This window comes from Neofelis nebulosa, chromosome 12 (genome assembly GCF_028018385.1).
Source record: "Neofelis nebulosa isolate mNeoNeb1 chromosome 12, mNeoNeb1.pri, whole genome shotgun sequence".
Lineage (NCBI taxonomy): Eukaryota > Metazoa > Chordata > Mammalia > Carnivora > Felidae > Neofelis > Neofelis nebulosa.
Genome location: NC_080793.1, coordinates 48721296 through 48865474, shown reverse-complemented (window position 1 = coordinate 48865474; position 144179 = coordinate 48721296). Strand labels below are relative to the sequence as shown.

Below are 144179 nucleotides of genomic sequence, written 5' to 3'. Positions count from 1 at the left end.
TCCCACCTCTGCTGCTAACTCATTGGGTAGTCTTAATTAACTCAACAACTTTGAGCATCAGTCTCCACATATGAAACTGAGACACTTAGGTTCAGTCACCTCCAAGGTCTTCTGCAACTTTTATATGGTACAATCCACAAAGCTTCATATTGTGTGCCTTCATAAAGCTCAACTTTATTTTTTGGGGGCTTAGCATAGAGATGCCACAAATATTACAGGGCTTTTTGGGGTTCTCAGATACCCTGTTCAGTGTTCTAACATTGTAGGAGTACATGAAGGTGCCATTCTAAGAGTTATTTCTGTGTTCTTTGTGGAACGTACTAATGGCTTTCTCTGCTAAGCTTTCTTGAGGATATCATGGTTTCTGGGATTGTAGTGTATTGATTAAGAGCACAGGTGCCAAAGTCAGATTGCCTGGGTTCAGAGCTTAATTCTGTCGTTTACTAACTGTGGGATAATGTTTCTCTTAGAGGGTTAATGTAAGGATATTTTAAAAATCCCATATATATAGTTCCAGCACCCAATAAGTGCTCAGTAAATATTTGCTTAAAAGGTAAACTTAGCTCATGCTTGTTGTAGGTTGTTTTAGTATCTGTCTATTCCACCTAAAAGCCAGACACCTAGTTTTACTGAACTTTTTGCTATTCAAACCCTAGCCCCGAGTCTAGTACATAATCTCTGCTTAATATTTTTAAATGAGTAAATTAATGAATGGTATTATGTAGAACATTTAGTTTGCCTTACAAAAATACAAGTGGTGTGTATTTTTCTATATATTTTTTTATGAATAGCCTAAGGTATTACCATTCTTCTATTTCAGGGTTCTAGCACGTTGGCATAGATTAGAATTACTTAGGGAAATGGGGAGCTCTTTAAATATACTGATGCCTGGATCCTACCCAGATCTATTGAGTTACAATCTTGGGCCAGGGGCCCAGGCATCAACATATTTTTAATACTTCCCAGGATAGCAGCCAGGATTGAGGATTTATTCTGGCCTAGCTAGTTATATTGCAGTGATATATTAACTATATGAGTCTTTCATTTTTGTAACTTAGATTTTTCTATCAGTACTGTATTAGTCAGGGTTCTCCAGAGAAACAGACCAACAGGATGTGTGTGTGTGTGTGTGTGTGTGTGTGTGTGTGTGTGTACTGCCTTTATATATTTAAGCATTTTAAAATAGGCTTTCTCGGGGCACCTGGGTGGCTCAGTCAGTTGAGCGTCTGACTCTTGATGTCGGCTCAGGTCATGATCTCACAGTTCGTGAGTTTGAGCCCTGCGTTGGGCTTTGCACTGATGGCTTGGAGCCTGCTTGGGATTCTCTATTTGCCCCTCCCCGACTCATGCACATGTGTGCTCTCTCTCTCTCACTCACTCTCCTTCTGTCAAAATAAATAAATAAACTTAGAAAAAAGATTACTAAATAGACTTTCTATCCAAAGTTTCTCTATATATGTATGTGTGTGTGTGTGGGGGGGGGGGGGGATATACTTTAAGGAATTAGCTCATGTGATTATGGAGGCTGGCAAGTCCAAAATCTGCAGAGCAGACTCTAGGCTCTCTGGAGACCCAGAGAAGAGTTGTAGTTTGAGTTCAAAGATGGTTTGCTTGGCAGAATCACCTCTTCTTCCCAGGTGGTCAGTCTTTTTCTATTAAACCCTTCAACTGATTGGATGAGGCCCACTCACATTATGGAGGTTAATCTTTTTACTCAGTCTACTGATTTAAATATTAATCTCACCTAAAACATACCTTCACAGAAAGATCTAGACCGAATATCTGAGTACCATGGCCTAGCCAAACTGACCCAAAATTAACCATCACAGGCACCTACAACCTTAATTTTTGCCCTTTCCTCTGCTTATTTGCTTTCCAATGGCTCCATGCATGCTCCAACAGGGAGTTTATAATAATCTCTTTCCTTATGGTGGGGATTATGACTGCTGTTCCGGAAGAAGCAGGAGAAGCAAACCGGAAGTGGGAGGGTTAAAACCTGGCTCGAAAGCACAGGTCTCTCAGTAGCTCAGGGAGGATTATGCATCAACTGCCTTTGTCTGCCAGAGCTCTCTTGTTTCACATTTGTCTCCCTGTGAATGTCTCTTAGAAAACTGAGCTACTGTGTCTATCAAATGAATATACACATTCATGTGTTCTTATGGGAATTATATCCAGGAAATCTAGATTAAGCCCAGATCAAAACTGCCAGTGTAACCAACCGATTCTGCTCATAGTGTAGATACAATAACTATGTCAGCACACACCTTTCAAACACTATGACTCCAAAATGTGGACCTAATCGGAGTTCTTAAACAAAGGTGCACTGGGTGTTTTCCTTGCTTGGATAAATAAAAATCTACTTTAGAATCAAATCACCTTAAAACTTTTACCTATGCTTCCAAAATTGAAATTATTTTGGAAAAGAACAACTGTTAAGCATTGGCTTTTAGCTGATCTAGATTGAGTGGTCAGAATGTCAGAGGATCCAGGTCTCTAGAATTATTGGAAATGTGCTCAATTGACTCCAAGCATTTAAAAATAGTCTTTTGTATCAAAAGTCTGTCAAGCACGTGTTATAGCCAGGATGGCTTTCTTATCAAAACCTCAGACTAGCATACAGTCTTTAAACTGAACTGGCATTTGAAAATAGTCAACAATATCTGGTTCATCCCTCACGTCTGTTAGTCAATTTCTGTACCTTTCATATAGAGGACGTGTATCATTGATTAGATTGGCTAGTCCTTTGAAATTTTTAGTGAATCTTTGAGTAACAGTTTCTGTTTTGTCTATTCATGTTAAACTATGCATCATCTTCATAATCGAGTTAAATTATCAACAACATAGCAGTAATAATCCCACTTATCAAAAAGATAACTAATGACTTCAAAATTCATAATACTATTCTGATCTAAGTCCCAACAGCTGCTATTACCAAAGTGACGTGTAGTGTCTGCTCCAAACCAGAAAAATCACTCTTCCTCCTGACTGACTAAAAATATGCTTGAAATATTGAGCCCTTTTTCACAAAATAAAAGTTTTGTATACTATGTCTTTGTTCAAAGTGAATTAAAATAAGGCATGTTTTAAAAGTTGTTCTTAGAGCGGCGCCTGGGTGGCTCAGTCGGTTAAGCAGCTGACTTTGGCTCAGGTCAAGATCCGGTGGTTCATGGGTGAGCTCGAGCCCCACGTCAGGCTCTGCGCTGACAGCTCAGAGTCTGGAGTCTGCTTCAGATTCTGTGTTTCCCTCTCTCTCTCTGTCCCTCCCCTGCTCGTGCTCTGTCTCTCCCTCTCTCTCAAAAAATGAATAAACTAAAAACAATTAAAAAGTAAATAAGTAAAAGTTGTCCTTAGATTTTGGGGGGGAGAGGGAGTGACGAGCAAACCGATAGATTGGGAAACTAACAATTCCCCTTAAGAATATTGGAAATTACCTAGGTGGAATGTAAATCTATTTAACATTAGTTTTTTCACATGGCCTCAGAGTCATAGAAAATTTACATGGTGGTGGAATACAGCAAAAGTTCTCAAGCAATGCGTCAAGATCACTTGGGAGGTACATGGCAAATAATTTGTTACTATGACAAGAATCAAAAAAATTAAGCTATAAGATTTATAAAATTGTTCCCTCCCTTTCCCTCTGCCCCCACTTCTAAAGAGAAAGGCTTCTCGCTCACTGAGTCAGCTTTTGGAACCCCTGCCCCATTGTCTTACAGAATGAGGGTAAAGAGGGAATTTAAAAATTAATAGAAGCAAGAGAAACAGAGTTAATCTACATGATAAAGAACTGAGCCAGGCTTCAGGGAAGCGAGAGATAAGAAGTTAATCAGACTGGGTTTATGAGAGCTTTTGAGGATAAGATGAGAGGGGAGACAGGAGCTTCTGTGGATGTTTTGGAAAAATCGATAGTAATAGAGATAAGGAAAAAGGGTTTATTTTAAGGATATTTCCTGTGCTTCATAAATGTAGCTTTTGGGGGGCATTTTCTAGAGAAGTGAAGATTAAATTGTTCCCCAATTATTTTGAATGCTGATGTTTCTCTGAATGTGATTCCATGCAGAGGAAGAACCACAGGGAGGCTCAGCTTTATTTAGGTTACATTACTAACAATAATAATTTGCGTATTTTTAATAAACTGGAGTAACATTGACTTTTATTCCGTTGCACTCATATGGGTTTAGGAGTGGAGAGAAAAAATAAAGATCTCTTGCCAGAAATGACACAGCCCATCATTAGCAGCTGGTATTGATGTCTTGTTACTGTGCAAGTTTAGGTATACTGGAGCTTATCAATTGTAATCTTTTTTTTTTCTTAACATTTATTAATTGTTGAGAGAGACAGATAGTGAGTCAGGGAGGGGCAGAGAGAGACAGAGACACAGAACCCGAAGCAGGCTCCAGGCTCTGAGCTGTCAGCACAGAGCCTGACACGGGGCTCAAACTCATGAACTGCGAGATTATGAGCTGAGCCGAAATCAGACCCTTAACCTATTGAGCCACCCAGGCGCCCCATGAAATCTTTTAAAAATGTTACCTGCATATTGTTTTTTCTCTTACTGATGGAGGTTTCACACAGCTGGTATCAGAGTCAGATTAGAACTCAGATTTTTTTTTTTAATTTTACTACTACCAGTTAAATAAATATCAACAAAAACTTAGTATCATCAGCATTTCTTTCATGATCTTCCTTTTTCACCAGATACACAGATATGTTAAAGGAAAATAATTTTCATAGTAGACAAATATTTTTTTATCCATCTATTAAATTGCCATCAATCTTTCTATTTTTTAGTAAGCTCTACACCCAACTTGGGACTCAAACGCATGACCCCAAGATCAACAGTCACATGCTCTACCAACTGAGCCAGCCAGGCACCCCGCCATTAATCTCTTCTGTTAAACAGTTACATCATTACTTGATTACATATCGGTATTCTTGTTCTTTGGTATTCAAAATGTGCTCTGTGAACCAGCAGCATAGGTATCTCCTGGGAGCTTGTTAGATAAGCAGAATCTTCGACTTCACTCACCGATATACTGAATCAGAATCTGCGCTTAACTTCCTGCCTGAGTGATTTGTAATCATATTGGAATTTGAGAAGCACCATTCTAGTTCACAAAAGTTCTTCAAGTGAAATCAGTGACTACCTGCATTAGAATCACCTAGGATGTTTGTCAAATACACACTTCCTGAATCTTAACTGAGATCTAGGGGGGCCTTTGAATACAAACTCTTAATAATATTCTATGTAATAGTCATGTGAATTAAACCTGGAGGTTCCAAGTGCTTTGCACTTTTGTGTATCAGTATTCCTACCCATCCGCTGCTTTGTTTATATTTAGCTCTAAACCAACAGCCACGTGATTATTTGGTTTGTTGTACTTAGTGGGTTTATTGCGTTTCCCTCCTGCCTATTAGTACTCCATCTTTCCTGAGACGTCCAAGGATGGGCTCATTACACCTGGAAAACTCTTCCTGGGCTAATCTTACAGGCTTTTTCTGTCTTACCATATTTCTATTGGGGGTTTTCTACATCTTAAGTGTAAAAAGTCTTCCCCAGAGAACCATCTGGGAGTCTCCCTGTAGCTGATTCCTGGGGGTCTTTCAAGGGAAAGATATTTTTTACTTCCAAATAATAAAGCACCAAAGGCTTTCAGCCTCGTTTAAGAGAGAAGGCAATTCAAGAGAAACTACAATACTTACTTCTAGTGCCTTCCCTGCCACGTATTAGCTATTGGCCTCGGGCAGATTGTGTAACCTTTCTGAGCCTCCTTGCCACATCTGTGAAATGAGGATAATATACCCGCCTGGAGGTTGGGCACTGCTCCAGCTGTCCTTTGAGATCCCTTCCAACTCTTGAGATCCGTGATTCTATTATTCTGTCAAATCAACGTATATCATAGTAATCACCATTTTGTGTTTCTACACCCTTGACTTTTTTCACCTCTTTTCCCCTCTAATCCATCATCTCCTTGAAATCACCCATGTACACCTCTCCCTTATAACTTTTTTTTTTTTTTTTTTTAATTTTTGGGACAGAGAGAGACAGAGCATGAACGGGGGAGGGGCAGAGAGAGAGGGAGACACAGAATCGGAAACAGGCTCCAGGCTCCGAGCCATCAGCCCAGAGCCTGACGCGGGGCTCGAACTCACGGACCGCGAGATCGTGACCTGGCTGAAGTCGGACGCTTAACCGACTGCGCCACCCAGGCGCCCCCCTTATAACTATTTTTAGTAAAAATGGATTTAGAACGTTATCAGAGAAATTTACTTTCACCATAAGTTTAAAATATGCTTGTCTTTAAGATAATTAAGCTGTCACAGTGAGCACACCAAATCCATTCATTATCTTTTTAAGTGGGTACAGGTGAAATGAATGGGTGTGGATAAAGAGCCATACTTGAGAAATTTAATAGTAGCCACTTAATTTAACTACACTCTGAGCTCATGCAAAATGCACAAGAACAAAATAGTAAGGTGGAGCCTTGAAGATTTCACCTGCAGTGGGAAGATGCAGCAAATATCATTAGTGAATATCAAATATGTACATTTCAATGAGTCACGGGAACACACAAACTGGGCAGAGAACTACTTTAAATTCCTGCCCATCAAAAATTACCTGATCTCATCTGTGTTTGCGAGTCTATTAAGATTAAAAAACTCTCTTTTCATAGCCTCTAACATTTTCCAGAGTAGAAGGACAAGATGCTTGTCGAATTACAAAGAGATTTATCTAAGTGACCACTTACACTTTGAAGAATTCTTGTTAAACAATCACCGAATGCTGCATTTAAGCCACTGTCACGGTACTCTGCTTATAAAAGACTTTGTTATACTGTTTCTCGTTATATTAATATCTTGCTTTATAGATTTATGGCTGCATGATGTATTCATTAAGAGCAGAAATTCTGAAATCGGATGACCTGGTTTTGAATCCTGGCTGACTTAACCAATTAGGTAACATTGGGCAAATATCTTAAGTTTTCTCATCTGCAGTGATGTTAATAATACTTTCCTTAGGAGAGTATTGAGGATTAGAGGAAATAAGACATGTATATTGTGGATTATATGTCCTCTGTATGCCAGGCATGATATCAGTGCTCAGTATTTAGCAGGGAACTGGCCAGACAAGCCACTACCTTCATTGAGACAACATACTAGTGGCCTGTCACAACTCCTGTCTCATAGTAATCACCCAACTATTGATGACGATGATGTTTTTACATTAAATGCATCTTACTCTATCCAAAATTAAATATTAAACTCCAAATATCATTAAACATTTTAAATGCACAGCAATAAATACTCTGTATTTTGTTCTAAGTACTTTGCCCATTGTTAATAGCTCCCATGTGCAGCTTTTCCAAACTCAGTTCCTATGTAAAGGAGCTAAAACCTGACATACAAATAAGAAGCCTTGAAATTCCATCAAAAGGAAGAATTTAAAATGAACTTTAAAATTCAAGTTGTACTGAAATTGCTCAGAAGGGCAGTATAGGGTGATGTTTCAGAGCATGAACTCTGGAGACATTTTATTAGGTTTGATTCCAAACTCTGACACCTGCTAGCTGAATGACCTTGGGTAGGTTACTTAATCTATCTCTGTTTCAATTTTCTCATATGTAATATAGCAATAACCACAGTTCCTACCTTAAGGAGTTCTGTGAAGATTTAATGAGTTAATCTTTGTAAGTCCCTTACAACAGTGCCTGGCACAAGGTGAGGACAAAACCAGTATTGTTATTATCAATGCCTCCAAGCATTTATCACCGGTGTAAGGATATAACCAGAATGAACTTCCCCTGGCTGGTATAGAGGAAAGAATTCAAAGCCCTGGGAATGTTTCTATATTTGGATACCCTCAGCTGTAAATACAGCAAATTGTATTCCATAGTCCAGTTACTGCTGGACTTCTCACAGCATTTAGTGTGCTAAATATGCAAGATCGCTTCCCAAAGGGGAACACGTTATTTCCCCAAATGATTTTACCAAAGCCTTGAAGATTTAGTGTCAAAGGAAATAAAGTTTCAGAAACAATGATAGGGTGGGGACGGTGGCGATCTTGGAAGCAACGTGAAGTACCTTGTTTTCCTCAAATGTGAAAAAAAAAAGGGGGGGTGGGGTGGGGCTTGAACTGGGAAAGTGATTTGAAACTGGTCAGAGGAAAATAGGTAAAGGGAAGGGCCCAGTAGGGTGCTCAGGCCAGCTCATACTGGCTTGTGAGAGTCAAGGGATAAATTTTCACCCATTTTAAGAGCCAGGTTTTAAACACTTCTTTTAAAAACAACAACAACAAATAAATTTTTTTTCAGCTTTACTGAGGTATAATTGACAAATAAGATTGCAAGGTATTTAAAGTATGCAATGTCATGACTTTCTGTCTGGACCCATTGCAGAAGGATTTCCTCCCCTCATCCTGTTATTAATATATCCATCACCTGGGGCGCCTGAGTGGCTCAGTTGGTTAAGCATCTGACTTCGGCTCAGGTCGTAATCTCGCAGTTGTGAGTTCAAGACCCGCATTGGGCTCTGTGCTGACAGCGCAGAGCCTGGAGCCAGCTTGGGATTCTGTGTCTCTGTCCCTCTCTGCCCCTCCCCTGCTCATGCTCTGTCTCTCTCAAAAGAAAATAAACACTAAAAAAGAAAAAATCAATATATCCATCAGCTCACATATTTTTTTTTGGTGAGAAAATTTAACTTCTATTAGTGAATTTCAATTTTAAAATACACTGTTATCAACTACAGTCACCGTGTTATATATTTGATCCTCACACCTCATTCATCTTATAACTGGAAGTTTATAATACCCTTTTACCAACCTCTTCCTATGTCCCCATCCCCCAGCCCCTGGCAACCACTTTTCTACTCTAAACAGAGCCATTACTAAAAAGATAAATTATATTAACTTACAATTAAATATGTAACATTTAAATGAACGTAAGGTTTCAAAAGTAATTGCTTTCTAAATATTTACTGTATTTCTTAATATCTATGCTTCTGAGGCTATGACATCTATTGTATCCATATCGTGGCAATACCATTGTAATGGTGAGGCACTGCGCATCTCTTTCCAACTCTGTTCAGTGACCTCATGTTGGTAGCTTGAAATGAGTCAGGGTAAGAGTATTTCCACCCTGAAAATGGACAAATGCTGTGCATGAGGGCTTGATTGATTGTTTTGTAGGCTGTCTACACTTAAGGATGCAATGGAGAGAGTGTTGGTAACAGACTATACTAAAAACGTGTCAGGCCTGTGGCAGATACATTGTCAATAACACAATAAATTAAGGAAATACTCCTTCAGCATTCAAAATCTATTATCTGCCTCAGCAAAGAAGTCACCAACACCAGTAATGATTAATGAGTGAGGTTCTGACCTACATCTTCATTACTTCATGTTTGTCTTGTTCATTAACGTGAATGACGATATCCCCCAACATTCATGGCAGAATTACTTGTATTTAGGACTGACAGTTTCAAAGGAGTCAGGTAAGTGAAGGATAGAAATGTTGTTGTAGGTGGATGCGAATATCATTAGTGACAGTGATATGGAACAATAGTGTAGGCTTTCCCCAAAGTTATTTTTTGCAGCAAATATTCAGTAATTTAGTTTTGTCACTTTCTAAAAGGCCAAGAGCAACAATAATCTGAAAAAGAGTAGGGTTGTGCTTAACTTATTTTGGGGGCTCAAAAGACATGCCATTTTTCTCTCAGGACAACGTCTGTAATGGTTAAGTTGATGTGTCCACTTGATCGGTCAAGAGATGTCCAGATAGCTGGTTATTTCTAGGGGTCTGTGTGGGTGTTTCTGAAAGAGATTAGCATTTGAATCAGTAGACTCAGGAAAGTAGCTTGCTTTCCCTGTGTGAGTAGGCATTATCCTGTCCAGGAGGGCCTGAATAGAACAAAAAACAGAGCAGAGAAGGATTTGTTCCCTTACCGCCTTCTTGCTTGAGCTGGGACATCTTTTTATCCCTTTGCACTGGAATGTATACCATCAGTTCCTCTGGTTCTCAGCCCTTCAGGCTTGGAATGAATTCTACCAATTCCTGGGCCCCCAGCATGCAGATAGCAGATCATGAGGCTTTTCAGCCTCCGAATGTTCGATCTGAAGGGGACCTCAGAGATTGTTTGATCCACTACAGATACTGGCCAGATTCACATTATACTTTCATTATGTGCTTTTATTTTATCTTCAGGAAGGTTCATGGACGTCAGGGGGTTATTATACTCTCTTCTTTTTCTTTTGGTTATGTCTAAAATTTGTCTTTATAAATGAGACTGAAAGAAATAGAACAAAATATATTTCATAGAGAGGGTACGTTAAATGGTTTTTAGCAGTGTTTGTCTACCCTAACTTTGGCCTTTAGACAGAGAGCCATCAGCCCACTTGGGAGTTGAAATTCAATGATGACAATTAATACTGGGTACAAGTTTGCATGCTTGCATAGCTTCAAATCTTTTTTACACTAGCTGAAAGAACTGACGACATTCTCTCCATCTCTTCTTATCCCTTCCAATAAAACTCATTTTCTCACTTCTGCCTCACCCAGATATCTCTTGGAGTTAGATCAATGCCCAGGTTTCAGAAACCACAGGGGACCTCCCAAAGTGTGAGCCTATGACATTTCTTATGGCTTGTAGATTTCTCTTTTTAATTTTTAAAAATATTTACTTATTATGGAGAGACAGAGAGACACAGAGCAGAGCAGGGAAGGGGCAGAGAGAGGGGGAGACACAGAATCTGAAGCAGGCTCCAAGCTCTGAGCTGTCAGCACAGAGCTCGACGTGGGGCTCGAACTCACAAACTGCGAGATCATGACCTGTGCTGAAGTTGGACGCTTAACCGACTGAGCCACCCAGGCACCCCTGGCTTGTAGCTCTTTTGATGACTAGTTTAACTCTGGGAAATTTGTCACCCTTCTTCCTCCATCTTGCCACCCACCTGCCAATATGAGTACATTGCCCTGTTTTTAATGAGGTCTCGTGCATGGTCACCACTCATGATCCTTCTGTGAAGTGTGTAGCAATGCCTCTCTTAACACTTCTCCCAACCGTCGTTTTTATGCTAAGGGAACATGAGCGAAAATTTTTGCACTCTTTCATAATGTTCCACTGCCCTGCACCCAGACGCATGTCTATAGAAAATTAAAGTTGAGGTTAAAGATGACCTGGTCTGGTGTTTTCAAAAGCATGTTATACAGGTTATTTTTAGGCATTCAGCAGAAAAGGATTGCTTTACTGTAGGAATTCTGAGAGCCCTTAATGAGCTAATAGAGTTGTTAGTTCTTAGAGGGTTAAATAACACAGCATTTTCCAAATGTATGTGCTCAGGGAAATTTTTTCCTAAACACTCTTTGAGATCTGTATTCCATGGAATATGCTTTGGTAATTAATACCACCCTCATAATGTAGAGGGGGAAAATAGGCTCTAGAAAGCAGCAGTGGCTTTCCCAGAATCCCTCAGATACAAATGGTAGACTACAGACATATAGGGTGTATGTGGTTGACTAGAACACTGGAGTTCCTTCTATCATATTCTAGTTTTCTAGGTGTGGGTCCACCTTCCTTGTTCTAATAATCATAGGCCATCTATAACCAGTAAATCAGACATGGGTGAGACTCAAGGTAAGATTTGTTCTGAGGCAAAATTCCTCTCCAACTGTGAACGTGTAAGACAAGACAAGGTGGGTGCTTCCAAAATATCATGGCAGACTAGGCATAAGACAGACATTCCCTTCTATAAGGTAGAAATAGGAAAGAAGGAAGAAGTGACAGGTCCCCGTAAGTACAAAACCCAGGCAGGCAAACTTCATGAGCTCTGTTCTCCAGGACCCACTGGGACAGATATCTCACGTTCTGGACCCACGGGGGCAGGGGTCTTGCCCCCGAGGCTCTGCCAGGCAGGGGTTGGTCCCAGAGCTCTGGAAGGTCCCTCTTTGGGCAGGAGTTTGTCTGGCTTGTTGAAAGTGGGGCAATGGTGCCCCATTTTGAAACCAGGAAGGCAGCCATCATGATCTCTGAATTCATTCTTCCCTTGTCTTGAAGATTAGCACACACGTTTGCAGTCAGATAGCTCTATAGTCCTGTCCTATAAAATGTAAGAAGTCCTTCATGACCTCCTATCTCTTTCCTCTGTAGTTTAAACTGGCAATTTTCCTGCTGGGGTAGCTAATTAAGTCTGGGCTTCTTGCCCCCATCCCTTATCAAAGTAATGCTTGGCCATACATACCCTCAGTGTCCCCTTCTGAACACATCTTCTCATTTTCTGCAATATGCATAGGATGAGAATTTTCCAAATCTTAAATTTCCAGTTCCTTTCTGCTTAATAATTTCATCTTTGGGTTAATTTCTCTCTTCTCAAATTTTACTATAGGCAGTCAGAAAGAGGCAAGCCACATCTTCAACACTTTGCTTGGAAATCTCTTCAGCTAAATATCCAATTTCATCGCTCACAACTTCTACCTCCCACAAAACACAAGAACACGAACATAATTTGGCCAGGTTCTTTACCAGTGTATGACAAGGATCCCTTTTCCTCCATTTTCCAATCAAAAGTTCCTCATTTCCACCTGAGACCTCATCAGAATAGTCTTTCCATCCCTATTTCTACCACCATTCTGTTCATGATACATGTGCATTCTCTAAGAAGACTGAGGCTTTGCCGACAACACTCCTTTTTTTTTTCCTGAGATCTCACCAAAAAACGGCCTTAGTGGTCCACTCGCAGCAATGCAGGTTTTATTCCAATCGTTAAAACCCTTCTAGTCTCTACTTAGCTACCCGGTTCAAAAACCACTTCCACATTCCTAGCCATTTGTTACAGACGCCCCTCACTTCTTGGTACCAATTTTTTTGGTTTTGAGACAGCAAGGGAGCGGCAGAGAGAGAGGGAGAGAGAATCCCAAGCAGGCTTTGTGTCAGTAGCACAGAGCCCAATATAGGACTCGAACCCACAAACTGTGAAATCATGACCTGCGCCGAAACCAAGAGTCTGACACTTAACTGACTGAGCCACCCAGGCGCCCCTCATGGTACCAATTTCTGTCTTAGTTCAGGTTGCTATAACAAAATACCACAAACTGGGGAGTTTATCGACAATGGGACTTAATTTCTTACAGTCTTGGAGGCTGGAAGTCCAAGATCATGATGTAGCATGGTAGGGTTCTGGTGAGAGCCCTCTTCGGGGTTGCTGAGTTCTTGCTGAATCCTCACACGGTGGGTAACAGAGAGAAAGAGAGAGAGAGGAAGTGAGCTCTCTAGTAACTGTAAGGACACTAATGTGCCATCTGGGGTGACACAGATTCAAGTGGGAGCCACCAGAAGTGTTTAAAGAAGAGGTGGTTTGCATTTGCATTTGAAAGGCTGGCTGGGGGTGGGAGTGCCCGGGTGGCTCAGTCGGTTAAGTGTCTGACTCTTGGTTTCTGCTCAGGTCATGATCTCACAATTGGTGGCTCTGCGCTGACAGTGTGGAGCCTCCTTGGGATTCTCTCTCCTCTCTCTGCCCCTTCCCTACTCACTCACTCTCTCTCTCTCTCTCTCAAAAAAATGAAATGAAATGAAATGAAATGAAATGAAATGAATTGAAATGAAATGAAATGAAATGAATTGAAATGAAATGAAATGAAATGAAAAGCTGACAGAGGTGCAGCTGGAGAACTGAGAAGAAGAGGTCAAGACTGGGGGTCAAGAAAAGGTGGAAGGCAGCGGAAGTTATTGTAAGAAGAGATAACGATGGCCATGCTAAGGGAGTAGCAGCGTGGACGGGGAGAAGCGGAGAGCATTCCCCAGGTGGACTAACAGGATTTGGTGGGTGGTACGTTGGGAGAGATAAGACAATGCAAGTCAAGGATGAGCTGGGTGGGATCCCTCACTGAATAAGAAGTTCAGTGGGAAAAGATTCAAAGGAGGAGAAATAATAGTATGTAATGGATAGGCTGAGAAGAGACTGTTATATTTCTTTTTTTTCTTAATGTTGATTTATTTTTGAGAGAGAGAGAGGGAGTGTGCAAGTGTGGGAGGAACAGAGAGAGGGAGGCACAGAATCCGAAGCAGGCTCCAGGCTCTGAGCCGTCAACACAGAGCCTGATGCCAGGCTTGATCTCACGAACTACATGATTGCCTGAGCCAAAGTAGGATGCTCAATTGACTGAGCCACCCAGGTGCCCTGAGACCATTATATTTCTTCAAAAAAATTTTGTTTTTTAATGTTTTATTCATTTTTGAGACAGAGAGAGACAGAGTGTGAGCAGGGGAGGGACAGAGATGGAGACACAGAATCCGAAGCAGGTTCCAGGCTCTGAGCTGTCAGCACAGAGCCCAGCGCGGGGCTCAAACTCACAGACTGCGAGATCATGACCTGAGCCAAAGTCGGACACTCAGCCGACTGAGCCACCCAGGCGCCCTGAGACCATTATATTTCTTAAGGTAGGACTCTGTATTAGCCAAATGTAAAATGTATACTGAAGATGTACGTCTGTGTCATATTATTGTTACATATCAGTAGGGAATATAATAGTAGAGAATTTCTTTGAGATAAATTAGTCAAATTTGAAAATATTCTTTACTCCTTTTCTAAAAATTCATTATTTATAATACACAATTGCTACTGCGTATTACCCTGGCTCTCCTGCTTTTAAATATATTTTTGATACAATAAAAGAGAAACTAAAATCCAAAGTTATCATACAGAAACAAATATAAATTGTGAGCTACAGATGGCCTGAATTTTATAGGCATCGTATGCTTTTGTTTCATACTTCCAGATTGTTTTGTGCTCCTTTTAAAATATTTTTCTAGCAGTTGGTAAAAATCCCCCATGTGGGAATGCCTACAATTATAGCAGTTGGTGTTTATAGCAAATGACAAGGCTGAATTAAACAATTATTATCTTCATTTCAGATGGTTTATAAAAATTGTGCAAAAGTTTAAACAGCTCATAGCAAAACATACTCTGAAAATAAATTACAAATTTAATGCGCTAGCTAATTGATGAAAGTCTCGGAAGTTTCATAAAATAACTCTGAAATTCTTAGCTTTGAAAATCAGTAAAAACTCTTACCTTTTATAATGAAGTGAGGACACCAAAAACAATAGGAATACATTTAAAAAGGAAAAAGAAAAGGGGTAGCTGGGTGGTTCAGTTTGTTGAGCTGCTAACTTCAGATCAGGTCATGATCTCACAGTTCCTGAGTTCATGCCCCACATCCTGCTCTCTGCTGTCTGCACACAGCCTGCTTTGGCTCCTCTGTCCCCCTCTCTTTCTGCCCTTCCCCATTTTGTGCACTTCTCTCTCCCTCTCTCTCTCTCTCTCAAAAGTAAATACACATTAAAAAATCTTTAAAAAGGAAAAAGAAAAAAACATAACCCAAATTGAAGAATTGCTTTCTTATTTATCATAATTGTGTTTTGCTTTTTTATCCTCATTTTCGTTTTAAATAGAATTTCACAATATTTATTACTTTTTTTTTTAAAGTTTTTAGTTTAGTTTTGAGAGAGAGAGAGAGAGAGAGAGAGAGACAGAGCATGGGGGGCGGGGCAGAGAGAGAGGGAGACACAGAATCCGAAGCAGGCTCCAGGCTCTGAGCTGTCAGCACAGAGCTCGACGTGGGGCTCGAACTCACAAACTGCGAGATCATGACCTGAGCCAAAGTTGGACACTTAACCGACTGAGCCACCCAGGCGCCCCTATTTATTACTTTTTAAAAATGAAAGAGTAGTAGAAAACAATTAAGGCAAGGAATTTTTCCTCCCTTCTGGATGTATGGGAAATGCCTCCATATATATTAGAAATGTTGTCCAGTGGTAGAGAAAATATTTTCCTGAGCAGAACATCACAAAAGTGTACAAGCGCGAGATACCAAGTGCTGTGGGGTTTTATGTCAACAAGCGTAGCAGATTTCCTGTTTCTCTAGCCCTCTGAAATGTACGGAGCTCATCCACTCACATTTATAATTAGTTGGCAGCCAAAACTTCATTCTGGGTTTAAAAATATTAAGAACAGCCAAAGCAGTCAGAAATATAAGCTGCAAGGAGAAGAAAAGTGCTTGCAGTGATCCTATTTGCTGCTACTTTTTCCTCTTGGGCATTTGCTAATTCACAGCTCAGGGGTACCAATGCCAGAGAAAGTAGTATTCTAAAGTGTGTGGCTGTCTCACTGGGCTGAGAGATAAAAAAAAAAAAAAAAAAAAAAAACTAGAGTTCAGGACTGCAAAGTCGGTCATTGCTTGAAAGACAAATATTCTGAAGAAAAATGAGATTAGTATTCTGCATGCATTTTATCCCTAAAACATTTGCCAAGCCCTAAACTGTGCATTGGTGATAGAGAGATGAAAATTGGAGTTTGTCGCCTGTTAAGGAGTAGACCTTGGTAAATACTCCAAGATTTCCTTTAATATCCTTAAGATCTTAGGACCTAGGAGTAAATACAAATTATACCGTTTTTTACAAATCCTGAAATAGAACTTCAGAATCAAAGTATTTTGCTGGTATTCTCTCTTTCTACCAAAAGAAAATTAAAATTTATTTGGAGTAAATTAACATCTCCTACAATTTTTCATAGTTTCCGACATTCAACCCAAAATTAATAGGCACACATTTACAAAGAATCAAATGGGTTAAGCCAAGAGCAAAAATAAACAATGGAAATAAATCAATAAATGATCGAGAGACTGTAGTTATCAAACAGACTTTAAAACAACCATGATTAATAGTTTCAAGTTAAGAGGTTTTAAAAAAGACAATTTCACTGGAGAACTAGTCTCTACTAAAAAATAAACGCATCCAACTGAAATTATAAAATTTAAAAATACATAGCCGTAATTTAAAAGTCAAATTCAATAAATGGGTTTAATACCGTAGACAGCAGTTTACAAGATTCATGACCCGGAATGGTGTTCAATTGAAAACACCCAAACTGGTATGCACCAAGACAAAAAAGATTTAAAAACTGTAGAGAAAGGAACATGAGATATCTGAGACTCAGAGAAAAGATCTAACATACGTATGTGTAACTGAACTTCCTAAAGTAGAAGAAAAGAAATAACTGGCTAAAAATTTTACCAAACTAATGGAAGACATCACTTTGTACCCTGAGCGAGGGTACAAATTATGAGACTATACAAAGCTATACTTATATACGCCATAATAAAACTGCTGAGAGAGAAAATCTTGGAAGCACTCAGAGGAAAAAAGACACATAACCTTCAAAGAGGTAACTAAAGATCAACAGCTGACTTTCCAAAAATTTCACCAGAGATATTGGAAACCAGAAGAAAATGATATAATGTTATTTTGTTTGTTTGTTTGTTTGTTTGGAAATGATATCTCTAAAGTGCTGAACAAAATAGCCTCCACCTTATAATTCTCTAGCAAGGGAAAATGGCCTTCCAAAATGAAGACAAAGTGAAAATGCTTTAAAATTTTTTTTAATGTTTATCTTTATTTTTGAGACACAGAGAGACAGAGCATGAGCAGGGGAGAGGCAAAAAGAGAGGGAGACACAGAATCCGAAGCAGGCTCCAGGCTCTGAGCTGTCAGCACAGAGCCCGACTCGGGGCTCGAACTCGTCAACTGTAAGATCATGACCAAAGCCAAAGTCAGACGCCCAACCGTCTGAGCCACCCAGGCGCCCCTGAAAATGCTTTTAGACAAGCAAAAAACCGAGAGAATTTTGTTGCTACTATAGAGATATTTAATGGAATTCTTCAAGCAAAAGGAAAATGATCCCAGATGGAAGGTTAATTGTACAAAAAGAAATGAAGAGCACAAGAAAGAATAAATAGATGGGTGAATCTAAATGAATATTAACTATAAAACAATAGACAAATAAAATGATTTCAAAGTATAACCTGCAGTTTGAAAAATCTTGCCCCATCAGCCTTTTCAGCCATTATTTTAGTTGCACGGCTATCATGGAAATAAGCACGAAGATAACGGCAACAAGGCAGAGCAAAGGCATCCTGACACCTTGGGGACACAGAAAAGATCTCCTGAGATAGAAACAGGTATAAATTATCTCTGATTCTTCCACTTAATACATTCTTCACTCTTGAAAAATTCAATAGCTCAGGGTTTCTCATACAAATCCTACTCTTCCTTTGCTTAGGGTGTTTGCTCACGCTATTCTCCGACTGAAGCACAAACATCCTCTCTCCCTCACTTCCCAATCTCTGTATGTTCAAGTCTTTCAGGTTTGAATAAAAACTTCCCTGCCACACACCACCAACCATCCCCGGCACTCACTCCAACTCAACTGTGGTAATCTTTGTCTTTTATAAGGTCAAGACCTTTTAAAAGTTCTCACGGGGGGCGCCTGGGTGGCGCAGTCGGTTAAGCGTCCGACTTCAGCCAGGTCACGATCTCGCGGTCCGTGAGTTCGAGCCCCGCGTCAGGCTCTGGGCTGATGGCTCGGAGCCTGGAGCCTGTTTCCGATTCTGTGTCTCCCTCTCTCTCTGCCCCTCCCCCGTTCATGCTCTGTCTCTCTCTGTCCCAAAAATAAATAAAAAAAAAAAAATGTTGAAAAAATAAAAAAAAAATAAAAAAAAAAATAAAAGTTCTCACGGTTCCCGAGATCAAGCCCCGTGTTGGGCTCTATGCTGTCAGCGAGGAGCCTGCATGGGATCCTCTCTCTCCTTCTCTCTCTCTGCCCCTCCCCTGCTCATGATCTCCCTCTCTCTCAAGACAAATAAATAAACATTAAAAAATTAAACAGACAAGCAAAATTGGGTAGAATCATTAATATATATCCTGTGGGCTTTAAGTTCCTTGAATAGACACAACAAAATGACTACCTAACATCCATTGTCCACTTCGTCTTAACATTCACGATTTCGTTGGAGATTTCAATGCGCTCAGCCTTAAAAAAAAAAACAAACGAAACAAACGAAAAAGGCAGTCTTTTTTGAAGCTGAGACTGGGTCATGTGACATAGGTCTGGTCAACGAAATGGAAGCAGAAGTCAAGTGCAAGTTTCTGACAACTTTTTTCTCTGGAACACACATTACCCTCTTTTTCTGTCTTCCTCACTGGAATCTGAACACAATTACTAGAGCTATTTCTGCAACAGATACTAGGTAACCTGCAGAAAAGACCAAGAGAGTTGTAAAGACCCCTGTTCTGGTCTCTAAAGATGTGGAGCCGATGCTAGCAACTGCACACTTTCAGGTGTCTGTGAGAAAAATAAACATGTGGGTTTTTTAAACCAAAAAATGTATGGTGTTCAGTTACATTTGGCTGAAATTTAATCCTCAAGAGCATGAACCATTTCTTACCAATTTCTGCCCTCAACAACCTAATACATAGGAATAAATGAATGCATAAGTGAATGAATGAACTGATAAATCATACTGAGCCATCGTTTTACGATTTATGGCAACGTGTATTTGAAATGCCGAGAAAAGAAGGAGTGTGAAAAAACAATACCGAAGACTATGGCAAGCAATATTACCCCGATTTAAAATAAACCAGTGTTAGGGGTGTCTGGGTGACTCAGTTGGTTGAGTGGCTGACTCCAGCTCAGGTCATGATCTCAAGGCTTCCGAGTTCAAGCCCCACATCAGGCTGTGTGCTGACAGCTCAGAGACTGGAGCCTGTTTTGGATTCTGTGTGTGTGTGTGTGTGTGTGTGTGTGTGTGTCTGTCTGTCCCTCCCCCCGCCCATGCTCTGTCTGTCTCACTCTCTCAAAAAAATAAATTAAAAAAATTAAAACAATAAAATAGACTAGTGGGCCTCATGAGTCATAGAATACACATTTGGAAAAATTGAAAGTAGTCAGTGTTCTATCCAAGATCTGTCAGTGAGGCATAGATCCCTAGGACAGCCAACTTCCTGCATGAAGAGGCATTAAAACTGTGGAATCGGACCTATTCAAATTAACTGCTTTCCTGTGATCACCTAGATTGGAAATGGAATGGGATGTTAATCCTGCCAGTGGAGAAAATCAGTAGAATTGATTTTAGGCCTATGCGGAATGCAGATGAAATACAGCGGTGGGGAGTAAGAATTCAACCCTTCCTCCTTCAGGAAGGTCTCCATGAAATATGCCAACATTGACAGATTAGGAAATGAAGTGTCTCCCCTACTCTATGTAAGAACTTTTTGTATGAAGGACCCTGACCCCACTGGTCAATTTTTTACTTCAGGAACCTGAAGTTGCTCTGCATTATAGAAAGCTCAGACACGTCTCTACGCCTTGCCACTGAAAGTGTAGCTCCTGGACCAACAGCATGAATATCAACCAGGAGCTTGTAGTAATGCAGAATCTTGGGCTTCACTTAGGGCTATTCAATCAAGTGCTTTTGTACATTGAAGTTTGAGATACGCCGTGCTAGAAGGTCTTTTCAAATATTGTCTGTCATGATATTTGAGTAGTTACTTGGCTATATTCAAGTCAGTCCAGACAGCAGAAAATTGCTTTTCCCTCTGGTTTATCCATCTTTTCTTGAAAGCGTCTGGGTGGCTCAGTTGGCCAAGGGTCCGACTTTGGCTCAGGTCATGATCTCACAGTTCTTTGGTTCGAGCCCTGCGTCAAGGCTCTGTGCTGTCAGCTCAGAGCCCGAAGCTTGCTTCGGATTCTGTATCTCCCTCTCTCCCTGCCCCTCCCCACCATTCTCTCTCTCTCTCTCTCTCTCAAAAATAAACATTAAAAAAAAAGAAAGAGATCACAGATTTCTTTAAAAAATAATTTATTCAGAGATTATAATTTCTCTAGGTTCTAGGTATCAAATAATGTTTTAGAGAGACTCTCATGTAACTTTTCCACACTATTTTAATAAATGATTATGTTAGAAAAAACAGTCTTGAGATAAATTAACAAGTGAAAGCAGATGTGTCCCCGTCTCATCCCCTGGGGGTTGGGAGAGATGTGTGATTCGTTAGGAACTGCATTTACTAAATCTAGAAATTGGTCCCTTTAGTAATACTTTTCTATTTTAAGGTGAGGTTTTCACCATGTCATCAAAGAGCCTACAAAGCCTTGAGAATTGGAAGCATCCTTTTCTTCCTTTTGTCAATGTATTTTCTTCTTAAAAACTTTTTGTTATGGAAGTATAGTTGACATACAATGTTATATTAGTTTGAGGTGTCCAACACAGTGACTTGACAATTGTATACATTACACAATGCTCACCATGATTAAGTGTAGTCACCATCTATAGGAAAGCTCTGGAGGAATGGCATGAGGAAAGGCCAAATGACTGGACTGGAGGCAGATGATGCATTTTACAGTCATTTTCAGACATTCTTAAAGAAAATGAATTATAGTGAGGTTAGATCATTGGAACTTTTTCTGCTGAGCATGCCTATCCCAGAAACGATACAGCTATGGGTAATGTTATTGTCTCTACATTTTTTCAAAGACAGATGTCAGGATGAGCACAGGGTGTTCATGTACCAAGGGCTCATTCTTCCTATCCACAGATATGCACATTCCTCAGGAGTGGTGGCTGCGGTTTTAAACCTCGCAGCCCAGATGTGAAGAGAAAACACTCTGTCCCTACCCAGCCCCTCTCTAAGAAGGTCCTGGATGTAGAGATTCATACTTCGTGTTGTTCTCTCCTGTTCTTTACTGAGGAGTGGCTGCTCTGAGCTGCAGTCTGGTGGCTCTTAGGAACCACCAGGTGTGACTGGTCCCATTCCTGAGCTTGCGGGCATCTGCTGCTGAAGTGTGGAGCCTGCTCTCTCAGTTTACACACCCGACTGTCCTTGAGCGACTTGGCCTTGTGTGTGTAGACCCCCCCATAAGACCCTGGCATGTTTTCCATCCATATCTTGGCAGCGGCTACCTAACCCACAGCCTTACACAGACACTTGATGCCTTACCTCAGGGGTCTAAGGTTGATTCCTTGCCCACGATTCAGCTTCCTTCAGCATTGGCCAAGGGGCATGCTGGCACCTCTTGAGTTCCTCATGTGCCTCCTTTGCTACATTCTGCCCATGAGATACGTCATTGCCCTTGGCCATGATGGAAGTGGGTACCAGCAGAACAGAATTCTGCAAAGCCGCTGTAGGGGGCTGAGGTATAGGAAGAACACAAGAGACTTAGATTCTGTCTTCTCACTGTGCTTCTCTCTCCTCTCTCAAATCTAGTCAGCCACAAAGTAAATTTCTGGTTTTCCAATTCCTCTATACCCGTGCTATTCAAACTGATGAAGCCATGGGCCATCACTGGCTCACAACAAAATACACAGAAATTGAGGGTAAATTTTGGGATATACTTAGGACAATCTGGCCCAGTAATGTTGTGTCTGTTGAATCTAATCAAAATGTAGGGCTTTTAATGTTATATGCCTTTGTTTTTCTGTTTGATTTTTCTCCGAACTCATTCTGTTATATCTTACAAAATTATAGGTGCAACGTATCTTGGAAACTTTTAAAAAGTTTCCTCACAGATAGTTTGAGAGGCCCTGCCCCTTGTCACATCTACTCTTTATTCAGCAAGCTTCAGGCCTGGGATCCCAGATAGAAGGGACATTCTGTCTGTGCTATGGGAGAAAAACAAGGTGAGTTTACCAGAGTCCAGCTTGGATATGCTAAAGAAATTTATGACCTCTTTTTTTTTTTTTTCTTGACAAAGCCTAGCCTTTGAGCTTATTTTCAAGTTGTAGAAGCAAACTAAACTGTAATTTGACAAAGCTTAATAAACTCGCTGTGTTCTACTGGGGATGATGTTCTGACACTCTTCCCCTGAAGCACCGAAACCCATCATTTCATGGAGTGAGAAGCCTTGGAACATCTACGGGATAACGAGATCTACGGGATAAGGAGAAGATAGAGCAAAGGGAGTATGATCCTCAAGTGGCTGATGCAAAGAGGATTGGCTGGAGAATGGCTCTATTTCAAGAAAGTCTGAAAAGAATGTTTTTCATAATATTAAAAAAGCTCACATCGGCAATCAGTACAATGTGCCCCATGTGCTTCTGTTCTTTGGAAGAGAAGAAAGTCCCTAGCAAACCATCAGCATTCATGTATACTCTGTAATACCTGTAGAAATGTTGGGTCTCAGTCTTTTCCCAGCGCAAAGACCAATGAAAAGAATTTGGAGACCACATGTGAACAACCACAAATTGAGTATTGTTCCCTAGAGAAAGCTCGCACAAGCTGGGATGCCTGAAGCGTTAAGTGGATGAATATTATTACCATTAATATTTAATTGAGGTTCTGACTGAGCATCTTGCTAAAAGGATCTCTAAAAAAACTAACCGAACACCATTATTCTAACAAAATAAGGCCTAAATGAGGAAACAGGAGAAAGCTGCGGTGATCTTTCATCATACTGAATTACTTTGGAAGTAACGTTGAATCTCCTTGGAGGTAGTTTCTAAAATACACTTTCTTTGTCACCACTCAATTGAAGAAAAGCTAAATTGTGCTCGAACGTAATTGTCTTGAGTTTGTTTTATGTCCCAGAGCCTCCCTCTGAGGACCTTTTTGTTACACTCCTTACCACCACCGCTTCTTCAAGGACCCAACTGCCTTCAACGCGCCTGTCAAACTTGGCCTCAACTCCAATGAAAGTGGGAAGGATCTGACGTGGGTCATCTACCCAAATTGATGGGTTAAACTGCAATTTGCACTTTGGTGTGACTGTCAGTCTACACGTTACTGAGGGGTATTTGCATCTCTACTCTCTGCCTTTGTTCTAGAATTGTAAAATGGAGGGCTTTTCCTTTCCTCTTCAGTAGACTTCGGACAGCTGCAAGTCCTACTAGGTTTATCTCATTTGCTAGGAGAAGGACTTTTCTTCAGAAAAAAAATCTGTGGTGTCCACCCAGAAAGGCGATTGCTTCCTGAACAAAATTCTTGCTAGGAAGTGATTTGGGTGGGTAAAAGGTAGTGCTGTCCTCACCAGCTTCTGAAATCAGGCATGCCTAGGGCCCTCTTGTCTTTGAAGATGACATTTGAAGAAGTCAATATATTAAGATATATTCACAGTATAGACTAAGTACATTATATAGAATCATGTCAACTAAATTCAGTGGCAAAGCACTCATTGATACACTATCAAATTTTGTGGGAATTTATTCCCTTTGGCAGTTTTATGTGTTTGTGTATGGATTATACACAAACATATATTTATTTATTTCAATTTAGTAGTTTTCTTGTCTTCGTGTCCATTTGTTTTTAGCTCTCAAACATTTCTGTTAGTTGTCTTGGTTCGCACCCCCCAGAAACAGAACCCGAGATGAGGATTCATGCACAGGTGGTTTATTACGGAAGTGCTTCCAGGAGTTGGGAGAAGTGGGTGGGGAGAAGACACGGTCGAGGAAGAAGCCAAACAAGGGGGTGATTTCCGATGAAGCCCCAGCCTCAGCTTGATCCTGTGGGGACCTCTGGAATATAAATCACACAGCAGGGTTTATCCTAACCTTGGAAGCAAGGGAGCCAGGCTTTTGTACCCTCACATCAGTCAGTCACTGGATGGGAATATTCCCAGGCCCTTGCCTTACTGATAAAGCAGCTGATGTGCCCCAAGGACAGTCCTCTGACAGATAACGCAGTTTTTTGCAGCAAAAGATACAGAGGCTGGGGGACGGGAGCACAGTGCTGATGAAAGGGATTGGGGAGGGGCACATCTGGGCAGGACAAATAGTGTCTAGTACAACAGGCATTGGAAAGATCACAAGCCCCATGCCTGGACCACCTACAAGATGAACTAAGCCTTGAAATCCAGATGGTTTCTGGCATATCACGGGCCTGCCAAGAGGTCTTCCCCTTCCTTTGCCCACCCTAATCCCATCTTTATCTTCTCCTTTCTTCCTTTAGCCTAAGACCTTCAGAGAATTGTTTGTGGAGTCTGGTACATTTGAAGAATCCGCTAGGTATCCAGAATTAAACAGAGCAGATGACTGTTTTAGCATCCTATCTGGTAAAGTGAAAGCAACAATTTTTTTTTAATGTTTTTTTTTTTTAACGTTTATTTATTTTTGAGACAGAGAGAGAGACAGAGCATGAACGGGGGAGGAGCAGAGAGAGAGGGAGACACAGAATCGGAAGCAGGCTGCAGGTTCTGAGCCATCAGCCCAGAGCCCGACGCGGGGCTCGAACTCACGGACCGCGAGATCGCGAGATCGCGACCTGAGCTGAAGTCGGACGCTTAACGGACTGAGCCACCCAGGCGCCCCGAAAGCAGCAATTTTTTATTTGATTTATCTATTTTGGTTTGTATCATTTCATATTCGCCTGTCTTATTTTCTGATTGGCTCTTACTCAACAATCGTTTCTAATATTTTAGTCTTGAGTTGTTCTCTCTCTTATTTAATGATCTGAACTGAAGAGACACCGAGATCCTTTTTATAGTATGATGCTTACATTCTAATTAATTCTTTTAAAGTGCAATGCTCAGGTACAGATTAAAGCTTTCTACTTCAGACTGTAAAAGAATGGAAGAGACTATTCCTTGATAGGAGGGAGACCCTACAAAAAAAGCTTTTTGAAAACCCCTGCTCTAAAAAGAAACCCTCACGCACTGTTGGTGGGAATGCAAACCAGTGTATTCACTGTGGAAAAGAGTATGGAGGTTCCTCAAAAAATTAAAAATAGAATTACCATAGGATTCAGTGACTCCACTACTGAGTATTTACCCAAATAATACAAAAACACCAATTCGAAGACATATATGCACCCCTATGTTTGTTGCAATGTAATTCACAATAGTCAAAATATGGAAACAATCCAAGTATCCAACCATAGATGAATGGATACAGAAGATGTGGTATAAAAATGCAATAGAATATTACTCAGCCATAAAAAATAAAACCTTGCCATTTGCAACAACACGAAGGGAACTAGAGGACATGGTGCTAGGTGAAATAAGTCAGTCAGAGAAAGACAAACACCAGATGATTTCACTCATATGCGGAATTTAAGAAAAAAAGCAAATGAACAAAGAAAAGAAGACAAACCAAGAAACACTCTTATTCTAGAGAACAAACTGATGGTTACCAGAGGGAAGATGGGTAGGGGGATGGGTGAAATAGGTGAAGGGATTTAAGAGTATACTTATGGTGATGAGCATTGAGTAATGTATGGAATCACTGAATCGCTATATTGTACACCTGAAATGAACTGTATGTTCATTATACTGAATTTTTAAAGAATTCCAATAAAAACAACAACATTCCTATCTGCCAGATAGGAATGGTGGTCTTGGCAGGGCATTGTGAGGATGGAAAGCAAATTTGAATCCAGAACACGTATCTATTCCATAAGCACATACCTCTGCCTTCTCCAGGCAACCAGGTATTTTCCCCAGGAATAATGACATATCAGGGTCTCACTGTTGGCCTCTGTGCTACAGCAATGGCCACAGTCACAAGAGCCTTGGTGATGTGAATTCCATGTTGCTGAGCTCATACATAGCCATATCGCTACCATTATAGAAACTTTCTTGTTCTTCACTTTTGCTTTGAGTTGGGAGGTCAAGGCTATAAGCTTATGGGTTTTTTTTATAAGCTCTAACAAAATCAGATGCAGTTAACACATGCTGTAATCTTTGTAATCACCAAAGTTGCATGGCTATCAGATGTAACCTCTGTTTTATCACTCACAATTTTGCATCCCAGCAGCTCACCATTTCCTGCCACCATCAGTGATAATTTCAAGAATCATGACACCACTACATTGTCACCCATTACCAAGGTTCAATTTCTACCTGAATAAGGAGGTCATTCATGTGTTCTTAAAATATGAGAACAACCCTAGTTTCACAATTCTCTCCAGAGGGTCTGTTTCCTGAGGTTACTCTTGAGACCAAATATCGTATCAGCCAGAGTTTTAGCAAGGAAACACAGGCAAAGAGCAGGGCAGAGAAGGTAGATGATGGGGCTCAGGATCGGGGGGACAGGGAAGGTTGATGAGACAAAATACTTAACAAGGAACAATTACCAAAACCTGAGATTATTCCTGCCTTTATTTCAAGAACTCTACTTTGTGCAGTTGTATTTATAATTAGTAAAAGTTAAAGATTATATATTAAAATCCATGGAAATACAGCCCTTGGAAAACATATTTATATTAAGGATTTTCCACTGGTTCTGCCACTCTTCCAAACAGAAAGAGAGAGAAAGAGAGAGAGAGAGAGAGAGAGAGAGAGAGAGAGATACACATGATTCTTTCTAACCTCTGCTTGTCTTTTCCATAGTTCTAGCTTCTGGCCTGTGTATATTTCATCAATACCACATCAATTTGACTTAATGCCTTGCTTCACTACTAAATTAATAGCCCTATGGAGTGACCACTGCGAAAATCTCAGGTGTTAGCCCCCATGACCATACAAACCATGTACTCAGCAGCTAATTTATTTGAGTCTCCAAAGCAAGCTCTGCACAGACACCTAACTCCCTAGTTTTCTTAAAATTGTTTTCCACCACATTGTGGGATGTTGCTTGGCCTAACATGATGGGGCATGACATAATGGGTATCAGGGGAGTCAGGAAAATGTAGGGGGAAATTTGTCAAGGGAAGAAAAAAAAGACATAAAACTCTCTGCCAGATCCTTCATTCCAGACCTGCTGGAAACTCAGACCTACCATCATAGGCTTTGGTAGTCAAAGCAAACTTTGAGTGGTGCTAAGAAACCCTTGGCATGTGTGAATTGGCAGCCTGTGTTGCTTCTGATTCAGCATAATTTCTTAAGCTGTTTGGCATGTTTGTTAGGGGTTATGAAGCGCAAAACTCATACCTCTTTTAAAAGAAAAAAGAGCCTATTTAGTGGTTGTGACAACTTACAAGGCCAAGAAGCCTGGCACTTAGCCGCTGTTGGCCACAGCTGGCAGCTCAGGACCTTGGAAGGTGGGAGTGGAGATTTCACAGCCCAAGTGTTCCCATGAAACTAACATGCAGATCTCTACCTAGAGGGATCATGGTGCTACTTTACTCACAGGCCACTGCCTTGTGGGGCATTGCTCCTTCTTGGCTCTTCTAAATCTGGATTAGATATACCCGGGGGTTTAACCTCACCTAGAAATAAATGGCATAAGTGGCCGGTTGACTTGCTTAGTGGGGGAAAAAAAAAAAAAAACCTCCCCAAAGGCAGGGATATGGCTCAGTCCTTTTAAATGCTAAGCTTTCTATTTTTCATGATCCTAATTAGAGTCATCAACTCAACTCTCCACCTCACCAGTGAATTGCAGAGATGGAACAAAAGTGTGCATTTGGACCGATAGTTCCTCCAAAAAGTATTCCCTGCTATGAAACACTGCATACCATGCTGGGCCTTACCCTATCATATTGCATCCTGTCAAATTTCCTGCCTAGTAGAGAGGGTAAGGGAGGAAGACGGTTGTCATCTCTGGCTTTGCCCCAAAATAAATATTCACTTTAAGGTATCTTAACTGCAGGTGGAAGTGACTTTTGTCTGGAAAGCATTCGATTTCACAAGTATTTGTGGAGAATCTGCTATATACCCAGCACTCTTGGAAGCACGGTAGATACGACAGTGAACATGAACGCACAAAATCGCTGCGCTCCTGGAGCCTACATTCCAGAGGCAGGAGACAGATACTAAAAGATAAGTACATTAAAGGTACAAAGTATGTGAAGTGATGATAGCAATAGAAATAAATTAGGAAGGGGCGCCTGGGTGGCGCAGTCGGTTAAGCGTCCGACTTCAGCCAGGTCACGATCTCGCGGTCCGTGAGTTCGAGCCCCGCGTCAGGCTCTGGGCTGATGGCTCGGAGCCTGGAGCCTGTTTCCGATTCTGTGTCTCCCTCTCTCTCTGCCCCTCCCCCGTTCATGCTCTGTCTCTCTCTGTCCCAAAAATAAATAAAAAACGTTGAAGAAAAAAAAAAAAAAGAAATAAATTAGGAAGACGGGGTGTCGGGAAGCAGGCAGGTGTCAATTTTAAATAAGGTAATCGAAGAAGACTTTACAGAAGAAAGTCAACATTTGAGCGAGGACCTGAAGGTGAGGGTGAGGCCGCCTGGAGGTCAGGGGGTGGGGCAGTGTTGCTGGAGCAGACAGATGAGCTCAGAGGGGAAGAGAAGCAAGTGCAGGCTGTTGCAAACCAGGAAGGCTTTGACCCTGGTAGTGATGAGAAACCATTGGAAGATTCTGAGCACGCTAAGGGGTCTTTTAAAAATATATGCTGTATGATCACTCTGTTAGAATCAGTCTGGCTGCTTTGTCAGAACTGATTGCAGAGAATCCGGGGAGCAGGTCCTTGCAGTGTTCCAAATGAGAGAAGCTGGTGGCTTGGGCCAGGGTTAAAGCAGTGGAAGTGATGAGAAATGGCCAGATTCCGAATATAGTTTGCAGCTAATGCTGATGCATAAGATGTAGAGTGACAGAATGAGAGGAGTCATGCGTTCTTGGACTGGACAACTGGAAGGCTGGACTCCTCATGTGTAAGTAGAATGACCTGGCACAAGAAACCAAGCCAGGTACAAGAAGATAGATTTACACGTTTAGGCAGCCATGCAAAAGTAAGCTAATGGGTGGCTATTTTCTTACGTCTTTCATAAATCCGCATGAATTAACTACCAGGGTGTATCATTGAAAGGACAGGATATGGTGTGCACACATTTAAATTTCATAACAGTAAATACTATTCCTGTCAAGTTAATTGGGAGTTGACATCACCCTCCATCAGCCTGTGGTTGAGTCTTGCAGGGGGAGACTGCTACTGAGTTTTCTGAGCCTTAAGAAAACGACCTGGGCTTTTACCTCATCTGCAATCGGGAGCTTTGAAAGAGAAAATGCAAACTTGGATGTGCGAGCTCAAATGAAATAATACAGCAGACTCGTCTAAAGTTGAAGACTTAAAACAAAGTAAGTTTATCCTGTTGTAACATTTTGGTCGTATCTTTTTTTTCCGAGTGTATTTTTCTTTCTTCCCCTCATCCTCAGCACTCTTTTGCTTTCAAAATTTGGGCAAGGCAACAAAAAGTTGGTTTAAAAACACTGGGCAAATAAGAAAATATATAAATTAGATTCCTTTTTCCCCGACCATGAGAGGACACTTCCCAAAAACAATTCCAATATTTAATTTGATTTACAAGCAAATAAAATCTCTGGGAGCTTTGAGAATTACCATTTTGCTTTCTTGTGTTCATGAATAGCTGATACAGCACTTTTGGAATCATGTGGAAGAAATTTTGAAAGAGGAAAAGTACAAGGCCCTAGAGCACATCAGACTGCGGAATTGTGACCACGGGGAAGTGATTAAAACACTAAGCCTCATTTCTGTAATGGATAATAATGGATAATAAAATCAGATAGGGTTGTTGTAAGGCTCAAATTAATTAACATGTACAAAGCACCTATGTGAAAAGTAAGATTTAACAGGAACGATGATTACTGTCAGCATTTTCGGTAAATGCAGAAACAAAACCTCAGTGGGCACGGCCACGTTTTTGAAGAAACATAATTTTGAGATTAGCTCAAGTTGACAAAAAGATACTTTATCATAAAATAAGTCCTGGCTTCTCAGAACAAATGAATGCCCATTATTATGTATTTCCCATTTTTCCCCTCATTTTTATGAACCATTGGGGCATCGTATATTTCACAAATATGATCTGTCTGTATTTTGTTTGCTAATTCATGATTCCAAACACAAAAGTCTACTGAATATTAATTATCCGTTCAAGTCGTTGAATCTGATCATCTCAAAATACAATATTGTAAAGAAAATAAACAGATGCTTCTATAATTCTCAAGAGACAATTTCCTTTAAAACTCTATTGTCCCCCTACTCAGAGCATGGACATTGTGTTAGCCTGCTTGACGTGTCTTCCCTGTGTCTTTCTACAAATAGACTCTATCCCTCCACCCCCGCCTCACTGATTGGAGTGTTGGGTGCTCACAAACTGGTCAGTTAGACTCATTTCCCAGAATTTTCCAAACTTTTAAAAATTAGGGTAAGGCCACGTTTAAGCTGAAATGGAGAGACAGCCTCACACTCTTTGAGACCAGTGATTCTCAAAGTGTGGTTCCTGGGCCAGCAGTATCACGTGAAAACTTATTAAAAATGCAGATTCTCAGACTTCACCCCAAACCTATCGATTGAATCAGAAACCCTGGAGATGGGAGTCCAGAAATCTGTTTTAACAAGCCTTCCAGACAATGCACTCTTAGCTTTGAAAAACACTTGTGAAAACTAACCCTGATAAGTCTTTATCATGTGAAATGGGAGGAAATCATGGAACATGTGCTATATTCACATATATGTAGCTGTATCATAAGAGCCCTAGACTATTTGCCTATATTATGATTTACTAAGCTAAGATGTCTTGAAAGGATGTATGTATTTTAAGGAACTTTAGATTTAAGTTTTAAGTGAAAATTATTTGCTTACGTCTGAAACCTTCACCGACCCAACCCTCCCTTGATAACTGAATTCGTTACAGATTTAGATTTTGCCTACGTTTATAACTGCTGTGCACAGTCCAGCAAAACATAGCCTAAACAGTAGCTTTGAACCCAAGCTGTCACGTAAGTGCCCTTCCGCATTGTGGCTTTTAATCAGGAAGTTGTGAAACCTATTTTTTTATAATGCTATGAGTTAGATGTGCCAAGAGATGTTGTGTCCAGTTGACGTGTTTGTTCCCAAGGCCTCAAGCTCAAAACTGTTCAAGTGGTTGGCCAATGCACGAAGCATGCCGTGTGTCAGACAACAGGGGATGGTGAGGACTGTAGCAAACTATAGTATGTGCATACCTTGAATTCAAAGATACAAATTCAAAAATTGTGAAAACACTATGCGGGCTAAATAAAACATGTCGGTTATTGGATTCAAATGATGAGCCTCATTTTGTGAGCTTTGGTTTTTTCCTACTACATTCCTGTAGTTTCACACTTGTGGACGTAGGGGTGGCATGAGTCCAGACCAGTCACAGAAGAGCAAAGGACTGCCCTGTGGCAAACAGGAGTGTTTCTCATTTAACTTCCTCTACCCAGATCAACTCTATCTGAGAAGCAGGTCCAGTGTCTGGGGGGAAATCTTTTTTTGTAAACACATATATTGAGGGGCGCCTGGGTGCCTCAGCCAGTTAAGCATCTGACTCTTGATCTTGGCTCAGATCACGATCTCACATTTTGTGAGTTCAAGCCCCACATCAGGCTCTGCGCTGATGGTGTGGAGCCTGCTTGGGATTCTGTCTCTCCTTCTCTCTGCCCCTCCCCCACTTGTGTGAGCGCACTCACTCTCTCCCTCTCAAAATAAATAAGTAAATTTAAAAAAAAACACCAATTTTATTGAGATAAAATTCACACACCATAGGTTATGGACTGGATTGTATTTCCTCAAAAGACCTATATTAAATTCTCAATCTCCAATATCTCAGAATGTGACCATATTTGGAGATAGGGTCTATATCAAGATAATTAAATTAAAATGAGGTCATTAGAGTGGGCTCTAATCCAATTACTAGTGTCCATATAAGAGGAGGAGATGTGGACACAGACGTACACAAAGAGAAGAATATGTGAGGACACAGGGACAAGATAGTCATCTGCAAGTTGAAGAGAGACGCCTGGAGCATCTCCTTCCTTCATAGCCCTACTAACACCTTGATCTTGGAGTCCTAGACTTCAGAACTGTAAGAAAATACACTTCTGGTGTCTCATCCACCCAATCTATGGTACTTCGCTACTGTAGCCTTAGCAAAATAATACACCCCACAGTTCACCCATTTAAAGTGTCCATGTCAATGGATTTTGGTAAATTCCCAAATATACTAAATCATCAACCATCACCACAGCAGTTTTAAACCGTTTTCAATCCGTGTCAAAAAGACACCGTGTATCCTTTAGCCTTCAACACCCTATCACCTGCTACCCCCTAGTACTAATCTACTCTCTACAGTGTGCCCATTCTGGACATTTCATATAATAGAATCACATAATGTGTGGTTTTTTGTGACTGGCTTTTTTCACTTAGCATGTTTTCAAGATTCATCACTGAAACATGTATCAGTAATGCATCCCTTTTTATTCCATTATACGAATGTATGTGAAATTAGTATTATGTGAATATACCAATATAAACATTTTGTTTATTTATCACGTGATGGACCCTTGGGTCATTTCCACCTTTTGGCTCTTAGGAGTAATGCAACTATAAACATTCATGTAGGAAATTTCTTTATGAAGGGATAAACCTGGTGTTTTCTTGGGGGCTAAATCCTGTTCTTTTTTTTTTATTTTTTTTAATGTTTATTTCTGAGACAGAGAGAGACAGAGCATGACTGGGGGGTGGAGGGGGGGGGCAGAGAGAAGGAGACACAGAATCCAAAGCAGACTCCAGGCTCTGAGCTGTCAGCACAGAGCCCGACATGGGGCTGAAACTCACAAACCGTGAGATCATGACCTGAGCCAAAGTGGGTCGCTCAACCGACTGAGCCACCCAGGCACCCCATGAAATGGGGGGCGTCCATCGAAATGGACACAATCACAAAAACTTCTATTTCCTTGAGCAGACTTCTGGCAAATTCCTACCTTTCTTATTTTCTCTCTGGCCCTCCCCTCGTTCTTATTTTAAACACACTATTACCATTTGCTCTTGCTGGCTGACTCACGGTCTATTTGTTCAACCACGACATGGCATTGAGTTCATTGAAGAATATACGAAGACCCTCAGGGGACAATGGAAGTGTCACTATAAATGAAGCATCAAGTCCTTTGTGAAGCTCAGGCTGGGGAAAGGTGGGTGGCTGAGGGGGTGGGTGGGTCTGAGTGCGAAGGGCTGTATTTGTGTTCAAAAGCATTAAAGGTCTCCCCACAGGTGTGGAAAGGCTGGCCAAATCATGTTAGACAAAAGCAGTGGTTGAAGGTTTGCCAAAAAAGGAGAGGCATTTGAATTAGATGCAGGACACCTGGCCCATTAGCTCATGGAACTCTTCTTCGCTGCTCACATAAAGATGTGATTTACCAGAATCCTGTTTAACCACTAGTTTTAATACATGAGAGACAATAAATTGTGGTAAAGTCACGGGAGTCTTGATTGTTGTTGAATTCTATCACGGGGCGCCTAAAAGAAATTTTTTAAAAATTGTTTTTAAGCTTATTTTGAGAGACGGAGATCAGGAAGGGCAGAGAGGGAGAGAGAGAGGATCCCCAAGAAGGCTCAGCGCTGTCAGTCTGGAGCCCTCTGTGGGGCTCGCGAACCGTGAGATCATGACCCGAGCTGAAATCAAGAGTCGGATGCTTAATCAACCGAGCCACGCAGGCGCCCATGAAAGAAGAAATTTTTCAGTATATTGGTGGAGCAAGTCACCAACTGCCTGTTTTGACTACGGGTTTCTTCCCCTCTCCCCTGTTGTTATTATTAATTTTTTTTTTTTGGCATGGGAAGACAGTTTTTAAACTAAGGGCATTGGCAGTTTCATGCTAATGCCATACAGTAGGAGTGCATACTGGAATAATGGACTCACAGTGTTGGTTCCACAGCCGTATGATAAACAGAGAACTTGCCACATGCCAGATGTGCTGTTGTGAAATAAGATGAACATGGTCCCTGCCTTCCACTGCTCCAGGCGGGGTTCTTCACGATTTGTGGATTAGCGAATTGTTCCTGACACTTCTGGAAATTTCAGCCCCGTGGAATCTGGTTAGATAACTAATACCCCTCTTATGCCTTTGACTATCAGTCTAACAACTGGATACCTGTACGTGCTGGACGCTGTGCTAGGAACAACAAGTTCAAGAATCATTAAAGTAGATGGTCCATGTCTTCAAAGAACTAACAGTCTAGGATGTGTGTATACCATGTCCGTGATGGAAGACTCGAAAATGGGGAACACGGAAGCCATTCGTTCTCTCAAAGGATATGGTTGGTGGCTGTGCAGAGGTAATGGGTTGGGGAGTTTTCGCAGAGTGAGGGTTGAGCCCAAGTCTTAAGTATTAAAAGGATTGGGGCAGATAGGGAAGGAAGTTGAGGGAATTCTGGTGGGAGGGAACAGCTTGAAGAATGGCCCAGGGGCATGAAATTGATGTGTGGAGCAGGGGCATGAAATTGATGTGTGGAGCAAGGCAGACAGTCTGTCTACTCTTTCCTGTCACATCCCGAAGAGGAAAGGCTCAGACCCGAAGACTGTCCTGGTTAAACACTTCAGTGGAAAGTTAAGACCAGTCTGTCATTTCTTATTGGAACACCTGGAAAGCCTCTAAGCACATCAAAGCATGCACAACTTTCTGGGGCTTACCACATAATCAACTTCAATTTCTATAAGAGCAAAGGACAAGTTTAATAGGCAAATGATGTTGATTGATAGGATCGTGCCATGTCAACACTAAGTAGAGACTAAAGTTTAAGAAGTACAGTATGTCCTTTAGCAAAACTGACACTGGGTCCTGTGATGGCTTTGACTTGGATATAACTGGCAATGCTCTCTTTTTTTTATTATTTATTTTAAGAAAGGCAGAGAGAGAGAGAGAGAGAGAGAATGCACGCATGCATAAGTGGGGAAGGGACAGAGAGAGAGGGAGAGAGAGAATTCCAAGCAGGATCCATGCTGTCAACACAAAGCCTGACTCAGGGCTCAATCCCACAAACCGTAAGATTCATGACCTGAGCTGAAATCAAGAGTTGGACACTTAACGGACTGAGTCACCCAGGTGCCCCAAACTAGTAGTACCCTTTACTGTGAATCTATGTAAATTGGATTAGTGCAGGTCAAAGGCAAACTGTGTTTACACCTGATGGAAGCATCGCAGCAGAGTGATAAACCCTGAAATCAGATTGCCTTCGTTCTAAATCCCAATTATTCTGCCTGTTAGGTTTCACCTTTTCGAATCACACAAATTCACTCGGCCTCAATAATTTTACGTGTCAGACGTGAATAATAATTGTACCTGCCTTCAGGGGCTGTTATGAGGATAAACAAAATTGTGCATGTAAAGTACCTAACCCAGCAACTGTATGGCCTTGGCGTGTGTACGAGCTGCTATTGTAGCGCAGTGGCCAAGAACTTGAGTGTCCTTCTCTCGAATCCCGCCTCTGCAGGATCTTTGGCAACTTACTTACTTTCTAAACCTTGGTTTCTTCACCTATAAATAGGGGAAAATAACATGGGGTTATTGTGAAGATTAAATAAGATAATTGTCTCTCGATAAAATTAGGGGGAAAAGCTGCTGGGCAAAAAAGAAAAAGTTTAAGGAAAATATATGTAAAGTGACAACCATAATACCTGGCATATAGGACATCCACAAAAAAAGACAGCTCTTTTTGTTATTATTCTGGCAATCATACAATAAAAAACTGTTAATTTTCTCAGCAGTTATATTTTCTAAATTTTTAAAAAATTATTTTGGGGGGTAATTTTGAATACGTTCTTGATATTTAATAAGAGCTTATGGTTAACCCTTTTGTACAATGAACACTCTTTGATGACCTTCTCTTTATATGGACTAGAAATTTCTTTTTTTTTTTAGTTTATTTATTTATGTTTTTTAATGTTTATTTATTCTTGACAGAGAGAGAGGCAGAGCATGAGCAAGGGAGGGGCAGAGAGGGAGACACAGAACCCGAAGCAGGCTCCAGGCTCCGAGCTGTCAGCACAGAGCCGGACGTGGGGCTCAAACTCACAGACCGTGAGATCATGACCTGAGCCAAAGTCGGATGCTCAACCAACAGAGCCACCCAGGCGCCCCTGGATTAGAAATTTCATGCAGTTTCTGCTTGCTGGCAGAATTTACTCCTTTCTGTTTTAATATTTAGACTTTATAGCTTTTTTTCTAAGTTGATTTATTTATTTTGAGAGAGAGAGAGCACAAGTGGGGGAGGGAGGGGGGAGAGAGAGAGAGAGAGAGAGAGAGAATCAAAAGCAGGCTCTACACTGTCAGCACAGACCCTGATGTAGGGGTCGAACCCACAAACCATGAAATCATGATCTGAGCCAAAATCAAGAGTCAGGTGCTCAATTAACAGAGCCACTCAGGCGCCCCATAGACTTTATAGCTTTAATATCCATTAATATACATGATTATTTCGAGGCAGTATTGGGGTTGGTTTTCCTGGGAAGCAGACCCTGAAATGTAATGAGGAATGTGAAAGGTTTGGGAAGAATAAAATAAAAGGAAAGAAGGCAGGACTGAGCAGGGATAGCCTTCAGACTCATTGCAGCCAGTGAGGTCAGCCAAGCCAAAGGCGAGCTCCACACAAGATTTGCTCATTAACGTCATCTTAAGCGTGGTGGAAAGGCTACCCTACCTTGATCGATTATTGGTCAGAGCTATACTGAGAAGCACATAACCTTAGTTTTCACCAGCTGGCTTAGTGATCTTCCAGAGCGCTCCAAGAAAGGCATGCCCTCAGTGTGGAAGCCGAGATGGGTCTTCAGCTAGTAAAAATTCTCATAGCCAGGCAGCAAGTCCCTTGGTGGTGGAACACATGGGTGGGACATGTCTGTGTCAGCTACGGGGAGACTTCCGAGCCCTCTTAGCCCTCTTAGCAGGCCTTAATCTTGCTTCCATGCCACAGCTTGGAATAAGGAGGGCTACCAGCAACCAATGTCCCCTTTACATCAAGTGCTTCTCAAGGTATGTTCTCACAAGGAAGGCGTGACTAGTGTTTGAGGGTCCTTGGTGGCTCATCTTGCAAACTGTACTCTCAGAGCTTGCCATGGGAGATCAACCATTTATTTTCTGAACAAAGGTCAAGATTAAGCTTGAAAGATTTAGCTAAATCTCCAATACAAGAGGATTCAGTTAAGACTGGAGCTCACCTCCTCCTGCCTAAACTTCACCAAAAATAAAATCTATCTGAGGCACAAGGGATCGAAGGTGCTTGAGGTACAAATGTTATTTATAACATTGCCCTCTAGGACTTTGTGAAAATGAATCCACAAGAGGCATTAAAATGCCTCCATTTTTTTCGTCCTGTTTTCGTTTTGTTTACTTCAACCCAGGATTATCATAGGACTGAGATGGTTCCGAAAGAGAAGAGGAAATAGTGGTGTGGGTTTATGTTTCGTCTTGTATGTCTGGTTTGATCTGATCATTTCAGCAGGGACAACATGTATATTGCAAATGCCTGCAAAGGCAGGCATAAGTAATCTCTGTTCTCGTGACATTTTAATAAAACTATTACATAGATGGCATCAGGTATTGCATTTGCCTGAAATTGTATTTTCTTGAAAGGAGAATGATCAGTTGGAAGTGGCACTGGGATTATTTAGTGTGCGTCCATTTGCAACTCATTTAAGTTTCTGTGTAACTCTGTCAAAGTTTTCCGTCTCTGATGTTGGCATCTTGTCAATTACAGTAGCTAACCTCTCTACCTGTGTATCTACAGGAAACTGGCAGGCATGTGAATGTAGGAGCTGTATGGTACCATTGAGTCAGGGAAAATACAACGGTGGTTCCAGAAGTGGGTAAAATAATCTCTCGGAAGGTAAAAGGAGTTATCAATTTCCTCCACCTTGGTTTTGATTACACCTCCTCATTTTTTTCCCTTTTGAAAATCTGGATAGCATGCAAAGTTTGATATATCCAGGTTTTCAATCTTGCCAAGAAAACAGCCATATATAATGTATGGCATTATAATATATAATATATGATATTATGAGATTGTTCCTAATTTCCAGAAAAAAGAAAAGAAAAAAAAATTAAACCAGAGAGCCAGTGAGAAGACCCCGGGCACTCAGAGCTTGTAAATGACACACATTGTTTCCTTTAGTTCAAGTTTTTCCTTTCATGAGGAAAACTCTAAGATATACAGAAAGAGTTCTTTATGGCTGGAAGGTCTTCTATAGCTAATGGATTTTGACAGTGTGTTACAGCTTGTTTAATCCAATTGAATCTGATTATTCATGTCAGTAACAAGATAAACCAGTTGACAGAAGGAATTTTTTTCAGCCACTGGTTCATATCAAATCTGCAAATTCAGTTGTCTAGAAAAGAAGAGATAGGGGCAGGAGAGAGGTCACAGAAATGTAATAATAATCCAGGCTCTTCCTGAAATCTTAATTTGACTATGGAGAAGGTGTTGAGTGTGGAGACAATTAATACTCATTCTCTAAAAAACAGGGTGAAAACTTTCCAGTGGAGCACACCCCATTCATCAAAAACAGTTCCAACTATGTCCAGCCCATTTACACACACACATACACACACACACACACACACACACACACACACACACACAAACACACACACACACCATCTATTCTACCATTATACAAATCCTTGATGTTTCCTCAATAGAAAAAATTCTCCTCTCTTCTGTTTCCAGCCTTTGCACATTGTATCCTTTGCCTGGAATATCTCCTTTAAATTGACAAGTTTCTTCTTCTTCAAAATGCAGCAAAAATACCACCTTCTTCACGAAGTCCTCCAGGATCCCCTTAGTGTCCCATAGCAGTTTGTATATCCTCTTAATTCAGTGTTGCCTCAACCTTCTTTGTGCTTCAGCACCCCAGGGATCTAGCATGATCCTGTTAGTGATGGCAGCTCAGTGGGATTCTATCCGAGAAAGGAATGTCAGGGTTAGGGTTAGGGCGCAATGCCCGTCTCCTGTGGGGTTGAAACTTCCAGGATAAGAGTGTAATTTGAAATACCCACAGTTCCCCTGCCCTACTCCCACCCCATCAGAATCTGGTTTACCCACTCTCAAGTCCATAGTCAATCACTACTCCAGTTATTCCTCTTGTCACAACATGTTGTCAATATTTGCTTATGTTTCTTTCTCTGTACAACATGGTATTATTCATCTTTCTAGTCATTGTGCCCATTCCCTTCAGTACAGTCCCTCATATATAGTAGGTGCTCAATAAATATTTGTTCAAGGAACTAGTGAGTAAATGAATGAGTAATTACTGAGCAAAGGAATGGTTTCTGGGACACCATAGGCAGTTGGCACTCATAATTGGTGAAAAGACGAACCAAAAAAAGGAAGTTCTCCAAACTGAAAAGAAGGGGTTCTAACTGGTACCATAAAATCATATAAAAGTATAAAACTCATTGACAAAGACAATTATACCTAATATAGTCAAATTCAAAATACATTAATATTGCAATAGTGGTGTTTAAATCACATATAACTCTAGTATAAAGATTAAAGAAAAAAGTAGCAAAAATAACTATAATAATTTGTTAATGGATGCACAATATAAAAAGATGTAAATTGTGACATCAAACACATAAAATGACTGGGGAGCAGGAATTCATAAGTTTTTACCTATCAATAATTACTTTATTTATTTATTTTTTTAATTTTTTTTTAACGTTTATTTATTTTTGAGACAGAGAGAGACAGGGCATGAACGGGGGAGGGTCAGAGAGAGAGGGAGACACAGAATCGGAAACAGGCTCCAGGCTCTGAGCAGTCTGCACCAGAGCCCGACACAGGGCTTGAACTCACAGACCGCGAGATCATGACCTGGGCCGAAGTCGGACGCTTAACCGACTGAGCCACCCAGGCGCCCCTCAATAATTACTTTAAATGTCATGGACAAAATTCTCCAATCAAAATTCTCTAAACAAGGGATGGAAAAAATATCCCATAAAAATGGAGACCAAAGGAGAACAGATCTGAAGGGAGAAATAGACAGCAGTACAGTAATAGAAAGGAACTTCAATATCCCACTATCAACAATGGATAGATCATTTAGACAGAAGATCAGTAAGGAAACATTGGACTTAACCTATGCTTTAGACCAAATGGGCCTAAAAAAACATCTACAGCACATTCCATCCAACAGCAATAGAATACACATTCTTCTCAAGCACACATTCATGAGATAAATGGAATATCCTCTGGGATAAATCATATATTAGGCCACAAAATAAGTCTTTACAAATTTAAGAAGATTAAAATCATTTCAAGTATCTTTTCCAACCATGATGTCTGAAATCATAAAGCAGTAAAAAGAAAACTGGAAATTAACAAATACAGTAAAACTTTGGCTTGTGAGCAGAATTCGTTCCGGAAACATGCTTATAATCCAAAGCGCTTGTATATCAAAGTGAATTTCCCCATAAAAAATAATGGAAACTCAGGTGGTTCATTCCACAACCCAGAAATATTCATATAAAGATGATGATAATACTGTAATATAATACAAAATAATAAAGAAAATACAAAATATAAAGAAAAATAAATTACCCTGCACTTACCTTTGTAAACCTTCATGGCTGGTGTGAGGGAGATAAGAGAGAGGAGGGTTATTGTGTAGGATGACTTTCACTGTCACTAACAGATGTTGACTACAGTACAGTATTAATAAACTCTTGCCATACACTGTATTTAACATAACCGGCAATAAGGCAGCAGAGAAAGGGGTCTATATCTGCAGACAGCCTGACCTAGAACCAAGCAAAACATTCCTGAGCTTACTCTTGTATGAAAAAAGCAAAGGACTGTCCATAGGTGCTCTGAAGTGACAAAAAAATACACTAGAGCCGGTTGTGGGCACCTTCTGACCTTCTGTAAAATCACTGGTATCTTCCAAACACCACAGCCTGAGACTGAGCATCTGAGCATGGGAGACAGTCACTCACAATCCTGCAGAGAGAGAGAGAGAGAGAGAGAGAGAGAGAAAGAAAGAAAGAAAGAAAGAGGAAAGAACCATTGGCTCATCTGTGGTCATGTGATGTTTGGTGTCATGTACTATGCATCTTGCAAGACATCATTCGTTTATTAAGTTAAAAGAAATATTTGCTGGTCTCATGGAACACTCGCAGAACAAGTTACTCGCAATCCAAGGTTTTGCTGTTATGTGAGATGGAACAACACGTTCTTTTTTTTAACTTTTTAAAAAACATTTTTTATTCACTTTTTGAGAGAGAGAGAGAGGGCATGAACGGAGGGAGGGACAAAAGGAGGAGGAGAGAGAGAATCCCAAGCAGGCTCCACGTCAGCATGGATCTCATGAACCATGAGATCATGACCTGAGCTGAAACCAAGAGTTGGACTCCCCACCGACCAAGCCACCCGGCTGCCCCAGAACAGCACATTCTCGAACAACCAATGGGTCAAAGAAGAAATCAAAAGAGAGGTCAAAAAATGTCTTGAGACAATTTAAGCATATACCAAAACTTCTGGATGCAGCGAAAGCAGTTCTAAGAGGGAGGTTTGTAGCAATAAATGCCTACTTTAAGGAAAAAGAAAGATTTTAAATAAACAACCTAACTTTATGCCCGAAGAAACTAGAAAAAGATGAACAAACTAAGCTAAAATTAGTGGGAAAAGGATGTAATAAACATCAGAACAGAAATAAATAAAGTCTAGAGAGACAATAGAAAAGATTAATAAAACTAAGAGCTGTTTGTTTTGAAAAGATAAATGAAATTAATAAATCTTTAACTAGACTAAGAAAAAAACCAGAAGACTCAAATTAGAAATGAAAGAGGAGACATTATAACTGATACCACAGAAATACAAAAAATCATAAGAAATCACAATTAACAATTACACAACAAAATGGACAACCTAGAAGACATGAGCAAATGCCTAGAAGCACACAACCTACCAAGACTGAATTTTGAAGAAATAGATATAGAAAATCTGAACAGAGCAATTGCTACTAAGTGATTGACTCAGTAATCAAAAACCTCTCAACAAACAAAAGTCCAGAACTGGATGGCTTCTCTAGTGAATCCACGAAGCATTTCAAAAAAAATTAATACTAATCGTTCTCAAACGCTTCCAAAATATTGAAGAGGAGGGAACACTTCTCAGTTCATTTAATGAGGCCAGCATTACCGTGCTACCAAAGCCAAGCAAGGACCCTACAATAAAAGAAAATTAGGAGCGATTGGGTGGTTCAGTTGGTTGAGCAACCAACTGTTGATTTCAGCTCAGGTCATGATCTCAGGGTCATGGGATCTCTTACAGGTCTCAGGCTCTGCTTACAATGTTTTCCCTCTCTCTCTCTCTCTCTCTCTCTCTCTCTCTCTGCCCCCCTCCCCAGCTTGCACTCTCTCTCTCTAAAGTAAATAAAATGAAAAAAAAATTTTTTTAAAAGAAAAGAAAATGATAATGCCAATATCCCTGATGGACAAAAATGCAAAACTCCTCAATAAAATACTGGCAACCCGAATTCAACTTCACATTAAAAGGATCGTTTACCATGATGAAGTTGGATTATTTCCCTGGATATCAAGAATGATTCAACATACACAAATCAATAAGTGTGATATACCACATTAACAGCGTAAAGGATAAAAATCATATGATCATCTCAATAGATGCAGAAACAGCATTTGACAAAAACAACACCTTTGAGAATAAACGCTCTCACCAACGTGGGTGTAGACAAAATGTACCTAAACATAATAAAATCTGTCTGTGACACGCCCACAGGTCACATCATACTCAATGGTGAAAAGTTGAAAGTATTTTCTCTCAGATCAGGATCAAGACAAAGTTGCCCACTGCCATCACATCTACTCAGTATAGACTTATACTGAGCAATCAGCTCAGCAATCAAGCAAGAAAAAAGAAATAAAAGGGATCCAAACTGGAAAGGAGAAAGTAAAATTGTCTCTACGTGCACATAACGTAATCTTACATGTTGAAAATCCTAAAGCTGTAGTAAAAGACGGTTAAAACTAGTGAATAAATTCAGCGAAGTTCCAGAACACAAAATCAACATACAAAAATCAGTTGCATTTCCAAACACCAACATCAATCTATCCAAAAGAGACTTTATGGAAACAATCCCATCCACAATAGCAATGGAGGCAACGAACTATCAGGAATAAATTTAGCCAAAGAAAGATGTTTTCAGATACACTGGAAACTATAAAATATTGATGAAACATGGGGCACCTGGGTGGCTCAGTCGTTTGAGCGTCCGACTTCAGCTCAGGCCATGATCTCACAGTCCGTGAGTTCAAGCCCCGCATCGGGCTCTGTGCTGACAGCTCAGAGCCTGGAGCTTGCTTCGGATTCTGTGTCTCCCTCTCCTTCTGACCCTCCCCCGTTCATGCTCTGTCTCCCTCTCTCTCAAAAATAAATAAATATTTTTTAAAAATAAAAAAAAGAAAGAAAGAAAGATGGTGCAGGAATAAGGGAATAGTGGTAGAGAGAGGAGAGAGCGGGAAGATGGCTACTGCTCTGAGGTTTTATTTCCATGGCCAGTTTTCAAGATCTGTTTTCATTTTCCTTTTTATTGGAAATTGTTTCAAAATGCAGATGCTAAACTTATTCATTTATGTGAAGTATTTGAAATACTATCAATTTATATACAAACATTTGGGGACACCTGGGTGGCTCAGTTGGTTGGGCATCTGACTCTTGATCTCAGCTCAGGTCATGGTCTCATGGTATATCAGTTTGAGCCCCTCTTTGGGCCCTGTGCTGATGGCACAGAGCCTGCTTAGGGTTCTCTCTCTCTCTCTCTCTCTCTCTCTGCCCCTTCCCCATTTGCACTCTCTCTCCCTCAAAATAAGTAAATACATTTTTAATTAATTAGTTAATTAATTAAATACAAACACCTGAAAGAAAACTGGTTTCAAAAATATCTAGATGTGAATACAATCACTTAAGGGCCGGAGTTTCAAATTTTCTTGCAGATAACTGGAGATCTTCTGATAGAGCCTTGAAATTGTTTTAAGATTTTCTCAAGCATACAAATATATAACAAATTATAAATAACAAAAACATAACTCATAAACACGAGGCTTATAGGTGATGTTTTTTTTTAATTTTTTTTAACGTTTTATTTATTTTTGAGACAGGGAGAGATAGAGCATGAACAGGGGAGGGTCAGAGAGAGGGAGACACAGAATCTGAAACAGGCTCCAGGCTCTGAGCTGTCAGCACAGAGCCTGACGCGGGGCTCGAACTCACGGACCGCGAGATCATGACCTGAGCCGAAGTCGGATGCTTAACCGACTGAGCCACCCAGGCGCCCCTATAGGTGATGTTCTTAAGCAGAGGTGGCCAGAGTAGAGATAAGGTGTCAGTCCCAGGCTGGAGTTGCCTCTCCCTCGTACTAAGTTTATATTTTTAATCCTTCTTGATTTCTGTCTACATCCCCATGCTTCTGTATGCCAGACCGGTCACTTGCTGCTAACAGGACAGTTCTCTAAAGGTACAGAGTTTCTATGTGCTTTTGTAACTGCTCTAAATTCAGAGCTGCTGATGCAGGCTTTCCGTCCTAGCCATGTGAACTCCGTCAACCACATTTCTATTGCTCCTGCTATTTCTGTTTCTGTTCTGAAGTGCTCTACTATATGTCTCCATTGCAAGAAGTAGATACAACCTTTTATGTGACCAATATCAAATGCTCTAGCCTTCTTGCCTGGGTCACCGTGTGAGGACTCCATTGTGGCTTAGAGAAGAACAGGCCCGGCTCTCCTTCAACTGCTGTCCTCAAAGTTTCCGTTAGCGTTGGATTCCAAATGGGATCACTTTTTGATTACTAAGACACTCTTGTTTTCCACAGCTTTATTGAGATATCATTAACGTATAACATTGTAAGACACACTCTTGGTGTGGATCTCAGACTAGCCTACCATGACTTGGCTTTTTAACCAGCTCATCGTCCTCAATGGACATTTTTCAAAGATGCTGATTAACCTTCCAATGAAGAAAATAGTCTACATGCTCCAACTGACTTGACAAACATTCCCCAAATTTCTAAGCCTTTTTTAGACAGAATTAAAACAGATAACGATAGTGGGATGTCAGAAAGCTTCTCTTTGTTCACGGAAGGCAGAGGAATTCAGAAAAGTCTGAAATTGGTACAAATGGGGTTCAAGTTAAACCTAAGGGTCTAATTCCTGACTTTAAGGTTTTAACCTTAGTAGAATAGTAAAAAGTTTGTTGTTTTCTTTAAGAAGTTTTAGAACAGACAAGACAATTTTTTGTACAAATATTTATTGAGAATCTACTAAATACCAGGCAACAAGAACCAGTGAGACACTGTCCCAGTTCCCATGGAGTTTGCAGCATAGAATCCAAGTCATGATCTAATGGTTGGTGAGTTCGAGCCCTACATCGGGCTCTCTGCTGTCAGCTTGGAGCCTGCTTTGGATCATCTGTCCTCCTCTCTGTCTGCCTCTCCCCTGCTCACAGTCTCTCTTGAAAATAAACAAACATTTGAGAAAAAGAATCAAGGCAGCTAACTAACCAAGAGGTTATGACATAGTTTGATATGTGTTATGACGGAGGATATTCAGGGTATTATAGTGTCAAGGAGAAGTCAAGAAAAGCCCTTCTTGCGAAAGTGCTACTTAAAAAGATACCTGAAGGGTCGGGGGAGGGGTTGGAGTTAGGAAAAGAAGGAGTAGGCGTAGAAGGATGTTTGGAACATTCGCCAAAGCATTCATTTGTTTCTGCAAATGAAAACACAGTGCCAACATGGAACCCACAGAAATTCAAAGTGGCTGAAATTCAAAGGGAAAGAGCAGAGTGGTCTCAAGATAAAGCTGACACCCAGGAATGAGAGACAGAAAATTGCAAATCATGTTAAGGATTTGTTTTTCCCTTAAGAATATAGAAACCATGGAAGGAATTTTATTTTATTTTATTTTATTTTATTTTATTTTATTTTATTTTATTTTATTTCATTATTTTTTTAAGTAGGCTTGACACCCAGTGCAGAGCCCAATGCAGGGCTTGAACTCAAGACCCTGAGATCAAGACCTAAGCTGAGATCAAGACTGAGCTGAAGGGTGCCGGGTGGCTCAGTTGGTTAAGCGTCCAACTTCGGCTCAGGTCGTGATCTCACAGCTTGTGGGTTCAAGCCCTGTGTTGGGCTCTGCACTGACAGCTCAGACCCTGGAGCCTGCTTCACATTCTGTGTGTGTCTCTCTCTCTGCTGCTCCCCAACGTGTGTGTGTGTGCATTCTCTCTCTCTTTCTCTCTCTCAAAAATAAATAAGTAAACATTAAAAAATTAAAAAAAAAAACTGAGCTGAGATCAAGAGTCAGATGCCATCCAGGTGCCCCAAAGGAATTTTTCATGTAGAAAAAAAATGTCACTGTGGCCAACAGATTAGGGGTGAGTCAGGTTGCAGGAGACCAGGTAAAAGGCTATGAAAGGTAATGGTAACTTGGACTACAATAGCGGCAGAGTCAATAGAGAGACATGGATGGAGTCAGGAGATTTTTAGAAAGTCACATTGATTAATTGGAAGGGAAGGGTGAAGGAGAAGGAAGAAGGAAGCCAGGAAGTGAATAAAGAAGAACCAAGATAATAGCTTGAAAGTGAGGCTGTTGCTGAGCTCAAAAAGACGATTCCAGGAATTTAAGCACAGAGCTGTTTTTTGTCAAAGGCTAAAAATAGTGTGATTCCGAGTCTTGTTCAACAGTTCTGTAAGAGTCTCCTACTCATTCAATTTAATTTTTGAAGTCATCCTCAGTTCTATGTTAAATCCACAGTACCATCTGTGAAACAGCGATTTTCATTCAAACCAGCCAGCTACACGCCCACATGTGGGAAGAAATCCAATGTTCACACTTTTAACACTATAAAATATATGTGTGTAAATAGAGATCTACTTAGCATAATTTGAGAAAGTACCGATTGGGAAAACTTTGATGCAAAGTAGTACGAATGACACAGCAATAAAGCATATTTTCTATATGACATTATCTATTCTCTTAAGAGTTATGAAGAATTTAATATATTCTTTATGTAGCAATAATTGAAACAAGCAAAATCTTAATGGATCCTGTAATTAGATTCCATTGTAAAGGATTACTAAAAGAATACAGAATATTGATCTGTTCGTGGCATGGGGCATTCTCAATATATATGTGATTCTTTTAAAATATTCATTATGTGTTCTATAGCCACAGAAATTATTGATGAGAAAAGGTATTGGAAGACAGCCACATACCAAGGGTTCCTATCAGAAGTATAATGAATGTGGTAGAAGGTGGAAGGAAATTAAAAAATTACTGAAAAGAAATGGAATTCTGTCCTGCTCAGTATCAATATGCTGGGAATACATTCTAGAAACCCAACAGTACTAGAGGGACACATAATGAATTCAAAGTTCTAGTAATCAATATATCATTTTGAAATATGAGCTTTCTAAGCGTCTTTTTTTTTCCTAAAAAATACTTATAGCAAATTTTTAACGAGTAAGGACTTGAAAGCCTATCCTGGATGTGTACATGTGACAAAAATAACAAACCCCTCACCTCCTCTGTCCCTGAATTTGTTTATCCCTCTCTGTTTCCTGTCTCAGTGATAGTATGCTCCTGCTGCTAGCCACCAAAATAAAAATCTGGGAAGCATGCTAGGCCTTACCCCTGACATCTACTCAGTCTCTGATTTCAGCCGATTGAATTTCCTATATATTGCTCAAACCTATTTTTCATTCTCTGGAACCACCTCCAGCCAGGAATGTCACTCACCTGAATTACTGCAGTATTTTCCTAACTGGATTCCCTACATTGAAGTCTTGCTTTTCTTTCTAACCCATCATCCACACTTCCACCAGGGAGATCTATTTGAAACCTAGACCAGCGCAGGTCACACCCTGTCTAAACTCCTTCATCACCTTCTTTTGCTCCTTTGAATCTATAACTTTTATTCTCTTTGAAAGGTTTTAATGAAATTAAACCTCTGTCTGTCTCTCTCTCTCTCTCAAAAATAAATGAACATTAAAAAACATTTAAACACGGTAATCCAAAGACTCAAAAAGCTCAGGGAATTCCAAACAGGATAAATACAAGTGCTATATTTTGAGTTTGCTTTAGAGACAGGTGCAGAGAATCCTTGGAATTGGAGGCTCACTTTGTACAGCTTGTCAAAAGCTCTGCAAAAGGTGCTCTCCTCTCCATGAGGACAAAGTCTTGGCTCCTGGTTAAAGTAGTTGGAAAAGAAAAAAAAAAAGAACTTTCTCCTCAATTGTCAAATCAGTATACTTGTATCATTTATTGCATTTCTCCAATGTGCTAGGCCATTCTGGGTCCTTTAGCATGTGATGTCATTTAATCCATACAACCTTGTTTGTGTGTAACGTTATAGATGAAGAACCTTAGGCTTACTTTGCAACTTGTTCTAGGTCATAAACCTTGTCACTTTTAGCAGCAGAACTTAAATACAATTCTGTCTATAAATGAGGCCTGCACTCATTCTTCCCACTACTTTTTCCTTAGATATGCACACGTATTATACACAGAGTTCAGTTGCTATTTGCTAAATGAACGGCTAATGTTAAACTTCATGAATCTAATGCCACTGCCATTCCCCAGGTTTGACTAGCTATGGCCTGCAATCGGCAACCAGATCCAGCCAAAGCAGTTAAGCATTTGCAGCCTCAGACTCATCCACCGATCCAATCTAGAATGAGTCTTGTTTACCTAAACAGAGTAATCAGCGTACTAAGGTGATCCCACCAGGCGGCTTTCTTTGCTTAGCAACTGGCTTGTTCCATTCTATGGTTCAGTACTGAACTTGAACTTTAGTTGCCTATTGTGTATCCCACTTACCCAGTTAGGCCTGGGGCTGGACCCCAGTCATCAAGATGCTTTTCAGTGTGAGTAAACCCTACCCTCTGTACCCATTGGCAAGGGCCCTGATCCAAACCAAATAGTTCACTTAAGGCCACACTAATAGGACTTGGAAAATTACTCTTGTCTCCCATGGCTCTTAAACATCAACCTAGATTAAATACCAGTTTACTTTTTGGTCCTTATGGGCATTGAAAAGTGGGGTGTTCTGCATGTCTATGGTGCCCATCCTATCAATGAAGGGCATATTCTGAAAAACTAGCATTTCCCAGTTACCTGATTCTATACTTTATGCACCAGGCAGACATTGAGGTCCCAAACGCCTAGAGACAAAGCCTGCTGAAGGTTTGGAGTTTTCAAAATCCAATCCCCATGAATATTTACCTGTATGTTGAAGTGTGGTAGTGTTTGTGATTGGTGAGCCTTCAATCAGAGGTAACATATCTGACACCTTGCCTTTACAAAATAACAATAATAACGTTAGCTAAAGCATTTATTGAGTATGCCCTATGGGTCAGATTTACATGTGTATGATCTCACTTAATCCTCACAAACATACAAGAGTGTGGAAGGCGAAATAGGGGTTTCCAAAAGATGTCCACACATTAATCCCACCAACCTATGAATGTTATGTTACAATGCAAAAGAGAAGCAAGGTAACAGGTGAAATTAAGGCTGCTAATCATCTGACTTTAAAAATAGGGAGATTTGGGGGCTCCTGGGTAGCTTAGTCAGTTAAGCGACTGATTCTTGATTTAAGCTCAGGTCATGATCTCACGGTCATGAAATCTAACCCCCCATTGGACTCCATGCTGGGTGTGCAGCCTGCTTGGGATTCTCTCTCTCTCTCTCTCTCTCTCTCTCTTTCTCTCTCTCTCTCTCTCTCTTTCTATTTGCCCCTCCCTTGCTCTCATGCATGCTTGCTGTCTCTCAAAAAAAAAAAAAAAATAGGGAGATTATCCTGGATTATCTGAGTGGGCCTAAAGTAATCACAAGAGTTCTTGAATATGGAAGAAGTCAGTGCCAGAGTGATGCAATGTAAGATTCAGTGGGCTCTTGCTGGCTTTGAGAAGGCACAGGGGCCACAAACCAAAGAGTGTGGGCAGCCTCTAGAAGCTGGAAAAGGCCAAAAACCTGATTCTCCCCTAGGATCTCCAGAAAGAACACAGTCCTGCCAACATCTTGATTTTAATCCAGCGAGACCCACATCAGGCCTCTGACCCACAAAACTGAAAAGTCAATGTGTGTTGTTTCAAGCCACTGAGTTTGTGCTACTTTGCTATAGGAACAATAGGAAACTCATTACAAGGAGATACTATTATTCCCCTGAATTTTAGATGAGAAATTTTGAGTCCCAACCAAGGGGCACTCATTACCTCAAAACAGAAATACTTGGTTGTAAGAGACCCTCACCATTTGGACCATGAAGAAGACAAAAAGTGAAACTTCTGTTTGTTTTCTTTAATCATATTATTCTTTCTGCCACCCCTCCCTAAAAATGGATGTGAATGACTGGTTGACTACATGTAATTGTCATATAACACAGGGTTTTAAAAACTAGAAAATTGGTCCGCACAGAGTAAAGGAATGTGTCTGGAAAATCTTCTTCATCTCACCATCACGGGATGCATATTCCATATAACTCAAGTGGCAAAAACATCCTGTTGGTTCTAGTACTATTTTCCATGCGAGAAGTCCAAGAACTAAAACAAACAAACAAACAAACAAAGTCAGTAAAAAGGAGTTAGCCAAACAAAGACACCTATCAGAAAATGGCTTAAAACTGGGACCAGCATGTGAATGTTTTTAACTGAGCTAAGGTGATTTTTTTTTTTTTGGGTCTATGTATAAATCAAATAGTTGTGTCTCTTGAGGTGAACCACCTCATATTAGTGACTTTGGCATCACGTAGTGGAGCTTTAGTATTTGTGCCAAGTTCCTTAGGCGTGTCGGACACATCACATGAGCCTATTTCATGATAAGCCCCGTGCCTGTTTTTACTAAATATTACTGTAAATCCTCACCTGCATACGTCTGAATAACATGTTTCTGTGGTAAATCCTTCACCAGGCGATAATCTATACCGAGACTAAAATCGCCTCAAGCACCTTCAGTTTTGGTATTTTGTTCCAGTGACTTTAATCTACAGCTTACTTCATGAGCAAAGTATACGCCAATATATCTAATGAGGCCTAAGCCCTAGTTGGCTTAAAATATCATTCTCTAGGGAAACGAGAGGTGGTTACTATGATGAAGTCAGCTAGTAACACAAAAAGTACAGTTTGGCAATTTATTAGTTTCATTTGTAAGGCTGCAGAGCTAAGAGCCGAGACAATTGTTTTAATCCTTTGTCCCTTATCCTATTTCTCCCTCTGACAGCATTCGCTTGGCTCCTGCAGCTAAGCTCAAGAGTCTGGCTGGGGAGCTGCTCTCACACTGGTGGGGCTCTCCTTCACCCTTCACCTGTTAGCTCTCCCCTGGTCATGCAAATCAACATGCGGGAACAGTTCTCACATGTGCTCGGGCCACATATTCAAGTCCCTTAGTCATGGCCCTTCATTTCTGACTTTCTGTCTTGTTGACTCAGAAAGAATCAAGATTAGGAAGAATATCTTTCTTCTTATGCACCTCTGGTAATTTTATGTGCACATGATGGCTATCTCAGTCAACTAGAGGCACAATACTGCTGCATAACAAATGATCCCTAAACTAGGTGGCTTACAGCAATAAGCGTTTATTCTTACACTTGCGGAAGATGTGGTCTGGCTAACCTTGCCTCTTTTCCGGGCTGTGGGCTGGCTGGCTTTGGTTCCGGGCTGCAGGCTCAGTTGAAGTCTATTCTAAGTGTCTGTGTGAGGGGGCTGGGCTGGCAGGGAAACAGCTCTCCAGGTAGAGCATGTTCTTCTCATGGGGGAAACTGCAGTACAAGAGGGCAGGCAGAACCATTCAGGTATGTTTCTGGTCTCTGCTTTTGTCACCACCATTGCATCACCAAAGCAGCTTACATGTCCAAGCCCAAAGTTGAAGAGTAGGAAAAACACACTTCACTCATATGGGAGCAAGGCAAGGGAAGGAATGATATAAATCTGTCATGAGACGATAAAGAATTGAAACCCCAAATTCAGTCAACCACAATGGTCCATATGTATAGGATATGTTGAACTTCCTGGGGAAACATTTTCTAGCAAGACTGGGGTAGAGGAGGGTTAAAAAAGCAAACGTCCAGTGGGGCGTCTGGGTGGCTCAGTCAGTTGAGTGACCAACTCTTGATTTCGGTGCGGGTCATGATCTCCCAGTCTGTGAGTCTGAGCCCCACGTCAGGCTTTGCCCTGATAGCTCAGATCCTGCTTGGGATTCTCTCTCTCTCTCTGTCTCTCTCTCCCTTCCCCACTTCTCTCTGTCTCAAAATAAATAAGTAAACTTTAAAAAAAAAAGCAAACTGGGGGCACCTAGGTGGCTCAGTTGGTTGAGCATCTGACTTTGGCTTAGGTCATGATCTTACCGTTCATTAAGTTCAAGCCCCCCATCAGGCTCACTGCTGCCAGCCTGTCAGTGCAGAGACCCCTTCAGATCTTCTGTCCCCTTTTGGTTCCCCCTACCCCACTTGTGCTTTCCCAATAAATAAATAAATAAATAAATAAATAAATATTTGGGAAAAAAAATAAAGCAAACTGCAGTGAGAATAGCAATAAAGCAAATCCGGCAGTTATAAAGTTATACATTTTATTTGCTAGCATCCCTAATTCTTGCACTTTTTGGATAATTACAAAAGATCCACAACTTCTACGGTTACTCTCCTTTTTCCTCCCTGTGTAGATATTCTGCTACTAGCACGGAAGTATTTAAAAACAGCCCTAGCTCTGGAGTTTGAAAGACCTGAATTTTAATCATAGATCTACTGTGTAATTGCTAAGTATCCCTGAATGATTCCTTCTGCGTTTCTTGACCCAAGTTTTCTCATCGTTAAGTTATGATAGTATCTTCTGTGTTGCTTGTGTTTCTTGACCCAAGTTTTCTCATCATTAAGTTATGATAGTATCTGTGCTGCAGAGTTCTTATGAGGATCAGGCATAGAACGTGGCATGTAGTAGGGATCTAAAAAGGGGGAACTGGGGCACCTGGATGGCTCGGTCCATTAAGCATCCGACTTCGGCTCAGGTCATGATCTCACGGCTTGTGGGTTCGAACCCGCATCGGGCTCTATGCTGACAGCTCAGAGCCTGGAGCCTGCTTTAGATTCTGTACCTCACTTTTTCTCTCTCTCTACCTCTCCCCCGCTCATGCTCTGTCTCTCTCTGTCTCTCAAAAATAATAAATAAACGTTTAAAAAATTAAAAAAGAAAAAGGGAGTTGATGTTCTTATCATTTGTCCTTACTCTCGCCCCCTCTCTCTGTCCTATTATCCAGCATCTACCACAGAAATGTGTTTATTGGTTCAGAATGATCAGTGGACATTTGACCATTTGTCATAAGACAAATAACAATTTGGGACCATAACATGGTGGGGGGGGGGTGGTATTAGAAGCACACCACCTGGGGGTTGGTAAATGTCTGCTTTGCTCTCATTCCTGTGGTATATCTTGTGGATAATGTAAGCACGGAATTTCAAGCATGTCAGTGACTAATTGTACAATCAGTTTTCATCTAGGCTACAAAGAAAAACAGATTTCACCCCCTGGCCAGGTGCTTTAGGTAAATAGGGTTTAGAAGCTTTAAACACTTCTTTAGAAGAAAGGATCCCTTGAGATCCTATACTTCACCTCAAACTTAATGTTCAGCCCCACTTCAACTCCCTAATATGTATCATACTTATGACTCACTGATAAATTGTGCAATCAGTTGACTAATGCACAGTCTATTTCAAGAAGATATGGTTCATCTCTTTTTCACCACTGTATTCTTAGCACTTGGCACAGTAGATGCTCTATAAATACTTGTCAAATCAACAGATAAAAGAAGTAATGACTAAATCGGAATTTTAAACAAGGAGAAAGACTTCCTAATTAAGTACAAACCAAGCCCATTAATTTTATTTTTCAACAAAATGCATTTGTATTACTCGTTTCTGTATTGTCTTTAAACTGTTATTTCAAATCATTTTCAGTCCTAGGCCTTAATATTTGAATTATAATAAACTACTCTTTGAGATTTACTATGTAATAGCTCCATTTCCTACTTTGCATGCATGTAGCATTTAGGGGTTAAAGACGAGGTCATTATCACCTACCAAGGATATATTGGAATTTATGAAATGAATAATAATGTTAAAATAAAGCTCTCATTATCCCACAGTGCAATCTTTAAACAACTGGACTTTAACTTTTTCATTCTCATATGAGGATATAATTATACTCAGACTTATTTTTATTTATTGTACTCTCTTTAGAATAAAAACCAAATGCTTGGCAGTCATTTAAAGGAATTATCATCAAATCAAGGAATTCACTATTCTATGAAGTTATATGTGTGTGTATGTGTGTAAAACACAATATATGCAATATATTCTAACCTGGCAGGTGACATAAATACTATGTAACACAGAGCTATATATAATATGTTATTCCTATAGTTTTAAATATAATGCAAAAAAATATATAGTTTCAAACAATGCACTAAATCTCAGTGTGTTCTTTTTGTGGAAAGGTTTCTAAGTAATGTGGCTTTTTATCATAATTAATTTAATTCAAAAAATTTCATAAAACTATAAAGACAAAAATAAAATCATGCATAATGAGGATATTCCCATAATCTTCATTGGCACCATCCAGGAAAAGGGAAGCACTATTAAATATTTGGTATATTTCTTTTCTTTTTCTTGTGAAGATATAGATAGAAAGATAGATTAGACAGATAGATAGATAGATGTAAAGGTGTGTGTGTATATATATATACATATATATATATATAAAGATATATATATATATGTATATATATATAAAGAGCATATATATATATATGGAGAGAGAGAGAGAGATGGGAGATATATATATATATATATATATATATATATATATATATACATATATATATATATATAAAGAGCATATATATATATATACATATATATATATATATAAAGAGCATATATATATATATGGAGAGAGAGAGAGAGAGATGGGAGAGATTAACAAAATTGAAGTCATACAGCATAAACCGCTTTGCTCCCTGCTTCTTTCACTCAACAATACACCATATATAGTAAGCATCTTTCAAAGGTTTTTATTTGTATCATTTTAATGACTGTATAACATTCTATACTGCGTAAGTACCCAGTCCTCTAATATTAGACATTCAAGGTATTCTACATTTTCTAACATTATAAACGAGACAGCAATGATTTGCCGGCAATCACTTTATGCTACCCGGCAGCAGGTTTCAACCTAAGTAGTAATGCTTTTGATCAGGTTTGCAAACCAGGCTAACTAGTTGGTCAGTAATCACACAGTAGATCCGTAGTTCTTTAGCCAGGGACCCACCCCTGGTTGAACCAGCCAGGGTCAGCAGAGGTCATACGTTCAGTTCGCTAGTTAGATAATAATGCTATTCAAAGTATGGTGGCTGCAATGTTATTTAAAAGTAGGCGAAAAGCATAAGAGACTGTTAAAAACTGAGAACAAACTGAGCGTTGATGGGGGGTGGGAGGGAGGGGAGGGTGGGTGATGGGTATTGAGGAGGGCACCTTTTGGGATGAGCACTGGCTGTTGTATGGAAACCAATTTGACAATAAATTTCATATATTAAAAAAAAAGTAGGTGAGATGGGTTTAGGAGGTACAGAAACGCACGAGTAGTTATTTGTTTTTAATGAGTAATAAAGCAGTATCAATAAGGTAACCTCTTGGCATAAATATTTAAGTCTGTTTTAGTGATGATTTACACCTTCCATTCATTCATCAAACAAATGCTTCTTGAGAATCTCCCAGATCCCAGGCTGTGTTTCCACACATTGGGGATGCCACTATAAACAAGACAGGTAAGATTTCGACCCTCAAGAGGCTTATTCTAGCAAGAGAAACACATAATAAAAAAAAGTAAACATAAATATTTGAATTCAGGTAGTGATCAGTAATATGGAGGATATAAAGGAAAGTGAGAGAAGGAAGACAAGGAGGTCTAGGTATTGCTACTCACAGAAGCATTCATTTCTATGAAATGAGAAACTGAGCAGGTGTGAAGATACAGGGGCGCAGCATTCTCTGCAAAATGAACAAAAGTACATTCCACATACTGCATACTGCATTCTGCATACTACATACTGCAGAATGAACAAAATGAACGACCTGAAAGAGCAAGCTTCGTGCATTCCAGAAAGCAATGCCAGACCGTTTGACTTAAGCAGACCGAGCAAGGGGTACTGGTAAAGAGGTCAGGAAGGTGATTCAGAAGGCAGGTCACAGAGGGCCTTGTCAGACCCCGCAAGGATTTACCTTGCTCACAGTGGAGTGGCAAACACAGGATAGTTTTATCAGACAAATTTATGTTCCGGAAACATATTCTGCTGCTGTGTGGAGAACCAGTTGGTAAAAAGCAGGAGCAAAAATAGGAAGATGAGTTAGGAATTTAATTAATACCACAGTCAGGTGTAAGACTCCCTTGGACCAAAATAAGAGAGGTGGATGTGGTGAGAACTGTCAGATTCAACGTCATGTTTTGAAGGTGCCGCTGACAACACTTGGAGGAAGAGAAGTAAAGTGTGTGAAGATTTGGGATGACACCTACACATTTGACTGTGTGATTCAGGCAATGGTGATGCCCTATACTAAAAAAGAGAATCCGTGCAAAGGGCGGATTTGCGACGAAAAAAAATTAATAATTTTGGTTTTAACGTGTTATGCTTTTTAGACATACAAATGGAAGTATCCAGTAGATGGTATTCAAACCTGAAGCTTCGGGGGCAGGAGGGAACGGGATTCTCACTGGATGCTATTTAAAGCCACGCGCCTGGATGGGATCAGCTAGGGAGCCTGTGAGGAGGGCAGGGCCAAGAGCTTGCAGCCGGAACTGGGAAGCAAAAGAGGTGAGGTGGGAGGATACCCAGGAGAGTATGTGCAGGTGTGCAGGGAGGACCCACAAGACCGTGCTTCCGAGGGGATATCTGTGCTCAGTCTGCCGCGAGGTTGCAGAACATGGAGATTGAAAATTGGCTGCTAGCAGTTGCCAGACGGGGGGGGGGGGGGGGGGGCAACATGGGAGAAGGGGAGCCAGAGATCCAAGCTTCCAGTTATGGATTGAGCAAGTCACGGGAATAAAAGGCACAGCACAGGGAATAGAGTCAATGATACTATACTAGTGCTGTGTGGCGACAGAAGGTGGCTATACTTGTGATCACAGCCTGACTTGGAGAGAAGTCGAACCACTATGTTGTGCATCTAACGTACTGCAGTGTGTCAACCATACTCAAATTTAAAGACCATAAAAAGCAGAAGAAAACCGCTGCTTTTAGCAGCATGGAGATTGCTGGTGATTTTCACAGAGCAATTTCGGAGTAGTGAGGGCAAATCCCCGCTGAAGCGAGTCAGCGTGCTGCGCGAGGTGAGACAGTGCGACAGCGAACACAGTCAAGTCTGTTAAGTCTTGCCCAGAAGCTGAGTCAATGTGGGAGTAGGTCTAGGAAAGGCTTGCCTCTACTTTGCTGAGATGAAAAGTCTAATTGCATGCTGATATCCAGTGAGACAGAAGAGTGGAAGTGCCGGGGACGGGCTCAGGGTGGAGAGACTGTCCTTAGAGAGAGCAGGAGCTGCTCATCCTTTGTGACCAAAGGGAAGACATTGCATGAGGGTGTGGCGAAAGGAGGCTGGTGGATTTGGGACGGGGGAAAGGAAGCAATTCTCATCTGCTTGCTTTGTTGTTGTTGTTGTTGTTGTTAATTATAAGCTGAGAGTGGTGACCGGGAGGAAGCATTGGAGGTTGGAAAAGAGAGACGATCTAGAACAGTCCTCTGAAAAAGTGGACAGGAAACTGAACAGAGAATTCGAGCAGAATTCTCCTGCAGTCTGGGCCCCCGGTTGAGATCTGTGGCAATGCATGTAAAGCAAATGTCTTTTCCTCACGTCCCATCCATCTGGCTGCTAGAATGCAGGTGTGGGATAGGCAGGGTTGAATTATCACCAGCGTTTGGGTTTTGTCAGGAACAGTACAATGGAAATTGAGGCAGACAAAAGAGTTGAGGGCGTATCTAAGGACGTTGTGGGGACACTATGAAATCTAAGCTGGGTAAGGAAAGAAGTGAGCCAAGAGGAGAGAATTGGACAGGGAAGAGGTCATGGGGTGGATCCCTGATCTACCGGAATGGTGTCATTTTTGAGTGATATCACAGCGGAGATCACAAAGTGGGGTGACGGAAAACAAGATTTTGGAGCTTGCTGATAATAACAAGATCTAGGCTATCATTGTGGGAACAAGTGAGCATGATGGGGAGGTGGGTGGAGGGGAGATGTTGGAGTGAGATTGAGGAATTGGACTTGATGTCCCAAGTAAAGGGGTTCTGAATCCCGCCTGCATGTTCAGATCAACCTACAGGTTGAGAAAAAAAATACCCAATGCCTGGATTTTATCTTGACCAATTAAATCAGCCTCTTTAGGGTTTGGGGAGGTGGGCCCAGGTAATCTTGAAAAACATCATCCTGTGATGCAAATGTGTAGGTAAATTTGAAGACCAACCATCTATATAAGTGTTGAAGTCACCAAGAATGATATCAGGAGCAGTAACAGAAGGAAATGTAGTGAGCTGGTTGCTCAAATCTGCCATGCCTGAAGCGGAATGACTGGGCGGATAGGAAATAAAAGCAGTTTAGTGTCACCTCAAGGCAGCAGGGGTTTCTGAAAAAGAAGCACTGACAAGAAACAAGGAGAGCACCTGTTTTCCTATTCTCACTTCTAGGACCCAGAAATGTGGGACGGGGAAGCAAACACAGCCACCAACTGGAAGGGCTGCCGGTAAGCAGGATGCAGGGGGCAGATCCGGGTCTGAGGGCAAGAACGTGAAGGTATGCAGAAGAGAGTCTGGGAAGAGGATTCAGAGAAGAGCGTGAAGGCAAAAGAGGTGTTGCTATTCAAGCTCTGAGTTCCAAAGGCCACACTGGAAAGGACTGCAGTTTGGGAAGGAACGGGAGGGTGGCTCAAATAATGGGCTGCACAGCGACGTATGGACTAGAGTGCCTGTGTTGACCTGAGAGGCTTGGACTTGGGGTGACTAAGGCCAACGAGAGTGTGAGACATGAGGATTAGTCCCATGGCCTCTTAGGGAGAGGCGGAAATGAATTCTGAGTACAGCTTCCTTCCTGGCATAGGGGGCTAAGGTAGTAGGTGATGACGAAACAGGTGGAGGAATTAGGTTTGTGGAGTTGTGGAAGGAAGGCTGTGTGTCTCTAGAGCCTTTTATGTTGAACTGGAGACAGCGTCAAAGAGGGTGGGAGAGTGGCGTCTGGGTGACCCAGTCAGTTAAGCATCTAATAGCTGGGAACCTGCTTGGGATTCTCTCTTGCTCACTCTCTCTCTCTCTCTGCTCCTCCCCTGAGCTTCTCTCTCTTTCTCTCCCTCCTTCTCTCAAAAATAAACTTAAAATAAAACCAGGTAGGAGAATAATCCTACAAAGAGTAAAGTATCAACCTCTCTTAAAATCTTTGACATAAACAGCTAAATGCTCTGAACCTCAGGACTTGAATTATATTGCAATGATCTGTTTATGTGCCTGTCTACAAGTAGGCTTTAAATTGCCCCAGCAAGATCTTTTTCTTATTTATCTTTTTACCTCCAGCACCTTAGCATAGTGCCTAGTACAGAAGAGGTACTTAATAAATGTTTGATGTACCGAAATGAAACGCTTAAAAAGCCAAGACCAGGTCTTTCTGTGTCTAGAGTCAAGTAATCAAGTGAGACACAATATTTTGTTAGAATTTCTGGTTTGTAACCTTACCAAACTGGACCTCTTGCTAAGTACACTTACTTGTTTTTTTAAGTTTGTTTATTTATTTTTTGAGAGAGAGGGTGAGCAGGGAAAGGGCAGAGAGAGAGAAAAGAGAGAGAGAGAGAGAGAAAGACAGAGAATCCCAAGCAGGTTCCATGCTGTCAGCACAGAGCCCGTCGCGGTGCTTGAACTCACGAACGCTGAGATCATGACCTGAGCTGATGTCAAGAGTCAGATGTTTAACTGACCGAGCCACCCAGGCACCCCAATACACTTATATTTCTAACCACAAACAGCACTTTTATTTTTTTACTCATTAAAAGAATTAAATTAAAGTAGTTTCTGCCAGGAATTGGTGTCATGATATATGTGTTTAAGTATTACATTAAGAAATCAATATTTCTAGCTTGCACTAAGTACATTAAGCATCCCTTAATTCAGGAGCATGAGCAGTGTGTGCACTTAAGATTAATTTTATGAAAAGAGAAGATAAAGTAGATCAGCCAAGCCAAAGAGACAGTGAGTCCTCAACATGGTCTTTAGTACTAAACTTTTTGCTGTATTTGGGGCACCGGTTTCTCCCTTTGTTTGGAGTTTGTGTCTGGAATCAGGACAAGCTAACACAGAGCAAAAGCAAAGAGACTCTACTCAAAGAATCAGCTATCTGTTCTCAGCTTCTTGTAGAATCCTGTTGTATTTCTCCCTTACTTGTAATATTGTATCTCAGAAATACAAATACTAGCTGTTTCATATAATGTGGTAATTTACTAGAATGTTATTTTTTTCTTTCTTTTTTTTTAGAGAGAGAGAAAGAGAAAGTGAGCGGGGAGAGAGGGGAATAGGGAAAGAGAAAGAGAGAGAGAATCTTAAGCTGAGCGTGGAGCCCATGGTGGGGTTTGATCCCACGACCCTGGGATCATGACCTGAGGCAAAGTCAAGAGTCGGATGCTCAACCAACTGAGCCACCCACGTGTCCCTAGAATATCATTGTTTTAAAAATCTTTCTTATGCTGTATGTCAAAATAAATCCCAAAGAATTTATGTGTGAGGGGAAAAAAAAGAAGAAAAATAGAAGAACAAGATAATTCTATCTTGATGCAACCCAGATGCAATAAAAAAAGATTCAAAGGAGGGGTGCCTGAGTGGCTCAGTCAGTTAAGCGTCCAACTTCAGCTCAGGTCATGATTTCGTGGTTCATGAGTTCGAGCCCTGCATTGAGCTCTATGCTGACAGCTCAGAGCTTGGAGTCTGCTTTGGATTCTGTGTCTCCCTCTCTCTTTCTGGCCCTTCCCTGCTCATGCGGTGTATGTGTGCGTTTCTCTCTCTCAAAAATAAATACATTTTAAAAAAATTTTTAGAAAGATTCAAAGGAAAATATTCAAATATACAAAACTTTATGAAATTGCAAATATGTAAATCACAAAACAATAATAAAAAGGAAATTGTTTCTCATTAAATGTGAAGAAAAGGATTAATGTCCATATTCAAGCGTATAAGAAAAATAATCCCAGCGTGCCTAAGTGGCTCAGTCGGTTGGGTATCTGACTTTTGATTTCTGCTCAGGTCATGATCCCAGGGTCATGGGATTGAGCCCCATGTCCTACTCTGCACTGAGCATACAGCCTGTTTAGGATTCTCTCTCTCTCTCTTTCTCTGTCTCTCTCCTCCCTCTACCCCTCTCCCCTGTTTGCATTCTCTCTCTCTAAAAAAAGAAAAGAGGAGAAAATAATCCCAATAGTTAAGCGTTCAAAGGATACAAGCAATGACCACATAGTAAGAAATATAAATTCTAAAAAAATAAACAGAAGATAACAATAAAAATATTAGTTTAATCCTATCAAATGAGCCAAACTGGATTAATAACAATCCACATCTAGTGAAGATGTGATACAAAGCATTCATACAGCATTTGCAATAGTGTAATTTAGGGCAACCATTTTGGAGAGTTATATTAAAATGTCGTTATTTTAGGGGCGCCTGGGTGGCTCACTTGGTCAAGCGTCCAAGTTTGGCTCAGGTCATGATCTCAACATTTCATGAGCTACAGCTCCATGTCAGGCTCTATGCTGACAGCTCAGAACCTGGAGCCTGCTTCAGATTTTGCGTGCCTCTCTCTCTGCCCCTCCCCTACTCATGCTGTCTCAGTCTCTGTAAAAATAAATAAATAAACTTTAAAAATAAATAAATAAACACTTTTTAAAAAATATGTAGAATTTGGACTAAGATTAAAAAGGATGAATATTTTTAATATTATTATTTCAAAATTAATAATAATAGTGACTAATATTTACAAAACACTTCTTGGTGCCAAGCACTGTTCTAAGTGCTTTATATATATTTTATCTAACATAATCCTCAAACTGCTCAATTAAGTGAGTACTATCAATATCTCCATCTTATGGGTGAGGAAATTGAAGCAAAAGAGGCTTAATAACTTTTTTCAAGGTCAGTCAGCTACAAAGGGACATGGTCAGAATTCAACTTGAGAATCTGGCCTCAGGATGATAAAACTATGAATTATTCTTCTTTTTCAAGCTGTCCTATACTATGGTTGAGATATTGCTTCTATGATTAACAGAGAAGGAGTTTTCCATAAACTTTTCCACCTAGAGAAAGCTAAACGTATAGAAGGCAGATGTCTTTAGCTCTTTGCCAAACTCCATGGAGATTTCTCTCACTCTTTAATTATTATGTATTTAAAAGAAGCTGGGAAAACAAGGGCTCTATTCTTACTATCATTCCCAAAAGCCCAGTCTCTGTCCACTACAGATTGATCCAGGGAGAGTTAATATAGCTGGCTCTCTGCTTTCTGGAACAATCAGCTCCCCTGTGCATGCTGGGGTAAAAATTACGTTCGTGTGTTCGCATTTACTTTAAACACTGCACTCGATTACAGGTGAATGGTTCCATGCTGGAGAAAGGACAGCAATTATAAATGATAGAAAATCATGTTTCCTGTGTGAAGAAATGCAGAGGAACAGGCTAGGAGAAAAAAAAAAAAGCATTACAACAATCGGTAATTTTTTTTTCACTTATCATGAATAAAATCCTGCAGGAAATTCTGCCTTGAGCCTTTTTGCCAGATGTCATAGCATTCTCTTTCTGCTTTCACCCAACGACCAAAGGTAAATCTGAGTGCCATCCTGCACACATACAGTTTAGATTCTTTTTGAGTGTATAATCCAGTGATTCCTCTTGCATAGTGTGAGACATGCAGGATGCGGTGAATTTTCAGCAGATTCAAAGTATGGATTCATCACTCGAAACTAGTCCTCTTCTCCAGCTCATTCAATATGAATCAGTATTATTATTATTATTATTATTATTATTATTATTATTTACTTTTAATATATTAAGGCTTAAATATTTCAGGGATTTTTCCTACAAGTCTTGGGCAATAACGAAAGGGATCTGAGACAGAAGAAGAAGGAAACAACAAAGACATAAGATTAATTTTCAGCTAAAATAAGCTCCACTCAATTACCTTTGGGGCAGAAATCGCTTTTATTCTCTGGGAGTGCTTGCAGTTGTTTGAACTTTGCTGACTCTTTTCCCCTCAGATTCTCATCTCGGTTACCTGGATAGTGAGTGCACAACATGCTCAGCAAGTTGTTCAGTAGGTAGGAGGAAGTCACTGATCTATCCTTCCTACTTTCCCAACTACCAAGCAAATCCACTTCAAGGTGAGACTCCAGAAATACCTTCTGCATGAGTGACCAGCAGTTAGACAATGTGGCTTCTGGGATGGGATGATGTCACCAGCCAGGGTCTAAGCTTTGCTAATGCTTCTCAACTCTGCATAAGTCATTTCAACTATCGGTCTTGCTCTCTCCTAGTGGCCAGATGAGGGAAAAACAGTGATTAAAATCTACTCTGGGGCTTGTTTGTGAACCATTTTAAGATTCTCCTAATGGAGAATCTTTTTTTTTTAACTACAGAGGGCAAAACACTTGATTACGTTAACTACCTTTAATGCTATACTGAGGGGGAAATTTTTATATATATAAAAAACTTTTATGTATATGTATTTAAAGAGGCCTTGCTGTGTTGAGAGAGAAATGTATACGTAATATGCATGGCATATATTATTTGATGCTGGTTGAGACTTCCCTTAAATTGCATCTTAAACTTATTTTTTAAAAAGTAAGTCTCTTTAGAAAGGGCATAAAGAAAAGATTCATTTAGGTGGAAGATATTTTATTTAAAAAAGTGTGATTTGGTATAAAATATATAACTGAATTTGTTCAAAATGTATAGGGAGGATTTCACAGCCATCAGTTTTAACAGCTGAAAATGCATTTTCTTTCGTCAGTGTGTTTGTTTTTCTTTTAAATGATCATGAAGTGAAATGAATGAGTGTCTCCTGCCTGGCACAGGAATGAAAATTTGCTTCTTTCAAGCTATGAGAGTTTTGCTAGGATTTAATTTCTTTGTAAAGTTGAAGGTTAGAATGTATTCACCTCTAGCTTCTCCTGTCCAGCTGTAAGATTCTATTAGTATCTCTTTTCTAGGAATGATTTCAAGGGCATTCTCACAGAAAATTTTGGGGAAAAATGTACTCTTAGTTTCTTCCTTTCAAAGACTTGATTGTTTGAACCTACCCACAAGTCAGAATTCATTGCTGCTGCTTCTGGGCCTGTCACTCTGCTCCGAATTACAGTCATTTACTTGCAGATTGATTTTCTCTACCAGGTTATAACCTACCTGAAGGCCAAAACTTGTGTCTTATTCATTCAAGTGTCCCCTTCCTCCAAGTATTTACAACAGCAATAGACTCCCTAAAAGCAGAGTAGAATTAGCAAGAACCTCGCACCTAATGGGTTTCCTACATTTGTTCAGTGACTATTGGATGTAACTCAGAAGTTGCAACTCAGTTTCACAGAGCTGGGCATAACTCAGTAGCACAGTTTCCTTCTTGTCTCCAGCCCATGATACCCAGACCAGCCCGTATCCTGGTGCGGCAGTCAGATTGTTGTCTTACCCATTTATTTTCTCAGCACTTCATGAGTGCCGGGTACACCATTATCATCATTAACACACATAGTTCTCACTGCATTCCTAGTGCTTTACAAGTACTAACTCGAACTCTCACCCCACCTGCTATTCTCTTCATTTTACAGTTAAGGAAACTGAGGCACAGAATGTGACAATATTCAACACCAAATAGTCTAGGGTCAGAGGCCACTTTTCTAGATCATAGTTCCTCCCACATGGAGTAGTGTTACTGTTTGGAAACAAAATTAAATCTAAGGGTCATTTCCTGGGTAACTGACCATTCTTCAGGATTCCTAATCCCTTTTGATGTATCTTTCAGTTGCTAATCAAATAGAAGAGCTCAGAGCCTGTTTTGCCAAGAAGGCAAAACGTTATTAAAACAGCGGTGTTCAAAGAATCTAAACCCGCCTAGCTTTCTGAATTCATTTTCCCTTGATTCAGCCTTGGTGAAAAACAGAGTGCAGCCTGACCCAGCGATAACCCCATTAGGGAGTTTCTTTCGGTGCAAACAACAATTTAAGCAAATATGCCCTTCTGTTTTTTTCTAGTGCTCTTTGTTATTGTAGTAAAATCCAAGTAGGGCTTCATGTGGAATCGCAAAGAGCCACAAGGGGACTTTTCATTATATGCAGAAATGCAACAGAGTGCTTTTTATGCCCCTCCAAGCAGTTATTGTTTATCTGCATGGCTAAGGATGGAAGATCTAAAAAGAAGCCAAGTGCTAGACGGGTCTCTGCTCCTTCACCCCGATGGAAGTTTCAGGTCCTGTGTGCAGTGTCTGGGCAAGTGCAGTCACTCTCAAAACCAGGGGATCTGCCATTTCCTTTGCAGTTCAAGTACTCCAGCTACAGACATTGTTCCTACTTTTAATCTGATTATTAAAAGCCAACTAAAGTAGTTAAATGTTTAAAAAAGGTGAAGACCTGATAATACGTAAGACGCTCTGAGTACTCTGTTGACACTAAAATACTGTAGCCAAGGACAACGCAGGAAGTCATTTACTGCTATTAATCAGTAATCTAAAAGCTTTGTGTAGGTGTGCAAGTGTCTCTCCCTTGGCTAACATCTGTGAATTGATCACTGAAAAATCTGATAAAGGAACATTCTAAAAGTACACAGTGAAATCCAGATGATTGCCATCAATTACAGCTTACCTTTTGTCAGTCTCAAACTTGACATTTTAAAACGTTTTCGTTATCACCTTGCTTCAAAACCAACAATGCACCTACGGTTAAAATTCTACCTTTCTTTCATCAAGACATTTGAGACCTATAAGACTTAAACTTCTATTTCATACTGACTTTACTTCTATAGTTTTTAAAATAAAGATTTCATGCCCTCTGTATGCTTTATTTTTTCCTCAAGATCTTGTTTTGTAATCCTGACCCATGAAAAGTACTGCCATCTGCTGGCCATTGGTATTTAACTCTGTATGAACAGTTTGGGGTCCTTGAAAGGACTGTGAAAAAGCACACACCAACCCATTTGTGGGTACATTTGTGACTTTAAAGTTGACCTTTAAATGATGACACCTCTGTGTGTATCTGTGTGTGTCTCTCTTTCCCGTCCAAAGTGAGCGCGACAAGTGTTAGACAATATTGACTGGCAAGGTTAAAAAAAAAAAAAAAAAAAAAGGCTAAGTTTTGCTGCCCCCTGCTGTTCAAGTTTCTTAGCATATCTGAGTTTTCATTCTTGCTAAAACTAAAAACAAAATGTGTTTGTTCCTGCTTTTATTTATTCACATAGTTGTTCACTCAGTTATTTACTCAATGAATGAATACAAGCCGTACTACCTACCTATGAACGATGCTGTACAAGGTGACTGAGACAAGGAAAGAAAACCTGACTGAGACAAGGAAAGCAAAATGAAGAATTCCAAGGTAAAATGACATGAAAATCTGTTTTAAAATGCCCCTAGAGGGGCGCCTGGGTGGCTCGGTCGGTGAAGCGTCTGATTCTTCATTTCAGCTCGGGTAATTATCTCACAGTTGGTGGGGTTGAGCCCCGCTTCAGGCTCTGCCTTGACTGAGCCGAGTCTGCTTGGGATTCTCTCCCTTTCTCTCGCTGTCCCTCACCTGCTTGTACTCTCTCTCTTCCTCTCTCTCTAAATTAATTAATTAATTAATTAATTAAAATAATGTCCCTAGAGTCTATAAATTCAGTTGTATCAAATCAGTGATGTTTGCCTTAATAATAGTCTGAGGCAGAGTGGGGAAGAGAAGGGAAGGGGGCAGAAAGGGAGGACAGGCAAGGAGAAGGAAGGGAGGAGAGAGTGGACAGGACGGTGAACAGAGTGTAATCCAGTCATGGCAGCACCAGGAGGATAGCCACTTGTTTCCTTTTTACTTTAAGGCCATTTTAAGCATAAAACTTTTTTTTAATGTTTATTTATTTTTGAGACAGAGAGACAGAGCTTGAGTGGGGGAGCGGCAGAGAGAGGGAGACACAGAATGTGAAGCAGGCTCCAGGCTCTGAGCTGGCAGCACAGAGCCAGATTTGGGGCTCGAACACACAAACTAATGTTTTAATTTAATTCTGAAATATCTTGTCAGATGATCTAGAATAAAATATTGCATCTGGTATAAGATCTCTGGGGAGGCCTGTGGAATTCTCAGCAATACCGTGCTTCCTTTTACTAACCTTTGCTCCATTTGGCCAAAAAGCGATAATTTCCATTTGATCAGAAGCTACCTCAGCGATGGCCAATCACTTACTCTTCAATTCAGCCGCTTGGAACCTATGGCAATACCACAGGAGTGCCATTTCTCCGTGAAATATCGTCCATTGGCTTGAAACTTGGCACCTACCTCCCCACTTTACGTAGCTAACTAGGGGCTGTCTTTTAGGAGCCCCATCACATATCGCCACCTCTGGGAAGTTTTTCCTGATTCTTCCTGAGCTACCAGTCTGATTAAGAACTCCTCTCTCCCATTTTCCCTCAGCACTTTATAAATACATTTTCCACTGCACTCCATGAAATGACTGTTTAATTATTAATAAGCTCCCCTACAACCTCACCCTCCTTCTCGATCACTCTTTTCACCTCCTTGCCTTTATTGAAGCCTAGTCAACCATTTCCCTCCACAACTTTCTCCAGGAGAGGCCAAATGTTCTAGCGTTCCTCATGCATCATGGGACTGCCAGTCCCTCAACTGCCAACTCCAGATTGGTTTGCTTCCTGATGTCTATAAAACTAATACTATATTGAGGTCTCTGACCAGCCTTGTAGTTCTCTCTTGCCAGCTCCTCCAGCAGTTGGATCCTGGCTCCCTGCCTTCCCCTTTCCCCAAGTTCTGTTATAGACCATGGAGCTACAGTATGATCTCAGACCATGCACACGGACAATATCTTCTGTCCTATCTAATGATCTGATTTAGCTGTACACTTTTTGGATCTTGCCATAACCTGGGGTGACTATTTTTCTAAAACCTTGAGCTTCAATATCTCCCTTCAGGACCTCCCCTCCTTCCATCTTTCACACCCCTTCATCCTACCACCACTGCGCCGAGCCTTTTTTTGCGACCTTCAGTTCCTTTTACCATCACCCAGCTCCTTCTTGGCCTCTGCTCCCTAGAAGGTTGGACTCGCATGACTGATGATATAAACTCACCTTCCCAATTCCGCCCATTCCTTGAGACCCTACCAAGTCAGACAATAGAGGCCTACGAGGGAAAATTATACACCATTGTAGATTGGTACCATTTCAAATTTATGGTCCTTAATCTGACATAGTCCCACAACCATGCCAAAAGTATGCCATTTATCTTCAAAGCCATTCTGCAACCTCATCTCTCACTTTGTTGAGAATATTAGGCCATCAGGAACCTTCTATTAAGTTTATCTCGAGCTCCCATTCTTACCTCCTTTTTCCAGACCCACAGCTCCTTCCTCTGATACAGGACCATTCTCTTCATTAGTACTTCTGATCCCATCCCTCTGGGAAACTCTGAGATCCTGCCCCATTAGCCATCCCTCTCTATCAGTATCTTCCATTTTTCCTTCTGTGTGAACTTCTTCCCCTCTGCTTACAAATGTATTCAAAACTCTTTCATCGTTAAAGGAAAAGAAAACCAACATTGACTTCCTCTCCTCTTATCGTGTTTCAGTGTCGCCTCCTTTCACTTCCAAACTTCAGGAGGGAGGTATCTCTTGTCTCTTCCTCACTTCCAGACCATTCCTTTTGCTCTTCAGTCTAGTCAGTTTCCACTCTTGGTGGAATAATCAATGTGAGGGCTTTGTTTTTATGTTTAATATTCTGGAGTCAGATGGAGTAGAGAGCTCTGCATATATATAAAGAAGTGTTTAAAACTATTTGGTTTTAACATTAATATTCAATTTATTAATTTATTAATTAAATATTTATTAACATTCAATTATTCATTAAATAAAAAACAAGTTGTAAGTATTCCTTCAGTAATTACATTCAGTTTACAAATTGTCCTATTCTATTTTTACATTGGGTACAATGAGAAATATCTTCACTTTTTTACTGATTATTGTATTAACTATTATTGGTAACATTTCTATATTAAACAGAATAATTTTCCTCAGCTCTCTTTTGTCATTAGATTCAATTAAATATTTTAAATTTTTCAAAAATTTTACATATTTCACTTTATATTGAAGCATTTCACATTTCTAACAAGACACATTTAAGATACCTATAAGCAAAGCATTTCCAATAACTCAAATATTTTTTAAATGGAATTATTTATATGCTTATAGAATTACCTATAATACTCGGAAATACAGCAAATCAACTTTTTTGTTTTGGGGTTGGCTTTTTCTCTTTTCTTTTCTTTTCTTTTTTTACTCACAGCTTACTATTGTCAGGCCAGAAAGGAAATGCAAAGATTTCAATAACAGTAATTTCTTTTACACTCAGATATTTCCCAATTTTATATATCCATCCCATCAGAAAACTTATTATGTATGCACCATGAATAGTTGTAAGAACCACTGAGCTATTTCTAATTTATAACCAGCTAATCACAAAGGCTCATATAGCATTCTTTAAGTTTGTCCCAGGAAGAAAGTTAATCATGGCTAATCCTACTCGAGATTATTTCTTACGAAATCTGATTAGCTGATTAAGTTGTCAAAAATAGCATGGTCATTGTCACCACTGAAGAGTTTGGGCTCTCAACCAATTTAATGCAACAGCCCCAGGGTGATGCCAACACAAAGGGCAATCAACTTGGTTGTGATTGGAAAACCAAATATTTATGTAAAGCACTCTGTCAACATTTTGTGAAAACTGTGGAGTCTTGCCATTTGAATTGTAAATTACCACAGTTAAAGTTAAGGATCAAGTGATTTGGTCACTAGTTTATTGCTTAGATCTGGGCATGTCCAACCTACAAAACCTTTCTCTTAGGAGCCAATGACACTAAGACAGACTCAAGAAGTGACTTGGCGCTCCGTTCCTCTGATCATCACTCTCCTCCCCAAGTCCTACTTATCAAGCTCCCCATCCCTGTATTGCAAACTCACTAGTCTGAAGTATATCACTTGGTAAAAAAAATTAAGAAGCATCAGAGAACATTCAGGTTTTTCAAGTAGGTATGAAGTTGAATTTCACCATTTTAAGAAGACACACTAAGGAATTTGAATGTTGAAAGTTGAAAATCCTAGCCCCATCATCATATATGTATACATATAAACATGTATATGTGTATGCATCATATGTATATACATGTATGCAATGTATATCATCATATATACGTATATATAAATCTTGTCATGTCCCAATGTCTCATCCTTGTAGAAGATGGATATTGACCTGACATTCCTTAATCCTGAGTTTTCCTCTTTCTAAAGTGGGAATAATAATTTCTATCTTATAGATTTTTTTAGGAGATTAAATTGTTAAATGTAATTGACATGTAACTGTAATATAATTGACATGTAGGTATTTTTTCAATAAATGTCCTTTCAGATAGCAAGTTTTCTTTTTAGTTCAAGTTAGAAAGTATAGCTGACTATTTCTGTAGAATTAGGACATAAAATTGGGGTTTAGAAAGAAAGTATTTATACATGTATCTATTTAATATATTTTTTAATTCAGGATATGGATCAAGACAAAACACTTGAAATGTGAATGGCTAATAATATATGAGAAAAAGCTCAGATGTACAAGGAGTTAAATACAAATTAACCACAAAATGGATTTATATTTATAAATATAATGCTTATTATTGGTGAGTATGTGGGAAACAATTTCATTTTCTTCCCAGGAGTGCAAGGTGGTGGTAGCTTTCTGTAAGATAATTGGACCCTATTGGGTGCTTGCAAAATGTTCATTCCTTTTGATTCTCCAGCCCCACTCCTAGAAATTTATCCTTAGGAAAAAAATAATATTTAAACAAGTATTTGTAGGGGCATCTGAGTGGCTCAGTCAGTTAAGCATCCAACTCCTGATTTGGGCTCAGGTCATGCTCAAGATGTGATCTGGACAGCTATTAGCAACACCCTCTCAGTATGTTGTTGGCTGGGAGCTGGACGTTGGGAAGGTATGTATGAGGGATTACCCGAAAAAAGAAGAAGCTATTGAAATACCTGTACAGTGTCATGATCAGAATTGTTATAAGGTGACCTGGGTACTTCTTTAGAATTTCTTAGAAAAAAACAGGTGTACAGGTGAACAGAGAGAATTTATAGGGCAAGAACAGAAGGATAGAACAAGATGTTATTTTCATATACAGACTCTTGAGATACCTCTTGTGAATTCCCCATACCAATCAAAAAGAGAGACCACTAACTATTAAAAATGCTGCCCTCTGTTGATCTGAGGGCTTACTAAGAAAAAAAAAATATCTAAAACTTGGAAATAAGCCAAAAAGGCTACTGTCTGTCTTTTCAAAGACACATGAAGTCATTATCCAACAAGTCTGCCCAAGGGTCATCTGCTTCCAGGGGTGAATGGCAAACAATGGCCCTCACCCTTAGCCAAACCAGCTCTCTACCTGTTTTTACAGAGATTCAAACTAAGAATGGTTTTTATAATCTTAAGTGGGAGATGAAAAACTCTAAAGAAGAGTTATAGTTTGTCATATGTAAACACTATATAAAATTCAAATTCTAGTGTCCATAAAGTTGTACTGGAATATAGCCATGCTCATTCAATTAGACATTGTCTACATTTTCAAGCTTCACATACTCCTTGATTTTTGCCTCTCAATAGGTAAGGTTTACAGACCTTACCTAAGGGGCTGTAACTTTGTTTTATTGTTTCTTATTGATAAGTGTTTAGACTCAGGTGGTAGATTTCTTGTTTGTTATGGTTGATAAGTTACTTTTTTTTTTTTTGGCAAAGCTGCAAATAGGATTGTTGGTAGATAAGAAAACTCCAAAGGCTACAGTTTTATTGTTTTGCAAAAACAGTTTTGTATCTAATTTTGCCATCTTCTAACATACTATTTTCTGCTGTTTCAGCTTCTCACTCTCCTCCTTTGAATCAGCTTTGCCACTCCACTAGATCCTTTACTAACGACTAAGAGATTTTTTAGAGACTAAGTACATCTCTGACATAGGCGGACTATATATTCATTTGAATATTATGTTTTTAATTATCTGAAAACTTATTTTGACACATTCTTCTAAAATTGGATTTTTATATTAAGAGAACCCTATAGTGGCTGCTGTGAGTTCAAATCACCTAGAGTTTGCCAGTCCAATCCTTCTCAGTATTTGCCTGCTTTTTTCTCATAATGCATTGTGATAAAAACTAATACAGTCCCCTTGGAAGGTGGGTCCATTTGTCTTGAACTACATGCCACACACACACACACACACACACACACACACACACACATAAATAGTGCATGACAATCAGCTGGGGGGGGCGGGGGAAGTGACTGGTTTCCTACAAGAGGTTAGAAAATTGCTTAAATTTTGTCTAGAAGTGCTAATTTCCTCCTATTGATGGTTTGTGAATTATATCACTCAAAAACCCAGACCAGATTTGGGACAATTTTCCCTTCACAGACATCACATGTTCAAGAGCACATGTTTGAAGATGTTGGCGAGGATGCGGACAAAGAGGATCTCTTTTGCACTGCTGGTGGGAATGCAAGCTGGTGCAGCCACTCTGGAAAACAGTATGGAGGTTCCTTGAAAAACTAAAAATAGAACTACCCTACCACCCAGCAATTGCATTACTAGGTATTTATCCAAGGGATACAGGTGTGCTGTTTCAAAGGGACACATGCACCCCAATGTTTATAGCAGCACTATCAACAATAGCCAAAGTCTGGAAAGAGCCCAATGTCCATCAATGGATGAATGGATACAGAAGATGTGGTATATATGTATACAATGGAGTATTACTTGGCAATCAACAAGAATGAAATTTTGCCATTTGCAACTACGTGGATGGAACTGGAGGCTATCATGCTAAGTGAAATTAGTCAGAGAAAGACAAATACCATATGACTTCACTCATATGAGGAGACAAAACAGATGAACATAGGGAAGGGAAACAAAAATAATATAAAAACAGGGAGGGGGACAAAACAGAAGAGACTCATAAATATGGAGAACAAACAGAGGGTTACTGGAGGGGTTGTGGGAGGGGGGATGGGCTAAATGGGTAAGGGGCACTAAGGAATCTACTCCTGAAATCATTGTTGCACTGTATGCTAATTTGGATGTAAATTTTTAAAAATATAAATAAAATTAAAAATTTTTTAAAAAGAGCACGTTTGAGCCCTGACCTGCAAGTTACAGTACAAAAGTCCAGAAGTCCAGTTTAACCCCTTCCAAGTTTCCAACTCTTTCTCTGAGAGTCTTCTAATGCTTACAGGATCCATTCTATCCACAGGGTCTAACTTTGGGCAGAGAGGCAGCACAGAACAGAAACTGGACTTGCTGGTCACATTAAAGCACAGAAGTTGGTCAAGATCCCCCAATTACAAAGCAATCATACCCAGGGTATCTTCCTTCCCACAATGGTTCCCTTCTGATCACTGGGCTTCCTGCTCCCCAGTAGAGAAATCAGCAGACTCCCAGAAAACTACATCTTTGAGGGACTCCCAGCCTTCTGCCTTTTCAAAGGAACACCCCCGTCTTCTATATTTATCCTTTAGCCATTTCATTTTATAACTTAAAATAAACAAACAACCTTTACATTGTAAGAAAGGGTAGACCTAGAGCAAAAAGTAACAAAGAGTGGAAGTCTTTACTATTTCAGTAAACAGCTTACATGGGCAGCACCCCCACAGTGATATTTTAAATGAAAGTGTACTTGTGTCTTGTTTCAGTGCTTTGCTGCTGTAGGGAAAGAGGAAAGTGTATTCTTTCACAGCCATCCTCCCAACCCCTAGGTTTATGTGCAGTATTTTTGTATCTCAGAACATTACTGCCACCCAGCATTTAGTTTAGGAGAGTTTAATCCATCAAGGGAGGTTCAACTAGATTATCCCAGCAGGGAAGGGATGGGGACTTTGAGAGGAAAGGATTATCCCAGTGGAGGGCTGGTGCTCTGCCTTGGGGATGGTTGGGGAGGGGGGCATGCAGCAGGGGGATGCGGGAGTGGTCAGTCGGTGTCGAACAATGAAGACCTTGAGTCTGGATTCTGAATCTCGGTGTATTGGACATTGGCTGGGGTGGGAGAGGTTAAAGATGGCCTTGGCCTGCATCAAGCCAAACTGGGGGTTGGCAGTGTCTCATCCCTTCAAAAGCCTCCCCTCAAATTTAAGATGAGTATAGTATGCACATCAGAAAGGTCATCCGGTAGCCGGTTACTCTGTTTATTTCCTTTTTGTTACCTCGGAGTCTTGCGTCAACCTCATCCCTACTTAGTCCTTCAGGAATTCAGGGACAGGAGCACACCCCTGATCGGGTCGCGGGAGTAGGAAGAGCAAGGCTCGGCAGCCGGGTGTTAGCAGTTGGGCAGAATGTCTGTGAACAGCCAGTTTCCTCCAGAGGAGTCTCCCTCCCGCGAGAACTTCTGGAACACCGACCAGACTGATTTTACAGAGGAGGCCGAGGTTGCAGCTACCAGTGGGCAGAGCAGGGAGTGGCGCTCTTCCTCGTAGGGATCTTGCGAAAGGTAACAGATCTGATTAAAGGGCAAAGGCACAGAATCTGGGGCAGTGCAACGGCTCAACTAACGGTCTCCATTATTATTATCATAACTGTGAACCCCTTACTTAGAACTGGGGTGAGAAAGAAACCGCGGAGAACCGGAAAGGTCTGCCAAAAGGACCGGACGCGAGAACCTCCAATTGAGGAGGGGGGTGGCGGGGGCGATTCCCACACCAGCAGCCAATCCAGCTGTCCCGGGGAGGAAGAGGCGGAGCCAGGGCCTCCCCCGGGACTCCGCACTGCTCCGCGCGGTGCCACCGCTACAACTCGCTCGGCTCCCGGACTCAGCGCGTCCGCCACCGCAGCCGCTTCCCCGCGCAGATATGGCCTCAGGTGCCACCCCCGCGGCGGTGAAGGTGAGATGAGCCGTCTCGGCGGCTGCAGTCCGCCCTGCTCCCGCTGGGTGGGTGGGGGACCGCGCCTTCGGGCCACGCGCCGGGCCTGTGCGCCCCAGCCACGGCAGGCAGGGTCTGGGGCCCGGCCCCGGGGGCGCTGGCCCAGCGGCGTGGGTTGGGGGAGAGAGAATGCTTGCAGTCTCGCTCCTCTCCCCCCCACACCTTGGGCTCAGAGGCACCTGCGCCGCGCCAGGAGTGGGCAAGTGGAGAAGGGCGGTGGGTGGAGGCTGCGCTTGCTCCCCACACTCCCCCCGCCCCCCCACAACGCTTCCCCAGCTCCACTCCTTTCCGGCGGGCAGCTGCTGGACTAGCAGTGTGGGCGCCCGCAACTGCTGAGACCCGCCCCCGGTGCCGGCAGTACTCACGCTTCCGCTCCAACTCCGCTCGCTGCCCGCGGCCCACGTGGGAGAACTGGGTGCTTGAACTTGTGCGAGCTTCCGGTTTTTTTCTTATGCTTTCAAACGTAGGGCTTTTCTGTCCTGAAGTTTTCCCTGCAGCGCAATGCTTGGGGAATTCTGAGACTTTTTGACCTCACCGAAATGGAGTACCGGGCCGCTCCCTGTTTGGAGGCCTCTGGCTTTAAGCTGCTTTGTTTGCAACCTTGAAACAGAGATCGGTTTTCTTGTACCCTCGGACCTCACAGGTCTCCATACAAGGGATCTTTGTTCGGTGGAAGCTTTGGCCAGGGGAGGGCCCAAGTTCTGAAGGGTGCCTCGAGCTTCCCTGGGGCTTTTTAAACACATCCTGGTTGTAGTCTCGGGAGAGAGTGTAGAATTACAGAGCAATGGAAATATTGATGATGAAACTTCAGATCTCTTCTAGGTTGTTTATGATTGGCTAAGAACTCAGTAAATTTGTTTGACTTTAGAAATTCTTGGCGGATGGGATAGGAAGGTCTGGGATAGATCCCTCTTCGGTTATCTCCTGATTCCCGCCTTTGTGTTCAGTTCTTTTGGGAGAAGGCAAATCTCTGCGGTGTGTATTCAGCCAGAGTGATGAGTTTATTAGCCCTTGCAGCTCTTAATGAGACACTTAGAATGAGAAGGGGTAGGGTAGAGAGTGTTGCATTCATACTCAGACATGAAACTCAGCTTTGACATTTTGAAAAGAATCTTGCGCTTAACAAACATTTGTAGAAGGCCTCTACCTTGTCAGTAGCAGAGGACAAGCAGAAAATGTTTACCACGCTTATGTGCAAAGTAGGTGAGTTCTTTAGGTGTCCGTCTTTTAAGTGGGGATTTTCCTGCAGGGTTTGCTGGGATGGTAACAATTAATCTGTCTAGCACATGGTTGAAACTTATTAGATGTTAGTGCTTATTAGTGGGAGAGCTGAAATAAATTTTACAAGTCTTTTCTCCAACAATTATTTTGCTAGGTCTTATTAGATGACAGCTTTCAGTGGCTAAGCAGCGGAAGTGATCACCTTTCCCTTATAGGAGTACACTTAAAGTGACATTAGGAGCAGAGAGGGATGGTTATGGAAACAGCCTCCCTTCAGTCTTGTTTGACATTCTCCAGTCACACAATCCCTGTGAAATTAGTGCAGTACACTTAAGTGCAGAACGGGCATTGACTAGAGCCCTGATGTAAATACTGAATGACGTATATCTTTGGTCTTGGCGAGCTGCTGAATATAAAATTAAGAGGGACAAATAGTGCTAGGCCAGCTGGCTGATTTCTCTTTGAGCTTAGAAGGGTGACTGCTGTGCTTTGAGAAACCATGATGGCAACGCCAAATCCCTCAGACTGCTGAGGCTACGTCCTATGCAGGAGACACAAGGTGCCAGCGTGCAGAGCAAAATGGGCTCCTAAAAACCATACCCTGTCTCCAGATTGTGAAATGTAGAGCTGGAACATTTCTTAAGACCACATAGCCACACAGACCCTTTTTGTGGACATAAAGCTGAGGCCTGGAAAGGTCGACTAAGGTGTCCAGGACTATACAGCTGGACCTAGATAGTGATAGAATTGGGCCCAGAGCCTGGTGTGCCCCCAGCTGGATGTGAGGCAGTTCCGAAATACGACATGTCCTGTTTTATTGTGTGAGTAGAGAGATCATGCAGCCTGCACCCCCCTCCCCGTGCCCACTGGCTACTCTCCCATGTTATTAAGGATAGCTGTTGTCTGGGAGGACCTCAGGGAGACATCATCCTCCAACATCAGTCACGGGCAGGTGGTACGTATGACCATGCAGAGGGCTAAACTGGTTTTTGGCACCCAGACAGAACATTCTAAAGGGCTCTTTCAGCTGGCTATGGTTCCCCCAGGCAGCTGCTCTGGGGGATTAAAAATAAGCCTTATTAATCACGGTTGTTATCACAAGGAGGAAATACGGTACCATCATAAGTGTGCAGTGAGCTGTCAACAAAATGGTATGGAGAGAGACAGGCAAGTCACGGAGTCTAGACTGTGATGAATGGGCCTTTTGAGCTCTCCTTGTGGCTGCCTGAGTGTGGCTGGCAGAGGCCTTCAGACTGAGAGTCCTTGAGCGACTCTCCGAAACCAGGCCTCAACTGGAAGCTAGAGGCCAGGAAGCCTTCATTTTTTGCCTGGGGTCACAGTGGCCTTTTGGACAGGACGCTTGTAGGGCCGCCCTGAGCATTGCCAGGCATATAATGCGTCCTAGATGCCTCCCCACAAAATGCCAGTGGCGCTCCTGCCCCCTTGTTGTGGCAGCCAGAAGTGTCCCCATGGGTTTCCCGACACTCCCAGGAGAGACACTCCCAGGAGAGCCCGTACACGCTGGGTTGAGGGACCTGGGCCAGATCCCTGAGACAGAAACTACCTGGTGAGGAGATGCGGGAGCAGCCCAGTTTGCATTCCTACCAGCAGAGAAAGACCAAGCAATAGGGGGCTTTTTGTTGTTGCTTCGAGGGATGTTCATTTTTGTTTTGTTTTTGCTGGAAGTGGGAAGATATACAGAAACGGTGAAAGGTATTAATGCATTATTTCACTTGATTCTCATCATTCTATAAATTAAGGATCTCCTTTTCAGTACCAATGAGCAAACAGGTGATATAAATTTTTGTGTCCAATGGACTCTACTCCCTAATTGTGATTGTGATCATGGTATTCAATTTTTTAAATTTTTTTTAATGCTTATTTATTTTTGAGAGAAAGCGTGAGCAGGGGAGGGGCAGAGAGAGAGAGAGAGAGAGGGAGGGAGACACAGAATCCAAAGCAGGCTCCAGGCTCTGAGCTGTCAGCACAGAGCCCAACGCAGGGCTCGAACCCTTGAACTGCGAGATCATGACCTGAGCCTGAGTCAGGACGCTTACCCGACTGAACCACCCAGGTGCCCCATGATCATGGTATTCTAGTCTGTGCCTCAGAAACATCTAAAGCAATCGTTTTCAAAGTGTATGATGCATCTGCACCCACCTTGGGGATTTGTTAGAAATGCACGTTATCAGGCCTACCCCAGGCCTGCTGAATCAGAACCTCTGGGGGTTGGGGGGTCCAGCAATCTGGGTTTTAAAGAGCCTCAGTGTATTCAGAAGCCCACTAGAGTGTGATAGCTGCTGACCCAGGGAGCTTTGAAAAGGCCAGGTTTCTGCACTCGGAACAAGCTCTTCAGATGCTTCTTGGTGTTCTAGTTTCCCATGGCTGCTATAACCGTTACCACAGACTGGATGGCTTAAAACAATGCAGATGTATTTTCTCGCAGTTCTGGAGGTTAGAAGTGCAAGAATGAGTCCTAACTGGGCTAAAATGGGAGTGTCAGTAGAGTGGCTCCTCTTGGAAGAGCCAAGGGAGAGTCCCGGTCCCTTGCTTTTCCAGCATCTAGAGATCACCAGTGTTCCTTGGCTCATGGCCCCGGATCATGTCACCTTCTTTCCCATGTGACCATCTTATAAGGACATTTAGGGCCTACCCAGATAATCCAGGATAATCTCCCTGTCTCGAGATTTGTAACTTAATCCAGTAATGTAACATTCACAGGTTCTGGGGCTTAGGACACAGACAGGATCTCTTTCAGGAGCGTTATTTATTTAGCCTCAGCTAGTCCAGATTTTGGCAATTCGTGGTCTGGGCCATAGGGTGGGGGTGCTCATTTCTGGCTGCACAACTACCTGAGGAGCTTTAAGAACACAAACCTTGCCTTGCCCGGTTAATCAGAGTCTCTGGAATCTTGGACCTGAGCTTCAGTATTGAAAGTTCCCCGCAGGATTCTCGTATCCCGGAGCTGACCCAGGGGGAACACCGGGAACATTCCTGCTGCTGTGCCACAAGGGAAGGAAAGCTCTACAGAATATAATTAGCATTGAGGAAAATCCTTCTCAAAAAAAAAAAAAATTGGCCATTTCAGTAAAAGGCGAAAGATTTATGCGATCTGAAGAGAAACCAGAGTATAAAAAAATTGGCCATTTCAGGAGGTGAATTATATCTTCAAGGGGGGTGTCTACCCATTAGAATAAACATCCTGACTTTGCAAGGGGTGGTTGGTTAAGTAAAGCTACAGATGTTCTGAGCCCCAAGGTTATCTCTGATCAGAATATCACATGACCAGATTAGTTTCCCAGTGCCGCCATAGCAAAGTACCGCAAACTGTTACTTAGGCAACAGACATTTATTCATTGTCTGGAGGCTGGGAGGCCAAGATCCAGGTGTCAGCACGGTTGGTTGCTTCTGAGGCCTCTCCTTGGCTTGCAGTCAGCCAGCTTCCTGTGCCTCACACGGTCTTCCCTCTGTGTGTTTGTGTTCCTAATCTTGTTTTATAGGGATACCAGTCATAGTGGATTAGGGCCCTTCCTGTGACTTCATTTAACTTTAATTACCTCAACAAAGATCCTATTTCCGAAAAGAGTTGCATTCTGAGATATTAGATATTAGTGCTTCAAAATACGGATTTGGGGGGAACCAGTTCAGCCCATAACCATCACCTACAAGGGTGGCTTACGGAGAAGGGCATCTTGTCCGAGATGGAGCCACCAGCTATCTGGACCGTATTGCAGGTTTTCAACAGGCCACCCAGACTGAGACATTTGGCCACTCTGTCCCCATACAGCTGGGCTTCTGGGATTTTGCAAGGCCCTGGGAGGCTCAAAGCCAGGTTGGCTCAATTAAAGGAGAACTTTTGTCTCTTGTGCTTGCCAAATAGGTCAACGGCAGCCGGGGCTGCAGGACTGAAATGCTCAGATAAGGGATTGCTGCCAGCTTGAGCTCTGGCCTTCTTGCCTCCTCGTGAGCTTGAAGCACTCAGAGGAAGCCCACCTCTCTGGCATGAGCTAGTCTCAACTGCTTGGGGTTACGGTGTTTTGAGAATGCCGTCGTGGAGTGCTAGGTTCCTTCAGGTAGTGTATCTGGGCCTCAGAGTGATGGTGAGTGGTTCTTGAAACCAAGTGGGATATGTGAAATCTCCTAGGTCTAGGTACCAGGGGAAAAGGACGCAGGATAGGGGGTTAGTGTGAGCCCTTTTAGCATTGCTGGAAATAACCATTGTGGCCAGGTAAGCCAACATTTAGATAAGATGCTTTTGCACTCTCAGGAAGTCAAACTCTCTTCTCTTTTGAAGGAAGTTGACTCGGTGGTCTGTCAGTGGGAAAGTATGGAATGAACCCAGTAGCTGTTATAATTTGGCAGTGACCATGATTGACCAGGTTGGGGGGGGGGGGGTCTCTCTATTTTAGAACTTTATCTGGTGTAAAGTGACCTAGGAATTCCATCCTTGTCTCCAAACATATTTATTTCTAGCAGTCTAGGGTTTCCTGGATGGAGGGCTGATGCTTCTGACCCAGAAGGCCTGGTAAGGTCCTGTCGTTGCTTCCTGAGTGTGGATGAAGTCACAGATGGAGAGTCCCCTCCCTTCTTAGGTGTTTGCATTATTTCTGTTCGCTCTGTGACCCCGGTCCAGAATTTGACCTCTCTGGACATCAGTTTCCTTAATACACGGAGACAGAAAAACTTTCCCAGTACGGTACGATGCTGTAAAGGACTCCAGGGGATATTGGAAGGTAGTAGTACATCGTTGTAGTTGAGCGTGAAAGACCTCGGTTCCTATTCCAGCTTTGCTCCTTACTTCTTGGACAAGTTTCTTAATCTGATGCTTGTTTTTTTTTGTCTTTGGTAAAGTGACTGTGACACTGTGGGGCCTGTCTTGCAGGGTGGTTGTGAAGATCAGTTGAGGTAAGGCATCTGAAGCACTCAGCCTAGTGCCTGTGACTTGTAAGTACTCAGGCACAATTACTTCATCACTAAGGCGTTACCAAGGCAGGTACTAGATGGACTGTTGAATTGAGAGGCTCCACGTGACACCCTATTAGGTAGGACATGGGTGCTTGAGAGAGTTCCCTCCTAGTTGTACTTTGCTGTGGAGCCAGCAGGTGGCAACATTGCCCCATTCTGGCACTGCTGGCCTCCCTCCACAGCAGAAAAATGGTTAGAGGTCTATTTCCCCGATATGGCAGTATGCAGTTTGCTACATGTGTTCTGTATCCCTTTTGAGATGTGGTTTTCCATGAACAATTGGAGCCGGTTAGATGACTGGATGTGTTCACCTATAGATAATTCCAGTGCCCGAGACCCTGTTCCAACCTTCTGGGGAGCGGTAACAGCTCTTGCTTTCATGCCCAGTGAAACTACGTGTTCCTCTCTGAGGGCTGATTTACCACCTACCTAATGCAGTCATGGAGCCAGGGTGCTGCGGACTGAAGCTTGGGGCTGCTGATAGCGGGCCCAGGGGCTCCAAACTGCAGCAGGATCCCTGGTTGGCATTTCTTCATCGCTGCTGCGAGGTTGGGCTAGCTTCCCCCAAACCGAGGTGGTTTCACAACAAAGTCTGTGTTGTCTTGTATGTACAAGTCTGAGAATCCAGTATTGAATCCGGATGTGAGATGCCCTGGCCCAGCGAAAGGAAGGGTTAGGATTATATAAAACCAAATTTAAAAAAATTTTTTTCTATCAAAATTGGCATGGTTTAAATGTACTGACTTAAATGAACATTTCTGTTGATTTCAAAACTGCAATGTGGGTTTTGTCTTACGTGGTAGCAAGATACGAGAGAAATGTGGGGTCGGCATCGAATGTGTAACCTGCTGTGGTTTTAACATACCACAAGGTGGCACCAACTTCAAAAACTGGTTTAGCCACTTGAGGACGTTGGGGGGATATTTTTAAAGGTCTGAATCCTGTAACTAGCAGTTCTTCAGTAAAATCTCACTAAATTACCTGTGTTGTTTATTCTGTTTGGTTTTCCTTCCAGAAAACCGCAGGCCAGAGAGGTGGCCATTTTCCCACATATTAAATAGAAGTCAACTTGTGTCACTTGATCTGAAACTCACTCAGATGTTCAGTTAATTCTTAACTCTGGAATTTTTTCTCAAGGAGCTGCTTTCTTTCATTTAGTAGAAATTTTACTCCAGTGACAATAGATTTAAAGCTTTTTGTTGAATAAAAGGAAAACGTGCAGGTCACTTTCCATTCAGTTTCTAGTAAAGTGTCCTCTCTTTAACCTGTCATCAGTAATTTAAATCCTGTTTCTCTTTGAGGAACTGTCAGCCCAGGGAACCTGAATGATTTCAGTCATTGAAGTTTTAGTTAACTGTTCAGTTAATATTTAGTTGTCTTTGTAATTATTCTTGTTTGTGTTTCTTAGTCATCAAATTAACTCTGGAATTGCAGTATCAGGTTCTTGTAACTCTGATTAGCACCTGGAGACAAGGACTAATAAGTTCATCTCTGGAAAATGCAATACAACACTTGAACTTAAAAAATTTAGAACTTGTTGGGGTGCCTGGGTGGCCCAGTCAGTTAAGCATCTGACTTCAGCTCAGGTCATGATCTCACAGTTTACAAGTTCGAGCCCCTCATCGGGCTCTGTGCTGACAGCTCAGAGCCTGGAGCCTCCTTTGGATTCTGTATCTCCCTCTTTCTGTCCCTCCCCCTCTCGCTCTTTCTCTCTCAAAAATAAATAAACATTAAAAAAATTTTAGGGGCTCCTGGGTGGCTCAGTCAGTTAAGCGTCCAACTTCTGCTCAGGTCATGATCTCGCCAGTATTGAGTTTGAGCCCCACATTGGGCTCTATGCTAACAGTTCGGGGCCTGGAGCCTCCTGCGGATTCTGTGTCTCCCCCTCTCTCTGCCCCTCCCATGTTCATGCTCTGTCTCTCTCTCTCTCTCTCTCTCTCTCTCTCTCTCTCAATAATAAATAAAGGTTAAAAAAAAAACTTTTTTTAAAAATTTTTTTTAATTTAGAACTTGCATTACTTATTTATATTTACATATATATGAAGGATAGTTTGATTTTATAAATATACATGAAGCTAACTTTTTATGCTTTTTCAGACTCTTCTATCATGATCTCTTATAGCTCTGTGATTTCAGTGGCCTAGGAAAGAAAATCTTTCTTGTTTCTTTATCAAATGGCATAATGAAGAGAAATCATTACTGGATGGGGATACAGAATATTTTCTGTCCTGGCCGTCTTTTGAGCATTTCTTACTCCATAACCCATTTAGTAGAGAAAACAAGATTGGTTAGAACCACATGCCTCGTTTTTAGGTTTGCTTTTCTAACTTAAGCTAGTTAAAGTATCTTTCTATGCTACCTTTGTTATTGCCATAGTCAGAAACAAATGTCATATAGTCCAAAATATGTCCCATGCATTGGTTATTTCTGGAATATAGAAGGCTCTCAAATGTGTATTGAATGAGTGATTGTTTTTCTGTGATGTTCAGTTGTTGTTTTTTTTAATTTTTTTTTTCAGTGTTTATTTATTTTTGAGACCGAAAGAGACAGAGCATGAACGGGGGAGGGGCAGAGACAGGGAGACACAGAATCTGAAACAGGCTCCAGGGTCTGAGCTGTCAGCACAGAGCCCGACGCGGGGCTCGAACTCACGGACTGCGAGATCATGACCTGGGCCGAAGTCGGACGCTCAACCGACTGAGCCACCCAGGCGCCCTTGTGATGTTCAGTTTTTTAAAAATAACTAGGACTTAGCAGGAATGGTGAAGAGCATATATGTATGAATAAATGAACTTGCATGAAATAATGGTCTTGTTTACAATGAAAAATGACCAAATATGTTGTTTTCTTATTGTCTCCTTTAGATTGGAATAATTGGTGGAACAGGCCTGGATGATCCTGAGATCTTGGAAGGACGAACAGAAAAATACGTGGATACTCCATTTGGCAAGGTTCATATCCAGTTAGCAGAGACATACCAGCCTCTTCCTTTCTTCTTGCTGGCTAGGTTTTTAAGTTAAAAAGAACTTTTTTTAAATTGCTTTTGTCGTGGCAGCACAGGGCTCTCTGCCCCCGGCTGAGAGGGGCCAGTATTCCTGTCACTGGGCTCTGCCAGCTGAGACCGTGTCCCTAAGAGTGCCTTGGACTTCACACGATTGAGAACATGGCTTTTGAACGTGCACACACAACTTCTCAATTTTTATCTCTAGAAGCCAGACACTCATTTCAGAGACCGCAACTGCACTTCTTCAGATCTCTGCATTCAAATCAGCTTCTAATTGGGGCCTGTGTGTCTTCCATACTAATTTTGGAGACAGACTGATGACACACGGTAGCAAATAATGCAAAGTGGCCTCTTCTCAGTAAGCCCTGGCCCAAAGGGGGGATTTCCTGAGGATGCAGAACACAATAGCATAACTAAACTGGAAATAAAACACTCTTTTTCTGTTGCATGGAGGCTATTTGTTCTTCCAGCTCTTGTGTCAGCCAGCTAGGATGAGGTGTCTGCCTTCTAATTCCATAGTGTTGCTTCCAAACTTGATGGTTCTCCTGGTCCTGTAAGATCCCTGCATCTGGCAGTCTCAACCCAGTCCTCCTTTTCATCCAAGGCTATAGATTGACCTTGTGTTCTCTAAGTCCTGCTTTCGCCTTGGCTCACTTCACGGTCTCCTGTTTTCTTAACCCTCCCCCCCCCCCCGCCCCCTTCAAGTTGTCGGGACCTTCCTCTCCATTATCTCAGGTCGTCCCATGACCATCTAAGACCTGGTTAACATGGCAAACTGTTCCAGTGCGGAGTCCTTAAATTCTGTGACAGTGAACTCCTTTCTGCACCTGTTCTTGTACCCGCCCAATACCCTTGACACATCTCTCTTTGATCAGTGTAAGTGACATCAGAATCCCCGGGGCGCTTGGCTACAAATAGTTCTTGCTAAGTGTGGTCTACCCCATGCACCCAGGGCAGCTCTCCAGGTCCTGTGACTTTCTGTGCTTGTAGAAGGCTCAGTATTAGTGACTAAGTTAATCAAATATAGACTCTTGTACTTCTTTAAAAGCATATCTTCCAAGTTCTCATGAATCCTTTTGTGGTTGAACAATGGAAGTGGCAGTTTTTAAATTGTTTATATATGAGTGTATCCACGTCACTGGGTTGTAACCATTTTTCATTATGTTCAGCCTTCTGATGCCTTAATTTTGGGGAAGATAAAGAATGTTGACTGCGTCCTCCTTGCAAGGTAAGATATTCTAAGCTTTTTGAATGTTGGTACCAAAGGAAGATTTAAATTTGACCTGAATTCTGGAGAGAGTAATGACACAGGAATGAGTTTTTATGTGCTGGTGGAGCCAGAGCTTCTCGGTCACCTTTATTTACTACTTATGGTTTTGGGGTAAATTATCTGGACTCTGGAGAACAGAGATCTCACCCCACCCCCCTTAGACTAGACAAGTGGTTAGAGTAATTAATGAGCAGTACAGCAAGTCTGACAAAAATTGAAGCTTCTGGTTTCAGTTCTAACTTCAAGAGGAGAGAGGCTTTCTCATGTCCGTTGTTTTTCTTCTTTTTTAAAAAATTTATTTTAGAGAGTAAGAGTGTATTTGTAAGCAGGGGAGAGGGGCGGGGGGGGGGGGGGAGAGAGAGAGAGAGAGAGAGAGAGAGAGAGAGAATATCTCAAGCAGGCTCCATGCTCAGCTTTGAGCCTGAGGCAGGACTTGATCCCACAACCCTGGGATCAAGACCTGAGCTGAAATCAAAAGAGTTAGTCGCTCAACTGACTGAGCCACCCAGGCATCCCCATTGTTTTTCTTCTAATAAGGCAGACTGCTTCATTCACGACCCCTGGTGCAGTAACAGTTCTAGGTTTGCAGGGAGTGGGTTCCCTTTGGTATCCACACTCTGTTTTCTTGACCAGGCTAGGACTATTCCATTATTACAGAGGGAGCAAATAATTTTTATCACAAGGTTGGAAATTAGACTACATAGATTAGTTTTCTGTTGCTGTAGAACAAATTAGCACAAATTTAGCAGCTTAAAACAATACACACTTTCTGAGCCCCAGGAGTGTGGGTGCAGCTTAGCTGACTCCTGTGTTCAGGGTCACACAAGGTCACACAAGGTACACTCAGGACTTGTTCTCATTTGGAGCTCCGGGTCCTCATTCAGGCTTAAGTGCTTGTTGGCAGAATTCAGTTCCGGGGGCGTAGGTCATAGGATAGCGGCCTGCTTCCTCAGGGCCAGAAGGAGGGGGTGCTCTAGTACATGCTGGCCAGGTGAAACCTAGTCAGGAGAGTGACCCCAACACCTCTGGTGTAGCCCATTGGCTGGAAGCAAATCTCACATCCACCTGCAGTGGAGGGAGGAGGGAATTAGATGGAGCGTGAAAACGGAGATCACCCTAGAGTCTGTTTGCCACACCCCTTTTTAAAAAAAAATATTTTTAATGTTTATTTATTTTTGAGAGAGAGACCTTGAGAGCCAGGGTGGGGCAGAGAGAGAGAGACAGACAGACAGACACAGAATCCAAAACAGGCTCCAGGCTCTAGGCTCTGAGCTCTCAGCACACAGCCAGCCCAATGAGGGGCTCAAACTCACGAACCATGAGATCATGACGTGAGCTGAAGTCAGACGCCCAACTGATTGAGCCACCCAGGTGCCCCTGTCTGCCACACCACATTTTTAAAACAGAAGTGACTTTGCTGAATTCAGTAAAACTAAATTTAGGTTTAGATGGTTACATGGGTTGATTTCAGGCAAAATTCTTTGTTGGTCTGTGGTCATTGCGGGAGGATTGATTAATTTTTTCCAGGCTCTGAGAGAAAACAGCTAGTGGTGTGGCCCCATGGTGAGGCTTTTATACTACTGCCAATTGAACTGAATTGTGTTGGACTGTGAACTATTTGTCCCTCTAATGTAGTGTTTCTTTTTTTTTTTTAAGATTTTTATTTTACTTTTTTTAAATTTTTTTTTTTTTAATTTGAGAGTGAGAGGGCACGAGTGAGCTAGGGGCAGAGAAAGAGAGAGAGAGAAGCAAGGCTCACCCAAAGCGGGGCTCAAGCTCACCTGATGTGGGGCTCAAACTCAAGAACCGTGAATCATGACCTGAGCCGAAGTCAGATGCTTAAGGACTGAGCCACCCAGGCACCCCTAACGATTTTACTTTTGAGTAATCCCTACATCCAACATGGGCTCGAACTCACAACCCTGAGATCAAGAGTTGTATGCTTACCAACTAAGCCACCCTCGTGCATGTCTAGTGCAGTGTTTCTTAACTGCTTTTTTTTTTTTAAATGTTTATTCATGTTTGAGAGAGAGAGACAGAGAGACAGAGAGCAAGCGGGGGAGGGGCAGAGAAGGAAGACACAGAATCCGAAGCAGGTTCCAGGCTCAGAGCTGTCAGCACAGAGCCCCTATGTGGGGCTCGAACTCATGGACCATGAGATCATGACCTGACCTGAAATCAGACACTTAACTGACTGAGCCACCCACCCCTCTTGCCTACTTTTGGTTTTTGATTTTCTTTTGAAAATCTTTTTAGTGTTTTGAAGACCAGTCTTAGGAAAATGCATATACTTTCTGGGCATTCATGAACCTCTACCTTCTGAGAAGTCATCTGTCAACTCAGGATAAAAACCCTGATAAGCTATTCCCTGATAAGTCTGAAATTATGTACAGAGCATTTTGATGTTTTACATAATTCTGTTGGTAAAGATTAAAGTTTTTTTTTTAATATAAATATGGGATGATACAAGGGATATTTAATAACAATCTATGGTGCAGTAATATCCATTTTACAGATGAAAAAAACTGGGCTGAGAGAGCTGAGTGGCTGTGATGAGATCACCCCAGTAGTAAATGGCAATGCTAGGATTTGGACCCAGGCAGTTTTACTCCAAAGCTCAAACTTAATCGTCATTCTAGAAAGAGATTTGTGTGTGTTCGGTTACTTCCTTGAAAGCTTACCTCTGTATTACCACATGTAAAGGACACTGGACTTGACACTTTGCCTTTCTGTGGTGGAACATTCCATGTAGTATTGGTAGTTTTTCAAGCAGCCCAGAATAATTTTAACTCTATGAAATACTGCTTCTATTCTGACAGTATTCGAGTGCCCTGCTCACTCATCTGCTGTATTGTTCCCACAGGCATGGGAGACAGCACAGCATCATGCCTTCCAAAGTCAACTTCCAGGCGAACATCTGGGCTCTGAAGGAGGAGGGCTGTACACATGTCATAGTGACCACAGCTTGCGGTTCTTTGAGGGAAGAGATTCAACCTGGTGATATCGTCATTATCGATCAGTTCATCGACAGGTGAGCAGATCATTGAAGATGCTTTAGGCTCATGTAAGATCATTCCCAGCTCAAATGGACATTTGGTGGGTACCTGGGAGAGATGCGGAGGGCAGGCCCACAGACTTGCTCTAAGCTTTTCATTGTGGGAGTTTTAAACATCTGCAAAACAGAATAAGAATCTCTCCGGTTACCAGTTCCCAGCTTTGCCATATATTAGTTCACTACAGCCTGTAACTTGAAAAGATAAGGACTCTGTTAGAAACAAGCAAATCACTTAATATTTCCTTAGTATTAGCAGTCTAGACAGTGCTCCCCTCTTCTCTACCATCTTAGAGACTTTTGTTAAGTTGGTTTGTTCAAATCCGGGTCCGGGGGGGGGGTCCACTCATACATGCATGAGCTAATAATGTTTCATCCACCTCCTTTTTTCATTTTTCTTGTTATTCTGTAGTGTCCCCAGTCTGGATTTTACTGACTGCATCCTTAAGTGTCACTTAGGGTGTTCCCCTGTGTCCTGTGTTTGTTGTAAACCAGTGGGTAGCTCTGGAGGCCTGATAAGAACCAGGTTCAAATTCTTGGCAAGAACCCTCCCTTCCGCGTTGTACCAGCAGGCATGTGATATCTGCTTGTCTTTACACGGTGTTAAGATTGATCAGTTGGTTCAGGAACTACGGACTTCTTTGTTACTTAATTGCACAAGTAATTTATAACTGTCCTTTACCAAAAAAATTCAGTAGTAATAGACTGCCAAGCTCCTGAGCTTTTTCTGGACTTAGAAATAGTTAAAGAGGTCACAAGGGAGAATGGGTGGTCTCCTAGGGATTCCTGCCTGCTGCACCCTGCCCCCCTACAATTCGTGGTGAAAAGAACCACCTCCCAAGGTGTTTTGGATGGAGACAGGTGGCTGTGCTCTGCGCCTTGAGTCAATGATGGGGAGAAGTAGCAGAGTGGAAGCCACTTGGTGGCTCCTACTGGAGTCCCCAGACCATGACCTATGTCTGTCACTCCCTTCCCATCTGCTCTGAGTTTACTACACCCAAACACCTCTCATACCTCTTCTATGCAAGGAAAGTTTATTCAGTCTGGTTCTCTGTGCCTTCTTCCTGTCAGGAATATGTACTATTTAGAGTCCATCAGAAGCATTCTTGATTATTCCCTGATGGAGTGAAACTGTTAGGTTGAACTACATGAAATTGACCATTCTCTAGGTCAGAAATGGTTGAATATCAGCAGTTTCATGTGGCTCCACCTAACAAATAATGGGGGTAGACGAAAATCATTACATGACCTTCATGTATCATTTTTCCTATCATTTTTTCAGCACCTGACACCATATGTTTATTATTCATCTTTCCCTCTAGAATATAGGCCATGTGAGGGTAAAGACCCTATCTGCCACTTTATCCCTAACACTCACAACAGTGCATGGCCCGTAGTTGCTCCGTCAGTATTTATTTTTAAAGTTTCTTTTCTTTATTTTGAGAGAGAGAGCGAGAGCGTGAGTGCATGAATAGGGGAGGGGCAGAGAGGGAGAGAGAATCTCAAGCAGGCTCCACTGTCAGCGCAGAGCTGGACACGGGGCTCGATATCACAAACTGTGAGATCACGACCTGAGTTGCAATCTAGAGTCGGACACTTAACCGGCTGAACCAGCCAGTCAGTATTGTTTAGCAATTGCATGAACGTGATCGTTCGAAGGAAGAGAGAGGTTGGAATTCTTGATCAAAATCTCTATGGTTGTCAAGAGTCCCTGTGCTTGGAGGTAATGACTTGAGAAAATGGCTGTAATATGCTTGTGTTTGATAAAGCTGAGTACATGGGATGCCTGACTAGCTCAGTCAGTAGAGAGCATGGGACTCTTGACTTCAGGGTGGTGAGTTCAAGTCCCACATTGGGTGTGGGGCCTACTTAAAAAAAAAAAGTATAGCAGAGTATAAAACTCCGTATTCAGACTGATCTAAATTTATTAAGTATCATAGATGGTGCTGGAAAGAAATGTCTGACTTGGGCATTAAGCCTTGGATTAATTTGTTACTTAGATGGTGTAACTGGTGTTTGCCAGATATTTTCCTCACATATAGCAAATGTAGATGTTTCCCATACTGGCTCTTTCAAGAAAGCAGTTGGGGTGATGGAGAAGAGAAAGAGAACAAGCGTTGCCCTTCTATGTGGTTTCATTCCATCGTAGCACTCCTTAGCTGTGTAACCTTAACGCCTTCTGATACCTGTTTTCTTTTATGTGAAGTGGGGATAACCTGACTCCTTGCTCTTACCTTGGAAATTCAGAGTCTAGCAAGTGCCTTTTATCTAGCACGTACTATCTTCCCAGTACTTGGGTGCCATTATTGTGCTTGTGGCATGTTGGTTGGGTGGGTCTGTAGTTAACATTATTTGGTAACAATAGAAGAGACTTTCTCTTAAGGGAATATCATTTAGAAGAAATCTGAAGTTTTATGTTGATGACATATTGCAATGATGACATTTTGGATTTATTGGGCTAGATAAGATACTAAAGCTAATTTTACTTATTTCTTTTACTTTTTTTTAATGTGTTAGAAAACGTAAAATGACTAAGTGGCTTGTATTATACTGCTATTGGACAGTGTTTCTGAATAATGCTGCCGCTAGCTGGGCAGGTTAACCAAGCTTGGGTATGTACCTGAGTCACTGTGAGTAGGTTTATGTCATAGGAGAGGAGAATCGGTACTTTTTACCTTATGAGTAATGGCCTTCGTGTATTTAAGGTAAACCTTGGTGTGTTCAGGCAGGCACCTGATGCGTTCTCTGGGTGATGGCCTCAGACACAGAATGGTGAGCGAGCGGCTGTGCTGTTTGTAGCTTGAGGTTCCCATAGCCACCCACCCAGCCTCAGCTTGGGTGACAAAATTGCAACATTCTGCAAAGCCACCCAGTGGGTGATAGCCACGGGGACAGGAGCCCTGGATTATGAGGTTTTCTCTTGGCTCTGTTTATCCTCAGCCAAATCAGCAGCCCGTTGCCCTCTCTTAAATCCAGGTTGAGCCCCACCATTACTTAGGCTCTTTCTCTCTGCACTACATATGGATTCTTCTACAGGGACTGATCTAGAAACATATTTTTGCTTAGTGCTGTCACTTTGTCGGCACATTATCTTAGAAAAAATATCCTTGTCCTAAAGTGGTCATCAGAGAATTAAGTGGGATTGTTTTAATATCCCTAACAGAAACTTGTGATAAAGAATCAGGAAGGAGTAGTGTGGCTATTCTTACTTAATAGATGGCAGAACTAAAACACGTCATTTTCTCTGCCGTCCATAGAAAAAGTGCCCAGCATAGAGAAAACCACCACCAGCCTGGCTTATCAGCCATGCCTACCTTAGAGGCCATTAAGGTTAAGAGTGACAGCAGGCTCTGATTTTATGGTGGTTTTTAAAATGTTAGATTTCTACCCTAAAAATGGAATACACCCTTAAAGGAGTATGATGGACTAGAAGCTCTTTTAAGAAAATAAGCTCATTGTCCTCTTTTTTTTTTTTTTAAGTTTATTTATTTATTTTGAGAGAGACAGCATGAGTTAGGGAAGGGCAGAGAGAGAAGAAGAGAGAGAGAGAATCCCAAGCAGGCTCCACACTGTCACCACAGAGCCCCGTGTGGGGGTCGAACTCACAAGCTGTGAGATTGTGACCTGAGCTGAAACCAAGAGTTGGACGCTTAACTGACCGAGCCACCCAGGTGCCCCAAGCTCATTGTCTTCTGAAAGTAATTTTTTTCTCTCCAGCTGTGTTCCAGCCTGTGAAAAGTTGAAAGCCTGGGCCTGAGAGAAGGGGAATCCTGGGTGTGGCTGACATGGAGAGAGCAGGACAGCAGACAGGTGGGGAGGGGAGTGGCTCCAAGTATTTTTGGGGTGTGTGCAGTCATGCATCTCTTTCTCAGACATGCAAAGAAATGCCTTAGCAAATATTTAAAGTGAAAATAATATCTTGTGCTTATGATTAGGGCAGCTGTGGAAAGCAAAATGGATGGTCTAGAATTTAAATACCAGAAGAATGTGTTGGTTTTGTCATTTTCCTATTCTTCCTACACGGTGACAGGTTTCTTCACTCTTCCCTTGCCCTGGGTCCCCTGGGCTTCAGGTACAACGCTCTTCACAAACCAGTTCCAAATGGCGTTCTACAAGTACTGAGAACTTGTAGGAGGTTTGTCCACAGTAAGTTTTTTCAGTGCCTCATGCCTTCTGATGGAACTGGGTTTGATTGATCCATTTCTTCTACCTTGATGGAGGTTCTTGTTGTCAGAGCCACAGGTCATTTGACAGTTCGGGATAAAACATGGTTAAGAACGGGACTTGTTTCACTCCTTGACGGTCATTCCGTGGTCCCTTTGAACTAGGGAAGGAATTTGATCTTTCTCTCTGTCTTAAGAGACTGTTGAGAGGCTGTTTATACTTTAAAAGGATCTCACAAGGGAGATGCTCCGAGATTCATAATTTGGGGGTTCTTCTGTGATGCAAACTCTCGTGTGTGTAGCGTATACCTGTCACCCCGAACTACTGACTCTCCATGTCGTGCCTGGTACACATGGGTAGAGGATTCCAGCAGTTCCATACATGACTCTTCTCTTCACCATCAATCCTGATAGTTACTGAAAGGAATTGAATTCTCTATATGTGGGTACGCTATTTGGAAAGATGCCCACGTTCTATTAAGTTTTTGTTTGTTTTTTTGTTTGTTTGTTTGTTTTTTAAGATGCAGATTAGTAGGACCCATTAAACTGCTATAGCTATCGGAACTATCTCGAGCTGGGGCTAGCAAACATCTGTGAAGGACAAAGATGAGATTCTTACTTTCTAATAGTGGCTTTTATCAGGAATGTTATGCAGATAAGGATTTTTTTTTTTAAACAATAAGAAAAATACAATAAAAAATTTGAGATGAAAAACAGGGTGTGATTCCTACTGCCAGATGTTTTCTGCAAAATGCCGTTAACATGTTAGCCTGTTACGTTTGAGGCCCCCAGTTAGGTTCTGGTGGAGAATGCAGTGGGAAGCCCCGGCTTAGAAGTGAGAACGTCCAGAATTGTTCCCTGGCTTTGCCCCCAAACTCTTTTGTCACTGAGTGTCCTCATCTGCAAAATGAGGGTGCTGGATTGGTTCTTGAGTTGATAGCCTCCCTCTTCTTAGCGTTCTTTTTTCACTACGTCAGGGAAAGGTTTGAGTAATGTGGCTGTGATGCTTGCTTGCTTACTCATCAGGAAAGTCCCGCTGTAAACACAGTGGTAAGGGATTATGTCAGTTTATTTCCCCCTCCCAAAGCCCTGGGCTTCCCCCCTTGAGGTCATGGTGTAATATTGTTTGAACGGGCCCCTGCCAAGGACTGACCCGGAGGTTGAGGTGTGCTCTGCTGTCCATTATATTACCAGTCTTTGAACTTCTGGGGCATGGCATGGATTTTTATCGGTACTAATGGGGCTTCTGGTAAAGGATTTCACAGGAAGCCCTCCCTTAGCCCTTTTTCCATGCCCGTGAGCAGCTATTTCAAACCCTGACTGCTTCCTGCCCCTCTCCTTCACTCTTAGTTGAGAGTATTACTTCTTTATGAAAAAAACAGAAGCTATTAGGCATAACTTACCATGTTCCTTCCCCCTCCCTCTCATCAGTTACTTGTGTGCCCAGCCTTTACCGTCTTCCTGCCCACCTGTCCAGGAAGCAGGGGCAGCTATACCCATGTTCCCGAGAGTTTCCTCATTCTGCTCCGCAACCTAGTTCCCTTATTACTGCCTCACTTCATATCCCTTCTCTTATTAAAATGCTGAGAAGCTTCCAATTTGGGGGTTATTACCAAGTGCCACAAATCCCTTAATCCTGTTCATCACGTACAAGTGTAATTTTCTCAGTTTATGGTTGAAGAGACTTAAAACTCAAAGATATTGGTCATTACTCTCTAGTAAGTGGGATCCATGGAGTTTGAAGTCCAGTTAGCATCCAGAGCCTGTGACCTCACCCACCCTTCACACACAGACTTCCCAGCTGTGCCTTCCCCCTTCAGATCCCACTGGCCACTAGATACAGGACAGGGTCCCAGAGATACCTCACACTTTGTAATTCAAGATTAAATTACCCCCCTTGGATGTCTTCTAACCCCACACTCTCACCCCACCTCAGCTCTTCCTTCCCTGCTTGGAAAATTCCTAAGTTGATCATACCCATGGTACTGCCTCAACCTGGCAGTCAGTGCCATGGCTCTGGGTCACCCCTGCATGGAGAGTCCATCCTCAGGTCATACCTGTGTGTGCTTTGAACCACCCTCTGTTCTCTGTCAACCACTTCCCTCACATCCCTCCTTCTCTCCAGTGTGTCTCCTGCAAAGCTGGTTTCCAGACTACTCCCAGAAAATAGAACAGAAACAAAGACATGATCAGAAAAGTGCTGGAAACAAAGCATCCACTACTCTCTGGGAGCACTCGCTTAGGGTTGTCACACAGTGGTGATTAGTACCATCTCAGACCCACAGGGCTGAGTTAACAATACAGCCTGGGGAGAAGGAATGTCCTAATAAGCTCTTTGTTTGGGAGGGGCCAAGATGGCAGAGCAGCATGGAAGGTTTTTTTGCCTCTCTCATCCCTGAAATGCAGCTAGATCAACACCAAACTATTTTGCACACCTAAAAACTGATCTGAGGATTAACACAACAGGCTGCACAACTTGAAGCACAGAACTTGGCAGTTACATGGCACACAGAAGTGAACTAGGGGAGAGAGAAGCCGTAGAGGGTAGAGAGCTGATTTTGCTTGCGGAGAGATGATGGAGACTGGGGTGGGGGAGAGGATACAGGAAAAGCACTCCCCCCGAGAGCAGCTGGAGAGAAAGAGAAAGAGTGGAAACACCTCTAAGGGGCTTAACAAGAAAGGGAGAAAGGAGAAAATACAAAGAAGAGGGTTTAAATACCGTTAAGACACTATAAACAGGGGAGTGCAGAGTCTGAAACTCCGCAGCTTGATACCTGTTGGAGCTGTAGTGGGAAAGGTGAATTCCTAGGAGCAGACAGCAGGGTCTGAGGGGTCCTCAGGCCACATGAGAAGAAGTGGTTCCCTTGCTGAGAGGACATTTGGTAGAGGTTGTGCGGCCTCCCCGCAGGCAAAGGTCCCAGTGGACCCCGGAGAACAGCCACATTTGCTGGTGTTGGAACAAGGATGTTAAAAGTGAAGCCTGGCACCAGATGTGTGTTGTGATTTACCATAATCCCTGGAATGCTGCTGCTACACGATCTGAACTTTTTCTGGGTCAGGCTGGCACCTGGCCATTGCTTGGTGAGACCCTCCCCCAGAGGATTGGAGTGGGTCAAAGCCACAGGGCCCTCAGAAGTGAGGGGTTTGGAAACACAGCTCCATTTGAGATAAAGCTCAGGAGGGAGGTGCCACCTGGCAGGCTGATTGACGGCTTGGTCACGGACAGTGTAGAAGAGGGGAGTGGACGGAAGCTGGAGACAAAGGAGGGGCGCTTGATTGCCTGTTGGGGAGAGCACAGAGTTCTGATACTAGAGACTGGGTAGCTGGGTGACACCATTTTCACCCTTCCTGTGCATGCACCACAAATGATCCACCCTGGTAAACTCAGCACCATCTAGTGGAGAACAGAGCCATTATACCAAACCCCATCCAACTGTGCCAACTGTGCTCTAGAGGAACACCACACGTCTCTGCCTGCTTAGTTTAAGACCATAAAGTGCTTCATAGTTTGACTTCCAAGAGAAACTGGACATAATTCCAATCATATTTCATTCTGTTGGTCCGTCTATTGAATTTTTTTTCTTCTCTTATTCTTGAATACATAAAGAGAAAAATTTATTTTTATTTTCCATATTAATAAAAATTTTTCTTTAATTTTTTCTACTATACTTTTACTTTTTTGTAAATTTTTTACTTCTATTTTACTTTGTCATTCCATTTTATTCTTTTTTTTTTTTTTAATTTTTTTTTTTTAACGTTTATTTATTTTTGAGACAGAGACAGAGCATGAATGGGGAAGGGTCAGAGAGAGGGAGACACAGAATCTGAAACAGGCTCCAGGCTCTGAGCTGTCAGCACAGAGCCTGACGCGGGGCTCGAACTCACGGACCGTGAGATCATGACCTGAGCCGAAGTCAGACGCTTAACCGACTGAGCCACCCAGGCGCCCCCCATTTTATTCTTTTTTATTGTATTTATGTTTTTAAATTTTCAAACGTTTTCCTTTTTTCCTTTTTTTTCTTTTCCTCCCTTTTTTCTCTATTCTGTCCAGCTTCTTTCAACAACTAGACCAAAACACACCTAGGATCTTCAGTTCTTTATTTGATTTTGTGGTGTTTTTAATTTTTCAATTTTTATTTTATTAATTCTTTTTCTTCCTCCAAAATGACAAAATTCACCCCAAAAGAAAGACCAGGAAGAAATGACAGTCAGGGACTTAATCAGCACAGATACAAGCAAGATGTCTGAACCAGAATTTAGAATCATAATAATAAGAATGCTAGCTAGGGTTGAAAAAAGCATAGAATCCCTTTCTGCAGAGACAAAAGAAGTAACATCTAGTCAGGACAAAATCAGAAATGCTATAACTGAGATGCAATCTCGAATTGATGTCACAAGGGCAAGGATGAAAGAAGCAGAACAGCGTATCAGCGATATAGAAGACAAATTTATGTAGAATAATGAAGCAGAACAAAAGAGGGAAACTAAGGCAAAAGAGCATGATATAAGAATTAGAGAACTCAGTGACTCATTAAAAAGGAGTAACATCCGAATCATAGGGGTACTAGAAGATGAAGAGAGAGAAAAAGGGGTAGAAGGCTTATGTGAGCAAATCATAGCAGAAAACTTTACTAACCTGGGGAAAGACACAGACATCCAAATCCAGGAAGCACAGAGAACCCCCTTTAGATTCAACAAAACCCAATCATCAACAAGGCATATCATGTCAAATTCACAAAATACACAGACAAGGAAAGAATCATGAAAGCAGCAAGGGAAAAAGAGTCCTTAACCTACAAGGGAAGACAGATCAGATTTGCAACAGACCTATCTACAGAACTTGGCAGGCCATAAAGGAGTGGCAGGATATATTTATTGTGCTGAATCAGAAAAATATGTAGCCAAGAATTCTTTATCCATCAAGGCTGTCATTCAAAATAGAAGGAGAGATAAAAAAAATTCCCAAACAAAAACTAAAGGAGTTTGTTACCACTAAACCGGCCCTGTAAGAAATTTTAGGGGGGAACTCTCTGAGGGGAGAAAAGATGAAACAAAACAAAACAAAAAAGCAACAAAGACTAGAAATGACCTGAGATCACCACCAGAAACTCCCAACTCTACAGGCAACATAATGGCAATAAATTCATATCTTTTAGTACTCACTCTAAATATCAATGGACTGAATGCTCCAATCAAAAGACATAGGGTAACAGAATGGATAAGAAAAGAAAATCCATCTATATGTTGTTTATAAGCAACCCATTTTAGACCTAAAGACACCTGCAGATTGAAAGTAAGGGGATGGAGAATCATCTATCATGCTAATGGTTGCCAAAAGAAAGCCATAGTAGCCATACTTCTATCAGACAATCTAGATTTTAAAATGAAGACTAACAAGATAAAGAAGGGCATTTTATCATGATTAAGGAGTCTATCCACCAAGAAGATCTAACCATTATAAACATTTGTGCTCCAAATGTTGGAGCCCCCAAATTTATAAATCAGTTAATCAGAAACATACAGAAACTCATTGATAATAATACCATAATAGTAGGGGACTTCAATACCCTACTTACAGCAATGGACAGATCACCTAAACAGAAAATCAGCAAGGAAGCAACAGCTTTGAATGACACACTGGACCAGATGGACTTAGCAGATATTATTCAGAACATTGCATCCTGAAGCAGCAGAATATACATTCTTCTCGAGTATTCTCCAGAATATATCACATATTAGAACACAAATCAGCCCTCAACAAGTACAAAAAGACAGATCATACCATGCATATTTTAGACCACAACACTATGAAACTTGAAATCAACCACAAGAAAAAATCTGGAAGACAACAAATACTTGGAGACTAAAGAACATCCTAGTAAAGAATGAATGGGCTAACCAAGAAGTTCAAAAGGAAATTAAAAAGTACATGGAAGCCAATGAAAATGATAACACCACAACTCAAAACCTGTGGGATGCAGCAAAGGCAGTCATAAGAGGGAAGTATATCCAGGAAGCAATCCAGGCCTTCCTAAAGAAGGAAGAAGGGTGTCAGATACACAAGTTAACCTTAAACCTTGAAGAGCTGGAAAAAGAACAGCTAATGAAACCCCAAACCAGCAGAAGATGGGAAATAATAAAGATTGGAACAGAAATCAATGCTAACAAAACCAAAAGAAACCGTAGAACAGGTCAGTGAAACCAGGAGCTGGTTCTTTGAGAGAATTAAAAAAATTGATAACCGCCTAGCCACTTTGATCAAAAAGAAAAAAGGACCCAAATAAATGAAATCAAGAATGAAAGAGGAGATATCACAACCAACACTGCAGAAATACAAACAATAAGAATATTATGAGCAATTATACATCAAGAAATTGGGCAATGTGAAAGAAATGAACAAATTCCTAGAAACATAAGCTACCAAAACTGAAACAAGAAGAAATAGAAAATTTGAACAGACCCATAACCAGTAAAGAAATCAAATTAGTAATCAAAAGTTTTCCAAAAACAAGAGTCCACGTCTTTCCAGGGGAATTCTCCCAAACATTTAAAGAAGAGTTAACACCTATTTTTTTGAAGTTGTTCCACAAAATAGAAATGGAAGGAAAACTTTCATACTCATTCTATGAAGCCATCATTACCTTGATTCCAAAACCAAACAAAGATTCCACTAAAAAGTAGAACTACAGACTAATTTCCCTGATGAACATGGATGCAAAAATCCTCAACAAGATACTAGCCAACCGGATCCAACAATACATTAAAAAAATTATTCATCATGAGCAAGTGGGATTTATACCTGAGATGCAGGGCTATTCCAATATCTGCAAGACAAGCAATGTGATATATCCTATCAATAAAAGGACAAGAACAATATAATCCTCTCAATAGATGCAGAGATAGCATTTGACAAAGTGTAGCATCCTTTCTTGATAAAAAAACCTCAGGAAGGTAGGGATAAAGGGATCATACCTCAAGATCTTAAAAGCCATATATGAAAGACCCACCACTAATATCATTCTCAATGGGGAAAAACTGAGCAATTTCCCCCTAAGGTCAGGGAAGAACAGATATGTCCACTCTCACCACTGTTATTCAACATAGTATTTGGAAGTCCTAGCCTCAACAATCAGACAACACAAAAGAATAAAAGGCATCTGATACAGCAAGGAGGAAGTCAAACTTTCACTCTTTGCAGACAACATAATACTCTATATGGAAAACCCAAAAAATTCCACCAAAAACTGCTAGAACTGATCCATGAATTCAGCAGTTGCAGGATATAAAATCAATGCACAGAAATTGGTTTCTTTTCTATACATCAATAATGAAGCAACAAAAAGAAATTAAGGAATCAATCCCATTTACAATTGCACCAAAACCCATAAAATACCTAGAAATAAACCTAACCAAGGAGGTAAAAAATCTATACACTGAAAACTATAGCAAGCTTATGAAAGAAACTGAAGACACAAAAAAATGGAAAAATATTCCATGCTTATGGATTGGAAGAACAAATAGTGTTAAAATATCAATACTATCCAAAGCAATCTACATATTTAACACAATTGCTATCAAAATAACACTAGCATTCTTCACAGAGCTAGAACAATCTTAAAATTTGTATGGAACCAGAAAAGTCCCTGAATAGCCAAACCAATCCTGAAAACCAAAGCTGGAGGCATCACAATCCCGCACTTCAAGATGTATTACAAAGCTGTAATCATCAAGACAGTATGGTACTGGCACAAAAACAGACACTCAGATCAATAGAACAGAATAGAGAACGCAGAAGTGGACCCACAGATGTGTATGGCCACCTAATCTTTGACAAAGCAGAAATAATATTCAGTGGAATGTAGACAGTCTCTTCAGCAAGTGGTGGTGGGAAAACTGGACAGTGACATGTAGAAAAATGAACCTGGACCACTTTCTTACACCATACACAAAAATTAACTCAAAATGGATGAAAGACCTAAACGTAAGACAGGAAGTCATCAAAATCCTTGAAGAAACCAGGCAAAAACCTCTGACCTTGGCTGCAGCAACTTCTTACTTAACACGTCTCTGGAGGCAAGGGGAACAAAAGCAAAAATGAACTATTGGGACCTCATCAAGATAAAAAGCTTCTGCACAGGGAAGGAAACAATCAGCAAAACTAAAAGGCAACCAAGGGAATGGGAGAAGATATTTACAAATGACATATCAGATAAAGGGTTAGTATCCAAAATCTCCAAAGAATTGATCCCAACTCAAAACCCAAGAAATAATCCAGTGAAGAAATGGGCAAAAGACATGAATAGACACTTTTCCAAAGAAGATATCCAGATGGCTAAGAGACACATGAAAAAATGCTCAACATCACTCATCATCAAGGAAATACAAATTAAAACTACAGTGAGATACCACCTCACACCAGTCAGAATGGCTAATATTAACAACCCAGGCACAACACATGTTGGCGAGGACCTGGAGAAAGAGAAACCCTTTTGTACTGCTGGTGGGAATGCAAACTGGTACAGCCTCTCTGGAAAAGAGTAAGGATGTTCCTCAAAAAATTAAAGATAGGGGCACCTGGGTGGCTCAGTCGGTTAAGTGTCTGACTTCGGCTCAGGTCATGATCTCGCTGTCTGTGAGTTCTAGCCCCGTGTCAGGCTCTGTGCTGACAGCTCAGAGCCCAGAACCTCCTTCAGATTCTGTGTCTCCTCCTCTCGCTGCCCCTCCCATGCTCATGCTCTCTCTCTGTCTCTCAAATGTTAAAAAAAATTAAAAAAAAATTAAAGATAGAACTACCCTATGACCCAGCATTACACTACTAGGTATTTATCCAAAGGATACAGTTGTGCTATTTTGAAGGGGCCACATGTGCCCCCAAAGTTTATAGCAGCACTTTTGACAATAGCCAAAGTATGCAAAGAACCCAAATGTCCTTTGACAGATGAATGGATAAAGAAGAAGTGGTATATATGTACAATGGAGTATTACTCGGCAGTCAAAAAGAATGAAATCTTGCCGTTTGCAGTTACACGGATCGAACTAGAGGGTATTATGCTAAGTGAAGTCATAGAAAGACTAATATATGATTCTGCTCATATGTGGAATTTAAGATATAGAACAGATGAACATAAGGGAAGGGAAGCAAAAATAATGTAAAAATAGGGAGAGGGACAAAGAGACTGTTATATACAGAGAACAAACTGAAGGTTGCCAGAGGGGCTGTGGGTCAGGGAATGGGCTAAATGGGCAAGGGGCATTAAGGATGACACTTGTGATGAGCACTGGGTGTTATACATAGGGGATGAATCACTGGAATCTACTCCTGATATCATTATTGCACTATATGCTAACTAACTCGGATGTAAATTAAAAAATAAATAAATAAAATTTAAAAAAAAAAGCTCTTGTAGAAGACCTCAGCTCTTCCTGTAATTTGATGTAATTTTTTCCTAGTTCCTTTTGTCATCGATGCCAATGATCTTTGACATATATCTGGTCACCTTTGTGGTAGTTTCTTCCATTGCCTTTGTGCTTAGGATCCCTGCCCATTTCCCTCTCCCCAGTGAGTTATTACACACTTGATCTTAGCCAAAAGGCCGAGAAGCAATTCCCCAGTGAGTTATTAATGTTTATAAATGATTATAAACATGAAGTTGTTATTTCTGTGTAATTCTGAAATGAAATAAAATATTAAGCTCCTCCCACATGTCAGGTGTTGTTAGGTCCTGGATAATTAACTCACATAGTTATTGCTGGTGGAGATTGTTAGAACTCTTCTTAAAAGGCAGTCTGACTTCTTACTAAGGTTTAAAGTATGCATGTCTTTCCAACCAGCCTTTCCCTTTTGCAATTTGCAGTCCTAAGAATAAAAGCACCAAATTTTTCTAGACACATACCAGGATATATGTATATTGTTTCCTGAGTGAGCAGCCTAAAGCAGTGGTTGACAGCCATCCTGTGGAATGTCGTGAAGTTGCAAACAGGATCTTGTAAAGCTACATACGTTGACCTAGAGTGGTGTCCATGATACTTTACAGCAAAACAAAGCTGCTTTTGTAGTCGTAACATGTTCCTAGTATTGCTAATTATCACAGCACTGGAAAGCATCTCATACAGATGAGAAAACTGAGACCCAAAGAGATTGTTACTCACCACCTGTGTCAGAGTCGAGATTTTGTTCTTGGGCTACTGCTCTGCATCCTCTGTTTAGCAAGACCTCGTGAAAAGTCCAGAATAAGAAGGGAAACTGTTAGCTATTTATTGAGCAGTATTGCCTCCTCATTGGGATATAAACATCATTGGGTTTTCTCCTTTTCTGTAGCACCATAAGCACTCATTAGATCAGAGCAATGGTGGGATCTTAATGACCTTTGTCCAAATTTAGAAGGTTTCAGTTTCTTTCGATTAATAGAGCAGACTCCGTCGTGGCATACTTTGTTGCCCTTCACATCAGAATTTCCTCTACTTCTACCCACTGCAGTTTTAAACACTATCTTGCTTTCCCCGTGTGCCCTTTCTCTTCCAGATAAGAACCCTTGACCCAAGTCTTCTAGGATTTGATCCTTCACTTATAAACATGCTCAGGACAGTGCTGTTCACAAATATGTGTGTGTACACCTACACACATATATACTCCTAGAAATTTAGAAGGTTCATTCTTAATCCTGTTGATCTTAAAATTATGCATGTTTCCTAGGATATAAATAACCCTTCTGATTTAGTCAGTTGGTGACTTGGCCCTTTTTTTTTTTTTTTTTGCCATCTTCACCTGTTTGTATACTTTTCAGATTTTTAATTTAAATTGTCTCTGGTGTGGTAATATGTGCTAAAACTAAAATGCTATCCAACAGTCTTGTGTTTTAAAGCATTTAAAGAGTAATGCATGTTTGTAATGGAATAAAATGAAAATGGTGGAGGAGAGCATATGGTAGAAAGTGACACCCTCCTATGTTTCCAGTGGGTGTATGCCTTGCTATAGCCCTTTGAAAAGCAGTTTGGTAAGATCTATTAAACTTCAAAAGTGCGTGGCCTTTGACCGAAACAGTTCCTTTTCTTGGTTGTTTGAGAACTGTGTACAAGGTAGCTCATGCAGAGATACTGGTTGTACCCTTTTTAATTACCCATTTTTTGTATAATAAATATACTGGCCTATCTGTGGCTTTCTATTTAGCACTTTAAACAAATAGATTTTTATGTCCTGATCTAGAAAAATCGTCGAGATGTACCATTAACTAAAAAAAAGAGATATTATTAACTAAATCAAGCATTTTGTGAGTCCATATTATATACATTTATATATTCTTTAACACAAAGAAAATACGTTTGTATGACTGTAGGAATTCTAGAAAAAGAACAGTTTTTCTTTTTATTCTATTCTAGTTCACAACATGCGGTTTTCCCTTTTCACCATCTCTCTTAGCTTTCCATGCGTGTAGTCAGATACCATCACTTTCTTCCTAACAGCTATACGCTCTTCCACTGTTGGGTATGTGATTTATTTAAGTTGCCTTCTAAGTGAGAAATTTGTTTTCAGGTTCCTGTTTGTATTAACTGGTTCAGTTAACATTGGTGTGTCCAGTTATCTTTGTATTTGTGTGAACATCCCTGTAGGATAAATTGCTAGCACAGCTTCTGGGCGTCAAGGTGGCTGTGACAGACCTACATAGAACACCTCCACTTTCCCTCAGAGCCCAGGCTGTAATGAAAAGAGGGACTGGGAGGTTTTTTTGTTTGATTTTGGTTTCTCAGAAACTGAGTTTGTCTCTTCCCATGCACATTATTGTTTGGATATCTTTTAAGTGATGTGGGTGGAATCATTTCCCCAAAGCCATGCTCCTTATGAGTAGTCGTTGGCCCTGCTTTGCCAGTATATTCATTGACTCATGTTCCTGCATGCTGAGGCCTGTTGGGGACATGTGCCTCCTCAGAGATGTGCAGTTAGGTTTGCTTCTGCTGTAGGACAAGTTGTTTGCAACTCAGCGTTTCTTCAAAGGAAAATTATTCACAAATGACTGTCCTACGGCTGATTTAAGAGTCTTGATTCAGAAACAACCTACCAGTCCATCTTTTTCTAGGCTTTTCCCTATTCTGTGTGTGAAAGTGCCTTGGCAGTCTTGAAGTCATTTTTCTTGCCAGTACACAACACAATTTTGCCTCCTTCACTCTACCATGGGCAGTTTTTTGTTTGTATGTACACGTAACGTCTCTTAGCATGTATTCAGGTTTGATAGCCTCACACAGTTTTTTGTGCCCCTTTGCCTTGAGGTCCACACACACGTCAGGCTCTGAGGTTGGCACGTGGCAAGTACAGAAGTAGATTTTCCCTGAACGGTAGTTGCTAGTGCTGAGCACTTGCTTCATGTGTCTCATTCAGTCTTCACATCAACCTTGGAAGGCAGGTGGTATTACTTACTTCTCATTCTGAATATGAGAAAACAGATAAAAACTGAGGTGCATAGACATCAGATTGACTTTCCTAGAGGCATAGAGTTCTTGAGTAAGCGGTAAAGCCAGCCAGATCAGTCACTTCAAGAGTCTTTCTGCCAGGTGGGGTCCTAAGCTAGTGGGGAAGTGAAATGATAATCCTCTTGCCTAGCTGGGAAGGTTTGCTAACTGTAGCAAGAGTTGGGACAGCCTTCAGCATCATTTCTTTATTACTTGCAGAAACCAGAACTCAGTTGACTGTATCTTAAACCATGTGAGCATATGTATTAGTGTCCTGTTGATGCTGTAACAAATTACATTTGACCCTTAAACAACATGGGGGCTAGGAGTGCTGACTCCTGTTGAGTTGAAAGCCCATGTATAATTTTTAACCTCCCCAAAACTTAACTACTAATAGTCTACTGTTGACCAGAAGCCTTTGATAACAGTCATTTAACGTGAATTTTATCTGGTATATGTATTATGTACTATAGTCTTACCATAAAGTAAGCTACAGAAAAGAAGGTGTCATTAAGAAAATTCTAAGGAAGGGGCGCCTGGGTGGCTTAGTCTGTTGAGGATCTGACTCTCGATTGTGGCTCAGGTCATGATCTCACAGTTTACAAGCGTAAACCCCATGTGCTTATAGCGTGGAGCCTGCTTAGGATTCTCTGTCGCGCGCGTGCACATTCTCTCTCTCTCTCTCTCTCTCTCTCTCTCTCTCTCTCTGTCAAAAATAAATAAATAAAAACATTTAAAAAAAGAAAATCATAAAGAAAATACATTTATATACTTTACTGTACTTATCAAAGAAAATGTACTCCACTCTTGTCCCCTATGATTGTAAACCCCCATTGCCCTTGGTCAGCATTTCCTTCAGCATTAATCATGCCTTATTTTATGCTGGACAGGAGTATTGCTATTTATAGCAATTGAAGTTTAGGTCATTAAATGTTTCATTGAATGTACTGACACTTAAGTTATATGAAACACCACGGATAGGTGGGCAGGCTGTGTGAAGCAAGGTATTTCTCATTTGCTCCTTTCTTTGCTGGATCTCGACAGCCTAGCCCTGAAACCATTGGAAATATTAGTATTAAAGTCTTCATTTCCTCCTCAGGGCTGTCCCCTTCACTTGCCCCTGCAGGCTTGAGTGCTCTGAGGCTCCAGCCTCAACCACAGCTTCTTCTTGGTGCTGGCTATCTGTTCCATCTCCAGCCCAGACCTCACTTCCGAGCTGCTGGCATTTGTCTGGACATCTTGATTGACTTAATCCTCATAATACCTGTATAAATGGGTGGATAAACTACATTTTATGATTGGAAATGGAAAATCAAAAAGATACGGCAGTTTGCTCTAAGCCATATAGCTAGTGGTTAAAGAGCTTTATTTAAAGTGAAAAATGTAAAATCTTCCACTTGACAGAGGAAATGAAAACTATAGTTAATAATATCACATGTATATGACATAACATAAAGCATAACTAATACATGTTTTGTCTTAAGATAGAAGTTCAGAACAGAGAGGAGTGATTAGGCAAAGAAGGGGTAGAAATAGAGGAGAGAGGGACAGAGATACGGTGTGGGTTCTATTGCGTGGACATTGGGGTATAGCTGCTAGAGGTTTTTGTGGCCCTGTTTTTGGACTCGATCATGGTTGTAAATGGGGATATTGCTAATACTTGACTCATGGAAGGCAGATACCAAGCCAGAGCTGGAGTACGTGGCACCATTTTATTGGTTAGTTTTACAAAAAGAGAAAAGCCTCTGCTTATATGGGCTGGAACAGTCATTTGACCTGTTCTTCAACCCCATCTGGAATTGCTTTGGGGTTAACTTAGCCTTCCCCTGAGACACATGACAAAAGGTTGGGAGGAGTACAGGCTAGGTTTTCATCCCTGCAAAGCACGGAGGCCTCCTTACTGAGCCAGGTGGCTTTGGTGCCAGCTAGTGTCCCTGTTTGGTATGTGACAGGATGAAAGTAACAGATTAATTTTGGTAGGCGGACCCACCAGCTGTATAAACTGAACTAGTATATTCTCCATGCCGTCTCCTTCTCTCCCGTCCCCGGAAGTAGACATTAAGTGATCTACCTTCCCCTGTTTTCCCTTGGTCTGGCCCTCTCCAGCCCTCCCCTCTGTAGGAAAGATGAAGAGTCTCTTTCCTGTATTACTCATGAGTTCAAGTTGAGAACAATATAAAGGACATAGAAAGTGCTTTATTCTGAAGACTTTGGGTGAAAATTGCAGGGTGATTTGGCTCTGGCTCTGGGTTAATTTTAACCTCTTCTTTGTGGATTCAAAAATGTTTTACCAAAAAGTTGAACTAAGAGAGTTCAGAACTAATTATGATGGGTAGAGCAACAAGCTAAATGGGGTGGCAAAGAGATTCCCAAAAGTGGAGCAGGACAAATGGCTGCTTTTTCAGTGGGCCAAAGGCATGAAAAAATAAGATTGGGGGTAGAGGGCAGAAATTACTTTCATTAGAGACAGGTCAATCAAATGCAAGTTTAGGACCTCATCTGGAACTTGAAACTAAAAAAGCATTTGTTTAAAAAAAAAAAAAAAAAGGGCCTGGGTGGCGCAGTCGGTTAGGCGTCCGACTTCGGCCAGGTCACGATCTCGTGGTCCGTGAGTTCAAGCCCCGCGTCGGGCTCTGGGCTGATGGCTCGGAGCCTGGAGCCTGTTTCCGTTTCTGTGTCTCCCTCTCTCTCTGCCCCTCCCCCGTTAATGCTCTGTCTCTCTCTGTCCCAAAAATAAATAAAAAACATTGAAAAAAAAATTAAAAAAAAAAAGGGGGACATTTTTGAGGGCATCAAGGAAATTTGCATGTGGTCTGTGTATTAGTTGGTGCTGAGGAATTAATTTTAATCAGATGTGATAATGACATTGCAGTGAAAAGTACACATATTTTGGTCCATCTAATGAGGGGTAAAATGACAAAGTCTGAGATTTGCAATCATGGAAAAGCTAACAGATGAGGCAAGCTTGACAACATTTGAATTGTTGAATCCAGGTGATGGATATATATGGGGTTCACTGTACAGTCCTCTACATCTATAATGATTGGGGATTTTATAGTGACTTCTTAAGTGGTTTACCCAGCCTCCTGAGCCCAAAGTTGAGCTGTGCCTACAGTCCACTTTGGTTGTCCTGTCATAGTCACCAGACCTGGTGGGAAGCATTTTGCCACCAACCCAGAGCCAAAAAAGCCAAATACCATTCCAGAGTGGCTTTTTCAATAGTTGCCTTCACCATATCCAGAGCTATTGATTCTGGAGCAGGCACCAAGATGCTGACCTAGATAAAGTTGATTCACCAGCCGCCAGAGGATGGAGTGATGGCTTTTAAAAAAGATTTTTTTTCACTTTATTTTATAGGACCACCATAAGGCCTCAGACCTTCTATGATGGAAGTCATTCCTGTGCCAGAGGAGTATGCCATATTCCCATGGCTGAGCCGTTCTGCCCCAAAACGAGAGAGGTTTGTAGTCTTTCTAGAAGGTGCGCTAAAATAAGTTGTAAGGGCTTGGGGTGGCATCTAGAGTTAGACTAATTGGCTAAGCACATGGTCCCTCTTCCACCTCTCAAGCTTGCTTCTTGGGCAAGGTTTCACGAAGAGTTTCTCTGTGTCAGTAATGCCTCTCAGTCATTTATAAGCTGAATCACTCAAAGTTGCAAGCTACTTTTTATAGGACTTGATTTTGCTGTCAGAAAACCTTTTTTTAAGTTTATTTATTTTGAGAGAGAGGGTGCATGTGCACACAAGCAGGGAAGAAGCAGAAAGAGGGAGAGAGAGAATCCCAAGCAGGCCCTGAGCTGTCCGCATGGAGCCCGACATAGGGCATGACCCCATGAACCATGAGATCATGACCTGAGCTGAAACCATGAGTCGGATACTTAACTGACTGAGCCACCCTGGTGGCCCAGAATACCTTTTAAATAATTTAGTGTAGGACAGCATATTAGTCAAGGATGTATAGTCTAGAACAAGATTACCTTGGTTCTGGGATCAAACCTCTGCTCTTCTGCTTAGTTGTGTTTTGTTGGACAAGTTACTTAATGCCTCTGAGCCTCAGTTTCCCCATTTGGAAAATGAAGATAATGATAACATGTACCTGATAGAAATGTGTGAGGGATAGATAGGTTATTACTCACAAAGTGCTTTGAACTATACCTGTTATGAGACATCCAATGAGTGGTAACTGCTTTTATGAATTAAGTTATTAGTGATAATCTGTAAATTTTCAGAATGGCATCATTGACTTTTAAGATGAGTTTGGCTATTACTGTCCAGCCTCCTTTCCAGGATTATAGTAAAATCTCAGAACTACGGGGATAGCCCTACAAATGCCAGTGGAAGTACCTAACCATGCCACTCATTCAGATAATTTCAACACCTACATACGGAAAGTAGAAGAACTTTTATGTTCAACCCTGCATAATTGTGTAAAAATAGGTTCCGTGTGGTTAATAGCAAGGGCATCTTAACCTCACCGTGATCTCAAAATTCTAGAATCTGAAACCAGGAGTTGCGGGGGATCGGGGGGCAGGGAAGCCATTTCAGATATACCACTGCTTGTTGGTTCCCTCTGATTTCTGTGAAAGTAATTTTTTATTTGTTTTAAAAAAATGGAAGGTTAAGTTTGTATTTTTGTATTTGGATGTATATGTTTCTGGGTAGTTAGCAGCAGAATATATCAAAATGTTGGTGCTAGTCTTCCCTCTGAAACACAGATCTGTCCACATAATGAATTTGTTTTCCAGGGTTAATTAGATGTATATAAAATTCTCATCCATTTCCAAATGGGGGCAGCTTGGGAAGAAATAGACTAGGGAGAGATACGCTTGAGATCTTGTCCCACAGAGAAAACACTGATTTACAGTACTAGGAGTAGAGGTGTAGGGTAAGGGAAATACTAATGATGTCTTCAGAACTCATGCAAATGTGGTGGCTTGGTGATAGTTTCCAGTAACAGAGTTTGGCCTCCCTTGAGACCACATTAACTCAGCAGTTATTGGTCTAGCCAAGTCAAGGGACCCCCCCAACATTTAGAGTGCTAGGAAAGGCAGTTTAAGAAAATGGGAAAGGGGTGCCTAGGTGGTTCAGGCAGGTGAGCGTCCAATTCTTCATTTCAACTCAGGTCATGATCCCAGGGTTGTGGGATGGAGCCCCCACGTTAGGCTCCACACTGAATGTTGAGCCTGCTTGGGATATTCTCTCTCTCCCTCTGTCCCATTCTCTCCCTCTCCCCATTCCCATCCCCCTCCTCCTCTTGTGTGTGTTCTCTAACTAAAAAAAAGAAAAAAGAAAAATAAGCCTTTGGAATATAACTTTATTCCTACATACTCTGAGAGATTTGTAAATATTGTCCAGAAATGTAAAGAGTAGATGGTGCTGCCCCTTGGTAATTATTACTTTAACTTTGAACATTCACATGACTTTTCATGGACTGATGAGGAAGAATTGTCAAGTGGCAAACAAGGTGTGAACAATGGTTGTACTGCTCTACCACTTGTGTTATATATAAAGAGGTAAATATGAAAATATTTACATGCAAATAGAGTCTTTTTGGAAAACTGACCCAAAAAACTGGTGATTTCCCTTGGGGAGGTGAATTGGTTCACTAGGACGTGGGTGGAAAAAATACTCATCACAGAATAATATCCTTTTGTAGTGTTTATCTTTTGTCCCATGTCACTTGTACCCCCAAAATATTTTCACTTCATGTCGTTTTAGGAGGTAATCTGAAGACACAGTCTTTGCAAGTTCTAACACATAAAATATATTTAGCTTGGTGATCTAATATTGCTGATAATATTTGAAGGATGGTGGTAGGTTCAGGAATTCCATCATGATTGCTCAAAACATGTAAATGAAAGCATCTTGACCTCAGACCCAGAGATCTCTCAGTCAGCCTGTGGTTTGTATCTCTGGTACATAGTGTTGAAGTTCTCTGTTCTTGTGGGGGGTGCAAAGTGACGAGACCCCAGGGTCTGTCACTGTAGCTGGTCCACACCCAAAGAAGCCTTCTCTTCTTCCTCCTCACCATCATGCACCCACCTCCCAGAGTGACGTGAGAACTTAACACGCCATAATCCAGTGTACCAAGTGGTTGTGCTATTCCCTCACTCATCTCTAGAGGTGCTCAAGTTTGGCCAGACATACAGCTTAGTTATTCAGGATTTTAAAAGACATTTAATGAAGACAGGACTGGGCTGGCTATATCTTTTAAAAACAATTTTTTAAATGTTCATTCATTTTTGAGAGAGACACAGAGCACCAGCGGGGGAGGGACAGAGAGAGAGAGAGAAAAACAGAATCTGAAGCAGCCTCCAGTCTCTGAGCTGTCAGCACAGAGCCTGACGCAGGGCTTGAATTCATGAACTGGGAGATCATGACCTGAGCCGAAGTTGGATGCTCAACCAACAGAGCCACCCAGGCACCCCTAGGCTGGGTATATTCTTAATTTGGAGGTGGCGGGGGTAGGTAGGGGAAAGAGGAGTGATTTAGGCCTTTGAATTTATAACCTGTACTCTAGGGAAAAGTTTTTATTAAGCATACTCTTATTTTCAACATAATCTGGGATAAATAAACATGATATAACATCAACTGTTCACTGTCCTATGACTTGTCACGCTTCTAAATTTGGAGTTGCCAAGGCTCTTGCCAAAATTATTTAAGAAATAGGTTAATTTGCTTATGTGGTTCCGACACATGCAGGCTAGACATACTTTGGCCTAAATTGGAGACTTTATTGACATTGAGTCTCTCCATTTTATATTTAAAGCACCCCAGGAACCTTTGTCAATTATTTGGCAAACGTGTGTAGAAGGTGCCAAAACTAACAATTGTTAGAAGACCGGTTTGGCTTTTTACACAGTGTTTACAATATGCCCAACACAGTTCTGTGATGTATACTCCTTAGCTCCTTTAACCTGCACAACACTTCTATAATACAATCTTATTACCATTTTACAGATGAGAAAACAACATACAAAGATTAAGTGAATTTCTGGCAGTGCTTAAGTAGGTTAACAGTTAAGTTTAAAAGACTTAATTTTTTTTTTAGGACTTCATTTTTGTTTTTAATTAAAAAGGAATGTTGAAGCACAGGCTAGAAATTAATAACCTGAAGGTTAGATGTGCATTATTAATTAGATACTGGAAAAACTGATCAGGCTTTTAAATAATGTTTTTAGGGGCGCCTGGGTGGCTCAGTCGGTTAAGCGGTCGACTTTGGCTCAGGTCATGATCTCGCGGTCCGTGGGTTTGAGCCCCGCGTGGGGCTCTGTGCTGACAGCTCAGAGCCTGGAGCCTGTTTCCGATTCTGTGTCTCCCTCTCTCTGACCCTCCCCCGTTCATGCTCTATCTCTCTCTGTCTCAAAAATAAATAAACGTTAAAAATAAATAAATAAATAATGTTTTTAAAATCCATGCATAGCCTTACCATTGAAAGAGATGCCATGATAAATTTATCCCTAGAGAGAAAAAACCTGCACAGCCTCATTCTGTTTCTGTATGTTTGTGGGAGAGGCAACAGGCAAAAGAGATTATGAAGAAATCATCTTCTAGCCAAGAAAAGCTTTTACAATGGTCTTTAGATTGTGTATGAAAGACCTTTCAGGAGCTTGGAAACTGTTCCTAGCATGTCTTTGAGATGTGACTAGAATCAGAACCTTAGCTCAGCCTCTGGGGTGAAGAGCTCAGACTCAAATCCATATTCACAACCCAGCTTAGTCTCTTCAAGCTGTTAAGAAATAAATGAAATTAAAGTATAAAAACAAATGCCTAGTGTATAGAAAAAGCTCACTGTTTGCTTTTGTTGCTGTAAGCCATATGTGCAAGGCGCTGGGGGAACAGGATTATGTAAGGAAGGTGAGGATCCAGGAAACACATTTCCGTGATCTCCCAGGCTCTGTCTGAGGGCCTCCAGGTACTAGCCATTTATAGAAAAATACTTAAGTAATTAACTTGTTCAACATTGGGGGGAAAAAAACCGATATTAAACTGTTACTTACATTTGTATGTTTTGAGTTTGTGACTCTGTGTTTTCTAGGTCCTCATAGAGACTGCTAAAAAGTTAGGGCTCCGGTGCCACTCAAAAGGGACAATGGTCACAATTGAGGGACCTCGCTTTAGCTCCCGGGCAGAAAGCTTCATGTTCCGCACCTGGGGGGCGGATGTTATCAACATGACCACGGTTCCCGAGGTGGTTCTTGCTAAGGAGGCTGGAATTTGCTATGCAAGTATCGCCATGGCGACAGATTATGATTGCTGGAAGGAGCATGAGGAAGCGGTAGGTGGAATTTCCTTCTGAATATATACGGCCTGGGTTTCCGGGTGCCACGAGAGCCATTGAGAGGGTGCCTTAACCATTTGTTTCTACTGTATTAGTTCCAGAAAGCACCTTTCTACCAGGTCTTAAAGTCAGCTTTTTATATATGGTCAAATATTTTCTATATAGTTCTCATTGGAAGATACAAAATAGGTCTCCAGAGAGAAGAACAAGACACTTCTTTCCAAGGATCAACAGTAAACAGTACATTGTAGACATGTTGGTGCAGTGGGAATTCATTTTGAGACTTGCGCCTTATTTTTTATTTTTTTAATGTTTATTTTTGAGAGAGAGAGAGAATACAAGCAGGGGAGGGGCAGAAAGAGAGACACAGAATCCGAAGCAGGCTCTAGGCTCTGAACAGTCAGCACAGAGCCCGACCCACAGCTCAAACCCACGAACCATGAGATCATGACCTGAGCAGAAGTCAAACGCTTACCCAACTGAGCCACCCAGGCACCCTGAGACTTGGGCCTTATTTTAAAGTTGAAAGTGTGTTTTGGTTGTAATTTCCTTATCCTGCGCTACAGGTTGTTTGTTTTCAAAGGGAAAGACCTATTACCTCTTCCTGGTAAGAGGACTCTGTGTTCATATCTGTTTAACCTGCCATGACTGGATGGATGATGCTTGGTGCAGGAATATGACAGCAGACAATCAAGCCTGTAAGGGTCTAACATTCTGAGTTTTGGGGGGGCTTAGGGAGGAAGTACAGAGGTTAAGCAGACCAATGTAAGAAAGCTCAGGCTTATAAAGAAATAGTATGGTGAGAAGTATATATCCAGTTGACTCAACCAAGCATTTGAAGTCTGGGAAGCCTTTCTGGTGTATGTGCGGTGGGAAAGGCAGGCATGTGTGGGTGGAGTGGAGAGGAGGGAGGGAGGCAGGCAGCGCCATGTAGGCTATATAAGGATTTCAGCGGGGAGGTTAGTAAGGAGTTCTGGGCAGGAAAGACGGCAAGGTCCAACTGGTATCTGAAGACACTGGACCACTTCAGTCAGGCTTCCAAAATAAATATTCTCATTGTGAAAAACTTCAAACAGCTACAAAAGTAGAGAGTCTAGTATAATGAACCCCCGGTTACCCATCACCCACCTTTCCACAGTTACCAGGCCAGTCTTGGGTCATATAAATATACCCCTACCCGCTTCTCTCTCCCCTGCCCTCATTATTTTGAGTAAATATTTTTTGAAAAGGAGTCTCTTTTATTTTTTTAAATAAAATAACAAAATAACCACAATACCATTATTGTACCCCAAAATACTGATATGAATTCCTAGTGTAATCAAATATCTAGACTGTTTACATTTTCCTTCCAGTCTTCTACAACCATTCACATCAGGGTCCCTTATAACCCATACATTGCATTTGAATGATATGCCTTTTTTTGTTTTGTTTTGTTTTGTTTTGTTTTGTTTTGTTTTGTTTTGAGAGAGAGCATGCAAGCTTGTGCGGGAAGGGCAAAGGGAGAGGGAGAGAGTATCTTAAGTAGACTCCACACTCAGCACAGAGCCCAACACGGGGCTCGATCTTACAACCGTGAGATCATGTGCTGAGCTGAAATCAAGAGTCAGACACTTAACCAACTGAGCCACCCGGGTGCCCCTGGAATGATACACCTCTTATATCTCTTTCAATCTAATATTCCCCTGTCTTTTCACTCCTTGGATTTTACTTGAAGAAACTGGATCATTTGTCTTGTCCTCTATCTCATTTTAAAATAGAGAAAGGGAGTGCTCGCTTCAGCAGCACATAGACTAAAATAGAGAAAGGGACAAAAGTACAGTCAAGGAGTTTTGAAGTAAAGAACAAGTACAGGGCTGGCTGTTCTGAGCACACGTAGGGGAACTGACATCTTCTCCAAGGTGACCCTTCCCACTACGTCAGAACTGCTTGTTTCACTGTCCATTTTCATACAAAACCGAGTAAGATATTCTTGCTGTCTGTCCATCTGTGTATATGGGGTTTGGGTTATACTTGAACACAGGTTCCTTGTTTTGCATCAGTAGCTTGGTGTGTAAGAGACTTCCAGATCCTGACACAGCATAATCTCTGACTTGGCAGCTCTGGTCACCTAAGGGACAGCTCAGACTTGCGGTGTTGAGAAGCTGCCTCCAATTAGCAGGAGGCTCCAGCCCCTGCCACTACCCAAGAGCAGATTGCTTCCTGCCTGTGGCTTTCTGCTCAGTCTGGTAACATCGGTCTCCTCTGCAGAGCAAATGGTGCTTTCCTTTACTACATGAGGTTTGGAAAGCAGTCAGTTGGAGTCGCTGGAGTTGAAAGCAGAGAAACTAAGCTGGGTGTAAGTGGTAAGGCATGAAGGCAGATAATGCTGAATGCCACAAGAAAAGCATAGATGAAGTTCGCTGCATCGTCAACCAGCCATGTGTGTCACTGTGCTTTAGACCAGATGTGCAGCCTGGCGTGGTGTGAAGATCTGGGAGTTGCCTAAACCTGCTGTCAAATTCCTGTTGCTCCATTTACTTGTAAGATGGGGCAGGTTATTTGATCCGTTTACTCTTCTGTGGGATGGAGCCAAAGGTGAGAGGGAAGCGTATATAGTTTTGACCCTGCAGGATTTCTGGGAGAATTAAACCAAATGATATATGTTGAGCAAGTACCATAGTGCTAGCTCCTATGCAGGGGTGGTCATCGGATGGCAGCTATGACGGAGGGGGGTGCAGAAGTGTGAAGAAAACTTGACATTTGAGCTAGACATTAAACAGAGGATTTAGAGGGGCGCCTGGGTGGCTCAGTCGGTTAAGCATCTGACTTCGGCTCAGGTTGTGATCTCATGGTTCATAAGATCGAACCCCACATTGGGCTTTGCAGGGCCTGTTTGGGATCCTCTCTTTCTCTCCCTCTCTGCCCCTCCCTTGCTCTAGCTCTCACTTGCTCTTTCTCAAAAATAAATAATAAACTTTAAACAGAGGGTTAGATTTTATTATGAGGAGGTTAGTAGAGTGGGCATTTTAGGTAGAACCCAACATTAGGAACAAAGAAAAGAGAGGTCAGAGTCTATATAGAAATATCAGTCAAAAGGAAAAGTGTAAGGAAAAAAAAAGCAAATATAAGGTAAATCCCTTGGGTGCTTCATGAGCCTGCCCTGGAAGACTCTGCTTAAAATATGCCTCTCCACGTACCTGGCAGCACCCAGCCCGTCACTGCTTCGTATCCCCGCAGTGAACGGTGCCCATCATTTTTTTCCAAAACACACCTCAGTGTTTGTGGGAGGGATTTGGACTTTATATAAACACCAGGAAATAAGTAGTAAAGTATTACAGTCCTTGTGTCCCTGAACCTCAGATACGTTCTGAAGTATAGTGAGGTGTGACAAATATTCCACCTCTATCCATTTTACATTCACAATTTTCAACTTCCTTATGAAGCAATTTCAGTCATATACAAAAGTAGATAATAGTATGAGCTTTTGTAAATCAACACCCAGCTTCATCTGTGAACATACCAACTTAATGGCCAACCATATTTCATCTGTACTCTGATCCATAATTTTATCCATAGACACCTAACATACATTATCATCACTTTCCAACAATAATTTCTTAACCTATCGAGGCAGAGTTCACGTTTCTAGTGATCTCTAATACCACAGTTTTTTACTTCCAAGTGTTCTGAGAAGAAACCAAGTCTTTTGACCTATAGAGTTTCCCACCACAGTTTCCCACCATCTGGATCATTGAAATCATCTCCTTGGGGTAGTTTGAAAGATTTCTCTGTCCGCTGTATTATTTTCTGTAAATTGACAGCTGGTTCTAAAGATTTTTTGATCCAGTTCAGGCCTCAGACGTAGTGTTTAGTTTTCCCATCAGGAAGCTCATTAAAGTGGACTATTTGTTTGGTTTGGGATTTTTTTGTTGTTGTTTCTGTGATATTAGCAGCTCATCCATTAATTCATTGGGAGCTATAAAAATGATGAGACTCTGATTCGTCTTGAAGATGTCTCTAAAGGGAAACGTGCTGGAGCATCTGGGTGGCTCAGTCTGTTAAATGTCGTACTCAGGTCATGATCTTGCAGTTCATGGGTTCGAGCCCCTGCATCAGGCCCTCTGCTGACAGCCTGGAGTCTACTTCAGATTCTGTGTCTCCCTTGCTCTCTACCCCTCCCCCACTCATGCACTCACTCTCTCTCAAAAAATGAATAAACATTAAAAAAGATTTTTTTTTTTAAATTTACATCCAAGTTAGTTAGCATATAGTGCAACAGTGATTTCAGGAGTAGATTCCTTAAAGCCCCTTACCCATTTAGCCCATCCCCCCTCCCATAACCCCTCCAGTAACCCTCTGTTTGTTCTCCATATTCAAGAGTCTCTTATGTTTTATCCCTCTCCCTGTTTTTATATTATTTTTGCTTCCCTTGTGTTCATCTGTTCTGTGCCTTAAAGTACTCGTATGAGTGAAGTCCTATGATATTTGTCTTTCTCTGACTAATTTAGCATAATACTCTCTAGTTCCATCCACATAGTTGCGAATGGCAGGATTTCATTCTTTTTGATTGCCGAGTAATAAATACTCCATTGTATATATATACCACATCTTCTTTATCCATTCATCCATCGATGGACATTTGGGCTCTTTCCATACTTTGGCTATTGTTGATAGTGCTGCTATAAACATTGGGGGGCACGTGCCCCTTCGAAACAGCATGTATCCCTTGGATAAATACCTGATAGTGCAATTGCTGGATCATAGGGTAGTTCTATTAAAAAAAAAATTTTTTTAAGAGAAATGTGCTCATCTTCTGATTGGTTAGCCAGTGTAGCAATGGTTTTAAGACTGGGATCCATTTTACTGTGGATGTGAGGAGAATTAGCCACATCTTTCTAGACCATGCTAACACATACTTCTGAGATGGTTTTTCAGACATTATATTGAGAACCAGTGGTGCTTTTCAGAGATGTCATTAGGTTTCTCCAAGACCTTCCCCCTGGAAGCAAGACTGCCTTGAAAAATGCAGAGCTGGTGCTCAGGGGATTGGAATTGGAGTAAACTGACTTCACAGATGAGGTAGAAACTCAGGAAAATGGTCTGCGAAAAGCAGTGGAATTCTAAATTGCTAGTAACATCCTGTGCTGTTGTTTCTCTAGGTTTCAGTGGACCGGGTCTTAAAGACCCTGAAAGAAAATGCCAATAAAGCCAAAAGTTTACTCCTCACTACCATACCTCAGATAGGGTCCATGGAATGGTCAGAAACCCTCCAGAACCTGAAGGTAAGTATCCTTAGCTGTCTTCAAGCAGACCCTTCCATAGACTTACATAGCTGCCTTTTTCTCTTATTTTCACTTCACCTTGATTTAGCCCGTCATGTATTTTATACTAGTCTAGAATTTCTCTACAAGTTTTCATGCTCTTTACTATCATACTAAAATTGAGTAGTTTTATATTTTGGCTAATAATGCAAGACTGTTGAAAGTCGAGGTGGTGAGAGTTTTATTATCTAGTCCGCCAGGTTCTTAACATTGTCATGCTTTGCAAGGTATCACTAAGTCATACTTTAAAGAAGATTGATTGTGCTTATTGTGCACATGGCTTACATTGTTGACAATGCTATTTGCTGTTTGGCAGATCCATGCAAAATTTAAAGCCAAAACACTAAGATAGCAATACCAAAACGGTGCCAAGGAATGTCTACCTAGGGCTGATGTTGTATCAAATTAAGACAGTGATTAATTATAAACATGGGATGGGGTTGTAGATTGGTAGCTTTTCAACTGTAGTAGTCATTCCCAGAATATAATTTAAACAGACTGCTAAACTCAGAGACTCATGATTTTTACTTGGACATTTTGTGACTCTCATAATTAACCCCATTGGATAAGGAATTGCCTCAAAGTGATTGGATATTATATTCCCCTACTATCCAGAGAAGATAACTAGCATGTTCTAAGGTCTAGAACACACCTGTACTCTTGGATCTTATGACAGGTAGTTGAGAGAGGATTTGAAAAGTTGGTAAAAGCCCTCCCTACCTGAACTGCTACTACCAAGGAGCCCTGGAATGAGAGCCACGATTTCAGTGTGATGAAGACACCGTGTGGTGGTCAGTGATGGACAACTGCTGGGCTTAGAGGAACCATGATTTGGAGTGGATGCTGACTGCATGGTGTAAATGCTCCAGCACAGCTGATTTCAAGCTGTCCACACAAAGCCATTGATAGATACACAGAGCTGGTTCTTGCAAACTGATATAGCAGGCTGCAGCACACCCTATAACAAGGTGTCTGTCAGCCTTAAGGACTGGCAAAGTCAAGAATATTGGAATTTGTATTCTGTTTTCCCACTAGACTTCAAGTCCATAAGGGACAGGAAATACATGTGTTGGTTTCAACCTGTATACCTAGGAGATACATGTTCTTAAGTGAGTAAACGATAGCCCTTTTCCCCCATCATAATTGAATGCAGGCAATCCTTACTATAATTAAGAAGGAAAGGGAAACAATAATTTCTAAGAATAGGGAGTGTTATAACCAGAAACCGTTATATTTCCCTGAGTGTGGTGCAGTAGGAGCAGCATAACGTTAGCTTGTCTAAACAAGCACACTATTGATTGTGGGAAATATGACTCATACTTTTGCAGCTGCTGAGGCTAATGTCACCTGCAAAATATGATGGGTTGTTTTTTTTTTTTAGGTTTTCCAACTGACCGTATTTTGACCATGGTCTTTTGAATTTGAAGATAATTTCCCAAGCAATAAATTATTTCAGCCTCATTTTTAAGTAAAAAATGCTTGAATGGTAGAAATTCATGTGTTCCTTTCCTTCTGAGAAACTTCTGAAAGTATGTAAAAATAGTGTATTTCTGTATATATGCATTTTTAAAGAGGGTTAATATGTGTAGCTTTCATCAGATTCTCAGGAAAGAAATTGATCATCAGATTCTGAAGAAAATTAAGAATTGCTGCTCTAGACAAAACTAAGAATCATGACCTCCATTCTGTCACATTAAGGGACACCCTACTAATAACCGCTTATTCTTTTGGGGTTTTCTGGGGTAGCATGTTCAGACCTCTGTACACTGAAATGTGTATCATCCATTCACTCATGCATTTCAGAAACACTTAGTACCCGTTATGTGTCCAGCTGTGGTTTATAAAGATATATAAGACTTGCTGTGATAAAGAAGATCCTATTATGTTTGGAGATACCAGTATGTTAAAATTTCAAGGATTTTTTCCAGTGGGATAAGGTGAATGACAGAGATTGCGTTAAATTAATTGAGACTGGAGGTTGGTGCATAAAATGTGTCCTAGTGGATGTGAAAGGGAATAGAGATCTGAGAGAATCTGAACAACCTTCTTGAAATAAACACACTTTACAGGAAAGGAGAGAGAGACAGAGGAACAAAGAGTTATGAGCTATGTCCCAAGTCCCACCTCTGGTTGGTTGTTTTTAAGCTCTGGTGAACATGAGAATTTTCTGAGGAGTGTACACCATGAGTCCTCACTCTCTGAAATCAAAATCTGGTTTGGGGCACCTGGGTGGCTCAGTCAGTTAAGCATCCAACTTTGGCTCAGGTCACCGTCTTGAGGTCTATCAGTTCAAGCCCTGTGTTGGGCCCTGTGCTGATAGCTCAGAGCTGGAGCCTGTTTCAGACCCTGTCTCCTTCTCTTGGCCTCCCCTTCTCGTGCTCTCTCTCTCTCAAAAATAAACATTAAAATCAAAATCTGGTTTGTAGTAAGTACTCCAGGTGATTATCCTGATCCTAAGAATCAATACCTACAGTAAGTGCTTGGTTAACTGTAATCTATGCCTGCTTTCTTCCTTTTAGAATACAGCCCAGTTTTCTGTTTTATTACCAAGACATTAAAAGAGCGTGGCTGCCTAGAAGACCAGAAGACTTTCCAATTCCAGTCATTTGGGAAATTTCTGCCTAGTTAATGGAAAAAACATGGAAAGACATGAAGCTCTCATGCCCCTGCCTGCTAAGGAAGAACATGACAAGACATGCACATATCAGAAATGCCTTCTAGAAGGCTTGGACTGCTTCAGAAAACAGAAGGAAAGCAAATCACCTGTTAAACACGTGGAAAAATTCTTAAAAAGACAAGACCCCATTTGCCCTTCCCCCAGTAAGTTTGTAATAATACAGGGTAGGAGATAACATCCAGCTTCCTATGTTACCAAGGAAATATGAAGAAGAACTGGAATTCTTAGACTATTTATTGGTGTAACTGTAAATTCATACAGTCTTTCTGGAGGGCAGTTTGGTAAAATTCCTACAGTTTTAAAAAGTTTTAAAAATACTTACACCCTATGTGCTGGCTACTCTAGTCCTAGGACTTTATCTTTATAAAATTATCAGAGATACAAAGAATCATGTATAAAGAAGGATGTCTAATATAGTTTTAGTTATAATAACAAATATACGAAACAATCTGAATATCCAACAGTTGGAGGTAAATTATGACCTAGCTCTAATTCGATTGTGAAGCAGCCAAGTAAAGATCATGTTTTCACATATTTAATGTCCTAAAGAAATGACTGCTCTGTAATATGAAATGACAAAAGGATATGCGTAAGCATTTTACATTGCTAATTTTGTTTTTAAATTCTGCATTGATGTATAAAAAGACTAGAAATTGAATATATTATAATCTTTTGTTACCATATTTGGGGGAGGGAAACAGTTTAATTTTCTTTATATTTTTCTGTGTCTCCACGTTTTTCTACAGTGAATATAATCAAATGGTAAAGCTGTCTTAAAAATAAAAAAGACCCAGTTCTTGAAAAAATACAGGTGTAATGATACAAAATTTAAGATGGTAATTCTAAGAAGAGTTCTGTTTGAGTTCGATCTTCATGAGTGACTGTACAGTCAGAACGATATTTGGGCCTGCCACAACTTGAGAAAAACTGGGTGTTTAATACTCAGATAGTCTTAAACCATGTAAGAGACTATATACACACATTATAGTGTGTCAGGTATTTTTAAAATTAATATTTGATCTTTGTTTCTACTTTTTGAGTTGATGAATTATTTTACATGAGTTAGTGGTTTAGATTTTTTCATAAAATAGAAGCTTGCTTCTTACACTGCTTTTTGTTAATTTTATAGGAATGTGTTTTGTTCTGTCACAGGGAGATCTTTTTTTTTTTCCTCAGAATTCTTTTCACTGTGGGCTGTTACTGGATCCTTTAGTGACATATCCTGTTTAAAGAGTCTGTAAAGTCCATGTGTTTGTGTCTAGGAGATTGGCTTCAAGATAATCTGCTAATTATAAACAATAAAATAAACCAGTTACCCCCAGCATTAAAACATGGAGCTGTTTGGGTTACATGTGATTATGACTCTCGCATTCTCCAATACAGTGATTCAACTCTGGTTGTGCATTAGAGATGCACAGATGGCCTAATGAATCTGAACCCAGGGTTGTCTGGGTCTGTAAACCCTGATTCACTACTCTGTAATACTATGCCTTCCTTTCCTTCATTCTTAGAAGTCTGAGGATATCAAGGCAAAAACGTGGGCATTTTTCTTGCTGCCTTCAGAAAGCAGTTTTCCCCCAATGACTTATGTACTTTTCTTGATTCAGTAGCCTTTTCTAGAAACCTCATTTTCAGAGTTCTCATTTGGCATATACTCCTGTCTTTTTGTTGTTACCCGTCAGGTTTTTTTTTTTCTTCATTTTTTAAAAATGTTTATTTTTGGGGCGCCTGGGTGGCGCAGTCGGTTAAGCGTCCGACTTCAGCCAGGTCATGATCTCGCGGTCCGTGAGTTCGAGCCCCGCGTCAGGCTCTGGGTTGATGGCTCAGAGCCTGGAGCCTGTTTCTGATTCTGTGTCTCCCTCTCTCTCTGCCCCTTCCCCGTTCATGCTCTGTCTCTCTCTGTCCCAAAAATAAATAAAAAACGTTGAAAAAAAAAAAAATTAAAAAATAAAATAAAATAAAATAAAATGTTTATTTTTGAGAAAGAGCATGAGCAAAGGGGGGGCATTTTAAGTTTATTTATTTTGGGGCACCTGGGTGGCTCCGTTGGTTAAGTGTCCGACTTCAGCTTAGGTCATGATCTCATGGTTTTAGGGATTCAAGCTTCACATAGGGCTCTGTGCAGACAGCTGGAGCCTGGAGCCTGCTTCAGATCCTGTGTCTCCCTCTCTCTCTCTGCCCTTCCCCTGCTCGCTCGCTCGCTCTCTCTCTCTCTCAAAAAATAAACATTAAAAAAATTAAAGTTTACTTATTTTGAGAAATAGCACGCACATGCACAAGCAGGAGAGGGGCAGAGAGAGGTAGAGCTAGAATCCCAAGCAGGCTCCTAGCCATCAGCACAGAGGCAGATGCAGGGCTGAAACTCAGGAACAATGAGATCATGACCTGAGTTGAGATCAAAAGTCAGATGCTTAACCACATGAGCCACCCACGTGCCCCAGCTGATACCTTATTCTTAAGGACTATGTAGACTTTCTTCCTGGGATGCTTTTTACATGATCTTTCACTTCTTTTTTTTTTTTTTTTTTTTTTTTTTTTTTAGCTACAAAATTAAGGGAATGCATTGGTCAGTTTTGAAATATTTTCATTTTCCCTAGTGAAGGTTATGGGCATAATGGAAAAGTTGTAGCATAGTGACTTAACCCTCTGGAAGAGTGCCAAGTTACTGATTTGTGCATTTGCATCTACTTAAAAACTTTATTGATAATGCATTGTTTTGCATTGTTTTTCATGATTTTGTGGATAAACCAGAATCCTTCATATGTAGAGTGTTAACCAAAAAAGGAGAAGGGTGGAATACCAGGGTTATATTTGAAACCTGACATGTTTTTGCAAGTTAGCCTGAGTGCATTCTGGAGTTGTTTATAGTAGGCAAAAGCTTAGGAATGGCTAAAATTCTCAAAGGAGTGGGGGCATCTAAATAAGATACATCAGCTCAAATAAATGATGTGTATCTTTATGCACCAGAATGGAATGATGTCTGTTACAAGTGGAAGTCAGAAAAATACTGGATGTGTGGATAGTGTATTTATGCTTTATGTTCATAGAAAGTTTCTGGTAAGAAGCTTGGTGATAACCTCTGAGGTATGAATCAAGAGATCTACTGTGTACTTCATGTCTTTCTGCACTGTTTGAGCTTTTTACTGTAAGCATCTACTCTCTTAAATTGATACCTTTAAAAAAAAAGTTTATTTGAGAGAGAGCATGTGCAGGAGGGGCAGAGGGAAGGGGCGGTGGGGGGGAGAGAGAATCCTAAGCAGGCTCCACACGGTCAGTCTGAAACCCCAATGCGGGACTTAAACTCCCAAACTGTGAGGTCATGACTTGAGCCAAAATCAAGAGTTGGATACTTTAACCCACTGAATCACCCAGGTGCCCCTTAAATTGATACCTTTTAAGGAGTGGACTCTAGAGGAGACCTGGCTTTGTAAAATAAAATAATCTTAGTTTGACATTGAATTCTGTTAAATCATGTCTGGAACACTATCCAGTTCTGGGCACAACATTTTTAGGAGAACACTGACCATCTAAAAAGCACCAGTTTAGGAAGGTGTGAGGATTGGGAAGACCATGCCACATAAGTAGTGGTTAAAGGAATTGAGAATTTCTAACCACTGAAGGGAAAACTTTGAGAATTTCCAATATATAAAGGGCTATCATTCAGTTAAGGACTTCCCTATCTCCCTCACTCTTTGATAAACCTCCATAAAAGCAGGAACTGTGTCTTTTTCACTGGAATCCTCAGTTCCTTGTGCTTGGCACAAGTTCAGTGAATATTTGCGTATATGAAAATCTGATCATTCCTGTGTAATTCTGACCTGGTCAAAGACCTCACTCTAGTGGTTGCCCATCTCTCCATGCTCAAATTTTCCCTCTTTGCATCATTTCTCTCTGCACACAAATAATGCTGTTACTTTCTCCCATTAAAAAAGAATTCTTGGCCACAATCCAGTATGCTGTTTGTCTTACTGCTTTGCCTTTCATTGGAATATAACCCCCAAAGATCTATTCTGTCTCCAATTCCTCCTCCTTTCTTCAGCTCACTCCAATCTAGCTTTTCCAGCACTCTACTTTCAGCACCACCACTACCACCATTTTCAAGGTCACCTCCTTACTAAATCAGTCAGTTCTAAGATTTCATCTTTCTTTTTCTATCAGCCACATTTGATAGATTTCATCTGTCCCTCCTCCTTGATAAATATTCCTCACATGGCTTCCAAGGATGCTACAGTCAGTTTTCCTTCTACGTCAATGGTTGCTACTCAATCTTCTTTTCTGATTCCTGCTATTCTCTCAGATCTTTTAATGTTACCTGCCCCAGGGCTCAATTCTTGGACTTATCTATCTTCACTCATTCCTCAGTGACTGTTTCCCATCTCCACCCCCACCCTCGCCGCCACCAAATCTCTGCCATTTCTTGGTAGTTGGCAGTTTTATGGTTCTGGTCCCTCAGACCAAAATCATGGAGTTATCCTGAACTCTTCAAAACCCACATTCACACCAGGAAGAGGTTTATTCATTCTGCCATCCAAAATATATCCAGAAACTGACACCCTCACAACAGCTACTACCTCTACCCTGGTCTGAGCCACTCACCTCTCACCTGAGTTCTGTGATATTCTAACTGGTCCTCTTTTCTTCTTCTCTAGTCCCATACAGCAACCAGGATGGTCCAGAATGATCCTTGTAAAACATGAGTCATTCCTTTGCTCAAACTCTCTTTCACTCAGAATAAGAGCCCAAATCCTCACAATAGTCCATGAGTCCTCATGGAATCTGCACATGTCCCTCATCTCTGACTTCCTACCAACCATCCTCTGTACCACCGGCCTTGCTTTTCCTGGAGCAGATCAGGCCCTCTCCTGCCTTTAATACCAGAGTATTTGCTTTATATTCCTTCTACTTGGAAAACTTCTCCTAGATAACCACGTGGTTCACTCTATCACCTTCCAATCTCTGCTCAAAAATCACAGTGCATCAACCCAACATCCTATTTTAATGGAGGGCAAGGATTTTCACTCCACAGCCCCTGCCCTCCTGCCCATTCCCACATGACTCAATTTTTTTCTTCCATAAGCTATTAACACCTCCCAACAAATCTAATACTTATTTGTGTTTGCTTGATTTTTGATAACTTCCACCCCCATTCCCTAGAAATGTACACACTGTGAAGGCAGAAATCTTGTTCACTGATAGATATCCCAAGGGACCAGGAAGTGGCACTTGGTAGGCTTTCAAGCCAATACTATTTTGAATGTACGGCTTCTTATTGATTATCACAATTTGCAAAGCCCTGCATGTCCTGACATATTCTGGCTTACTCCAGCCTCTTGTATCTCCCACACCTGACAGCACTACAGACTAGTGCTATCCCTAGAAATATAATGTGAGCCAATATGTAATTTTAAATCTAGGAGCCACATTTTTAAAAAGCCAATTAATTATAATAATATATTTACTTACTCTACCCCAAATATGTCAACATGTAATCAGTAGTGAAAAGTCAAAAAATTTTACACATCTTTTGCAAATACTAAGTCTTTGGAATCAGATGTGTATTTTACACTTACCAGCACATCTCAAATCTGATGCCAAACTTTCATTAGAAGTAATTTGATGTTATTTTTTTTTTTTTTTTTTTTTTTTTATTTTTGGGACAGAGAGAGACAGAGCATGAATGGGGGAGGGGCAGAGAGAGAGGGAGACACAGAATCGGAAACAGGCTCCAGGCTCCGAGCCATCAGCCCAGAGCCTGACGCGGGGCTCGAACTCACGGACTGCGAGATCGTGACCTGGCTGAAGTCGGACGCTTAACCGACTGCGCCACCCAGGCGCCCCTGATCTGTTATTAAATTTTATAAATTCTACTATGAAAAAGTAGATCCACATACCCATCATTGCAAGTATATTGAAACATCAGTTTTTAACTGAGGGTTGATGGGGGGAGGGAGGGAGGGGAGGGTGGGTGATGGGTATTGAGGAGGGCACCTTTTGGGATGAGCACTGGGTGTTGTATGGAAACCAATTTGACAAATTTCATATACTGAAAAAAAAATAAAAATAAAAGTAAAAAAATAAACCTATCAGTTTTTAAATTTAAGTTACGTGCTAAAATTACAAATTGTTTCTCAGTCAAGTAAGTTTATTTCAAGTGTTCGACAGCCACATGTGTCTAATGGCCGCCATATCAGAGCAGCTCTTAGACTTCTGGTCCAAGCAGGATGGACCCCCCTCTTACTTCTGCCCTTTGTTGTCTCTCCACCTGACTGCTCCACCACCACCCTCTTTCATCTGCCTCACTTGGCTGGCTGTCCGTCCTTTTGTGTTCCCCAAACACCCTGTTCACACTGTATTAAATTGCCTGATTGTCCAGTTAGCATAGTGACTGACACATAAGCATTACTATATATATTTGTGAAATGTATACACCCATTATGCTTCTGCCTATTGAAATTTTAGTGATGCTTCCATTTCCATTTCAAATCACTTCTCCCTAGGACTAGAGTCTGGCTCCTTGTAACAGTTCAATTCAGGATAAAGATCATAGTGTCCTGGCATGGCAGAAACCAAAAGTCCATGTTTTTCAAGAAGGGAAAGAATATATTTACAGATAGTATGTTGGTGCCTTAATTAACGTTACTAGAGCCCTTTACCCATTCTATTTTGCCCATTTATATCCCCTTGTTATCTCAGCAGAGGTGGGGGTGAATCAAGGTTTAATACAGTTAAAAAATACTTACGATGGAGGGAATTAGGAATTCTGGGTACTGAATTCTGAGTTGACAAAAAATACATATATATAATTTATTCTGTTGCCTTGACAATTATTTTTACACATTTCTCTTGTTCATCTTGTCATGTAATCTGTCTTCCCAAGGAGACTGTAGGTTTCTATAAATTATGGATTGATTTAGGTGCCATTCCCAAGGTGCCCATGTCTTATTACATTTAATGAGCAACAAATAAAAAGTTGTTGGTTTTGCCTCAATCAGCAGTTTAAACTGAACACTCACATAAACTGAACAGCTTGTGATATCAGTAGGACCCTGAAAAAATGATTTTTGAAAAAGTACAGACACTGAAATATTTTAAGTGTTTCAGAACCGAAAAAAGAGATGTGTGCTTGATTCCATAAGTATTTTGTAGCAAAGCACATTTTTTTCAGAATAAAAACAAATGCATTTGATGATTTCATTTAGGGAAAATTAACAGGAAATTGTCAGTGTTTTCAAACGATGCCCTCAGCTTTACAGATGATTCAGGTTTAAAAAGTCTACACATCGGAATGTGATGATGCATTTGTTAACTGCTCTTTTTGACCTCATTTTAGCAAAATTCCTTCCCTGTAAGAATCAAGATTACAAGGTTAAAGCAGTAAGTAATAGCAAAGTCAATTCCAAATGTATAAGAGAATACAAAGAATAGTAATGAACCTTTATCTATTACCTGGCTTCAAGAATTATCTCATAGCCTATATGTTTCTTCTATACTATACTCCTCACATGTTATTTTGAAGCATTTTACATACATTATATAATTTCAACCATGAGTATTTCAATGTTACATCTAAAAGATCACTATTTTTAAGATAGGCACAATGCCATTGGCACACATTTGAAAATAAATTAAAATTCCTTAGTGACATCAAATATGCAGTGAATATTCAAAACTTCACATATCTCCTGAATGCCACTTTTTTTTTTTTTACATATTCTTTATTTGAATCAGGATCCAGTTAAATTCCACACATAGCAATTGGTTTGTATGTATTTCATGTTTCTTTTAATCTCTGAGTTCACTCTCCCATTCTTGCTGGCTCTTTTGCTTTCCCTTTCCCTCCCCATCTTTCATGTGTTCTCTCCTGCTCTCTCTCCTTACAGTTTACTTGGTGAGGAAAGCCAGTTGTTTGTCCTGGAGAGTTTCATATAATCCAGATTCTATTAACTGCATCTCCATAGTGTAGTTTAACATAATCCTTGGTCTTCTGATTTCCTCTAAGTTGATTAGTTGAATCTAGATAGATTTTTTTCTCAAGGCTACTTCAGAGGAGGTGGTATGTTCTTTCATCAGGAGGCACATAATGTCTCATCTCTCTTGGATGTTAGTAGCCATCAGCTTTTAATGCCTCTACCCATTAATTTATTTTTAAAATTTTTTTAGAGTGTGTGAGGAGGGAAGAGGTGCAGAAGGAGGGAGGGAGAGAGAGAGAAGATAGATAGGAAGAGAGAGAGAATCTTAAGCAGGCTCCACTGCTTAGTGCAGAGCCGGACATGGGGCTCAATCCCATGACCTTGAGATCATGACCTGAGCTGAAATCAAGAGTCCAGTTGGACAGCTCAACCAACTGAGCCACCCAGATGACCCATCTATCCATTAATTTAAATTGGGTTGCAAAAAAATTATATTCTGATTCAAAGTTACCTCCATTTAAACCCATGAAATGTAAGGTGACAGCCTCCCTGTTTAAGATTAAAAATAATATATATACAGAAAGAGCATTTCATAAAACTTAAGTCATTCATGGCAAAAAAGCTTAGTAAACAAGAAACAGAAATTCCTTAGAATTTAAGAATGGATCAGATATATACTATGAAATACATATTGGATAAATGATTAGAAACAAAGCCATAGGAGGAGAAAATATAAGAAATCAATGAGACCCTATCTTAAAATACCAGGCAGATTTTTAAAAGAACTAAATAGTACTAAAGAAAATTTAAAATATAAAATTTTAATAAATAAAATTAAAATTAAATTCAATAAAACTGAATTAAAGTCAAAATGAAATTACTCAAATAAAATTGAAAATTCAAGAGTAACTCAGAATATTAGACAGAGTTGGAGAGAAAATTGGTTAGATGGATTATGAACTAAAGAAAATAAACTCAGAATGTACAGAGAAATAGGGGTGCCTGGCTGGCTCAGTTGGCATAGCATGTGACTCCTGATCTCGGGGTTGTGAGCTGAATTCTAGCCTCGCATTGGGTGTAGAGCTCACACAGAAAAGAATATAACAGAAATAAAGAGACGGAAAATATGACAGCTTGAAATGTAAAGCATAGCAGAAGTTCCAATGTAAATCTTACTGAAGAGAATACATGTTCCAGAAAGAGGAAATAAAGATGGGTAGCATTCCTCAGACTCTCAGCATGACAGCCTGAGGAACTCCGTAGACTCAGTCACCAGCAAACCCAGTGGAAACAATTTTAAAACAACCAGCTAAAATTGCTCAGTATGGTTAAGTACACACATCTGAATAAACACATATTCAAGAGAATTTATTAAAATGTGTGAAGAACCATGACAGTCTGTGGTATTTGAACTGAGAAATCTGCTTCCCCTTCCTCCCAATTCAGCAAGATGGAAACTTCACTCTAGGCTGGCTCAGGCAAGAGCACAGTTTCATCTCCCCTAGTTCCCAGTTAGAAAGCTATCATCCCAGGAGGGGCAGGAAGTCAGTATTTCTCATCTTTCCCCCACCGATCTGCTACTGAGGCAAAGTTATAGGCAAGCATAGAGATGGAGTTTTTCTTCTACCCAGTCCCTAAGGAGCTCTACCCTGGGTGTGGTGTTGCTGAGAATATTGGGACCCCAATCATCTTTCCACCAGTCTGTTGACTACATGCTGGGAGAATCAAACAAAACAAAACAAAACAAAACAAAACAAAACAAAACAAAAACAAAAAGCAGAAGATACTGCCCACCCCACCCTAACCACCACCACTGAGCACTCAGCTCCTAAACTGGGAACGTCATTGAGAGAGAAGCTTGCCATTGTCCTCGCTTCCAGGTCCATAGCCATAACTCCAAGACTTTTCCTGGAGGGAGAGTAGGCAATAAAGCTTTTCCTAAAGGAAATGACTTTATTTGCAAGAGAGTGTGGAGAAGTTCAAGCCTAAAGGTGCCCCCCAAAACTACTCTCACTATTAGTGAAAGAAGTACTGAAGGGCAATTGGGATGATATTGGTAGAATCATTGGACATATAAGGTAAATTGTGAGCCAGCTAGTGTGCAGGAGAGAACCTGGAAGAACATAGCTACAGGAAACTGTCTAGGGTCAGAACAAATATTAATAACTGCCTTCCAGAACTATCCCTTCAAAGGAGTCTGAATTTCTTTGGTTTAGTTGATGAGCAATTTATACCCCAGGGTACTGACTGAAAGCCATAAAGAAATCACCCAGCGATTAGAGTTTAACAACTGGGTATGATCAGGAAAAGAGACAACCAAAGAGAACCTTGAAAAAAACCACCATTAACCCAGGGTGACTGTGCATATAACCCAAGGATATGCTCCCTGAAGAGCAATATCAGAAGCTTATCAGTGCAAGAAACAGACTCTATTAAAATAATGTTACTAAACAAATAAACAAGCAAACAACAAGAGGGGAGGCACCAGTACCCAGAGTTGCCAAAATATATTATCTAAAATGTCCAGATTCCAACAAAAATGATTAGTCATGCAAGGAAACAGGAAAGTATGACCCGCACCCTGGGGGGAAAAAAAAAGGCAGACGACAGAAAGTGCCTAACTGCCTACAGAGTAACCAGATGTCAAATTTAACAAAGTCTTCAAAGTAGTCATTATAAACATGTTCAAAGAACTAAAGGGAGTCATGACTAAAGAGTTAAAAAGGAATGATGAACATGTTCAGCAAATACAGAATATCAATAAAGAGATAGAAATTATAAAAAAGAATCAAATGGAAATTCTAGACTAGAAAAGTACAATGACTAAAGTGAAAACTTCACTGAAGAGGCTCAACAGTAGATGTGATTAAGAAATAATTAGTAGTGGGGCCCTGGGCGGCTTAGTCAGTTGAGGGTCCAACTCTTGACTCTGCTCAGGTCATGACCTCATGGTTCCTGAGCTGAAGCCTCTGCATCAAGCTCTGAGCTGACAGCACCGAGCCTGCTTGGAAATCTCACTCCCTCTCTCTCTACCCCATCCCATTCATGCTCTCGCAAAATAAATAAAATTTTAAAAAGAGAAATAATTAGCAAATGTGAATAAAGATAATAGAGATTATGCAACCTGAAGAGCAGAGAGAGAAACGAATGAAGAAAAATGAACAGAGCTTCAGAGAAATATGGACACTATTAAGCGCAGCAATATTTGAAGAAATAATGGATGAACAACATCTCAAATTTACTGAAAAACAATAATCTACACATATAGGTAGCTCAACAAACTCCAGGTAGGAAAACACAAAGTTCCACAAATAAAAACATAGTAAAAATTCTGAAAGAACCATGGGTGCCTGGATGGCTCAGTGGGTTAAGCATTGATTCTTGATTTTGGCTCAGGTCATGATCTCATGGTTTGTGAGTCTGAGCCCTGCATTGAGCTCTGCATTGATAGTGAGGAAACTGTCACCCTCTCTCTCACCATCTCTCTCCCTCTCTCTCTGCCCCTCCCCTGCTCGTACGTGCTCTCTCTCTCTCTAAATAAATAAATAAATAAATAAACTTAAAAAAAATTCTGAAAGAACAAAACACAGGGAGAAAATTGACAGGAGTAAGAAAATGACTCATTTTCAAGGGAACCTCAAAATTATTAAAATATGACATCTGCAGCAGAAACAATGGAGACCAGGAAACGATGGGATAATATATTTGAAGTGCTCAAAGTAAGAAACTGTTAACCAAGAATCCTATATTCAGCAAATCAATCTATCTTTAAAAAACAAAAGTAAATGAAAGATATTCCCAGATGAACAAAGAGAATCTGTTATTAGCAGACCCTCCTTATAAGAAATTCTAAAGGAAGTTAGTCAGACTGAAAGTAAGTGACCCCCAATGGTAATTAAATTCTTATTAAAAAACAAAGAGCACTGGTAATGATAATTATGTCATAAAAAAGACAACATAAATCCATTTTTCTCCTTTCTTCTCCTACCCAATTTAAAAAGCAACTGTATAAATCAATATGTATGTAATGTATTCTTGGACCTATGATACATACAAATGTAATACGTTTGCTAATAACAGCACAAAAGGTATGGGGGGGAGTTATATTGGGCTAAGGAAATAACGCCAAATGGTGACTTGATTCTCCAAGAATAAATAAAGAGAATCAGAAATGATAAATAAGAAGGTTAATATAAGAAAAGCTATAAATATGTACTTGCTCTCCTTTCTTCTCTTAACTAGTCTAAAAGACATAGTATTATATAATTATAATCATGCATTGGGTTTGTAACGTACAGATATAATATGTATATCAATAATAACAGAAAACGGAGGAAAGGGAATGGAGCTATTTACCAGTAATGTTTCTAAATCTCACTGGAATTAAATTAATATTAATATAAATATAAATATAAAGCTGATTCTGATAAGTTAAGATGTATATCGTAAGCCTAGAGCAATCAGTAAGAAACTTACTCAAAAAATATATAGTATATGATGAGCACCAGGGATTGTATGGAAGTGACGAATCACTATATTATACACCTGAAATTAATATTATACTACATGTTAACTGTAATTTAAATAAAAATTGAAAAAATATAGTATAAAAGACTATTAAAAATTAAAATGGTACATCAGATAATATTAGTTTAATGCAAAAGAGAGCAGTAAAGAAGAAATAAAGGAACTAAAAAGATGTAAGACATACAAAAACATAAAGAAAATGGCAGATATAAATCCAAATATATCAATAACATTAAATGTGACTATATTAAATAATTTGATTAAAAGGCGGAGATTGTCAGTGCATTAAAGATCCACTCTATGCTGTCTACAGGAGACACATTTTAGATTCAAAATACAAAGACTTGAAGCAAATGAACGGAAAGCGGTGCATTATGCAAAGAGCAACAATAAATAAGCTGGAGTGGCTATAACATCAGAAAAAGCAGACATTAAAAAGGTTCTAAATGGGGCTTCTAGGTGGCTCAGGCGGTTGAGCATCCGACTTCAGCTCTGGTCATGATCTCATGGTTCGTAAATTCATGCCCTGCGTCAGGCTGTGCTGACAGCGCGGGGCCTGGAGCCCACTTTGAGTTCTGTGTCTCCCTCTCTCTCTTCCCTTCCCCTGCTCATGCTCTCTCTCTCTCTCAAAAACAAATAAACACTAAAAATGTTCTGGAGGGATAGGTGGAATAAGTGAAGGGGAATACAGTACACTTACCATGATGAGCACTGAGTAATGTATAGAATTGTTGAATCACTATTTGTATACCTGAAACTAATATAACATTGTATGTTAACTGTACTGGAATTAAAATAAAGAACTTAATAATAGTTTAATAATAAGAACTTAATAATAGTTTAATATTTCAATACCCCACTTCCAATAATAGATAGAACAATTAAACTATCCAGAAGATCAACAAGGAAATAGAGGATTTGGGCAACACTATAAATCAACCATTTATACAATGGTCCTCAAAACAGGAACAGAATACATACTCTTCCCAAGTGTATATGAGCTATTCTCCAGAATAGATCATAGACCATAATACAAAACTCAATGAATTTAAAGTATAGTAGAAATAATTAAAGGATTGTTTTAATAAAGTATACAGAATAGAAATCATTAAAAAATTAAAAGGATAGAAATGATATAAAGATATGTTTTTCAACATTATGAATCAACCGCAGACAGGAAACTGAAAAATTCGGAAACATAAGATATCGAACAACACACTTCTAAATAATCAATGGGTCAAAGAAAAAATCAAAAGGGAACTTTAAAAATCTCAAAAACATCTCAAAGTTGAGATGAATAAAAATGGAGACACACACCAAAACTTAAGGGATGTAGCAAAAGCAGTGTTCACAGAAACATTTCAAGAAGAAAGAAAGATCCCAAACCAATAACCTAACTTTCCACTTTAAAATACTGGAAAAAGAAGAGCAAAATAAACCTAAAGCAAGAAGAAGAAAGTAAACAGCAGATCAGAGTGGAAATTAATAAAACAAAATTTAAAAATATAGAAAATCAATTAAAAAGCTTATTTTCTTAAAGAGCAACAAAATTGATAAAACTTTAGCTTGATTAACAAAGACAAAAGAGATGGCATTCAAACTGCTGGAATTAGAAATGAAAGATGAGACACCCCTACTCTTCTTATAGAAATAAAAAGGATTATAAAAGGATACTATGAGCAATTGTATGAGCAAATTAGATAGCCTAAATAAAGTAGGCAAAGTCCTGGAAACACACAAATTTCTAAAATGACGCAAGCAGAAGATAATCTGAACAGACCTACAATAAAAGATTAAATTAGTAACAAAAACACTATCCACAGTAATTATTTCAATAGATAACAGACCAAACATTTGACAAAATTCAACATCCTTTCATGATAAAACAGTCAATAAAGTAGGAACTGAAAGAAATTACCCTAACATAATAATGACCATATACGAAAAGCCTGCAATTAACATCATACTGAACAGTGAAAAATGGAAAGCTGTTCTTGAAACTGAAAAATCAGCAGGGATGCCTATTCTTTCCACTTCAGTTCAACGTAGTACTGGAAGTCCTGGCCATTGCAATTAGACAAGAAAATAAAGTAAAAGGCAACCAAATTAGAAAGGAAGAAGTAAAATTATCTCTGCGAATGGCATAATCTTACATGTAGAAAACTCTAAAGACTTAAAAAAAACCCTGTAAGAACTAATACATTAATTCAGTAAAGTGTTATAATACCAAGTCAATATAAAAAATCAATTGTGTTTCTATACACTAACAATGAACTATGCAGAAATAAAAGTCCCATTTGCAATAGCATTAAACATAACAAAATGCTTTGAAATAAACTTAACTAATGAGGTGAAAGACTTGTATACCGAATGCTTCAAAACTTCAATAAATGAGGGGTGCCTGGCTGGCTCAGCCAGTAGAGCATACAGCCCTTGATCTCAGGGTCATTAGTTTAAGCCCCACACTGGGCATGGAGCCTACTTTAAAAAGTTGATAAATGACATTAAAGAAGACATAAATTAATGGAAAGACATCCTATGTTCATGGATTGGAAGAACTGATATTATTAAAATATCCAAACAGTGGATAAAAGGTCCACAAAGTGACCTACCATTTCAAAGCATTCCCTATCAAAATCCTATGGCTTTTTTTTTTCAGAAACAGAAAAAAAATCCTAAAATTCATATAGAATCCCAAAGGACACAGAATAGTCAAACAATCTTGAGAAAGAACAAAGCTAAAGGCATCACAGTGAAGTGGGACTGCATCAAACTAAAAAGCTTCTGTACAGCAATGAAAACAATTAGCACAGTGAAAAGGGAAATTGTGGAATATGAGAAAATATGTGCAAACCATATATCTGGTAAGGGGTTAATATCCAAAATATATAAGGAACTCCCACAGCTCAATAGCAAAAAAACCAAAACCTGATTTAAAAATGAGCTAAGGAGTTACCAGACATTTCTCAAAAAAAGAAATATAAATAAATGGCTATCGGGTATATGAAAAATGCTCCAACAGCACTAATTATTAGGGAATGCAAATCAAAAAACAATAAAATATGACTTCACATTTTTAAGAATGGCTATTGTAAAAACAAAAAAAACAAAAAAACCTACAAATGTTGGTGAGGATATAGAGAAATTGGAACCCTTGTGCACTGCTGGTGGGAATGCAAAATTGTGTAACCACTATGGTAAACAGAATGGAGATTAAAATTTTAAATAAAAATATGATCCAGCAATCCCACTTCTGGATATTTATCCAAAAAAATTGAAAGAGAATCTTAAAAAAATATTAGCATTCCCATGTTCATTACAGAACCATTCACAATTGCCAAGATGTGAAAACAATATAAATGTTCATTGACAGATGAATAAAGAAATTGTGGTATACACATACAATGGAAAAGAAGCCTTAAAAAAGAAGAAAATTCTGTCATATGCAACAACATGGATGAACCTTGAAGACTTATGCTAAGTGGAATGAACCAGTCACAGAAAGACAAAAATTGCATGATTTCACTTACATGAGGTATCTAAAAAAGTCAAATTCATAGAATCAAAATATGTAATGTGGTTTCCAGGGGCTGGAGAAAGGGGAAAATGTGAATTATTATTTTTAAAAAATTTTGTAATTTTTTTTAAGTTTTGAGAGACAGAGCATGAGTGGGGAGGGGCAGAGACAGAGGGAGACACAGAATCCAAAGCAGGCTCCAGGTTCTGAGCTGTTAGCATAGAGCCCGATGCAGGGCTCAAACCCATGAGCCATGAGATAATGACCTGAGCCAAAGTTGGACACCCAACCAAGCCACCCAAGTACCCTGAAAATGTAAGTTATTAATCAATATCCATAAAGTTTCAGTTAAGCAAGATGAATAAGTTCTAGAGATCTGCTGTACAACATTATACCTATAGTTAACAATACTGCATTGTATACTTAAAATTTTGTTAAGAGGGTAAATTTCATGTTAAATGTTCTTACTAAAATTAAGGTTTTTTAAAAAAACTTCTAAGATGGGTCTTACTGGGTTAGAATTAATGTGTTAACATGGCTATGGAGGCACTAGGGGATAATTGTTTCTTGCCTTTTCCACTCTCTAGAGGTCACCCACATTCCTTGGTTTATTACACCCTCCTTCTATCTTGAAAGCCAGCAACATCAGGCTGTGTCTTTTTCACAATGCTATGTCTCAGGCTCTCTTTGTTCTGCCTCCCTCTTTTATTTATAAGAATTGTGATACTTTGGGCCCATCTGGATAATCCAAAATAATCACTCTATATATGGCAGACTGAATAATGTCCCCCAAAATATCTGGGCCTGAGTTCCTGGAACCTATGATTGTTACTTTATATGGAAAAAGGGACTTTGCATACATAATTAAGGATCTTGAAATGAGGAAATTATCCTGGATTATCCGGATGAGCCCTAAATGTAATCACAAGTGTCCTTATAAGTGTGACAGAGATTTGACAACAGGATGGTGAAGGAGATATGATGACAGAAGCAGAGATTAGAGAGACAGGCTTTGAAGGTAGAAGAGAGGGCTGCATGTCAAGGAATACAAGTGGCCACTACAAGATGAAAAAAAGAAGGTATCAGACTTTCCCCTCAGAGCCTCCAGAAAGAATCAGCCCTACATTTTCACTCCAGCCCAGTGAAACTTATTTCATTTGGCCTTCTGACTTTCAGAAGAAGACTTCTGACTTTCAGGAGAAATTTGTGTTGTTTTAAAGTTACTAAATTTATGGTGGTTTGTCATAGCAGCAATAGGAAACTAATACATCATCGCAAGGTCTGCTGATTACCACCTTAATTCCATCTCCAACCTTAATTTCATTTTGCATACTGTATCCTAACATATTCACAGGTTCTGGAGATTGGGACACGGACATCTTGTGTGGAGGAGCACTATACTGCCTACTACAACTTGACATACACTGAAAATAAATTCCAGGTTGATAAAATATGTAAATTTCAAATAATAACAGAATATATAGGAGAACATGTGCATATAATCTTGGGTGTGTAAAAGACCTTAAACAAGAAAACAAAGTTGTAAGAAAAACATCTTTTTAAAATAATGGTTGGTACATTTATTTCCATCAAAAAATTTAATTCTGTAGGTTGAATGATACCATATACAAAGTAATAATACAAGCAACAAGCTGGCAGACATTTGTAATGTTTATAACCAAGATTAATAGCCTCAGAGGAAAAAGAAAGAAAGAAAAAAATATGGGTTTGAATATACGAAACAAATATATGTATAACCATGCTCTTTTGGGCATTTTATACTAGTAAAAATTGAAAACAACTTCAATGTCCATCAACAGGTAAATGATTAAATAAATGGCACATTTATCCATACACTAGGCTACCTGCAGCAGTTTAAAAGAATAGGGAAGAATCTTTATGACCTGCGAAAAACCTCTAAGACATATTGATATTTTAGCCAGTGTATACTTTATGATGCTAATGAAGGGGGGAAACAACATGCATCAAACAAAACCGTAAGTCATAAAGGATCTCCCTCACCTTTACGACGATATCAGCAATTAATCTCTGGGGAGAAGAGTAACAGCAAAGGGAAATACTAGTTTTGTTCTCTATTATTTGAGTGCAAATCCACTTATGTATAAACTGCATAATACTGTTGAAAGCACAGAGTTTTGTCTTGGTCATCATGGTATCCAGGGATCCATTTTCCCATTTAGTAAATGAAATCCAAGGGGATGGGACTTACTACTAGTGCTAAATCCTGTGCTGGTGAGAAAATAAATTCTTCCTGTTTCAGGTCCAGCTTGATCTTTTCTGGGAATTACACTGGGGAAACTGAAGGCCTGAGTCAGAGGAGAGAGTGTGTGTGTGTGTGTGTGTGTGTGTGTACTACTATTATAATAATTCATAGCCTTTATGTCTAATCCAGACAACTCTGCAAAATAGTTACCCTTGTACCCATTTTACAAATGAGGAAACTAAGGCTTAGATGAGGCCTAACTGAATCACTTATCCTGATGGTTTCTTTTCTCTCTTCCTGTTAACGCAATTTTGACAGTTGCAGAATTCTTACGAAATAGAATGTGGTAAGTTCTAGAAAAACTTCCTGCTACCAGTGCTTGGCTTATTTTATTAGTTATTTATTTGTATTAGATAGTTCAAACACTTGTTTTTAAAACTGGTAGCAAATTGTGTTCTGTACAAAATAAATTTCCCTCCACACAGCCCTCGGATACCTACATCCTTCCCTTGAGGCAACAGTCAACAACATTTTGCATGTCTTTCCAGAAATATTCTATGTATACACAAATATTTTTAAAATTTAAGTTGAATTATTTTACACACATTATCCTATACCCTTTTTTCCCCTCAACAACGTATCTTGAAAATCACTATATTTCTGCCAGATCTGCTGCATTGTTTAATAGCTATATATTATTAATTTTAGGGAAGCCTCATAATTTAATTGATCCCTCTCCATTTATAGCCATTGAAATAGTCTCACCTCTTGTGTCATTACAAAACTACAGTTACTATTCTTACACATGGGCCATTTTGCACATGTGCAAATATATCTGCAGAATCGTTTCTAGAGGTGGAATTAATTGAAGAGATGTCCCGTTAAATTTTTCATCGATATTGCTAATTTTTCTCTGTGGATTTTATGTAATTTTACTCCCCTCAGCAATATTTATCCACGCCCTTTTCAACATTATGGAAACACTTTGCACAAGAGGAAAAGAAAGAAAAGGAAAAAGGAAAATTGGTCTTATTTACATACACTCGTCACCCAAATTTAGGTTTTTTTAGCCTTGTTCAGGGGTTGGTTTCCTGTAACGGTACTACCTTCTAACTGAAACTGTGAAATCAATTCCCTTCTCTTTTGGTTTCTACATGATTGATCTACTTCATACAGGGCAGACATGGAAATTATTAACTCTGCTCTTCCATATAAAAGATAACTCTGCTTTGGAGCTGACTGGCCCCTCACAACCCTGACTCACTTTCTGATGGTACCTCTGGTTCTACGGTGGACCCAGTGGACAAGTGTCCCTTTCTAAGAACTATTTACTTCAGGGACTTTTTCTGTCAAAAAGAGAGACATTCCCCATTTCTCTCTTCCCTCCTCTCATCAATCTCATCTCAAGGGTCCTTAGGGAAACATTTTATTTGATTATTGTTTAGCTTCCTGCAAAGTCATTTTCTCAGCTTCCTATCTATAGAGATTCCTTGATTTGTAAAAACCAAACCTATTTTGCCTTGCTGTTCCTATCTAAAGCTTAAGTGTATGGCAACCAATATATTTTTTTTTTACATGTTAAAACAGCTTTAAAATCATGTAGCAATTTATCAGACTTGGTTACTTTAGAAGCTGGTAGGTAGAAGGACTCAAGATTTACTTCCCAGGTTGCTAACTTCAAATTTCACCTGTAGCAACAGTTTTCACACGTGAGTCATTGACAACAACAAAAATCATTCCATTAAATGATTTATAATGAGAGGAACACTATTTCTCTCTCTCCCTTTCTCCCTCCTCACCTCCAATAAAGAAAAAATACCATCACTAGCTTCTTCTAGGTAGACTAATATGGTGAATTGTTCTCTTATTAAAAAATATTTTTGGGGCGCCTGGGTGGCTCAGTCCGTTAAGCGTCCAACTTTGGCTCAGGTCATGATCTTGCCCCCGCTTCAGGCTCTGTGCTGACAGCTCAGAGCCTGGAGCCTGTTTCAGATTCTGTGTCTCCCTCTCTCTCTCTCTGACCCTCCCCCGTTCATGCTCTGTCTCTCTCTGTCTCAAAAATAAATAAACATTAAAAAAAATTAAAAAAAAAATTTTGGTGCTCTTTACCAAATCAAGAAAGACTGGCTTGGCTGGGGAACAGGTATGGTTTTAGTCAGTTAATATTGTTCTCCCCCTGCCATGGAAAGGAAGGACTCCCTCAGGAGATAACTAGAACAAAACATGGAAAGATTTAAGAACACCTACAGTACCTCCTGTTTTGTTATTTATTTTTTTTTTCTTTCGGGATGATGAGCCCTTTACTTCTATTGCCTAGCACAGTGCCTGGCATACAAGAAGTGCTCAGTGATTATTGATTGAATGTATTAGGGAATGGTAAGGTTACTTACAGAGTTAGAACTCCTCACTTTACCGCCTCCACAGATCTCCCATGCATTTTTCCAGTAAACAAGAGTGCAAGTAGGAAGTGGGGCAGCTACATCATCCATCTAAATGGAGACAAAGGTTAGGAGCTGATTATTCTCAAAATGTTCAGAAATACTTTAAAGAGAACTTAATCTCAGAGAGTAGTCGGTAGACAGAAAACGTTTAAGAGCGACTTTCTCAGTCTCGTTCCTTGGCTGCAGCCTCTCGAAAAAGTCCTCTTATCGACGGATAGGGCTGCGGCAACACCGAATTACTGCGTCCGCTATCTGATGAAAAGACACTTGAGAATTCAGAAAACTACTAAACCGTTTCAAGACCATTCAAAGCAGCTCAACTCCGGAAAAAGTGAGGTCATAATAATATTCACTTAAAAATATATATGCTTATTTGCTTATTACTTGAACGCTGTTGCCTAAATCACGTATGCGAGGCCTGACAGGAGGTGCAAGAGGTGGGGTGCAAGCCCTTCCCGACGGCAGGCCCGGGGGTGCGCGGGGCCCAGGGAGGCTCACGGCCGCTTTCCGTCTCGCGACGCGGCAGCGTCCACTACCGCCTTCCCGGTTCCCAGTTCGCGGGACCTGGGCTGCGCTCCAACCCAAGCTTGAAAATGCTGCAGTCTAGCGGCGCCTTTTCTATTTTTTATCGTTATTCCTTACCCCTCACCACCATACAGCCCACGGCTGCTTGACTCCGTCGTTTGGTCCGTTACCAAGGGAAAACCCCTGTCGCGGAGCTGAGCGGCCGTCCTACCCCCTCGCCGCGCTCGGACCGTCTTGATGATACCCCTCCCTCTCCTTCCGCTCCAGTTCTCGCACCCTCCCTTTTCTCTTTCTCCCTTACTCTTTCTAACCACTGAAAGCCGTTTCGCGTCCGGCCCAAGCACCTGTGCGACCCGCGCCCGTCCCGGCGCTTCACTCCCAGATCCCTCCGCGAAGGCGCTGGCGGGCAGGCGTGCGCGCTCTCGGCGTGGGGGGAGACGCTCACGTGGAGCCTCCGCGAGCCCGGGGCCCCGCAGAGCCCCGGAGGGAAGCTCCGTCTTGCCAAAGAGAGGCTCTGGGGCCTTCGAGTCGGCGCCAGTGCAGTCTCTGAGGCGCCCTCACCACAGCGGAGCCCGCTGGCTAAGGGTAAGAGAGTGACGTGTGTGTGTGTGTGTGTGTGTGTGTGTGTGTGTGTGTGTGTGTGTGTTGTGCGCGTGCGCGCGCGCGGGAGGGTTAAGCAATGAAGGGCGAGCTCCTACAATCAGAAGGAGCGGGGGTTTGGGTGGTGCTGGTGGGGAGCGTGAGGAGGAGGGAGGGTGGAAAACATTTGGAGGGACATAGCTTAGTGTTAGAGCTAGAGAGGTTCAAAGAAATGGTGGAGGACAGATACCCAGATGGTGGGAAGGCCAGGAGTGGGGAACCGAATCCCAGTCAGGCGGGATGTACGGGGGAAGGAACTTCGCGTTTCAGAGGCAGTTGGCCATTCTACTCTA

At 40.8% G+C, this 144179-nt stretch overlaps 1 protein-coding gene and 1 long non-coding RNA gene across 5 annotated transcripts; one reads left to right on the top strand and one right to left on the bottom strand.

Annotated features, from left to right (window-relative positions):
• The first annotated feature begins 75102 nt into the window (after window positions 1–75102).
• MTAP (methylthioadenosine phosphorylase) lies at window positions 75103–123437 on the top strand. 2 transcript variants are annotated; one of them, XM_058695220.1, is made up of 8 exons: window positions 75103–75692; window positions 84782–84868; window positions 86091–86149; window positions 89055–89222; window positions 109205–109307; window positions 113884–114123; window positions 119265–119387; window positions 120808–121822. In XM_058695220.1, exons 1-8 carry the CDS (start codon window positions 75660–75662, stop codon window positions 120829–120831), a joined length of 837 nt encoding a protein of 278 aa, XP_058551203.1. In that variant the 5' UTR covers window positions 75103–75659; the 3' UTR covers window positions 120832–121822. The 2 variants fall into 2 exon arrangements, with proteins under 2 accessions (XP_058551203.1, XP_058551202.1); XM_058695219.1 differs by lacking the exon at window positions 120808–121822 and adding an exon at window positions 121946–123437 and having other exon boundaries at window positions 75106–75692.
• Window positions 106607–143812, bottom strand: LOC131491832 (uncharacterized). 3 transcript variants are annotated; one of them, XR_009251674.1, is made up of 4 exons: window positions 143592–143812; window positions 142672–142770; window positions 109823–109941; window positions 106607–107111 (listed from the first exon to the last, which is right to left on the bottom strand). It is a non-coding gene; the product is annotated as an uncharacterized LOC131491832 (long non-coding RNA). The 3 variants fall into 3 exon arrangements; XR_009251672.1 differs by lacking the exon at window positions 143592–143812 and adding an exon at window positions 143365–143542; XR_009251673.1 differs by lacking the exons at window positions 106607–107111; window positions 109823–109941; window positions 143592–143812 and adding exons at window positions 128894–129446; window positions 143365–143542.
• Between the last annotated feature and the right edge of the window lie 367 nt (window positions 143813–144179).

Bases quoted from the DNA above. Each gene is read 5' to 3' on its own strand.
- MTAP (XM_058695219.1), top strand. From the start codon at position 75,660: ATGGCCTCAGGTGCCACCCCCGCGGCGGTGAAG. The intron at 89,223-109,204 runs GTGAGCAGATCA...TTTATTTTATAG, and splicing joins ATCGATCAGTTCATCGACAG to GACCACCATAAGGCCTCAGA. The intron at 114,124-119,264 runs GTAGGTGGAATT...TTGTTTCTCTAG, and splicing joins GGAAGGAGCATGAGGAAGCG to GTTTCAGTGGACCGGGTCTT.